General features: G+C 44.9%; 3 protein-coding genes across 10 annotated transcripts; all 3 read right to left on the bottom strand.

The window, feature by feature from the left end:
- Window positions 1–43171: 43171 nt before the first annotated feature.
- Window positions 43172–87232, bottom strand: Hsf5 (heat shock transcription factor 5). Its single transcript, XM_051157811.1, has 6 exons — window positions 86608–87232; window positions 80178–80552; window positions 67050–67147; window positions 62691–63212; window positions 60131–60305; window positions 43172–43242 (listed from the first exon to the last, which is right to left on the bottom strand). Exons 1-6 carry the CDS (start codon window positions 87230–87232, stop codon window positions 43172–43174), a joined length of 1866 nt encoding a protein of 621 aa, XP_051013768.1.
- Window positions 87233–89696: 2464 nt separating this feature from the next.
- Mtmr4 (myotubularin related protein 4) lies at window positions 89697–111633 on the bottom strand. 5 transcript variants are annotated; one of them, XM_051158237.1, is made up of 18 exons: window positions 107832–108121; window positions 106427–106516; window positions 105972–106088; window positions 104818–104900; window positions 103090–103250; window positions 102878–102974; window positions 102595–102708; window positions 101055–101251; window positions 100695–100823; window positions 100110–100221; window positions 99243–99438; window positions 98828–99013; window positions 98581–98751; window positions 98284–98438; window positions 92561–93938; window positions 90922–91032; window positions 90592–90680; window positions 89697–90392 (listed from the first exon to the last, which is right to left on the bottom strand). In XM_051158237.1, the coding sequence occupies exons 1-18, from the start codon at window positions 107874–107876 to the stop codon at window positions 90215–90217; spliced, it is 3609 nt and encodes a 1202-aa protein (XP_051014194.1). In that variant the 5' UTR covers window positions 107877–108121; the 3' UTR covers window positions 89697–90214. The 5 variants fall into 5 exon arrangements, with proteins under 5 accessions (XP_051014194.1, XP_051014192.1, XP_051014190.1 ...); XM_051158235.1 differs by lacking the exons at window positions 89697–90392; window positions 107832–108121 and adding exons at window positions 110178–110216; window positions 111527–111633 and having other exon boundaries at window positions 90562–90680; XM_051158233.1 differs by lacking the exons at window positions 89697–90392; window positions 107832–108121 and adding exons at window positions 110178–110216; window positions 111355–111481 and having other exon boundaries at window positions 90562–90680.
- Window positions 111634–113257: 1624 nt separating this feature from the next.
- On the bottom strand, window positions 113258–138477 carry Septin4 (septin 4). Of its 4 annotated transcripts, XM_051158228.1 has the most exons (14): window positions 137034–138477; window positions 136399–136443; window positions 135155–135162; window positions 121196–121492; window positions 120743–120836; window positions 120258–120344; window positions 119560–119683; window positions 114924–115058; window positions 114693–114810; window positions 114501–114602; window positions 114214–114310; window positions 113960–114122; window positions 113723–113822; window positions 113258–113478 (listed from the first exon to the last, which is right to left on the bottom strand). In XM_051158228.1, exons 1-14 carry the CDS (start codon window positions 138460–138462, stop codon window positions 113419–113421), a joined length of 2859 nt encoding a protein of 952 aa, XP_051014185.1. In that variant the 5' UTR covers window positions 138463–138477; the 3' UTR covers window positions 113258–113418. The 4 variants fall into 4 exon arrangements, with proteins under 4 accessions (XP_051014185.1, XP_051014187.1, XP_051014186.1 ...); XM_051158230.1 differs by lacking the exons at window positions 135155–135162; window positions 136399–136443; window positions 137034–138477 and adding an exon at window positions 126407–126564; XM_051158229.1 differs by lacking the exons at window positions 135155–135162; window positions 136399–136443; window positions 137034–138477 and adding an exon at window positions 123613–123789.
- Between the last annotated feature and the right edge of the window lie 5104 nt (window positions 138478–143581).

The following is a 143581-nucleotide window of genomic DNA, read 5'->3' as shown; positions in this document are numbered from 1 at the left end:
TGGTGGCCCCAAACTCAAATATGTGGGACCTAAATACCACCTCCTCCCAGCATGTCACCCCAAGTCAATAACTCTTATTAATTAAATTAAATGATTTATTTATTTAGGTTATTTTGAGACAGGGTTTTGCTGTGTAACCCTGGCTGTTCTGGATTCATTCTGTAGACCAGGCTGGCCTCCAACTCACAGACATCCTCCTGCCTCTGTCACCTGAGTGCTGATACTAAAGGCGTGGGCCACCACGCCTGGCTCAATAACTCTTATCTTATTTCTTTGTTGGTGTTACCACCCTTCCCCTGAGCACCCCAGAGTCACTGTGAATCCTTCCTGTATCTAATCACTGAGTCTTGGAAAACTACCCTATTCCATCTCCGGAGTCAGAGGCACTGAAACAGGCTTCTAGTCTCTCATCACTCTAAAAGCCTCTGTGTTTAACTGTAAGAACAGTCTTCCTAAGTGAAATGCTAACCATGCCATTGTTCTGTTCCATAATCTTCTGAATTAAACTCAGACCCTTGGCCTAACAATTGGAGACATTGTTGTACGGCCTTTGCAAGCATTAAACTTGGTTTTGCATTTCAACTCTGGCACTTCTAAGATGTGAGTGGGTCTACCCTATCTAAATCTTTATTTTTAAAAAATGGGAAACAGGGTTAGAGAGATGTCCTGACAGTTAAGAAGTGTGTATTGATTGCTCTTGCAGAAAATCTGAGTTACGTTCCCAGCGCCGGTGCTGGGTGACTCACACTGCCAGTAACTCCAGCTCGAGGGAGAGCTAATGCCTCAGGTCTCAGAGGGCATCCACACTCACATGAATCTACCCAAATACAAGTACACAGACACACATTTAAAAATAAAGCTGCTAGCCGGGCGTGGCGGCGCACGCCTTTAATCCCAGGGAGGCAGAGGCAGGCGGAACTCTGTAAATTTGAGGCCAGCCTTATCTATGTGAGTCTAGGACAGACAAGACTCTGTTACACAGATAAACCTTGTCTCAAAAAGCTATAATAATAATAATAATAATAATAATAATAATAATAATAATAATAAAAAATGAAAATAAAAGTAAAGTTAATTGGTTAGATGTGGTGGTGCACTCCTTTAAGGAGGCAGAGGCAGATAGAACTCTGTGAGTTCAAGGCTAGCTTGGCTTACGTAGTGACTTCCTACCCTGTTTCAAGTAAAAAAAAAAAAAATAATAATAATAATAAAATTTAAGAGGAAAAATATCCAAAAAGATCAGTGAAGAGATGAAATCCCATATTTAAAATACTAGCCATTCCTACACATATGAAATACAAAGTATTCCTCCTACTCGACTCCTCAGTGTCATCCGTATTTCTTTCCCAAACGTGCTTCTTGTCAAAACAAGTGACATTATAGTTCTTACGTTCTCTCGAAACACGACACGTGCGAATCCCACCTAGCCTTCGAGGACATGTGTGTGTGGTGCCTCTTCCATGGGGAATCTCTCGTTTAATAGAAATGCCCCGAACAGCTTGCCTGTGCCCTTTTATTGTACAGTGCTTTTTACCTTCTGCTTTACACAAGGGTGGAGTCTCAGGGGAGGCTTGTCTTCGTATCTCACATAGCACCGTGTCCTAACATAATGCTTAATAAATGTGTTATGGAAAGCTTGAGATTTTGGTCTCCCAAGAGTGTTTGCTTGAATTACACACTAAACAGACAGCAGACACCCACAACAGAAGCTAAATGATCTGGAGTTAGATCATCCCTACTTCAGCCAACAGGAATTATCCAGACCTTGTTCCTACTGAAGATACAGTAAGTTGGCTATTGGGTGAGTCACAGGAATCCGTTTGCATACTTTTATTTTAATTTAATTTAATTTTACTTTACTTTGTATGTCAAGGCCGAAGGTCAATGCTGTGTATCTTCCTTGGTTACTCACCACCTTATTTTTTGAGATAACATCTCTACCTGGAGCTAGACTGGGTGGTCCTGGAATTCACCTCTCAACTCCCACCTTCCCTCCCCAGTTCTAGATACACGTGGCTGCATTCGGGTTTTCATCTGGGTCCTGGGATTCACACTCAGGTTCTGTCATTTGTGGGAGGAGTCACCTTCCCACCTGACCTATCTCCCCAGCTCCATCTGAATACATTAAAAATTATTTTTAGATTTACTTATGTGCATGAGTGTTTTGCTTGTGTGTGTGTGTGTGTGTGTGTGTGTGTGTGTGTGTGTGTGTGTGTGTGTACCGTGTGTGCATGTGGAGGTTAGAAGAGGGTATCAGGTCCCCTGAAACTTGAGTTTGGATGGTTGTAAGCAACCATGTTGGGGTTTGGGAACTAACACTGTCCTCTGGAAGAGCAACAGGTGCTCTTAACAGCTGAGCCATCTTTTCAGCAACTCTCCTCCATTTGAATATATTTAAATGAGAACATATTTGTCAAAGAAATGGGCAGAACACAGTGCATGCCTCCTATGTTAGGCATCAACCTCTACTGGGCTGACAATGACTCCACCCAAGTAGAAAGGAGATTCCACCAGCCCTGTATTTCACGGGTTCTGACGGTGGTTCAGCTAAGATGTAAGTATACCTTCCCCTGGCTTCCTTCCAATACTTCTCTCTTGGCCCAGTTAACAAGCAGGTAATTATATGACATCAGCCATCATGGGGTGGCTGGAACATAAGGCGGCTTCAGAGTACCATATAATGTGGCACCAAGTCTCTGAATCACCAGCCACAGGTGCACTGGCTCTCCCCACACCAACATCCTTGCTTCATAAAAGCCGCCTTATCTGCTATTTCTGTTGACACAGTGACTGTGCTAAGGGCACTTTCCTTTGCTCTTCTTAGTGTTTGCTCTCTGTCCGGGTGGGTACTCCTGAGGAGGGGCCTGTAAATGGATTCTCACGGTGCAAGAGTGGCACCCAGGCACCAGGCCATGCTTCTCTCTCAGGTAGGCTGACCTCAGAAGCAAGCCAACACCTACCTGGGACACATCACAGGCCGAGCCCCCCTTCCCCCCCTTCCTAGCCAAACATCCAACACCTGTCTGTCACTAAGCCCGGGCATTATCAGACCTGTGTCTGGAGCTGTCTTTCTCCTCAAAACAACAGCCGCTACACTTCCCTCCAAACCTTCTGAAGTAGGGAGGATCAATGGCACCCACAGTTCCTTGTCAAGATACAGGGGATCCTTGATGTGACCGCTGCACATGTAGAGACAGACAGACATCACAGAGATGTTCCCTGTGGACGCACCAGAATGACACTGAAATACGGCCTTTTCTAAAGTCGGCAAGTATTTGAGCAACTCCTTTCTTCCTAAAATTGTGCTGGGTTGCATTTGGGAACCGCAGTGTCCTCGAGGCCAGGACACATATGACATACATGAGACCAAGGGTGACACAATGGGTGTGTTATTAAGTACTGCATTCTGTGGAATAGTCAGTAGGCCCTGTGGGATTGTGAGGGTCTTAAAGAGGACAGGGTTTGGATAGGAGAAAAATAGCCACATGAAAAAAAACAAAAACAAAAACAAAAGACAACAAACAAACAAAATGGGATCTGCTCTATTGATACCTTTCAAGTTAATTTTTTAGAGCTTCTTATATTTTTGCTTGTGAGCCTAGCCATTAACCGCAGAGCCATCTCTTCAGCCCAGAACTTCTCAGCTTTAGCCTTGAGATGAAACGAAGGGCTAGGCCAGGGAAAGTGGCTTTGTAGTCTGTTTCTCACAAGTCTTCCTTCGAAAGAAAAGCAGATCTGAGCGTCTTAGCAAGACCACTGAGGTAGCTTAGTAGGTAAAGCCATTTGCCACAAAGGCCAGACAACCTGAGTCTGGTCCCCCAAATCCCCAAGCGGAAGGAGAGAACTGACTCCCGAAAGCTGTCCTCTGACCTCCACACACTTGCTATGGTCCATGCACATCTGCACACACACACAGTAGTAATAGTAAAAATAAATAATACGGAATTTCAAAAGAGAGTTTGGAGAGCCAAGGGAGAGTCAGCACTATGAAGGCCACTTGAAGAGTCGGGGTTTGCGTGTGCACAGTGACAGGGGATGTTGGAGCACTTTGTCCTAAATGGGATGTCTTCATCAAATCTCTCTCCTGAGGGCTCAAGGACCTAAGGAGGCAGGAAGATTATAAGGACCAGAGCTGATGGATGACTCCAAGGAAACCGTGTCTTCCAGACCCAACATGGCTGATGCAGGTATGAATTCACGGGCTGTGGCGGCATGCACAGGACCTGCACAGGTTCGAGCACAGGGTCCCAGCTCGGGGACAGGGGAGTAGCCATGGGCTTCAATCCCTAGTTAAGATGCTATCTATGATGGACAACTGCTTGCAAGGGAAAAATTACCATAGTTTTCTCCGATGGAGCCTCACTGAGGAAATCAACCACACTTCAGGGCAGGCCCCTGACTTAGAAACTGACCAACACAAAACAAACTAAATGGTATTTTTGTGGATTTTTGTCTCATTTTGCCTTATTTGGGCATTTTTTATTCTATTGGTCTTTTTGCCATTTTTGTGGGTTGTTTTTGTTTGCTTTTTTTTTTTTTTTTGGTATGTTTCTTGGGATTTTTTTCCCTTTGAATTGGTCCTTCAAGACAGGGTTTTTTCTGTGTAGCCCTGACCGTCCTGCACTTGCTTTGTAGACCAGGCTGGCCTCAAACTGAAAGAGATCTGCCTGCCTCTGCCTCCTGAGTGCTGGGATTATAGGCCTGTGGCATCATGCCTGGTTGTTTCTTGGGTTTTGGGGTTTGTTTGTTTTTTTTTTAATTATTTATTTTTGGTTTCTTGAAATAGGGTTTCTCTGTTTAGCCCTGACTGTCCTGGACTTGCTTTGTAGACCAGGCTGGCCTTGAACTCACATCGATCTGCCTGCCTCTGCCTCCTGAGTGCTGGGATTACAGGTGTGTGCCACCATGCCTGGCCCCAGGAGGTGCTTCGTATTAAAACAGTTCTGTGTAGGCGCCTGTAATCCCAGCACTCTGGAGGCTGAGGCAGGCAGAATGATAGTGAACTGGGCAACAGTGGATTCAAGGCTAGCTTGAGTGTCTGTCCCAAACAAACACTCCCTTAATTTACTCTGAAGATTAAAAAAAAAAAAAAAAAAAAAGATAGTGGATCGAAGCGAAGCTGGTAGTAGAAAAACAAGCAATCCCAAGAATCCAGACTGCGGGCCTGACCTCCAGCCGTGGCAGCTATACAAAGTGAGTCAAAGGCGGTATGGAGGAAGTGCTCAAAGAATTTGCTGACAGACTGGACTCGGGGACCAAGGAGAGGGAGGAGTTTGTTCTAAACCTGAGAACTGGTGTGTGTGTGTGTGTGTGTGTGTGTGTGTGTGTGTGTGTGTGTGTGTGTCTGTCTGTCTCTCTCTCTCTCTCTCTCTCTCTCTCTCTCTCTCTCGCATGCGTGTTCACTTCAGTAGCTCAGACACTAAAACTGGAAGGGTGCAGAGAAGATCAGCATGGCCTCTGGGCAATACACATTCGTCAAGTGTTTTATATTGTTAAAATGAAACAAAATACGTTCATTAACAAAAGGGAACAGGGAAAATCTAAGTTAGTCATGAAAAAACTGAACAAGAGATGACACTTAAACCTGGTAGGCAGCTAGAAAGCAGAGTGCGTATTTGAGCCAGGCATGGTGATTTGTGCTTGCAGTGCGAGGACTCGAAGCAGGGCTGAGAGTTGGAGGTCAGCCTGGGCCACGTGGTGAGTTCGAGGCCAGCCTGGACTGCACAGGCATGTGCTATTTTGGCAGCAACAACAGAGAAATAGAGTGTGAGTGGGGGTTGGAGGTACAAGCCGGCAAAAACACTATCTTTAGACCTAGCAATAGGATGCAGCATTTTAAGTGGTAAGGCTGATATATGAAAATGTTCAGAAGAGCCGGGCGTGGTGGCGCACGCCTTTAATCCCAGCACTCGGGAGGCAGAGGCAGGCGGATCGCTGTGAGTTCGAGGCCAGCCTGGTCTACAAAGTGAGTCCAGGATGGCCAAGGCTACACAGAGAAACACTGTCTCGAAAAAAAAAAAAAAAAAAAAAAAAAAAAAAAAAAAAAGAAAATGTTCAGAAGGAAGAATGCCAGGAAAAGACTTTGTGGCTGTTTCTTGGTTTCCCCATGGTAAGCCCAGAGGGGTGATGCTGTGTTGTTGCCATACCACGGTGAGATGCAAACAAGCTTGGTTTTTCTTTTAATAATTTAATGTAATTATTATTATTACTATTGGTGGTGGTGGTGTGTCGGGGGGGGGGGGCATTATATCACGGTGCTCTTGTAGAGGTCACAGAACAATTTTGTGGAGTCAGTTTTTTCCTTGTAGCTTCATGTAGAGTAAGGCTTGTAATACTAAGCATCGAGGGCCTTTACCCACTTGCCCCAACTAGTTATTTGTTTCAGGGTCTCCCCAAGTGGCTCAGCTATCCTGGAACTCTGTGTAGACCAAACTGACCTTGAACTTCCCAGTGCGGGGATTATAGCTATGTGCCACCATGCCCAGCCATCAGTTGCTTTTAATATAACCTAATGTGCAAACTAAGCGATTCACTAGCTCAGGAAACAGGAGCCAAGGAAAATGGAAACTCCTGGAGGCAGGGCAGCCAGCAAACGTACTCTCTGAAGATGACAGAAACTGAGTGAGAGTGCTGCCTTGACTACCCCTGTGCATATTGCCAGTTCTGTGGTGCAGCTAATACACCACAGCAAGCTCCTACCTGCTGCTGCTGTTTCACAGTCAGTAAGACATTTAGTGCCTGGTGGTGGTAGCTAGGCAACTGACGTAACCTCAGGGACCTGACCATTAGGCTGCAATTTATCTCTGCAAGAATCTCTCATAACCAAGAGGTCATTTGTGAAATATTAAAGCCTTTTGTTTTGTTTTGTTTTTTGTTTCACAGGGTTTCTCTGTGTAACAGAGCCCTTGGCTGTCCTGGACTCGCTTTGTAGACCAGGCTGGCCTCGAACTCACAGAGATTCATCTGCCTCTGCCTCCCAGGTGCTGGGATTAAAGGCATGTGCCACCACCACCCAGCTTAAAGCCAATCTTTACTTAAACTTTGGTTGGCTGTTCTGGTGTGTGATGACAGCCGAAACTGCTAATGTCACAGTGACTATAAAATAAGGTAGGAAGTAGCCTAGAGCAGTGGTTCTTAACATACAGTCTCCAGGCCAATAGCACCAATGACACCTGGGAATTTTTCAGAAGAGCAAAGTATCAGGCCCTACATCAGACACACCAGGTCAGAAATACTTGTGGGAGGGCTCAGTGTGTGCACCTTAGCAAAGCTTCTAAAACTGTTTCTGATACACGGCAAACTTGTGCAAAATGGCTGGGGGACAAAACAATTAATTCCCGGTATTTTCTTCACTAGACATAGAAGAAAAGCAACCAGGGCAGGAAGGCAAGATTTAAGATGGTCGCATCTCAAAAGGCAGATTCACGAAGAAAATAGAGGGTTCCTCTATGACCTCGCCATTGCATAACGGTTGTCCATGACCTCAGAATTAACCAGCGCTCTGGGCCGAGCCACAGGACAGCATGCCTTGGTGCTTCCTTACACCCGTACGGCACGAAGCCTGCATTTCTGTGATTCTGCTGCATAGATAGGACCTAGCACATGCTTTCAAATAACCACTCTCCCGTCTACCATGAACAAATAACAGTGCTGAGCAAACTTGACTTGTTTGCTTTACGGCCTGCCTGTGCTCTTCTAAAAGGACGGATTTCTTTAAAGAGCTAAAGATCGAATTACCACGTTTTCCATGAAGTGGGGAAAATACTAGTTGTCTCAGATGAAAGGAAGTTCACCCTGGCTCATCCTCATCAAGCCAGTGACCTGGAGGCCAAGCCCTTGATGGACACTGAGGCTGTACACCCATCCCACCTCTGAGTATATGTGTGGGCACACATGCGCTTGTACACACATGTACACATGCATGCACACATGCATGCACATGTTCACTGAGTACACCACAGGGCAGTGGTCTCACACACAGACATACACACACACATGCACACACATGTTTTACTGAGTACACCACGGGGCAGTGGCCTTTCACACAGGCGCGCACACACACACACACACACACACACACACATGCACACACATCTTTTACTGAGTACACCACAGGCTGTGGCCTGGGCACTAACAACACCCTCAGCAGCTCTGCCTTCTTTTCACCCCAGTTCCCCAAAGCTATATTCAAAATCAGCACAGAAAATCCAGATGGAGAGAGTCAGACAAACCTCAAATCCCAAATAAATATGTGACCCAGAAATCTGAGCAAAATGCAAAGTAAGCAACTGAAGCAGAAGACGTTGGACTAGTAGATCCAGGTCTGAAGGCAGCCTGTGCCTGTCTCCTGGCTCTCACCTTGTTTTGTAGTTGAGGAGAGTAGGCAAAATGCTAACATGCTGTTTCGCAGAGAGGAGTCTAGCAGGAGGGGCAAACCCTGGATCTCTGATGTTCAGCTTGAATAATACTGAAGTGGGATTTATTACACGTGACTTAAAGCCCATGGCCCGGGGCTAGGCTTGTAGCTGTGTGGGTAGAATGCTTACCTCACATGCAGAAGGGCCTGACCTTGATTCCCCAGCACTGAATAAACCAGACATGGTAGGTCATGCCTATAATCCTAGAACTTGGGGTGTGGAGGTGGGAAGATGAGAAGTTCAGGGTCATCCTTGGCTACATAGAAAGTTTGAGGCCTAGGATGGAGACACTTGAAACGACAACAACAACAGCAACAACAAAACTATGTCTAACCTAAGTTCTGGGACTTGGCTTTATCAAATAAACTGTTTCTGTCGACATTAGCCTTTACATTGAACATTTTCAAGAATATTAATCAGAAGAGGGTTTTTACGTTGGGCACAGTAGCTCATACCAGTAGGCCCAGATTTTTAAGACACCGGCAGGACGCTTGCCTTGAGTTTAAGGCTAGCATGGGCAATATAGTGTGTTGCAGGCTCTAGGCTGGAACAGAGCGAGACAGTCTAAAAATAAAGAGGTGAGGCAGGGGCAGAGTGTCTTTGGTAACTTGGATGCTTTATTCAGTTGTGATTGCTTTTCCTGTACCATTTTTAGGGTCCAGGATGCTCAGTAGAAAAAGGGCTCAGAACTCTGTAACTCAGAAGAACTCTACCCAATCTCTAGAGGCTGAGACAGGGCTAGGGGCTGCCTGAGGCAGCTCAGTTGGTAGAGTGTTCTCTTAGCTCAGAACAAAACCCTAGACCTGCCCACCAGCACCCTGTACCCTGGGTGTGGTGGGTCACGCCCCTGATGCCTTGGGGCTGGGGAGGCAGAGGGTGGAGGATCAGGAGGAGCTCAGGGTTACTCCCAGGCTGGACAGCTCACAAGGTTTAATGATTCCAGTTAAGTGCCTAAAACACTCAACTGCTCAGAGACTTTCATTACAAAGAGGAAGCGAAAGAGAAACATGAAAGAAGCTACTTTTTTTTTTTTAAACACACTGAAAAATATTTCACTTTTCTCAGAATGCAAAGGGGTTTCCCCCCATCGGCCCTGTGTACGTTGCTGCCCTCTCATCCTGAGCTCCTGTAAAACCCATCGTATGGCTTACTTGGCACTTCCTATAAACTCGGACAGTTTATCTCTCCTCTAGATTCTAGTTTTATCTTAAGATCTCAGTTAGCAAGCACTTTAAGAGCAGGAATGCTTGCTACCTTTGGCTCCTGGTGTGGTGGGGACTCCAGAGTGCAGCATCATGGCTGTAAACTAGGGTCTGGGAATATTGAGCGACCGTACACCCAATTGGAGACCTTGAACACTCTGAGGACCAGACTGAGAATCAATGTGGAGCTAAGGGGCAGAATGAAATGTGAAGGGTGAGGTTCCAAAGTTTGCAGACATGAGTTGGTGGGGCGGGGCGGGGGTGGGGAGCAGTTTGAGTGAAAAATGAACCCTCCAGCTCCTTCCCCGTGCTTACACCTGGTCCCACTCTACACACTTTCCCCTTCCCAGCACCAGCCAGGTGCAAAACAAAAGGAAATTACTTAGTTACTGCTCCAATGCATAAAGCTTGAAAGGCAGTCATTTGGAGAAGGCTCCAGTATATGTTCCTGCATGTCCTGGGTCTTGGTGCTGTGCACAGAACACCACGGCTGCAATGCCACAGCGGAGGCCGATCCTGGATGCCTGGCTCCTGAGCAAGAGAGATGAAAGGCTTTTTCTAATGTACTAAAGGACGGCCTCTCGGTGCCGTTTGAACTGTTTACAGACCGAGTTAACGATTACAGGCAGTGTGTATCTTGGCCAGGTGCCCAAAATTCTTACCCACCCATCAGATAGTATCAAAGAGTCCTTCCATGCCTGGCTGGAGCCCTTCCAAAGCACCTCACAGAGATGCCGACACAAAAGGAGTGTTCAGAATCTCTCCCGCCCTGCCCCCCCTCTGTCTCTCTCTGTCTCTGTCTCTCTCTTCCTCCCTCCCTCCCACCTCACCCTTTCTCCCTTCCTCCTCCTTCCCCTCCCTTTCCTTCCTTCCCTCTCTCCTGAACCAGAACAAAATAGTCAAAACTCGGGCGTGAGTCAGAACCTGAAGACGTTGAGCAGTCAGGAGTGCTCTGAACAGAAGAGAGGGTGAAGGTCAGTTCTGGAGCTGGGAGATTCAGGTTGCTTGTAAGCAGTTTAGGAGGACTAGGTAAGCCTTTGCAGCTCTCAGCCAGAGGATGCTAAGGTAGAGAAAGAAAATCCTTGCCATTGAAACAAAAATCAGCTAGCACGTGATATGGCAAACAGTCCCTAAGCAAGAGAAACTGGAAGAATTGACTACATGTAGCACACTGGACAGAGAATGGACAGGGCAATGTATAAGTTGTTTTAAAAAATCATCTTGATGGGGCTGGAGAGATGGCTCAGTGGTTAAGAGCACTGACTGTTCTTCCAGAGGTCATGAGTTCAATTCCCAGCAACCACATGATGCCTCACAACCATCTATAATGTGAGCTGATGCCTTCTTCTGGTATGCAGGTGTACATGCAGGCAGAGCATTGTATATATAAAATAATAAATAAATCTTTTTAAAAAATCATCTTGATGCCAGAACAGAATAGGGAACTTTAAAAAAAAAAAAAAAAAAAAAAAAAAAAAAAAAAAAAAAAGCACAAGCTCTCACTGGTGATACCTACCCAAAGTCAAACACTTTGGAGACTGAGACGGTGTGATTGCTGCAAGCTCATAGCCAGCCTGGGCTGTACAGGCAATAGCATACCTGGACTACACTGGCAAGATTCCAACTCAAAAAACAAAGCAAGCCAGATGTGGTGGTACATATTCATAATCGATCACAGCACTTGGAAGGGGAGGTAGGTGGAGGCCAGGGTACCGGAAGACCTTGTCTCAAAACAAAAGTAAATAAAATTAAGGAGAACTAAGATGCCTCTTTATTGGGATGAATCAGAAGAGACTGGATGGCATGTGTCTGGGAGAATTATCAGAATGCTTTTTGGAAGCACACACTGAGTATAAATCATGTAATCAAGAGAGAGCACAGAAACCAACTAGTCTATGATAGAAAAACAGACCCATCACCAACGTCGGTGGAAAAGCTTTCTGGAGTGTACAAACACCAAGGAGCACTCAAACCAGGGAGTACCAGGTCTGCTAACTATAGGCCTCCATATGGACTCTAAAGGAAGATGGAGGATTTAGCACCAGAGAAAGAAGAAATGAAATAAAACACAACTCCCAGTTCTCTTTTTTGTTTTTGTTTTTTTAAAGGTTTTTTTGAGACAGGGTTTCTTTGTGTAGTCTTGGCTGTCCTAGACTCACTTTTGTAGACCAGGCTGGCCTTGAACTCACAGCGATCCGCCTGCCTCTGCCTCCCGAGTGCTGGGATTAAAGGCGTGCGCCACCACACCTGGCTCAGTTCTTTTATCTATATGAGAATACAACAATCACTACTACATTGTGTTTATTTGACCATCCTTTGTAGCTTCGGTGGGCTATGGCTGGTTTATCCTTCTGTACTAACTTGGTGGCAAATGGCTCGATTCTGGAGCAGCTGGTGACCTACCCTGTGCAGCAGGAGACAGGGCCCCGTGTTAAGATTACTCTTCACTTTATCTATCTTGAGGGGCTGGATTTCGATTACTGGTTTTTTTCTTTTTCTTTTTTTTTTTCACATAGGAGTCTCACAAAGACCACGTTATCTTTGACTCTCGATGCAGCTGAGGATGAGCTTCATTTCCTGATTCTCCTGACTCTACCTCCCAAGTGCTGAGACTGCAGGCCTGCTCGCCATTACCATTTGTATTAACTGGTTGGATTTTTGAGGTTTGCCACAATGCTTTATGCACTTATTTTGGTTTTTCTATCTTTGGTGCTAGGAACTGAACCCGGGGCTTTGTGCACGGTAAGCAAATGCTCCATCCCCTAGCCACCCCGGCATTCAATGTGCCTTCACATGGACTATGACCCGTGAACAATGCCCTGGATGGAAACAATCATGTATTGTTGGGGCACTTCAGAGAAGCACTCCCAACATTGTCTGGACTCCTATCTGCTGGCATGCTCTCTTTTCTTGGGCTAAGGTCATTTTGATTTTTCAGAATACAAGAATGAGTCTTAGTTGCACCGAACTTGTGAAAATAACGAGTTGATAGTAACCTTGAAAGAGTAAACCACAAAACAACACAGTAAGGAGATGATGAGTTTTAGAAGAAATCCCAGAGGAAACCTTAGGATGTGGCCCTATATCATTCTAGAAAATAGCCTCAAAGAAGGATAAGAACACACCTCAAGTCTAAGATAATATCAGAAGGAGTGAAGAAAAGCTGTGCGATGGAGTTTGCACAAACAGTGAAACATCGGGCTGGAGAGATGACTCAGAGGTTAAGGGCACTGACTGCTCCTCCAGAGGTCCTGAGTTCAATTCCCAGCAACCGCATGGTGGTTCACAACCGTCTATAATGTGATCTGATGCCTTCTTCTGGCCTGCAGGTATATGTGCAGTCAGAGCACTGTATACATAATAATAAATAAATCTTTAATTAAAGAAAAAAGCCAGGCGTGGTGGCACACATCTTTAATCCCAGCAATTGGGAGGCATAGGCAGGCGATCACTGTGAGTTCGAGGCCAGCCTACTCTACAAAGTGCATCCAGGACAGCCAAGGCTACACAGAGAAACCTTGTCTCAAAAAACTAAAAATAAATAAATGGTGAAACATCATTAGAAAGTTATTTGAGAAACAGAAGTCAAATGAGCCATAATGCCATTGTGATTGTGAAATATGCAGAAACAAGATATTCAATAATCTTCCTCACATGGTATGGTGTGCACTTACTACCCACTGCTTAAAGGCCCTCTGTGGAAGACAGATTAGTGCACAAGAGTTCAAGGAGGCCCAACAGAAAGACAGGACTTGAGCCGATGATACCCCCCGGGACCGGCAAGGAACTTTAGCGACTGACAACAGAAAGGGCGTGGGGCAACAGCTACTTCCCCACTAACGGGGTTGCTCTAGGCGCACTGGCAGCACAGAAGCACCAGCTATGTCTTTGAACTTTAGGACTATTACACAAAAAGTAGCCCCCTTCATCCATCTCTTCTCTCCTCTAGAGTTGAGGGAACCCATGAAGGCATAGTGGTCCACCTATTTGAGACCTTGCCTAGCTGGCCTAGCTGAAACCCTATCACAGATTCTCAGCATAGGGCATGTTGCTGTACAGGCAAGCAGCAGGAGAAAAACAGAGCTCCTTATCAGTTTTCCATACAATGGGTTTGCTTGGACAGTCTGGCAATATATGGCAATAGATTGGCCATATATGGCAACGGCACTGATTTCCTTCTGCACAGGATTGCTACCTCAACCTCCTTCTGCCTCAGGTAACTAGCAAACTCTGCAGATATTAAACACTTGCTGTGAGGAAAATAATACAAGGTCACGGGGTAGCAAAAGCCAAAACCTCTGAGACAGCAGCGTCTGTCTATCCAAAGTCAACGGAAAGAATATGGTCAATATGAGGCAGTCTGGGGTAAGGGTGAGTTCTAGCTTTAAACATACACATGTCTCAGTTGTGCCAGGTGAGTGCCCTAGGAGAGGCATTTAACCCTGCCGGCACAGCAATGGCTCGGAGGCTACCCCCTTTCTGCGAAGGACAGTTTACTACTGCATCCACGTGAGCTCCTATAGATAGTCAGAATGCCCTGCTAAGTAAATCTATCACGGCAATAAAATCAGAAAGCTATAAAACGCAGGGGTCTGAAAGATAGTCCTCTGGAAGAAAGACTGTGCAGCATCTCTCATTTTAAAGACCTGATGGTAAACAAAACAAACACAAAAACAAACAAAAGAGCAGTGCTGGGCCTGTTGCTGAAGAAATGTGGTTTGTCTAACTAAAGCGTTTCTAGATGCCCACAGGAACTGCAGCTTAGAAACAGTCTCAGAGCAGACAGGGCGACTGTTGACATGTCACCATTTTACTGCCAAGTGGGACAGAGAAAACCACACATGCTGCCATCTTAGTTCTTCTCTGCCGTGTCCTGTATTTTCTAATTTCCTCTGAAATCTAAATCTTCATCTGACAGGAGTGGGGAATGATCTCTTCCTCATGGGAAGACACTGGTCAGCATGCAGCCCAGCAATGCAGCTCTGTTGCATGCTACTGCAGTCTAGAGAGAAATATCTCCAAAAGAGTGACAGCAGCTTCACACTGGCTTACTCAACAACCATGACATTTAAAAACATTTACTGAATTTGTATATATGTATATGTGTGGAGAGAGAGAGACAGAGAGACAGAGAGACAGAGAGAGAGAGAGAGAGAGAGAGAGAGAGAGAGAGAGAGAGAGAGAGAGAGAGAGAGAGAGAAATTACCAGTGGGCATGATTCTTTGATTATTTGTTTGTTTGTTGTTTTGTTTTGAGACAGAGTCTCTCTGTATAGCCTTGGCTGTCCTGAACTCTCTTTGTAGACCAGGCTGGCCTCAAACTCACAGAGATCCACCTGCCTCTGCCTCGCTGAGTGCTGGGACTACAGGCATGCACCACCACACTCAGCTACAGATTCTTAAAAAGCCTGAAAAAATGAGAAACAAGAGAAATCATGATGTAGGTTAAACTCAACACAGCTGAGGAGAGATGAATAAGCAAAATTTAGGGAAAGACAAAAAGATTAGACTTAACTTTTTGAAGTTAGCTAAGCTTATGAGTAGGAGAAGGAATTTGAGGACAAGGAACCAGAGAGAGTCAAAGAGATTGCACGCTGGCTGGAGAGATGGCTCAGAGGTTAAGAACACTGTCTGGCCAGGCATGGTGGCACACACCTTTAATCCCAGCACTTGGGGGGCAGAGGCAGGCGAATCGCTGTGAGTTGGAGGCCAGCCTGGTCTACAAAGTGAGTCCAGGACAGCCAGGTCTACACAGAGAAACCCTGTCCCAAAAAAACAAAACAAAACAAAGAACACTGTCTGTTCTTCCAAAGGTCCTAAGATCAATTCTCAGCAACCACGTGGTGGCTCACAACCATCTATAATGAGATCTGGTGCCCTTTTCTGGTGTGCAGGCACACATGTAGGTAGAATACTTACTGTACAAAAATAAAGAAATCTTAAAAAAAAAACTTTTTATGAAAGAGAGAGAAAGAGATTACATGTGACCAATCTCCATCTCAGCAGGCAAACTTCTGAAGGACAGATGACTAATTTTACTGCAGGACTTCTAAAGTGGGAGGCAGTATCTATTCTCTCTATAAATACATATAAATATGTATATGGACCTGTTGCGTTCTTCTGGTTCCAGCGGAAAGATCCAGGCATTGTCACTTTGTTTTTTGCCCTAGCTTGCACTTATTTGGTGAATGCTTAGGGGGAGAATGAGTAGATGTGTCTCCTGTGTGGATATTTGTTGCCTGTGACCCTAGCACTCAAGAGGCAGGGTGCAGGGGAATCAGGGACACAGCAAGCTGCAGGGCCTCTTGGAATACATAAGACCCTGCCTCAAAAAATCAAATCGGGTCAGACGTGGTGGCAAACATCTTTAATCCTTGCACTAGGGAGGCAGAGGCAGGTCTGGCTTACCTAGTGAATTCCGGGTCAGCCAAGACTACATAATGAGAATGTGAAGAAAAAAAAAAAGAAAAAAAGCCAAACAAACTCAAATGAAAAAAAAAAAAATTAAAGATTAAAATGTGTGTGTGTGTGTGTGTGTGTGTGTGTGTGTGTGTGTGTGTGTTTACAAACAAATGCTATTGTAGGATAACCATCTAAAAATTTAAAACAAAGCCGGGGGTGGTGGCTCATGCCTTTAATCTCAGCACTCACAGAGGCAGAAGCCAGCCTGGTCTACAAAGCGAGTCCAGACCAGCCAGAATAACAAGAGAAACCCTGTCTTGAAAAACCAAACCAAACAAAAAGAAGTTGTAAAAATTTTAAAACATACAATTAGGACTGTTAAAAACATGCCTTTTAAAAAAAAAAAAAAAACAAAAAAAAAAAAAAAAAAAAAAAACATGCCTTTTAGCTGGGCGTGGTGACACATGTCTTTAATCCCAGCAGTTGGGAGGCAGAGGCAGTTGGATCTCTGTGAGTTCGAGGCTAGCCTGGTCTACCAAGACAGCCAAGGCACAAAGAAATCCTGTCTCAAACAAACAAACAAACAAACAAAGAAACAAACAAAACAATGAGAAAGAACAGAAAAAAAGAACACAGCAACACCACAAACCTAAAAGAAATGGACAACATTTAAAAAGAAAAAGAGGGCTGGAGAGATGGCTCAGAGGTTAAGAGCACTGGCTGCTCTTCCAAAGATCCTGAGTTCAAGTCCCAGCAACCACATGGTGGCTCACAGCCATCTATAATGAGATCTGATGCCCTCTTCTGGTGGGCAGGTGTACGTGTAGTTAGAACACTGTATACATAATAAATAAGTAAAAAAATCTTTTAAAAATATTAAATAAAAAAGACAGAAAAAGAATATGAAGACAAGAAGAAAGAGGAAAAGAGAAGGGAGAGGCTTATGACTCAGATCCAACCCATCAGGACAGGGTTTGTCTTTTGTCCCACCCTCAGCACTGTACCAGGAACACCAGGGGAAGAGAGGGACAGAGACACAGACACAGACACACAGAGACAGACACACACACAGAATAGGACTGATTCTCCAGCACACTTGCTAATTAGGGAGTAGGATATTCTAATTAGCACGGGGCCTCTAATGACAATATTTTGATTTATTTACCTGTTTAAGAACCAGGAAGTACTTTAAAATTCAATTTGTAGTTTTGAGCCCCTTTCTAAAATATATTGGTGCATTTCCTTACCTAAATAAATTATATTATATATAATTTAACCTATATATACATCTTATGACACTATAAAAGTATTATCATGGGTATTATTAACATGTAATAATGGGCTGAACTTAGAAGCTATCCAGGAGATTCTTATGATATTTATATCCTGCTTCTACCTTTTAATTTATCTGTAGGACATATACACAATATATAAACATTCTAGCTAATATAGCATTTGTTTTACTTTTGTATGCATATTTATCTTATTTAATGAAAAATTTCCCTTGAAACATCAGTTCACGGATTACTAATAATGGTACACAAAGCCTCAAATGAACAGATCAAATTAACTTTGCCACTAGGATTATCAAACTGGACCAACAAGATATCTAAAGACAGTGAAAAAAAATGTTTAAAAAAAATTTCACCCCTAGACCTGGATGCTAGCCAGGCCTGGTGGCACAGAAGGCACTCAGGAGGCAAAGGCAAGAAGTTTGAGGCTGGCATGTGCTACATTTGTAGATTTGAGACCTTCTAGACTACTTAGCAAAGCCCTGCCCCCAAAATAAAGCAAACAAAAATAATGAGTAGAGGCTGGCAGGCACTCAATCTCATGTTAACACCCTATGGTTTAGGATCTCAAGACTTTGTCCACCAGCCTCAATAAATGTATAAAGATATCAAGAGGTAAAGGTCAAAAAGGGACATCAAACGAGACCGCTGGAACTGACCCAAAGCATCACATGCCGGGCTTTCCTTTTTCATGACAATAACATCGATGTTCAGTGTTTATTCCAGCCTCTACTTCAAAGAGCTTCAAATGCTTTGCAAATTTCACTCGCTAATCTTTATTAGGCCTTGGGAAGAACACAGTTTTCTCCCAGAAATGTCTTCAGAAAGGAAGAATGCTAACGTAAAACCAGTAATAAGGAAAACCGTTTGCCCCTTTCTACCCTAGCCCCCTCCTCCTCACTCCCACTGTTTTGTGCTGGTGATTGAGATGAGTGATAACACATGCAAGTGCTGAAAGGGTGATAGCGGTGATTGAGTTATAGGCTGTGTGTGTAGAAAAGACCAGGAAACCTGTAATTAACTTTATCCTATTATCTTCCTATTTGGGGAACAGGCTTCGAATTGGTAAAGCTACAAAACACTGACTTTTCAGAAGACCCATCTCAGGGATGGCTACACGGAATGGTCTTTACCTGGGAAAAAGTATCGGGGCTCCAAGCATTTGATGGGTGATATAACTAGGACTCGGCTTTGTTCCCATTTTTGATCTAATTCTTCTCAGATGCAGCTCAAGGACTACTGAGGTATTTTCCAAGCAGGATCTAGAATTTTACCGCCTGAGCCTCAGAAAACATGTTGGGACCAGTTACGGCATACTGAACTGGGTAAGTTGGTCCCCGCCACCATCCCAAATGCCTTACAGCTCTTCAGAGGTGGCTGCAAGCAACCTGAAGAGGCTTCAGCGCTCTAAGCAGCTGCTTCAACACCATGAAATGACTCGCTCTGCAAGGCCAAAGGGGGACGGTGTAAGGGTGTTATTTAAAACAGTCCGAGGACCCCTCAGCTTACCAAGTGGAAAGGCAGACGGTGTCTGCTCCGTATCAGTGTTCTGTTCACTGACCATGGACAGATGCTGATGGCCTGCCAATGTAGAATGGCCACATGTACAAAGGTCCAGGGCAGAGAAGTGAATCACCATGGCATCAGCAGGACAGGCAGAGAACTCAAGTCCTCAGAGCTCACAGTTAGTCACTCTCCAAGCCACTGCCTACGCTACATTACCCGAACATTAATCAATCCTTTGAGCCACAGAAGTTTAAAGCTGGAGCTTTCCCGCCCCCCCCCCCCAGACAGGGTTTCTCTATGTAGCCTTGGCTGTCTTATACTCACTTTGTACACCAGGGTGGCCTCGAACTCACAGCAATCCACCTGCCTCTGCCTCCCAAGTGTTGGGATTAAAGGTGTGAGCCACCACACCCAGCCTAAAGCTTTATTTTTACAGCCACATTAAAACACGGATAGTCTAGATGGTTGTTTAGGGATAATACCAAATAAGTCAACTGTCTCTAAATCAATAGCCCCACCCTTTTTTATTCTTCTGACAGCTATTGGATGAGTGAGGAGAAGCCCAAGTCTAACTGCTGCCACGACTAACACGTTAAACACGCAAGCTTCAAGGATAGTTCTCACCATGAGTTCATTCCAGACGGTCAGGCCATTTACCACTGTTATCCCCATGTCACTCATGAGGACACCAGCTCACAGAGGTGAAACACATTTCCTTGAGGTTATGAAGCTACCAGAGGATGTCCCCACTCCTCGCTGTAAGATGTCCCCACTCACTTCAGGGTGTCCCCACTCACTGCAGGGTGTCTCCACTCACTGCAGGATGCCCCCGCTCACTGCAGAATGTCCCCACTTCTCACTGCAGGATGTCCCCGCTCACTGTAGGATGTCCCCACTCCTCACTGCAGGATGTCCCCACTCCTCACTGCAGGATGTCCCTGCTCACTGCAGGATGTCCCCACTCCTCACAGCAGGATGTCCCCACTCCTCACTACAGGATGTCCCCACTCCTCACTGCAGGATGTCCCCACTCACTGCAGGATGTCCCCACTCACTACAGGATGTCCCCACTCCTCGCTACAGGATGTCCCCACTCCTCGCTGCAGGACGTCCCCACTCCTCACTGCAGGATGTCCCCACTCCTCACTGCAGGATGTCCCCACTCCTCACTGCAGGATGTCCCCACTCCTCACTGCAGGATGTCCCCACTCCTCACTGCAGGATGTCCCCACTCCTCGCTGCAGGATGTCCCCACTCCTCACTGCAGGATGTCCCCACTCCTCACTGCAGGATGTCCCCGCTCACTGCAGGGTGTCCCCGCTCCTCACTGCAGGGTGTCCCCGCTCCTCACTGCAGGATGTCCCCACTCCTCACTGCAGGGTGTCCCCACTCACTGCAGGGTGTCCCCCCTCCTCACTGCAGGATGTCCCCACTCCTCACTGCAGGGTGTCCCCCCTCCTCACTGCAGGGTGTCCCCACTCCTCACTGCAGGATGTCCCCACTCCTCACTGCAGGGTGTCCCCGCTCCTCACTGCAGGATGTCCCCACTCCTCACTGCAGGGTGTCCCCACTCCTCACTGCAGGATGTCCCCGCTCCTCACTGCAGCATGTCCCCACTCCTCATTGCAGGGTGTCCCCACTCCTCACTGCAGGATGTCCCCACTCCTCACTGCAGGGTGTCCCCCCTCCTCACTGCAGGGTGTCCCCCCTCCTCACTGCAGGGTGTCCCCCCTCCTCACTGCAAGGTGTCCCCCCTCCTCACTGCAGGGTGTCCCCCCTCCTCACTGCAGGGTGTCCCCGCTCCTCACTGCAGGATGTCCCCACTCCTCACTGCAGGGTGTCCCCACTCACTGCAGGGTGTCCCCCCTCCTCACTGCAGGATGTCCCCACTCCTCACTGCAGGGTATCCCCACTCACTGCAGGGTGTCCCCCCTCCTCACTGCAGGATGTCCCCACTCCTCACTGCAGGGTGTCCCCGCTCCTCACTGCAGGATGTCCCCACTCCCCACTGCAGGGTGTCCCCACTCCTCACTGCAGGATGTCCCCGCTCCTCACTGCAGCATGTCCCCACTCCTCACTGCAGGGTGTCCCCACTCCTCACTGCAGGATGTCCCCACTCCTCACTGCAGGGTGTCCCCCCTCCTCACTGCAGGGTGTCCCCACTCACTGCAGGGTGTCCCCCCTCCTCACTGCAGGGTGTCCCCCCTCCTCACTGCAGGGTGTCCCCCCTCCTCACTGCAGGGTGTCCCCACTCCTCACTGCAGGGTGTCCCCACTCACTGCAGGGTGTCCCCCCTCCTCACTGCAGGGTGTCCCCCCTCCTCACTGCAGGATGTCCCCCCTCCTCACTGCAGGGTGTCCCCCCTCCTCACTGCAGGGTGTCCCCGCTCCTCACTGCAGGATGTCCCCACTCACTGCAGGGTGTCCCCCCTCCTCACTGCAGGGTGTCCCCCCTCCTCACTGCAGGGTGTCCCCCCTCCTCACTGCAGAGCACCCTCCACGTCTTATCATTATAGGACATCATCACATGGGGGTACTATGCAAACAGCACCATTTGGTAGGTGATAAAAATTATGTTCTTAGGCTAGAATGCTCCCAGTTGTATACAAAAAAATAAAAGCTAAGGAGGCAATTCTTCCCTGAAGGAACCCAAGAAACACTCCAATAATTCAAAAGGAAAAAAAGAAAGAAAGAAATGTTCCTAAGATTGTTTGTTACTTACTTCCCAAACAACTGCCTAATTGAAGATGCTTTCATTGGTAGCCGAGCAGATAGCCTGTTGGAACCCAGCAAGCAGATAGACAGAGCAGCTTCCCACCCGAGGACGCCGCATGGCGCTCTCTGGAATGCATCTCCTCCATTTTGGGTAGATCATACACATTCAAGTTCTTTAGATGCAGAATTGCACAAGATTAGTTTCAAGAATCAAGTTAGCAACTTGATGTGTTGCCATCAGTAGATCCTCACAGAAGTCTTGAAAGCCAGATGAACACGGGAAAACAGAGACATTACATCTCCTCCACTGGACAGACAATAGAATGACCACCAAATGCCATGCCAAAGCCTACAGAAGTGGCCATGGGAGAACTCACTCTGTTCTGGTGTTCTTGAAATGAGGGTGTGCCATGCAGCCACTATTTGGGTGTCAGGAACTAGTACAGTGTCTGGGTAGTTGAGCTCCAGGAGAAAACTCAGATCTTCTGGCAGCATTTACAAGGCAGGTGCAGTTGTAAAGCACTTGACTTTGGATTCCACTGTCTCTGCTAGGGCAGGCGGTCTGGCAGGACTGTGGAAACATGCCAGACACTCTCCATCTCAGACTCCCTTTAGAAAGCAGCAAAAGTGGAAGCAAAACGTAAAATCTTGTCCCATGCCTTGAGAAATGACATTACTTGGAAAACACAAGCGTTTTATATAACAACATTGATTTGGTTCAAATGTACAACTCAGGAGAAATAAGACTGTTAACATGAAATCAGCTACAGATTAGATCTTCTCCCCACCCCCACCTCCGCCTTATAGTTTAGTTTAATTTTCTAGGTCTTTATCTAGGCTAGAAGGACTATTATTTTCAGTAAACTTTACTTACATGATCTTAATATAGTTTTCCCCCTAAGATAGTTTTTAAAAAACTCTTTAATAATACCAAAATAAACAAGGTTGGTGGGGTTTGTTTTGTTTGTTTGTTTGAGTTTGGGGTTTTGAGACAAGGTCTCTCTAAGTAGCCCTGGCTAGCTTAGAACTCTCTTTGTAGACCAGGATGGCCTCAAACTCCCTGAGATCTGCCTGTCTCAGCCTCCTGAGTGCTGCCACTAAAGGTGTGTGCCATTACTCCCTTCAAACGCTAATGCTTATGTTCAGAGTAGGTCTTCCTGTCACCTGGAATTTCATACCTTGATACAACATTTCTTTTTCCTAATTTCTTTCCTTCATTGCTTTTCTTTTTTCCCCTGACACTGATTTGTTTTCTCCCATCCAAATAGTAATTAGGTTGAACCATGCCTAGCTTCCTTCATCAGTCGTTATAGACTGACCCTGCACGGGGACATTTTCACTGCTAAGTAGAATAAGATGGTAAATCCACTTATCTCATGGTTTGCATTACCATCCTAGAGCAAACTAGTGTGCTTAAAACCTTTGAGAGGGCTGGTGAGATAGCTCAGTGGTTAAGACTAGCCGACTAGCCACCCTTCCTTCCCCAGGGCCCAGGTGCAGTTGCCAGCACCCATACTGGGTGGCTCACAGCTGCCTGTAACTACAGTTCCAAGGTATTGCTCTCCACCTCCTGTCCTCCTCAGGAACCCCACACATGTGGCATATACTGACACAAAGTGCGCACATACACACACATAAATAAAATTAAAATTTAAAAAACCTTTTGAGACTTGTCTTTTGCTGATGCGTCTATAAAAAAGACTTTTTTTTAAACCCACAAAACTATAGCATGTTAGTTCAGAAAAGAAAAATGCATAAAAGATTATTTTTAGTGGCAAAGATAGACAAGTGATGTTTCTCAGAGGTTTGTCTTCAGGGCAAACCTGTGTAACTGATGATGTGAGTTTTTAACCACAAAGATACCGCAAGAAAGCTCTGAGAGTGCTCATAGAATCCTTGTGGGGGGCACTGGTAACTGCCACTATTGGAAACTGAGCATTTTTGGGTGCTCCTGGAATTCAATTTCCAACCACCACTCTGTCTCCAAGGGCAAAAATCTCTCTTCAGTTCACAACCACAAAGCTAAGATTAAGGTAACACTGTACTTTGCTCTGGCACAATTTACCAAATTCGCTTTTTTGCTTTACCCATCACTTCGGTCTTTTTGTTGTTGTTGTTGATGTTATTAATCTGTTCTTTGAGAGAAAACGATAATATATAAATGCATTTCCAAAGCTTAGAACTTTCCTGGATGAAGAGAGGGCATTTAAGTGGGAGTAGAAAGCTCAGAGGAAACGTCCTATAGATGCCCAAAGTGTAAAAATTGAAATATTAAGTGAATCTTTGTTCTCACCAGAAAAACAGTTCCATCTTTGCTCATTAGATGACAAGTGAGATGGGGCAGTCTGACAGTGCTGAATATGGCCATGCCTCTTTGCCTGACTCAATCAGTTTAAATCTAAAAGCAAGTTCCTCCTTCTTTTACCTGCCAAGACCTGAGTTCAGGCCCTCGGGGTGCTGAGGTTTCCTTTGTGGGAGAAAATGACATCATCAACACCTCAGAGACAGTAGGGAATGCAGAGAATGTGGCTCCCAAAATTTGGTGACATCATCAACTGCCCAGAAAGAAACACCAAGTTCCCAGGAGTTGAAGCAATGGAGGTTAAAAGAGATGGTTTTGTTGTTGAAGTTTCTCCACGGTACCCGAAGTTTCCAAATACAAGGTTATAAAATAGCAGACACATAGGCTGGGTGGCCTCGGCTAGTAAATCTGCAGCTCAAAACCCAACATTCCTGAGATAAATCCAAGCTCAAAGACAGAGGAACTCAAGCCATTTTGTACCTCACTGTAGCTAATCTAAGCAAGGCGGGATAAAGATGCAGTTACACAGCCTCCCCCTTCAGCTCTAAGTATGTGTTTGGGGAGGAGCAGCTTGCTAATGTTGCAATTTTGCATTCAAAATAAAATCTGGGCACTCACTTAATCCCTTAGTCTCCCCCAAACTTTCTTTGACATCCAACAACTAAGGACAAGCATCTTTGATTATAAAACTTTTTTTTTTTTTTTTCTGGTTAGAAGAAAATTCCTTGCAGGGCGTGAACAGCAGGAGAAAGAAAACATTTTTCTGAAGTGCAAACGAGTTGGAAACCCCCTGGGGAAAGACTCTGACGCCCAGACTTTGAGAGGCACAGGCCTGCCTGTACAAGCTGCCTCTGCTGCCTGGCCTCCAAGAAGGTGCTTTTGTGTTTACTGTAGGCCCTCACAAACCTTCTTCTTCTTTTTCTTTCTTTCTTTTTTTCCTTTTTATTTATTTAATTTTTTTATTTTTTTGCAGGCGGAAGTTTTCTGGGGATATGCAGTGAAGAGATAGTCATGGTTTAGGAATAAGGCTTAGTAACTAGGCAGATGGCTCCATTTCCACCCTTGCAAACTGGAGCACGAACACCTACCAGCTGCTCTGAAATCTTGCTGCTTCTGTAATTAGCGTAGCTCTAGTAATTCAGGCTTACAATGCTTTTAAAGCTCAGGCTCGTGCTTCTTTGACGCACGCCCATGGTCCCTTGGTTCTAGGTTATCTCTAGGTCTCCCAGGTCTTTCTTAAGGCTCCACTAGATTCCCTCAGGCATTGCTTAGCGCCTGAGGTCTACGTGGTTCCATCACAGGGCCTGGAAACAGTTTTGGTGAGTTTTAGTGTAAAGCTCCTCAGTTCAACTAAAGGAACTTTAAAATCTAAAACAACAGAGAAAGACTCCTCACTTCTCTCCATGTTAAAAATGTCAGGACAGAACAGGACCAGGAAGACCGCAGAGATCACTGGCCGTCTGCTACAAACTTGGTCTGTGACTTTAATTTAATCAGACTTGGCGGGTGGTTTTGGTTTTGGTTTTTTGTTTTGCAGCATCTACCACATATTTTAATCTCAGATAAAAGGATCCTGGTATGGCAAGGCCACCTATAATCCCTATAAATGGGAGGAAGCAGCAAGAAGACTGTTGCAAGTTCAAGACCAGCCTAAACTACAGAGTGAGACTTTGTCTAATAGAAAAAAGGATGGACAGATGGATGGATGGGCAGACGGATGGATGGATGGATGGACAGATGGATGACAGATGGATGGATGCATGAGACATATATCCCTTTAAGTGGCTAGAAAGATGGCTCAGTGGTTAAGAGTGTTGCTGTTTTTCCAGAGGAACCAGGTTCAGTTCTCAGTGCTCACATAGCAGCTCAGCACTGTTTGTCTGTAACGCCAGTCCCAGGGATCCAGTGCCCTCTGTGGCACTGGGCATGCATGTAGAGCACAAACATATATGTAGGCAAACACTCACACACAAAAAAGTAAAAATGGAGCTAGGGCTACACAGAGAGACTCTGTCTTAAAACAAACAAACAAACAAACAAACGAAAAAAGAAAAAAAAAAGAGAAAGTTTTTCCTACTTTTTGTCTTAGTTTTTTTTTTTTTTTTTTTTTTTTGAGACAGGCTGCTCAAGACCAGCCTTGACTCCTGACCTCCTGCCTCTGTTTCCTAAGCACTAGGATTACAGGGATAACCTTGAAATCTGGCATATACTATACCTACTTCAGCAACAACAATAACCATTCTAAAAGTTTAAAGGTAGAAAGGATCTTGCATTGCTGTTTCAGGCGTCTCATTTGTTTGGGACGGGCCTCACTATATTACACAATCTGGCCTGAAATTCACAGTGAAGACGTTCTTTGCCTCCACTTGCCAAGTGCTGAGATTACAGCTCATCATCGCCAATCTACTTTTCCTTCTTAAATAGTCATAAGGCACCTATGGGCTTTGTATATACTCACAAGAAGAACTAAGTGGTCCCAAATAATCTAATGATAAAAACCTAATAATAATCTAAAGGTGTACATAGCATTATAGTTTACTGACCTCATAGCAGCTTATAATGTTAATAGACCCCTCAAAATTATATTAAAGCCAAGAGATTTTGGAGAATCAGACTATAACATACAACTATAGTTAAAATCAACTATTTGAAAAAAGCCAGCCTTATGTCAGGTATACCCCTCAGGTGGTGGACTGCTTGCTTAGTATGGACAAGGTCCTGGATCCCACTCCTACCACACCCATAAAGACAGGTACCATGTTATATCTCTGTAAGCCCTATGTTTGGGAAACCGAGACAGAAGGCTCGGGATTTCAGGATCACATGAGGCATTCAAGGCCTGCCCGGGCTACATAAGACTGCATCTCAAACAACTGTTACATTAAGATGCAGTTTGTTGTTGTTAAATAGATATGGACCCAAATAATTCACTTTCTTTATAATAAATTTGATTTTTTTTTTTCTTCATAGAAGTCACATTGTGAAGAATCAAAACCAAAACACTTGAGATTATCAACTCAAAATTCCTACTGAAAACCGGGCGGTAGTGGCACATGCCTTTAATCCCAGCACTTGGGGGGCAGAAGCAGGCTGATTGCTGTGAGTTTATAGCCAGCCTGGTCTACAGAGTGAGTCCAGGACAGCCAAGGCTACACAGAGAAACCCTGTCTCGAAGGAAAAAAAAAAAGAAAAAAGAAAAAAGAAAGAAAAGAAATTCTTACTATATAGAATTCCATTTGAAGGTAAATGTTTCAACAGGACTTCTTACACATCTCAGAAAGGCAGTTTGCAATCTGAATGAGAGCCAGCATGGTTAGCTATTTGGACTTCTAAAGAGCATGCTGCTGAGGAGCACAAAGATGCAGGACTGCACAGCGAGCATTATAACCTGCATTTATGAGCAGCAATTCATCAACTTGGGTGGCAGCTGGCCTCTGTCTTTAAGCTACTTAAAGCTGCTTCGGTTAAAACTTAATATTACTTTGTTTTTGCTTCAATCACAGGGAACTCAAGGCTGAATTGCCACAGTCATTTTCTTTCATTTTGTTAATTCTGTTTTGACTTTTATTTATTTACTTGTGGTGCTAGAGACTCAATCCATGACGCTAGCTAGTGCCCTGCTGCTTGAGCCACATGCCCAGCCATTTTGAGCAACTCTGGAGAGGGAAAATAAACGCTGGGGCTCTGGCACTTTTATGCCTGTAACTTTCCTCTGCTGTTCATCACACACTGCCCTGCTGGTGTTGAGGATGCTGTTCCTTGGCTGGACCAGGGGAAGTGCTGTGCTGGTTTCCTCTAGCAACAGCCCCAGCAGCACAGTAAGGGAACCACCACTGTTAGCACCTAGGGAGGCCAGAATAGCTTCCGCTTGGGATGAATTTTCTCTGCCTGGACTTCCAAGAGCATCTTGCTTTCAGATGATCAATCCAGGTTATAGACCACTTGGTCTACAGTGACTTTTGTGGTAGAATAACTGACAGAAACCACGTAAAGTAATGCTAAACGGTGACAGAGGCTTTGTTTTCTTTTCTTGACTTGTTTTAAAGCAATCAAGATGAAAGACATCCCAATATAGCCAACAATGTCTTCTGTTTTGTTTTTTTTTTTTTTTTAAACAGAGTCTTACTCTGTAGCTCATTAATTTTGAACTTACAATCCTCCCGAGTACACAACTATTAGTCCACACTGCCATAGATAGATGACAGACAGACAGACAGAACTTTTCTTCCCTTGTGAAATTTAGGCTCTGAGCTAGGGCCATACACATACAAGACAAACATTTATCACTGAGATATATCCCCAGTGCTGTATCTTTTTAAAAATCAAATCAATCAATTATTACTCTTTAAAATATTATTTTAATGTGTACAAGTGTTTGTCAGAATAAATGTCTATGCACCACATGCATGCCTGGCCCCTCAGAAGTCAAAAAAGGACGTCAGTGCCCTCAGACTGGAGATACAGACAGTTGTGAGGCACCATGTGGGTGCTAGACCGAGGTGGTCTATGAGAGCAGAAAGTGCTCTTAATTGCTGAGCCATTTCTCCAGCCCTGTTTTTGGTTTTTGTTGTCGCTGCTGCTGGTTTTGAGACAAGATCTCACTTTGTTTCCCTGGCTAGCCTGATCCAGGCAGGGCAATTCTCCTGATTCAGTCTCCTTTATTGCTGGGATCACAGGTGTGAGCCACCATACTAGCTTTTTTCTTTTTTTTTTTTCTTTAAGTTTTTGACAGAGGGTCTTACTCTGTGGTCCAGGCTTGCTTCAAACTTGTTATGTAACCTGGGCTGGCACTGAGCTCTCAGCAGTTCTCCTGCCTAGGTTTTCTAAATTCTGCAATTATATGTTTATGTCACCATGTCCAGCTACATTATCTTCTTAATAGACTATCTGCTTTTTTTATTTCCAGCAATGTCAACACATTGTTTAAAATGAATAAACTTGGTTTAAAATATCAGCCAGTAAAATATACCAGTCCTTTGGTCTGGACAAACATTTTCTTGGATTCAATTCTTTATCTGTAAAATGAAAAAAAAAATGGGCTAGGTATTTTATTTATACCTTGAATTTTAATGATTTACCAGGTGGAATACCTGATGCTTACCTTTCCCCTCCCCACTCCACACAGAAACTATTTTAGCTGTAGCAACTGAAGACTCTATAGTAGTAAACCTTGACTTCAACACTGAGCTGATCCATCCTTCACGAGGGTGAAGACGTGGCCGTGAGAAGATTACAGAAACACAGCTCTAAGCGATATAAATAAACAACAGCACATAAACCTGGACCAGTGAAAGATTTTTTTTTTAGATTGATTAATTGACCAGAATATAGAAAATGTTTTGGGGGAAAAAAACAACAACAAAGAATGAACATTCTGCATGCATGCTTTAGGAAACAGCAAAAGTGGTAGACACAGGCAGGCGAGTGGTGCACACCTTTGATCTCAGCACTCAGGAGACAGAGGCAGGCAGATTGTTGTGAGTTGGAGGTCAGCCTGGTCTACAAAGTAAGTCCAGACAGATGGACACACACACATACACACACACACACACACACACACTCACACTCACACACTCAGACAAAGGCAGGAAAAAAACACTACTTATGAATCACAAGTTTAAGAACTAAAAAGGTAAGGTCCTTTGGATATATTTTAATATCCTGTAATCAAAGGTTTAAAATCACTACCCAATACTCTCTTTCTTGGAAAACCAGAATTTCCTCAGAAACAAAGGTTGAACTGAACTATCTATGAAATAAATGCTGGGTCAGGAGCTGGGTTTGGTGGTACTAGCACTTGGGAGGTAGAGGTAGGACACTAACAACAAGTTCAAGGCCAGCCTGCTCTACACAGCAAACTCCAGGCTAGACAAGGGTATACAGTGAGACCCTGTCTCAAAACAAAACCACCCACCAAAGAAGCAAGCACACAAGCAAGTAAGTGCTAAGTAGGGGCTGGAACGGAAGATTAGTGAGAAAGTGCTTGCTTAGGGTGGTTGGAATCCATCTCCAGAGTCAACCAGTTAATAGATAAACAGTAAAATGTTGTATAAAGGAACACATCAAATATGCTCACGAGAACTAGCCATGGTTGATTTTGAGGGAAAAAAAAAAAAAAAACCAAAGAAACAAAATAAAATAAAAGTTGGCTGTAGTTAGCCAGGCATGGTAGCGCATGCTTTTAATCCCAGCACTCACTCACAAAGTGAGTCCAGGCCAGCCGAGGCTACACAGAGAAACCCTGTCTGGAAAAACAAAAAACAAAAACAAAATAAAGCAAACAAACAAAAAAGTTGGCTGTAGTCAAAATAACTGAAATTCGATGAGATAAGTAAACCTGTTTTGTCCAAGAATTATCTCTCGGCTCCAAGTTGCTTATGCTGACTCAACAAACATTGATTGCTAAGGCTCCACCTGGTATGATAATGCACTATGTCTAGGGGTAGAACTATTTAGCAAAAGTTTAAAAAAAAATCTATTTTCATAGCGCTCACAGTTTACTAAAAGGAGATAGGCAACTAGAAACAGAAAATGTCTTTAGAGACAATGGGTTGAAAAATAATAATAAATCATAGCAGAGGCATATGGGCCATGGAAAGAACAAGAAGAGGGTTAAGGATGGCGGAGGAAGGCCTCATCTGGGGTCTAAGTGATTATGGCTGAGGGCCCAACAAGAAGGCTACTGTGGAGTAGAAATATGTAGTCCAACTGAGGGGTTCAGCGGCTGGAGCCAAATGATGGGGATATGAGAGGAAAGAAAGAGAGCAGCTCAGATCCCTAAAAGTCACTGCACAGACTTGACCTCTTATTCTAACAATTCTCAAGAGAATAGAAAGTACAGGTCCAGACATCAGGTCAAGGGGCTTTTTGAGATGAGGTTGAGAGGCTGCTTCATCAACAGTTTTCTTGACTAATTTATCACATGAAGGACATTTATCCAAGTAGGAACTACCTCAGGTATTAACAATGTCTTAGCTCTTCACATAATACAACTGACCCGTGGAGTCTGCATCCTCAGATAGCTTAAAAAAAAAAAAAAAGGTTTCTCATGCCTTTAATTGCAACACCCAGGAGGCCAAGGCAGGCAGATCTCCGAGAGTTCATAGGTAGCCTGGTCTACACATTGAATTCAGACCAGCCTGCTCTACACAGGGCTAGCCTGTCTCAAACAAACAACCCAACAAATAGTTACTTTTACTTAAAAATATTTTAAATCACTACTTCATACATGTGTGCATTTCCCATGCATGTATGTCTGTGCACCACACATTTCCTTGGTGTCTGCAGAAGCCAGAAGAAGCCAGATGCCCTGGAAGTGGGGCTACAGGCAGCTGTGAGCTCCATGTGGGTGCTGGGAACTGAGGCAGGTGCTGGGCACACGCCTTCTCTTCCGGCTGCTGTGGAGGACCATGGTGCTGCCTCTGCAGTCTGCTCCAGCCTCCTTGCTTGCCCTCAGTGTTTCCTGTAAAATGTTACCTCTTCCTATCTGGCTGGCAAGAATTTAGGAAGCAACGTCTGTTTCTTGGAAGAAAACTGCCGCGTAGGTTTAATGAATATCATTCTCACGGTCTTCTCTACAATACCCTGCCACCATTTCTGAATGCCAATACAGTAATAATAATGCCTTGTTTATAACATTTCCTTCTATTGTATTTACCAACTGAAGGGAAGAAAAACAAAACTCACAAATGGCAACAACAACAAACAAACAAAAAACTCATTTCAAGTGAACAAAATGCAAAACAAGTGAAATCACATATGTATGTATGTATGTATGTATGTATGTATGTATGTATGTTATAAGTGTGTGTTTGTTGAGACAGTGGTTGTCTGTGTAACCCAGGCTGTCCTGGAACTCACTCTGTAGATCAGGCTGGCCTTGAATCAAGACATCTGCTTGCCTCTGCTTCCTGAGTGCTGGGATTAAAGGCTGAGCCACTGCCACCTGGCTCTCTAGAAATATTTTTTAAATCCTGTATAAAAAAGTAAACTGGCTAATTGCACACAGTTTAGGAAATTGCCTGCCCACAGAAGCTGCTAAGTGAACACTACATAGATGGTGGGAGCAATAGTTAAAGCACAATTCATTTATTAATTCTTTTTTTTTCTCCAGAGATAGGGTTTCTCTGCATAGTCCTGGGTATCCTGGACCAAACTGGCCTCAGAATTACAGCAATCACCTGTCTCTGCCTCCCAAGTGCTGGGATTAAAGGTGTGTGCCACCATGCCTGGCTTTATAGGTAATTAAAAAGGACACAGCTTTTTGTTTTTGCTTATTTTGTTTTGTTTCTTTGTTTAAAACAGAGTCTCACTAAATTGCCCAGGCTGGCCTTGAATTCATTTTGGAGCCCCTGGGTTTGGTCTCTTGAGTTCTGGGTTTCTGGCATCTGCCAGCACACTCAGCAAGAGGTTCCCTCTTAACCTGAAAAATATACTGCAGCTTGGGCTGGAGAGATGGCTCAGCAATTAAGGACATGGGCTGCTCTTCAGAAGATCAGGGTTCAATTCCCAGCACCCACATGGCGGCTCACAACTGTCTGTAATTCTGGTTCCGTGGCTCCAATGCCCTTTTCTGGCCTCCTCAGGTTCCGGGTAGACAAGAGGTACATATGCATGCAGTCAAAACGCCCATATACACAAATAAACATTCTCAAAAAATATCCTGCATCTTCTTCTTTCCCCAGGATGCCAGGTGGTTTGCAACAAAGAGCCAAATCTAGAAGGCCTGAGCAGGGCTCATATCTGGGCACACTGTATCTGATAATGTGTTTCTGAGTACATTCCAACGTCAGTTATTAATTATGTCTTCTGCACCTCCATTAACATGAATAACTAAGAGTTGACTGTACCCTGAATATTTACTCTGTAGTTCTTTTAAAGGCTGGCAGCAAAGCAAAAAATCATAAAACCTACTCTGAAATCTGCATCCAAGGAACTCACTTACGCAATGTCCGTTAACTGCATGCTATTTCAGAATTTACTGTCTGAGCTCCTATGTTAATAGTCATCACATTTTAGAATGAGCAGAAAGGTAACAGAGATACTGGACAAACATTCAGACTTGCTCATATTTCTGCAAATCAAACTCACAATGAGAAAGAGTACCAATGTGGACATTACCACAAGGTGGTAGACTACCGTGTCTCCAGGGCCAACCTCTGACAATGGCGCTCTGGCATTTTGTCCACCTTTGGCATGTACAGGGTTTCAGACCTGGAGAAGCACGGCTCTACAGCTCAAGCTCCAGCTATGCCAAGCTCACGGATACTAGTTTTTTATCCTCTTAGAGATAGTAAATCCTCAGTTTCCTTTCCTGTAAGATGTGAGAAATAAATGTATTGAACACTTTCTCTCATAAACATGCCATGATAATTCAACAAGCTAATACAAATGTGCAGTGTCAGTTTGGTAGCTGTCATTTAAATCCCTCAGGGTCACAGACACAGACACCCAATCACACAGCTCCTCGGGGTTAGTTAATTCCTTAGGTCCATAGCTTGAAACAGAAACTTCAATTTAAAAGCTTAAGGTGCTCAATACAAATAAAGTCAAAATTAAAAAGGGGGTGAGCACATGCTGACAGGCAGGTAGAGTGAGAAGGCAAGTGTCCAGGAGGTGCTGCCTGGTACTGGCCAAATGTGAAATGGCCCCCATTGCAGGCCGACTGGCTCCCAGCAGCCAGTGCATGCTAGTCTTGATCATGACTTTATCCTGGAGTCTAAGAAAATCCAGGACAACCAGCTGAGCAGGAAGATGTGGTAGCCAAGGAGTTGGTGACCTCTGTTGTGCTACACTAAGATCCTTGTATTCTTTTGCTTAGAGAAGACTTCTAAATAATACTTAAAATATGACTACAATTGTGTATAGATGTGGCGCCCGTAATATCGCTAGATAGTAAAAACAGAAACAAATACTAACTAAATATAAGCAAGGCAGAAAACTGGAAATCAGTTCTAGGATATTTTCCATGAGCAATGGAAAAACCAGGTGTGGTGGCGCACGCCTCTAATCCCAGCACTCTGGAAGCAGAGGCAGGTAGATTGCTGTGAGTTCGAGGCCAGCCTGGTCTACAAAGTGAGTCCAGGACAGCCAAGGCTAGACAGAGAAACCCTGTTTTGAAAACAAAACAAAACAAAAAACAAAAACAATACAAAACAAAAAGCAAAATAAAACAAAAACACAAAACAAACAAAACCAACCAAGCAAACAAACAAACAAACAAACAAAAAAAACCCCAGAAGACAAAAGAATATGTTCAAATAAAAAAAATGCAGGTTGTAATTTCCATCATGCAATAATACTCCTTATAAGTTGCCACCAAGTATTAGAAGGTCTCAAGAGTCTCCTTGGCCTGTTTTTTGAGTTACTTGTTTCTTTGATTTTTTTTTTTATGGCTAATTTTTTTTTAAAAGCCCCAATAGATCAGAATAGCAGTGGTAAGTTTTTCTAAGTATACAAACTGAATGGAAGACAAGGAAGGGGGGTGAGTAAAGGAAATAAAGAAGAGGAAGAAAGATTTGGCAAACACAGGGGACCTGAGAGCTGAATACTTTAGAGAGGATGGCACACATGCAGGAAGATTAGGAAGGTGCAATAACTCAAAGAAAAACTTTGGGGCAAAGCAGAAATATAATTGTAGGATAGGATGAGACATTGAGGAAAAGAGAAGACTTCAGAAATAGAAGGCAGTAGTATCAAAGATGCTCCTTTTCACCTTCTTCCAGTACACACACACACACACACACACACACACACACACACACACACACCGAGAGAGAGAGAAAGAGAGAGAGAGAGAAAGAGAGAGAGAGAGAAAGAGAGAGAGAGAGAGAGAGAGAGAGAGAGAGAGAGAGAGAGAGAACATATCCAGATATTACTGCTAACAAGGAGAATTGTAAACATAAAAGGTGAGGAATAGGAATTTAGACAAAAAGTCATCACTGCTTGGCTTTCAGATACTTGTGTGTGAGAATTATAACCATCAGAAAAAGTTGAGAAAAAATTATTTTAAGGCAGTAGGATGCTCTATTTTATTACTAAACAAAAGGGAGGCACACTGTCATAAGATGGCTTCCTTTGCCTAAGAAAAATTAAATATGCAACACAAATGAAATCCAATTAATTTGGTTCCCATGAAACTGTATGCATCCTGAATTAATTTGGGAAAAATGGAAAGGAATGTCTAGTGTTCAGAGTGACACGGTTATTCCCTTTTAACCACTGTTTTATATAAACTCTGCTGTGCATGCATTTTACTTGACTTTTACAAAGGCCTAATAGAATCGTTAGAGACAGCTACTCTTCTTTTCTTCTTCTTCTTTTTAATTTTGTTTTTGTGTTCAAGACAGGGTTTCCCTGGCTGCCTGAACTCCCTTTTGTAGACCAGGCTGGCCTTCAACTCATGAAGATCTACCTGCCTCTGTCTCCCAAGTGCTGGGATAAAAGGTGTGTGCCGCCACACCTGGCTGAGACAGGTAATCTTAAGAGGAATAATTCACAGATAGAAGGATACAAGAAAGTACTCACTTGTGGTCTTGGGTTACAGCTACCTACCAAGATAGTTAAAGTGCAAATGTAGGGACAGAAACAGAGCTTCCAATGGAAGGCTTGCTTAGCCAGACTCAGGGGTAAACTGGGCTGCAGTGTAATCTGATAAGAAGCAAACAGCGTGGATCCAAGATGTACAAACCAGGCGTCCCTAACACCAGAGCTCTTTGAAAGGGTTAATCCAATAGTGAATAAAGATTTTAATCTTACAATGTTTATTAAAAAGTTTGTCTTCATCAGCGATTAAGAGAATTTAGTTGACTACTGTGGATTAAAGCACTGATTTGCAGGTCACTTCCTTTATGAAAATACAGACCCTTTAGGAAAGAGTTCTACCATACGAGAAGACAACTAGTGTGAACCGAAGGACGACGCTGCCTCCCGGAGCAGATCCTTGAGTTATTGAACATGCTTTCACAGGGTCCGAGTGAGGCACAGGGCTAAGTGTGGCTCCCTAAGACTTCACAGATAGACTGCTAAAACAGTCTACGCTAAAATTCACAAGGCAGGCATCTCAAGCTTCAGGCTACTAGGAGGCAGGGCAGGGCCAGGGAACATGTTTCCTTTCATAACGCTCTATCCCCGGCAAGTGACTATTTCAGCTTTTAAGTTCTCCTAGCTCCATCCCAGAGCCTAACTTAGATGATAAGTAGCCTTTTTATACACGTCAAACCTTAGGGCAATTTTTCAGTCTATCTTTCCAACCAGCAGAACCTGCTACTTAAATTCTTTATCCTCTTCATTCACCCCAGCTTCAAAATGCCGTCAAAGAAATACAGTCGCAGAATCACTAAACCGTATATATTAAAAAAAAAAAAAAAATGTTGTTTTTAAAAATTTGAGACAAGGTCTCTTTGTTTCCCTGTCTGTTCTGGAACTTGTTGTGTAGGCCAGGTTGGCCTTAGGCTCCAAGAGATTCATCAGTCTCTGCATCCTGAGTGCTGGGATTAAAGAATTGGGCCACCACACCTAGTTAAAATAACTACGTTTGAAAAATAATTCTGTAATTTATTTCTGTAAAATATTTCTGTAAAAATAATTCTGCTCCTGTTCTTACCTTCTTTCTGTAAGTATCAACAAGGTTTAATTCATATAGCCATGAATTAAAACTCATAGTCCATACATGTCACAAAACACAAATCTGGCTGGCTACTGAGGCTGATCGTATTTAAGAGCATTTAACCCTGCCTCCAAAGCTATAGCAAGAAGTGCCATTTGACAAAATAAGTTTTAATAAAGAAGCAAATCTTTTTCTGAAGTAAGACAGTAGATTGCCCATTTAAAAAACACAGCTCACCAAGTTGTGCCTTCACCACAGGGACGATCAATGAGGAATGAGCAGGCTATGGCCCCCATACGTTAATATATTCAACACATAAATAGGTAGTCTGTGAATGAACTACAGCCTGAAAGCCTAAAAAATTGTGTGAGGAAAAACTCTGTGAGTCAAAATTATACATACATACACACAGTTTTGAACTGTACGTTTAAAAACCAGACCAGAAGGAGCAGGGGCCCGGTCCTCTCCGTTTGGGGATTAGCAATAGGGTAGCCATGTGGTAGGAAGCCAGCTATAACATTCAAGCTTGACTAAAATTTAAAAGTGACACTGTAATCAAATAAGCTCCAAGGGCAGTCTAGAATTTCAGGGTGCCCCTGATCATTAAAATTAATATTTACATTTTAACAGGATGTAAGCTATGTTCCTCAAGTCAATTAAATATACACCTGTATGTTTCACCTCTCAAAAATAGTGCCCCAAATGCATGTTCGTAAAGAGAAGTTGTATTATGTATAATCCAAAAGGTTATGCAATACCAGTTAAAGTAGGCAGCTTATCTTCTAAAATACAGAACTTGTATATTTCTTCAAATATAAAATAAGAATTTGTCTTAAACTACCAGTAAGGCACTATCCACACACACACACACACACACACACACACACACAAAAAGAATAAATACAAAGCTAAGCAAATGGAGGCCCTTGAATGTGGGTTTTGGTTTGTCAAACAAAAGAAAAAGGGCATCTTTCCAACAGATGGAGAGTGAAACAGAATAAAGTTATACTTGCCTGCATTAATTTCCCTTCTGCTGGAGTCACTTCTGCAACCCCGGCAAACACGCCTTCCAAAGTGAGATTCAGTTTTCCAGTGGGGTCCATTTTCAAGGGGATCACTCTGATAATGGCTTTCTGTTCTGCTGATCTTTCCGACTCCACCGCTGCTGCCAGCACCAGTCCTGTGTGTCCAAAGCCTGCGTGCAGGGTCGCCATCAGCAGCCAGGGCCAGAGGACAGCCAGCTGCAGCTGGTGGCCACCACTCATGCTACCAGCTGCATCAATGCTCTTCGGCCATGCATACTGCTTCCACTAGCTCATCCCAAAGGCTGGTCCTCAGTGTAGAAAATAGAGAGAGCCAAGTCAGATTCCGGTCCTTCCTTCCTTTTCTAAAGTATATTCCCAAGCACAGGTGGCATTCCTCATTAGGAAGAGAAGACTTTTTTTTTCAGCCCACCTCCAGGCCAGGTATGTCGCTTTCTCCCATTGTCACTGAGAATGTAGAATTACCACCTCTTCTCTTTGGAATTTCCCTTGTATCTCTTTAGATCCAAGCATGAGTTGGTATTATGTCTCTGGCTGTTGGTCTTCCATATGTATTGGGTTTCTGAAGCACTAAACCCAGTGTCGATGAACAAAACAAGGAAAGAAAACAGCTAAGGCAGTGCATCAAAGGTGAGTGCGAACAGCTGCAGCTCAGAGCATGAAGGGATGCCCTTTTTAAGCCAGAAAAATCGTCAACTGTAAATGATTAAAATCCACGAGGGCATTTTCTTTTTGATAGGCTGCAACGGGAGGGATGTCTAAAGATGCTACAGCAAGTACGCATTAAAATGTCTGTGCTAAGCTGCGTTTCAGCATAACCCGGAATTCTAGGCCTACTGAATTTATATACTTTCGAAGAACTTCATTATATTTTTTTTGTGTTCCTCCAAAAGTGCCTGCAAAATTCGGCACAAATTCATACATCTTTGACATATAACAGGATTAATCTGAGTATCAAAATCTCTTCCAACTTCCATATTGAGACACTTGAAAATGTTAGCTTTCCAATTATTTTCCCAGTTAAAATTCTTATTTCTGTTTCCATTGTCCCCTTCTTGCTCAGGGATTCCAGATTTTATTCTCCAGCTTGAGACTAGCTTGCACTTTGACTTTCCTCCACATGCTGTGGAGACTAATATCTAAACTTTACAATCTGTAATCTTCTGGATTCAGAAGAAAAACAAAGAACTATCCCTAACATGGTTTCAAATTCCTTAAGGGGGTGGGGAATAAAAGATAGGGGGAGCAGGGAGGTGACAAGGCACAGTCTCTAGGTTGAGCACTCAGAAAAAAAAAAAAAAAACCAAACTGAGCAGAGGAGATCTGGGGTGTTTTTAGGCTCTAGGAAACTTGGGGATCTTCATAAACATCAGATTGTTAAATGCGCACCCTTCAGTGACTGTAAGTGCACAAAGTATGCTGAGTCCTGAGGTCGTTTAAAAATCCTATAAAGCCTTCAGAATAAGTGCTGAAAAGCCAAGCAACTGAACACAAACTTGCTATATAGAGTCTTTACTCTTGCTGAGACAGAGGGAGGGAGAAAATAAGAGTTTCAAAAAGAAATCTGCAAACCTGTTGCGCTGTCGGGCCCACTGGAATCCACGGGATGAAACAAATTCAATTACGCTTTTATAAATCCTGCTTTTAAAAAAGATCTGAGCTGCTTAACCCAGTGCGGCTCACTCTTCAACCTTCTCACTCTGCAGTGAGACCAAGTGTCCACACTACAGGTAGGTGCCGGAGCAATTCCCAAGCCAGAAAAAGCAATCCGCGCAGGTCAAAGGCAGAAACTTATTCCAGGATAAGAGCTACTGTCCTCCAGAGCTCTGGAAATGCTTAAAGACGATCCAAAAACCATCTCTGAAGCCTAACAAAAGTCCTTTTCCCCCGCGTCTCTGTACAGAGTATTAAATGATCAGTTCTTGGAAGAGATAAGAAACAAACTAGTGAATATAATAATTCACTACCAAAACCACAGACAGTCCCAGAGGGAGAAGACGGTATCTCTGAATCATGGATGAACTTGGACGGTCAGAAGGCAGAATTCCAGGGCTTCCTTTCCAGAAAGACAGTTCTGGATCAACTCCCTACTGCAGGAAGCCTGTGGTTTCTAATTGGTGTTCTAGCTCTGACTCCCTCCCCTGGGACTGCAATCACGCTCTCTACCTGCTGACAAAGTGAGGGTGGAGCAGCTACGTGCAAGCTGGCTCCTCCTCCCCTTGGTGCACGCACTCACAAACTTAAGCAAAAGTCTTCAACCTCTCTCTTTCTGGTCTCTTGCTCCTTTACTCCCCCTAGTGAGCCACAGCCCAACTGCACTCAATTCAATCCGGCCTTACCTTTCCCTAAGGCATGTGAATCAGGGCCACTCCAACCTATCTAAGCGGATGCTGTAAGCATCAGGGCTGCAGGTGAGCACTGCCTGCTGCGCCAACTCACTAGTCCAGATGTTCTGCCCTTAGCCATGGCAATCGACTGGCGGTTCGTGCACACACTCAGCGGTGTGAAGGCCCAACTAAACTTAAAAAGTAAATGCAGTTTTTAGAAAGATACATTTTAAACAAATTTATGTGTACATCTCTGCATGTGTGTCCAAGTATCCTAGGAGGGTAAAGAGTGTCATATTTCCTTAGAGCGGGAGCTATAGGCAGCTGTAAGCAGCCCAGTGTGGTTTCCGGGGGCTGAACTCAGGCCCTCTTACCCCATTTCCTCTATTGCCGGAAGAACCTAACTATAGAGACCTTTTTGCAACTCCTGCCCCAAAGGACAAGAGCCAATTCTGCAGGAGATAATTCCTTTAGAAATCTATTGTTTAATCTTTTTATTTTGCATGTTATATAACTGACTATCAAAATAATTAAAACTACACGTTATTATAGAACACTAATACAACTTAAATATCTTTAGAGTTAAGAGAAACAACAGAATAACTTCTAGGTAGATTGCACCTTTTCTTTCTTGAAATTCACAGTGGAATTAACTAGTAGTTAATATACATATTTAATTGAAAAATAAAACCTTAAGTTATAAACTTGGTTACTTTTCCTTGAGGAAATTCTGAAATCTGGAAATGATGAAATAAATTTATCATGAACTTGGGGCTGTGAAAGGCTTAGAGTCAAGCTAAACAATTCTAATGTACTTTAGCGCACTGATAATACATAGTTCATTTAGATCACCAAAATGACAATTAAGATAAATTGCTTTTCAAATGAGGTCTGATATGCAACAGCCCTTCCCTGGGAATTTCACCAGATGGTGCTGCGTGGTGGTGACAAGCCTGTCTCTCTGACTTTTTTTTTTTTTTGGTGCTGAGGTTTAAACCCAAGGTCTGGGTTCATCGCCAGCACTTTGTGGGGTGGGGGCGGGGGAATGAAATCAGATTCTTTGAAAAACAGAATGCATTGATTTTTTTTTTTTTTTTTTTTTTGTAGTTTACCAGCATTAATGCTTCTAATGACTGGATTTTCTACTGGCTACCAATAAAATAGTAAAAACAACCAAGACAAAAAGTCTAGTTGGAACATTCATTTTATTGTTGACTGACTGAAACTGATGGGTGGGTAAGGTGCTGCGATGCTGAGGTGCTTGATGGGAACTCAGTTGGTGTGTGTCAGGCCCTACTGGCTAATTCGCATGCGGATTTCACTTTACTGCTGGCCATCTGCACAAGTCCCTGACGACAGCTTCAGGAGACGGGTTCCAGGCATGCGAGCAGAGCAGGAGATCCAGCTCCTTTGTCTGGTGTGTTCATATATAAAAACGTTTGGAAAGCCGATCAAGGCATTTCACTGATCAAACCTTAAAACCACCGAAGCCATGTCTGTGCCAAGGTTCCTGCTTGACACATGTTCCTCAAAAGATTATATCTTTCAATACACATAAGGCTAAGAAAGGCATTTTGAGGGGAAGAAAAATCATCTACACAGCTTACCAGCTCTTCAATGTGACAGAGAAAAGGCAAAGTTCCTTCATTAGGATGCTGGGTCTCCTCACATACATTGCCAAGATATAAGATGTAGATGTCTTGATAATCTGTGCATCTTTCACGAGTTACTAGGAAAGATGAATAAGTGCCCATAACCTAAGCACCAACTAGTCTCATTAGATGGATCACAGAATCACTTTTCTTTTTCTTTTCTTTCCTTTCCTTTCCTTTTCTTTTTTTTTTTTTTTTTTTTTTTTTTTTAAGAGGGTCCCTTTCCAAAACCTACATTCAAACCTAAACGGAGTCACTGTAGAGCAGAACAGCTAGCTCGCTGTAACGCCTCTAGGTCTGACACCACTGGGACAGCACAACGCAGTGTAAGGCGTGGAATGTGAATCCACAATGGTGAGTGCACTGCTAATGGCATTATTAAGTGCTGTTTCTTTTTCATCAGCTTTAAATTCATAGCCTTTCCTTTTATCTCTGCAGCACTTATTAGGAAAAGTGAGGTAGAATCCAGCAAGAAAGTTCTAGTCAACTTAAAATACTTTAAGTCAGAAAAGTTCTTGCTGTCACTGGGTAGACATGGATCAGCTACAGAAACTGGACATCCAGTCCCACAACCTGCTACGCAAACGCACAGTCCTACAGAGGGACGGGAAGCAAACGGTGATAGCCTACACCCCACTCTCCAACAGTCTCTCAGAAGCTTTAGCCATCTAATATGTCAAATATAGACTATTTTTAATTATAGCATAGCTTCTGATAAATGATAACAAGGCAATTTCCCCCAAATTTGCACACAATACCTTCTATAGATGAGAATTTATACTTGCTGAATGTAAAAATCTAAACTAAGAAAACACCGTGTTAAACCTCTCAATGTTTTTGTTCACATATTGTACATTTACCCTTCAAAAATAAAATTACACATGTATCCTTTAATCCTTCTATTCTGTAATGTTAATAAAAATACAAAGCTTTAAAACTTTTAAATCTATCAGCATTTATAAATATAATTAAACAAATTAAATATTTTTCTTTAGAAGACATTTATGTAAGTGATATTAACAAAACTTTCTTACTATTTATGATAATTTATCATTCAAATTAAAGAAAGACATGAAAATGGAAAAAACACTCCCATTAATATTAAAGATTCAGAGGCTGTTAGTGTGATGGATGGGCCAAGTTCGGATGCCTTGTTCTTGAAACAGGACGTGGTTCAGAAACAAGAGAAGTTCTTAGTTAATCGCTTAGAAAATGAGCTTCTTCCAGAACTTCCTCCCTGGAGCTTCTGACCTGACGGGACTTGTGATACTGGTCACATGTCTTTGTTTATCACACCATCTTCCCTAAAGAATCACAGTGACTTGAGACAGACGACATCGTGCTGACTACAGTTCAGAATGGCATCACAACTCAGCACACACACTGCTCCAGTACAGCAGCAGCAGTTCTCAGATGCTCCTTCAAGGCCAGGACTTTTCATTTGAAAAGAATCTGGGCAGAAAAAAAAAGGGGGGAGGGGTGCTGCTAGATGTTTAGCAGTTTGTAAGGTAAGCGATCTGAACTGAGCAGCTGTAGTAAATACCAAACTCCCAATTTTCAATTTAACAAAATCTCAATTAATAAAACAAAAAAATACTTTTTTCCCCTTAACAGAACTGAAAAGAATCCCACCAGTGTGTCATGTGCAGTACTAGTCTGCCTCCAGCTGTGGCTAGTGCGCAGCGCCACACTCGTCGTCCATTGCTCCTCACTCTTTTAACTCTTCCTCCTTTGGAAAGTGCTCCTGCTTGCAGGCCACGTCCACCAGCAGATGAAGATCTAGAAAGAAAGAATTGTTTACTCACTCTCAGCCTCTCAGGCTACGACATCTACAGACGAGTCTTCAGATGCGAAGAGCAGTTGTCTATAGATATCTGTGTAAGTGACTATAAATTATACGTCTTCATCACAGTCCCAACTTTAGGACAGTTTGTCACTCTTTAAAGCACACTAATGGGGCTGGACGTGGTAGCTCAGACCTTTAATCCCAGCACTTGGGAGGCAGAGGCAGGTGGATCTCTGTGAGTTTGAGGCCAGCCTGGTCTACAGAGTGAGTTCCAGGACAGCCAGGGCTACACAGAGAAACCCTGTCTCGAAAAAAACAAAACAAAACAAAAACCAAAAAAACAACCAACCAAAACAAAAGAAAACAAAAATAAAGCAAATGAATAGAGCCAGGTATGAATCCAAACAGATCAACAAAGTTTAAAGAATTGCCTTTTAGTAAACATTTAAAGGGAATAGCCAGTAATCTCAGCACTTGGGAGGTGGAGGTAGAAGGGTTAGGAGTTCAAGCCAGCCGTAGCTACTTAGAGAGGCTCATGTAGCCAAGGCTACACTGAGATCCTGTCTCAAAACAAACAAACAAAAACTTAAAAGAAAAAGTGGAGGGCTGGAGAGATGCCTCAGTGGTTAAGAGCACTGTCTGCTCCTCTAGAGGTCCTGAGTTCAATTCCCAGCAACCACATGGTGGCTCACAGCCATCTATAATGTAATCTGATGCTCTCTTCTGGCCTGTGGGTGTATATGCAGACAGAGCACTGTATTCATAATAATAAATAAAAATTTAAAAAGTGCAAAAAGCAATTAAGATGACATATATGATCAAATAAAATCTTACACACACACACACACACACACACACACACACACACCCTGCTCCTGCCTGAACTGTAAAGGGAAAGGCACACAGGGACCAAAAGGCAAAGCAGTTAGTCAGGAGTGGAAAGGAGTCAAAATCGTCAGCTCAAATATGAGCTCAGGACTTTTTATTACAGAGATCATTGTAGTACATTTATTTAACATATGAACATTTTTAAGTAGACAAATACACTATTATAAGTCATCTACTTAACCCTTACAAGTAAGTAGATAACTGTGAGGTGGGGCATCTAAGCTAGTACATGGCTAGTACGGAAACCAGTGGTTTCCACCTTATACGCACTGGAATCATTCGGCAATCTTCAACAAAACCAATGCCTGGGGCTCCTTCCTCCAGACATTTTCATTTAATTGGTATGGAGTGCAGCCTAGGCTTCAGGGTTTTTGAAAGCTGCCCCAAAGATGCAGGAGTAACAATTACCATTTTCTAAGCACCTCAGCTCCACAGCAGGACGAGAACAAGGCACATCGTAATTGAAAATATTAAAATAAGATTTTGAGAGATGGGTGGGGGTGGCAGCATAGGCTGTAATCTTAGCACCTGGGAGGCAGAGCTTCACTCAGAAATGAACCTTGCATATAATTCAAAGAGAAGCATTAGGGAATTTCAGTGGCAGGCAGGCTTTACGGGACGAGAGCGCTGCGCCCACTTGCTGGCCGTGTAGTTTCTAGTTGAGAGCACCATGCCTTTATATGAACTATCATCCAAGACCCTGTGCCTACAAAACAGAAAGGTCTTTTGTGTGGTTCCTTCCTTGCTTTTCTGTTTCAGGGTCTCTCAGGGTAGCCGGGGCTGACTTTAGCCTCCCAAGTTCTGAGAGTACGGATGTGAAGCATGCCCAGCTTAGGAAGGCTTTAGGAATGAACTAAACTTTGGTCTTAAACACTCAGTTTCCCATAATTGCAAAATTATACATCAGAACACACACACACAAACTAACTTTGATGCTTAGTCAATATGAAGTCTTTTATTGTTTTTTTTTTTTTTTTTAAGGCCAAAGCTTGAAGTATGAGAAGCGGTCCTTACTTATATGCAACAACAAAAATTTTAAATATTTTTAAACTTTAAAATTATTTATTTTTATTTCATTTGTAGGGGTGTTTTGCTTGCATGGATGTCTGCACACTCCATGGCGCCCACGGAGTTCTGAAGAGGGAGTCAGATCAGCATGTAGGTGCTGGGGACTGAACTCAGGTTCCCTGAAGAACAGCCAGTGCTCTTACCACTGAGCCACCCTCCATCCCCCAAATTTAATTTAATTTCATTACAGGACAACACTGAAAAATTCTAGGAGACAGCATGATCCTGTTGATGTGATATTAAGAACTATAAATATACTGTTTTAGAACTTGAGATTATTTTGTCTTTGAAGAGACCTCACTGAATCCTCATATTTTAAGCATAAAGAGTATAGTTTAAGAGTTGGGAGCTTGCCGGGTGTGGTGGCTCACGCTTTTAATCCCAGCACTCGGGAGGCAGAGGCAGGAGGATCACTGTGAGTTTGAGGCCAGCCTGGTCTACAAAGTGAGTCCAAGACGGCCACAGATACACAGAGAGACCCTGTCTCAAAAAAACCAAAAAATAAAATAAAATAAAGAGTTGGGAGCTTACTAGTAGGAAATAGTCTTAGTGGCTACTGAAATAGAAATAAGATTTTAGGACTTTTACATTTGATCCTTACCACTAATACTTTAACCATGGAATGTACTACAATAAAGAATGTGCTCATCTAAAAGAACTACACACACAATAAATTAATTAAAATATAATTCAACACACTCATAAGCAAAAATAAAGTAGAAACAGATAAGAAAGCAGACACAGAGAGCAGAATGGTGGAACTGGCATGGTGGCGAGGTGGGCAAGGGTTTTGTCAGGCTTGAAAATCTCAGCCTCATCCTAGAGCTACATAATGGAAAGAGAATCAACCCCACACCCCATTCTGTACAAAAAAAGAGAAAGGAATGTAAAAACCTGTTTTTACAAAATAAGTAGAATGGCGGTTGACAGGGCTGGGACATAGAGTATCAATCAGTTCTGCAAGATGCAGAGTTTGGGAGATAGATGGTGGTGATGATAGCAAAACAATATGAACATATTCCTTGATATGTAATAATATATAGTTAATTTTTAAAAATATATGTACTATATAACATATAGTGTATAGGCTCTAAAAGATGGGGAGAAAAACACAGTTCATTCATTTATTCACTCAGAAAGCATGGTATGTCACAAACAATGTTCTAGATCCTGAGGATACTGGGGGAAAAAAGACCTTTCTTTTTCTTTTTCTTTCTTTCTTTCTTTCTTTCTTTTTTTTAGGCAGGGTTTAGCCCTACCTGTCCTGGACTCACTTTGTAGACCAAGCTGGCCTCGAACTCACAGGAATCCACCTGCCTCTGCCTCCCAAGTGCTGGGATTAAAGGTGTGTGCCATCACCACCTGGTTTTTTCATTGTTTTCCTTTCTTTTTTTAAAATTAGCTTTCTAGAAGTAGAGAAAATAATAGACAATTTTAAATACAGCTAAGAACCATAAAAGAAAACCAAAGAATAAAAGAAGAGCAAGACATAATCAGGAGCTTTTTCTGAGCAGACAGCTGAATGAAATGAAGGGATATACCCCGTGACAGTCCATACAGGAACATTCCATGCAGACAGAACAAGTATGAAGACAGGAATACACTTGATGTGCCCTAAGACTGGCGCAGACACTGTTGGGGCTGGAATAGATGAGGAAGGTGGTAGGAGATGACATCACAACATTTGCCAGACGATAAACGACTCAAAATCTTACAGCACACATTAAGGATTTTCTTTTAGGCTTTATTTAAAATGTAATGGAAACCTACTAGAGAAATGTGAACAAGAACAGGATTTACAATCTTTTTCTCTACTGGGAACTGAATGCAGGGCCCTGCAAAGCCAGGCAAGTACTCTACGCTGAGCTGTATCCCTTGCCCTGGCTAATGCTTTATGATGATTGCCTTAGTTTGGATTTTATTGCTGTGAAGAGGCACCATGACCACAGCAACTCTTATAAAGAAAACATTTCACTGGGGCTGGCTTACAGTTTCAGAGGTTTAGTCCATTATCATCATGGCAGGAAGCATGGCAGCGTGCAGGCAGACACGGTGCTGGAGGAACTAAGAGCTCTACATCTTGACCCTCAGGCAGCAGCAGGAGATGGTGTGCCACCCTGGGCATACATAGCTTGAACATATATAAGACCTCCAAGCCCATAGTGACACACTTCTTCCAACAAGGCCACACCTCTTAATAGTGACATTCCCTATGGCCAAGCATTCAAACATACAAGTCTACGGGGGCCATTCCTACTCAAACCCCCACAGGAGCATTGACTGCTGTTATCACAGTGGAGCAGGGGGAGCAGTGAAGAAGCCACTGAAATCACCTAGACAAGAGAATGTAGAGTCTTGGGCTGGAGTGAGCACTTATGAGGGTGGTGAGAAACAGCCAGATTCTGTATGTGACCCCATATAGAATGGACAGGATTTACTAACGGTCCTGATGTATAAGAGAGAAAGGAATCAGCAGAGACTTCAAGACTTTTGTATGACTAGAAAACTGCATGGCACTACTTATAGATATGTAAAGTTGAGAGAATATAGGCTATGTTAAGTTTGGGACATAGCCAGGGATATAGAACGGGAGCTGGAGAAACGGCTCAGCAGTTACGAGCACACACTGCTTTTGATGAGGACCTGGGTTTGGGTCCCTGAACCAACACCAGGCAGCTACCAACTGCCTATAATTCCAGTTCTAGAGGCTCTATCACCCTCTTTGGCCTCCGTGGGCACCCACACTCATGCAGTGTACAAAAACACATGCTAGCACAAACACACACATAAATAATAAACAAATAAATCTGCCAGGTTTGGTGGCACATGCCTGTAATGCCAGCACTCGGGAAGCAGAGGCAGGTGAATCTCTCTGAATTTGAGGCCAGCCTGGTCTACAAAGTGAATCCAGGACAGCCAGGGCTATTACACAGAGAAACCCTGTCTCGAAAAACCAAAATAAATAAATAAATAAATAAATCTAAAGATATAGAGTAGAAAATAGGAAATATAAGTCTGAAGTTCAGAGAAGATTGAAACTTCAGGCAGATTTAGAAGCCACCACTATGAAGATGATAAAAGCAATGACAAAGGTCAGCATCACCTCTAAGTTACGTATAGAAAGTGGCTAGAGGTTTTGAAGGAGAGCCAGCAAAGAGTGGGTTCAGAAGCTGGACAAAAGCATTTCATTAAGGTTGGAACAAGCTGTCCACATGCTCAGGTCCAAAACAACGGGGGTTGAGGACTACCTCCTGCATTTGGTAATGTGACAGTCATCAGAAATGGAAAAGGGAATTTTTAGCCAAGCAGAATTACAAAACTTATGTTCTCCTCCAGCCTCTGTGGTGGCTGGAACTACAAGCTCATGCCACACCTGTCTGAAAGGAGTTTTTCTGATGTATGACCTGCAATGGCATATTTGTTGATCTAATATAAAGGATAAAATGTGATTACTGAAGAGCGTAAGAGGGAAAAACAGGTGCAATGTCTGTGAGTATACACAAGGAATGGGAGTCTATATACAAGGATTGGCCATTCACTGTAACATAGGACAAGGTAGACTGTGAGCAGCTGGAAGGAGAGTCAAGGAGCACACTGAAGAGAAGTTGACAATGTATTGGTGGGAATATATTGGAGGTTTCCTCTTATGAGTTGTGGTGAAACAGTGGCAGACTACATGTCTGGCACTCACAAAGCCTTGGTTTCCATGCCAGCACTGAACAAACTGGACATGGTGGCGTGTACTTGTAATCCTAGTACTTGGAGGTAGAGGCAATAGGATCAGAAGTGTCTTCCAAGACTGAGGCCAAGCTAAGACACATGAGATCATATGTTCTAAAAATAAAATATTGTTATATGCAAAATAAAGTATGATTTAAAACAAATTAAATCCAATTAGTGGTAATTAGTATATTAATAACTGCTGTCCTGGCTAGTTCTTTGTCAGTTTGACACACGCTAAAGTCATCTGAGCCTCAACTGGACTGTAGACAGGCAAGCCTTTTTCTGTAGCATTTTCTTAGTGATTGATGGGGAAGGACCCAGCCCATTGTGGGTGGTGCCATCCATGAGCTGGTGGTTCTGGGTGCTATAAGAAAGCAGGCTGAGCAAGCCATGATGACTAAGAGAGTAAGCAACATCCCCCCATGGCCTCTGCATCAGCTCCTGCTTCCAGGTTCCTGACCTGCTTGAGTTCCTGTCCTGACTTCCTTTCATGATAAACTGTGATGGATGTGTAAGTTGAATCAACCCTTTCCTCCCCAAGTTGTTTTTGCTCATAATGTTTCATCACAGCAGTAGAAAAGCAACAAAGACAACTACTATAAAAAATAATAGAGCTGGGCATGGGAACACACATCTGTAATCCCAGCACTCGGGAGGCAGAAGCAGGCAGATCTCTCTAAGTTCGAGGCCAGCCTGGTCTATAAAGAGAGTCTAGGATAGCCAGGGCTACACAGAGAAACCCTGTCTCGAAAAACCAAAAAATAAATAATAAAATAAAATATTGTTAAAATGCTATTGCTATCATGTACCGTGCTAGGCCAGTTATTTATTGTTTTGTTTTTTATTTTGATTAAGTTGGCCTTGAACTCACTGCCTATCTGACTTTGTCCTTGAATTCTTTGTCCTACTGCTTCTACCTCCCAGGTTCTGGGATTACAAACATGAGCCATCACACTGGCTCTGTGTTCATGTCTAAGTAGACACTGTGGGAGGCTAGTTCCCTCAGGGAAGAAAAATATGCAACTTCATATATTATACTTCTGATTGCACTTTAATTATAAAATTTAACTTTTCAGCAGAGATGTCCTAGCTTAATTATAAATCATTTGCTCCCCTCCCCTGATAAAATAAAATTGTGATTAGGTATCACAATGATGTTCATACTTTCCACTGCAGGAAATCAAAGCTAATTAAGTAAGGCAGTTTTACCTCCATTAAGCAAGTGATATGGCTCTACTTAGGCAAAGCCAACGGGAAGAGTTAAAACAGATAACTAATGCGCTAATTACTTATCGTTTACAGTTATAACCATAATATACACTGGAAGGGAGGAAGATATTTTACAGCAGGTAGGTAAGAGGTCCTATTGGGGAGTGAGTCTTTGTGAGGAGCACCTTGGTGGTTGTTTAAGTTAGAAGAGATGAGGCTTCAAGGATACCAGAAAATAGGAGAACAGGATTTTGGCCAAAGGAAAGCGTAGAAAAAGACCAGAGAAGGTCGGATGATACTGCAAAGAAAATGTAACATAGCAGAAGGATATAATGATTAATGATAAATAAGATGACCTAAGGCCTTTTAAGAAGAGAGATGGGGGCTGGAGAGACAGCTTAGAGGTTAAGATCCCTGGCTGCTCTTCCAAAGTTTCTGAGTTCAATTCCCAGCAACTGCATGGTGGCTCACAACCATCTATAATGAGATCGGATGCCCTCTTCTGACATGCAGACAAAACACTGTAAACATAATAAATAAATCTTTAAAAAAAAAAAAAAAGATATGTGCTCCGAGAGAGAGAGAGAAGGGGGGGGGGGGCGGGAAGCCAGGCATGGCAATGAGTTCCAGCAAGCAGGTGGCTGGCAAGATGGTCAGAGTGTGAACTGCTTTTCCAGAGACCCTGAATTCAATTTCAGCACCCACACTGAGAAGCTCACAACTGCCTGTGATTCTAGCTCCCAGGGCATTCTATGCCTTTGACTTCAGCAGGCATCTGCATCAGTGTACATACCCAACACACACACATACATACACACACACACACACACACACACACACACACACACACACACACATTTTTAAAAATGTAAGTTTGAGAAAGAGTTTAAGGTAATCTTCAGCTACAGAAGGAACTATAGGCTAGATTGGGCTGCATGAAACTCTACTTCCTCAAGACTGAAATAAAGAAATACACATGTGGTGGTACATGGGTTTAAGCCCAATACTCAGGAGGCAGAGGCAGGAGGATCTCTGTGATCTACATAGTTGATTTCCAGGACATCCAGGGCTACATAGAGAAACCCTGTTTCAGAAAACAAAATATAAGATAAATGAATAGGAGAGAGGGCTGTCACTCCACTTCAAATTCTTTTCTATCTCTCCCAATTTTCAGGAAGTAAGCTATGTATTCAAATGCCTAGAAGGAAAGTCTTAGAGGGGAGTCATCAAAGAGAGGGACCTAGGTTCTGCATCTAAAAGCATGGACTGAACGGATAGCCCTGGAAGGCAAGCTAGGGACAAGTCTGAAATTAAGCAGAGACACAGTGGAAAAAGCCACTATGAGACTTAGAGAATCTCAGAGATCTTGAAAAGGAATTTTTGGTAAAGGATAAACTTGAGTCAATAATATCTAAACCATAAGACTCAGTTTAATATCTGAGATTTAAATTATTGATTTTATTGGCAGATTTATTTTAAGTACTTGGGATTGCACCTAGGGCTTTATACAGTATCTCTAGCCCTTGTTGTTATTAATTTTTTGAGACAAAGACTCACAAGGTTTCTAAGCTGCCCTTGAACTTGGTGCACAAGCAGATCTTGAACTTTTGTTTCTTCTGTCTTAGCCTCCTAAATTGCTTGAATTGTAGGGCTGTGCCACCAAGATTATAATTATTCCGTTTTGAAAAAAAGATTCATTTAGTCAGGTGGTGTGGTGCACTCCCAGTACTCAGGAGACAGAGGCTGGCAGATCGCTGTGAGTTTGAGGCCAGCATGGTCTAGAGTGAGTTCCAGGACAGCCAGAACTACACAGAGAAATAAATAAATAAATACATAAGTATTTACATGTATGTTTGTGTGTGTGAGGTGTGCACTTGGGGGTCAGAGGGCATCAGGCTCCCTAGAACTTGGAGTTACTGGAGGTTATTACCTGGCTTGTGTGGGTGCTGGGAACTGAACTCAAGTCCTCTGGGAGAGCAGGAAGTGCTTTAACCACTGACCCATCTTTACAGCCCCTCTTTCTGTATTTAAAATATTTTTCTGTCCAGTTTCAAAATTATATAGAAAAACATAAGCCAACAAGATGGCTCAGGTTATGGAAGGAGAAACCTGTCTTCCACAAATTGTTCTCTGACTTTCACATACATGCTATGGCATACACACCTACGCACATATAAGTGAAAAAACTAAAGTATATAATAAGACCATAGAAAATATAAATTAAAATTCCCACATAATTACATACAAGCATGTTTGTATGTGTGTGAATGCATATGTGTATGCACACACACACTCAAACTAACAAATTAAAAATATTCTTATGCCCTTCAATTCTATCTTCTCGGAAGTAACCAGCACATTTTATGTATCAGCAGACCCAGGGCTCAATTCCCAGCATCCACACGGTGGCTCACAACTGGCTCTGACTCCAGTTCCAGGGGAAGCTAATACCATCTTCTGGCTTGTGTGAGCACTGTGTGTACACAGTGTACAGACATCCATGCAGGCAAAATACACAAATTTAAAATATATATTTAAAAAAGCAAAGCTATAAAACAAGATGTTGTGGCTCCTACCTGTAATCTTAGCACTGGGTAGGCCAAGGAAGAAGAAATGCCACAAATTTAAGTCCACCCTGGGTTACCTAGTTCTAGGGCAGTCTAGGCTACACAGTGAGACCCTGTCTTAAAAAGTACAGAAATTGCTGGGCATGGCGGAGCACACCTTTAAACACAGCACTTGAAAGGCAGAGGCAGGCAGATATCTGTGATTTCAAGGTCATCCTGATCTAGAGAGCAAGTTCCAGGACAGTCAAGGCAACACAGAGAACCCCTGTCTCAAAAAAAAAAACAGAAGAAAAAATACAGAAATTTATATACAAATTTATATTGCATTTCTCTAGTGAACAGAGAGAAGTTAAACATCTTTCCCTCCCTGAGTCAGAGACGTGGCCTTGGACTTCTGTCAACTGTCTGGCACTGAAATATATCCCCAGCCCTGAACATCCTTTTCTATGTTTTGAATGTACATACAACTTTTTGAGGCAAAGTCTCATGTATCCCCAGCTGGCCCTGACTCATTGTGTAACTGAGGATGACCTTGACCTTCTGATCCTTCCATGTTCTGAGTGCTAGGGTAAGCATGTGCCATAATGCCCAGTTTATGTGGTGCTGAGGATTGACCCAGGGCTTTCTGCGTGCTGGGCAGACTCTTTTCCCGCTAGATACAATTGTCAGCCCCATTACTACCCTTATTTTTTGTGTTGTCTTTTCTTGATAAGTTTTAGAGGTTTTTAATCTATTGTAAATAGGATGATTGGTAGTTTTGTATTCTAAATATTTTCTCTTAGGCAGCATGACAGAGACTTCTACTTGTCTCTTAATATTGCTTCCTTTCCCTTTATCCCATGTTGTTTTCATTTATTTATTTTTGTCCATGTATCCCAGACTGGCCTTGAACTCTTGATCATTCTGCTTTTCCTTCCTGTGTTGTAGGATTACAGGCATGAGACAACATGTCTGCGTTCCATGTTATTCTTTTAAACAGGCAAGCTACCCACAGCTGTATTTTTCAGCTCCACTGAAGCTATAGAACTTGGTCCTCCATGACTAAGTTCTAGCTTTAAAAAATTATGATCATACTGTAATAATTGTGTTAATACAATAAGGGAATACTATAGCAGCCTGCTGACACGGAAGACATCTCTGTGGTGTGTATGTGTACATGTGTATGCATGCTGCAGAGGCCAGGTCATCAGCTGATGTTTTCCTTTATTATTATTTTCCATCTCATTTTTGGAGATAGGGTCTCCCACTAAACCTGGAGCTCACTGGTTTGGGTAAAATGATCCTCCTATCTCTGCTTCTCCAGCACTGGATGACAAGAATATTCTGTTGTGCACAGATTTTCACATGGGTCCGAGGCATCTGAACTCAGGCCCTCAAGCTTCAGCGCTGTACTGGCAGTCAGCTGGTCAGCAACATCTGAAGGTGAAAAACACTCAACCGCCACATCAGCTCCAGCCAGCTTGTCCTCACGCTGATCCAGAGGAAACGTTACTCACCCCCTACTTTGTCTGTCTGTTTTGGAGTGTTAAGGATTAAACCCAGAGTCTCCTTCATGCTAGCCAAGGGCTATACTACTGAGCTAGCACTCAAAGCTTTGTTTCTATTTTGTGTGTTATGATCCTTATTATTTATATTATTACTGTAGTTTAATTTATATCCTAAATGGAATTTAGAATCTAGAAGTAGGGTAATGATACAATCCAAATTAAAATATGTGAGTGGAGGTCTAGTTAGTTTACTGGTAAGAACAGAAGCAGACGATGTGTGTGCTTGAACTACATACCCAGTGCCCAAAACAAAGCACACCTAACACACTGGCAGCACTAGCTAGTAGGCAGTGTTACGAATGTTAGGAACTCTGCATGTGTCCTCCTTAGTTTTCTTTAAACCTGACACTAGCTAGAGTCACTTGGGAAGAGGAACACTGAGAAAATGCCTCCATCAGACTGCTTGGGGGGAGGTCTGTAGAACATCTTTAAAATGACTGATTGAGGTGGAAGGTCCCAGATCATTGCAGGTGGGGCCACCCCTGGGCAGATGGTTTTCATGGTGTAAGAAAACAGGTTGAACAAACCAAAGGGGCAAGCTAGTCAGCAGCATTCCTCTATGGTCTCTGAGTTCCTGCCCTGCCTCCTTTTATGATGAACTACAACTGTCAAGTGAAATAAGCCCTTACTTTCCAGCTGCTTTTGGCCATGGAGTTTATCACAGCAATGGAAAATCTAACCACACCAAATATCTGATAAAGTCACTACCTGTAATGCTCTAGAAAATAAACCACACAACAAATGAACATACAACCACAGAGGGAAAGGCTAACAAGATTCAAGCTGTGTTGAGCTATTTCTTGCATTTAGCAAATCCCTAGAAGAGATGAGAACAGGATAAAGGAATTCACTTTGCAAGCAGAGACAAGGAGATATCTTTCCTTCCTTTTCTTTCTTTCTTTCTTTCCTTTTTTCTTATTGCAACAGGGTCTCATTTAACCCAAGGTGAGTTTTGTTTAGCTGAACTCCTGCTCCTCCTGCCTCTATCTACTTCTGAAGTGCTGGAATTATAAACCCACAACACCATGTCTGGTTTATACAGTGCTGGAGGTCAATTCTATAGGGCTTCATACATGCTAGGTAAGCATTCTACCAACTATTTGTTTTGTTTTGTTGGTTTTTTTTGAGACAGGGTTTCTCTGTGTAGCCTTGGGTGTCCTGGACCAGGCTGGCCTCCAACTCACAGCGATCCGCCTGCCTCTGCCTCTTGAGTACTGGGATTAAAGCGTGGGCTACCATGCCTGCCCGGAGCATACAGCTAGGAGTAAAAGACATAAATTAAGTGGCTGACACCCACCAATTCAGGTAAATCCAATGCCCTCTTCTGGCCTCCATTGGCACTGTACTCATGTTTACAAATTCACGCAAAGACCTCCACATATGCACATAATTTAGCACATAACTTAAAGTCTTAGATGGCTCAGTGATTGAGAGCACTGGCTGCTCTTCAGAAGACCAAGGTTCAATTCCAAGCAACTACATGGTGATACACAGATGCACATGCAGGCAAAACACCCAAACACATAAAATAAAATTCTAAATTTTAAAAATAAAGTCTTAGAAAGGGCATCCTAATTTTGTCAAATACTTTTTTCTTAGATCAAGCACTTACCTTAATAATCCCTTTATTCATGAACAAATGTCAATAAAGAGCATTACAAGGTTTTAAAAAGTAAAAAAAAAAAAAAAAATTACTTAGAGAAATAATCCAGTCAAGTTCAAATAAGGGTGTTACCTTCCAATCCAATACCCTGGTTCACATGACCTCAGGGTCAGGCTGAAGGGAGAGAATGAGCAAGACAGACAGCAAACCCTGTTCATGATTAAAATCATCTAAATGAGATCTCTGGCTGCTCTAACTCACAACAGGAATGAGTAAACGTGAGAATGCAGATTTTTTTAAAAGATTATGAAACCCATTACTATGTACAAATGCATATGTGGCAATTCTTTTAAAAAGATTAAAATGTTAGAGAATTAGTAAACCTGTTCTCCAAAGTATGTGACTTCTCACCCCCACAGTAACCTGCAAGCCTTTAGAACTCTTCTAGTGTGAGGCAAACAACAAAAACTAGACTGCTAGTCTACCAACTGAAAAACAAATAAAGAAAATATGGTTTATATTCATAAAAGAATTTTTCATCTATAAAAAAGAGCAGAATTAGGGCATGGTGGCAGCTGTGGCAGTGTGCAAAGTTGGCATGCAGAATGCTCTAGGTTCAATCCTTAGCTGCCCCCGAAACAGAATGAGGTTATTGTTGTTTACAGGATAACAGATGCAACCGGAGATAATCATACTAAACAAATTAAGGCAGTCTCAGAAAGACAAATATCATTTTTTCTCTCATTTGTGAATCCTAGATTTTATATAGATACATAAAATCACTACGTATAGATAAGATGAAAGGAGAACTGAAACTGTCCAGGGGAAAAGGGCCTAACCTCCATGGTCCCAGAAAGTGCTAATGTAAGCTGCCAAGGGGGGGAAGCAACCAGTAGTCCTACCCAGCTCTGAAGCCCATGAACAGTGACCAGCAAGGCAAGACATGCCTGAAGGTGCGATGGTGGCGCTCATATCTTGGCAGTCACCAAGAGCTGTCTAATTGGATTTAAGGCCTGCTCTTTAGGAAGGAAATTATGCTGATACCGGAAACCTAGGCAGTTGCTCAAGGCTAATGAGATCTTGGATTCTCAGAGGAGAGCCCACTGCTGTTACTTATTAAACCAGCATACTACCTAATTGCATTCTAAATACGTATCCTTAGAGCCACAAAGTGTAGCTTCCAACCTTCACAAAGGAGCTGCTCTTCGTAATAGACACCATTTCAGGAGACCACAACCAGTCAAAATGCAGAGAACAACTGATTGTGGGAAGCAATCCCTGGACAGCCAGGGCTACACAGAGAGGAGTGGAGGGAGGGAGAGGGAGAGGGAAGGAGAGGGAGAGGGAGGGAGAGGGAGGGAGAGGGAGAGGGAGGGAGAGGGAGGGAGAGGGAGGGAGAGGGAGAGAGAGAGAGGGAGAGGGAGGGAGAGAGAGAGGGAGAGGGAGTGGGAGGGAGAGGGAGAGGGAGGGAGAGGGAGAGAGAGAGAGAGAGGGAGAGAGAGGAGAAGGTAGCAGAATATGAGGAGATAGGTTCAAAGTACTTGCATGAAAACAGCCTTATGCAACCCAATATGATACCTTTCCCTTTTTAATCTAACAAAGTCAAACCTATAATCCTAACACTTGAGAGCCAGAGGCAGGTGGATCTCTATGAGTTCAAACCAGCTTCTTCTACATAGTAAGTTCCAGGCCATCCAGGGCTACATAGTGAAATCCTGTCTCAAAATTACAGTAAACTAAATACTGATTTGGAAAAAGGCACGTGTGGAAGGAAAAAGCATATATAGCCTAAAATCTATGATTTGACAGATGTCTCATTGTTCCAATTTTAGTATATGTGCTGCCGAAGTGAGCACAAGATGTCTCATTGTTAAAACAAATTTAAATTTTGTTTATTTGAATAACTAGGTTCTTTATTCTTTCTGATAACCACTTCAAAAGAGACTATAAAGGAAAATAACCAAGTTAAGACCTTGCACAAGAAAACCAGATACGGTAGTTCTCTAATCGTTAAAGCAAATAAACAAACAAACAAACAATCAGTACTCCCATCAAATTTGCACAAACATGACTTCCTTCCCTACTCTCTGTGGTATGGACTTCCAGGATAATGCTACTGCTTTACCTGTCTTCAAGGATGAGACATCTTGATCTTAACTGAGAAATATCCTCAACTAAACACGACTGTGCAAACTTACAAGACAGAATTAGTCTAAAAATACTTTGGAGAAAGAGCTTCAGTCTGACACCATCTTTGTTTGCTTTCAGGGCTTTGGGAAGAGGGACTCACTTGTGGCCAGGCTGGCACCAAACTCACAATGCCTCCACGTCCCAATTGTTGGGAATATTGTGTGCCACCATCGCAGACCCTGAGCACTACCTTCATTATATTTTTTGGAGAAATTATCAAAGAAGTTCTTAATATTTAAAAATACAGGGTCATGACTACTTTGATGAATTAATGTTCCTGTATTGTAGGCATGTGAACTACATTTAACTTAAGGGTCCCCCCCCCCATGCTATCATTTAGTCTAGACAAGTGCTCTACCAATAACTTATATTCCCTAGCCGTGCATTCTGTGTTGAAGCTGGGTTTCACTCTTCACCACAGGCTGGCCTTCATCTAGAATAGCAGCAGTTGCCCTGTTTCATCATCCCAAGTGCTGATATTACAGGAGTGAGCCCCCATGGCTGGCTACTTTGAGAATATTACATTAGCCAGTGTGAGTAGGGAGTAGTGGCACATGTCCACAATCTCAGCACTCAGGAGACAAGAAGATTATGAACTCAGCCAGACTGGGCTATGTGGTGAGCTCCAGGTCACTGAGGACTATATAGCAACATCCTGTCTAAAAAGAAAGAAACGAAAAAAATGTTCACCGCAGAATCCAATGACATACAGAATATAATACGTGGAGAATACAAGGATTTGAATATCAGAAAAATTAATTTAAAAAATATAATTGTACTCAAGGCAGGAGGTGGAGGTGCATGTCTTTAGTCCCAGCACTCAGAAAGGCAGAGGCAGGCAGGTCTCTGTGAGTTCAAGACCAGCCTGGTCTACATAGTGAGTTTCAGGACAGCCAAGGCTACACAGAGAAGGCCTGTCTTGAAAAACCATTTAAAAAATACAGTTTTACTCAATTCACTACCAGGAGGGAATCAAAGCTGGCTAAGGTGTCTGCATATTAACAAGGCTGACACAGAAGAGGACAGCCTGGGATAGTCCCATCTCAAAAGAAAGAACCATCTACAAGTGCCCCAACATCCAACATATAACTAAACTCCTATAGCCACACACAAAACCAATGCCACTTATGAACGTTCATACTTTAAAGTATATCTATAGTGTGTTTAAGTTAATATCGTTGATGTCATCAAATCTTCTTGTATCACAATTTAGATACTTGTCCTGTTGTCTGCTAATAAAATGAATTACGTCTTTAGCATCTGAAGATGATTATTACCTTACCCTTCTTCTTATCTGTTCTAAGTTATTCTAAAATTCTTTACTGTTCTTTAATATGTTCAGTATTTTGAACATATTTCATTTATTTATTTTAAACATGTAGAGGTGTGGGGGTGACTGCATGCGCATTCACATAGAGGCCACAAGACTTCAGGTGTCCTCTATCACTCTCCATCTTATTCCCTTGAGGCAGTGTCTCTCCAAGAGCCTGGAACTAGGCTGGTGGCAGTATGCCCCAGCAATCAGCACTAGGGCTAGAAGGCCATGCAGATATGCCTGGCTTTTTAACATGTCAATGGAGACTTGAACTCGGGTCCTCATATTTAAACAAAGTACTTTTACTTGTTGAGCCTCTCCCCAGTTCCCCCAAACCTCTTATTTTTTATTTTTTTTTAAAGATTTATTATTATGTATACAGTGCTCTGCCTGTATGTACACCTGCAGGCCAGAAGAGGGTATCAGATCACATTATAGATGGTTGTAAGGCACCCTGTGATTGCTGGGAATTGAACTCAGGACCTCTGGAAGAGCAGACAGTGCTCTTAACCTCTGAGCCATCTCTCCAGCCTGAAACCTCAAAGTCTTACATGCACTGTTAGGAAAGCAACTATTGCATACATTACAAAGGTAACAAAGAAAACTAGTTTAAACTACAATTATATAACAGAGCAACACAAGAGACATAATACAATTGTAAATAATGAAGATCCATACAAATCACCATTCACATATGAATTATATACCGAGGTTAAGTTTCTAGCAGTTTAGAGCTATAAATTCTAGAGCTTAACACTATTTCATCCTTACCAGGGGACTTTCCTTGTGAGTTGCTTCTTCGCTCTCTGTATCTGGCTGGAGTGGATACGCCTGTGTCTTTACTGGGCTTGCTAGCAGACCCCATTTCTGAAATAAGGAATCCCATTTGTTCTGAAGGCAAGATATTCTCCGGGGGATTGGCCTGGCATTTTATACTGCTATCCACCTAAAATATTAAATGCATTTTTATTCTGATATTTACCTCAAATACCTACTCAAAGTTAATATATGTTATCAGAGAAGTTCTATTATAGGAACAGGGTCCTGCAAACATTTTCCCCGCTTATGAAGGGTATTACTCTTGATTGTGTTGACTTATCTAAATATTCCAGCATAAGGAGTACATTCCCACATATTCAAGCCATTGAAATGCACATGAATCTAAATTAATTACTAATGAACAATGGAAGATTTACCATGAGGATGGGTGCTTTTTTATGACTTACGTTAGTAAGACATTTTAAGCATAATTGGTGAAACCCACTGTGCTCTCACGTTAGTGTGTGTTATTTGGTGGCACTGAGGTGGTCACAGAAAGGCATGATCCTGCTGGATACTATTAATGAGGAATGGACATTATTTTTCTAATTTTTTTTTTCCGAGACAGGGTTTCTCTGTGAAGCCTTGGCTGTCCTGGACTCACTTGTAGGCCAGGCTGGCCTCGAACTCACAGCGATCCTCCTGTTTCTCCCTCCCTGAGTGCTGGGGTTACAGGTGTGTGCCGCCATGCCTGGCTTATTTTCTAACTTTATATTCTGTACTAAAGATGGTATCAGAATTGTTTGTGCTTCGTTCTCTATAGAATCTTTACCCATCCTCATTTAGAATTTCTTTTGTTCTAAATTGTCTTTGGAATGTTAAAACCCTTTGTCAAGTGAACAAACTTCTGCATGCTGTTCTTTATAAGTTTATTTAAAACATCCATTATAAAATAATGCTAAAAGTTAAAATTCTGCTTTCAGAAAGAGCTATGATAGTCAAGTATATTAAAGAGAACATTGTATGTATGCAATTTAAGACATGCAATCCAGTAGCCCACAGATAACTACAAAGATACCACATACTTTAATTTTTACAGGTATACTTTAAACGAGACTATCTTTACTGAAATTATATCACTTGATACATATTTTAATTGTCTCAAAAAGGACAATGAACTCATAGAAAATCTAAATACATTTAGGATGCAGGTATAACCCAGCAGTACAATGCTTGCCTAGGTAGTGAAATTATATCAGCTGGACATATCTTTCAGTATATCTACATACAATAGCTTAGCCAGAATGAGCAAAATTAGTACTGCCACTACCCCCCCCACCACACACACACCCAAAAAATAAAAGAAAACAAAAGTGTTTATATGTGAATATTACGTACATTTAGATATTCTAAAAAAGAGCTACATATAACAAGAGCCTATCTAAACAAACAAAATGAATTGGGTATGATGACACACGTCTATTATTCCAGCACCTAGATGCTAGGAGGAGGAGGATCCAGAGTCCAAGACATTCTTGGCTAAAATGTGAATTCCAGGCCAGCATGGACTACATGACTATCCTGACTTTATTTATATATATATACTGAGTATCAGACTGTCATCCAGGCTGGCCTGAAACTGTAGCACACCTTCCACCTCAGCACCCCTAGGGCTGGGTTACTTTGGATGTACTTTTGATTGCTTAATTTTTGTTTAATTGATTAGAAAGCAAGATTAATAAGAAATCTGAACCCAGTAAAATCATTAATAGAGTTTTGTGATGTTATTTTAAAAAGTAAGAAATTGGGGCTAGAGAGATGGTTCAGCTGTTAAGAGCACTGCTGCTCTTACATAGCACCCAGGCTCAGTTCCCAGCACCCTCATGGTGCTCACAACCATCCAGATCTCCAGATCCAGAGGGGCCGATGTCCTCCTCTAACTTCCAAGGGCATCAAACACACACATACACAAGCAGAACACTCACACATAACATAAAACAAATAAAACCTTACAAAATGACTTACAACTTAACTTTCCTCCCTCTGCAAATAGCTAAGAAAGTCATCATATATATCAAATAACTCACTCATCTAGGTAGCGAGATTGTATCAGATGGGCTTATCTTTAGTATATCCAAATTAAGATAAGGAACAAAGCTCAAGGGATACCCAATCATGGAAATATGTTTTCTTTTCCAATTATTTTGAAACAAGCTCTATCTATATAGCCCATGCTGGCCTTGAACTCACTATATAGCTCAGCCTGTCCTCAAACTCCCAGCAATCCTCCTGTTTCCACCTCTTAAGTGCTGGGATATAGGCATGTGCCACCAGGCTAAAATAGTATTTAGACCCTAGTCAATTAATCTGGATTGCCTCTCTAGAGGCTCACTTCAGACTATACCAGAGTTGGAGGATGACTAGGATTAAAGTACCTCCTTCTGAGTCTTTTTTGCTTAACCATTAGGACATGGTCCCTTTGGGAGCCACAGTGAACTGGCATTAAATGCAAATGAACGCAAATAACACCTGCACAGACTCCTTCCTGACATCGTCAGCTCAGCACTCTTACCTGCTGTGTGCTCAACGGTAGCCCTTCCTGTACAAACACTACTGAAGATGGAGACGGATTATGATTTAGCTGCTCCTTCAGTTTGACATGAGTTTGTTGGATGGTTGCAGATTCCTGCATTGTGCTATTTTCCAAAGGTTGAGCTGTGTGGATGGTATAGATGTACTCAGGTGACTGTGGGAGAGAGCAAGTAATTGCTTGTTCTGTTCCAACCACAAAAGACGTAATATCTGAGCCTACAGGAGTAAGTGGCTCCAGCTGGCTAGCCTGACTTGTGGAAGATGGGTTGCTGTTGTTTGAGTTAGGGAGGATATGCTGTCCTCTGTTAGACTGAGATGATGGACACTGACTCTCAACAGGCTCCACCTTGACCATCTCCAGTTTAGGGGAGGAATGCAGCTCATCCACTATTTGAAAGACAGCCTCTAGATTGACTTCTGTCTTTTTATTTTCATCAGTAGCACTGCAAGGCCAATTAGAAGGCAGAAATTCAACTGGATAGGAGGATTGCATTGGAGGATTCTGGGAAAAGAGAAAATAGTACTGTTTGGATAGAAAATCAAGTAACAATTAAGGAGGAAAGTAGTAATACTTAAGTTCATGAACGCTAAATGTAATGAAGTTGAGCTCACTACGAAAGCCGGAGAGAAAGCTAGGAAGGTAGCTTGATGGTAGAGCGATGCCTAGCACACTCAGGCCCTAAATTCAATTACCAACATCGCAAACAGAAACAAAACCAGAAGGCTAATTTGCCTTTCAGAAGTGGTAGCATCAAACGTGTTATTAATAACATTTACTTAATATCTACTATACTTCAACCAAGTTGAGCTGAGTACTGGAACAAAGCTAAAAGGCTACAGCGCCCAAACCTCTGTTTGCTACAACATGTCTATATACTACAATCCCCCATGAAAGCTGACAAAATGTCATTTTTATTTATCACACTTTTTAAGGAGATTTTAAACAGAGAACATTCATAAATCCATCAATCCTTCTATATACTGGGGGGTAGGGTGGAGGGGGAGTGACTAACACTCTGTTCCAAATGACCTGGGGACAAGTGGATGGAGTGTCAAATGCCCTTTGGTCCCTGGGACTGCTTTAGAATAAAGCATTAGACCAAAGTAGTTGTTATTTTTAAGACTTCTATCTCTAAGATATATCCTCTTAGCAAAGTGTGATGGAGAATACCTCTAATCCCAGCATTTGGGAAGCGGAGACAGGAGGATCACTGCAAGGTTGAGCCATGCTAAGTTTCAGGACAGCCAGGGCTACGTAGATAGCACCTGTTTCAAAAAAAAGTTTAAAAAGATATGTTCTTATAAGTAATTATTTAAATAGAGTAGACATTCAATATGCACCTTATTATTTCAGATTATAAGCAAAAAAATACTAAAGAGCTGTAATTAAATAAGACATCGGAAGAGTTGATATTGTTGAACATGCTGCAACGATGGTGTTGATTTTAGAATCAATAATGTAAACTCAAGCACCAAGCTATTATAGTCAGCAGCACCATTTGAGTTCTTAATTATGTGCCAAACATATGCTAAGTGCTTAATACACATGCGATCCTCACAAAAGCCCTGTGAAATGTGATAATCTCAATTCATTTTTATTGTGGTTTTTTTCCCCCTTTGAGAAAGAGACTTACGCATCCAAGGCTGGCCTCAAACTCTCTACAGAACTGAGGATGGCCTTGAACTTCTGACCTGACTACTTTTACCTGTACTGAGATTATAGTCATGTGACTTGCACAATGTTTATAAGGTCCTTGAGAATCAAACCCAGGGCTTCATGCATCCCAGGCAAGGACTCTGCCGACTGAGCTACACCCTCAGCCCACTGATTTCCATTTTAGCATGATAAAATTTACCTTTGTACTTTGTGTAAAGACAAGATACATAGCCCAAGTCAGCCTACAACTCACTATGTAGCTCATGCTGTTCTCAAACTTGAAACCTCCATCCTGCCTCTACTGAGTGTTGGAATTACAGGAATATGTAACCAACCATGCCCAGCTAAAAATTGATGTTGAAATAACTGACAGAGCTTAGGTTTGCCTGACTTCTGCTCTTAACAATGGCAAAAGATGGACCTTTTTTTCCTCCAGATGTTTTTATTTACTCTGTGTGCGTGTGTGTGCACACACGCCTCAGTGCCATCAGTGTGTGCAGACAGAGGTTGAAGGACAACTTGCAGTACTCTGGTTTTGTCTCCTTCCACCATGTCGACCCTGGGGAATGAATTTACGTTGTCTAGCTCAGTGGTAAGCGCCTTTACTTGCTGAGACATCTTGCTGGGCAGTCCTAGACTGACCTTTCATGCATCTCCTCACTGTTGATAACAGCACCACTAAATTTATCATATAGATTTTTTTTTCTGAGACAGGGTTTCTCTGTGTAGCCCACTCTGTAGACCAGGCTGGCTTTGAACTCAGAGATCTGCCTGCTTCTGCCTCCTGAGTGCTGGGATTAAAGACATGCGCCACTACAATATATCTGGTGCTTATAATATCGAAAAATCAATGGAATCTGAGATGCTTTGTGTTTTCCCATTTTTAAATTTTATGTATACGTATTTCCATTTTCCTAAGGTTAACATGTATTGTCATTGCTTACAGGAAGAAGAGTTTATACAAATGTTCAGACAATACATTGAAAATTTCAACAAAAGATATAAATGTCCTCAGTATATTTCTAGTTTTATGTAAAAAAAAAAAAAGAGTAATTTTACAAACAAGAACATCTAGTATGGGCTAAGTGTGTCCCTTTAGGGAAGACAGACTGAAGGGGTCATGTCTGATGACACTGGTCATAAACAATACCCAACTCAGCCAAATGTGATTGATGACATCTGTAATCCCAGCATGCAAGAGGCTGAAGGATTTTCATGAATTGAGAGCCTGGGCTACATAGAGAGCTCCAGGAAAACATGGACTACAGAAGGAGACCTTGTCTAAAAAAAAAGAAAGAAGGAAAAAAAAGAAAAGAAAAGGCTATGTCACCTTTATGGGATTCTGTATTATTCAAACAGTAATCTGATTATCTACTTTCCATGTTTTCTATAAGATAAAAATAAAAATAAAAAGGGATGTCTTTTGGAGTACCATAATGCCACTACCAAAATATTATCTTGGGCTGGTGGTAGTGTTTGCTTAACATGTGAGGTCCTGGGTTCAATCCCCAGCACTACACACATACACACACACACACACACACACACCCCACATTATCATTTGACAAACATACAATTCCACTCTAAGAATTATAGCACTAACTGCATAGCATACAATCTCCTTTCTTTCCCCCCCCCTTCTCTCTCTCTCTCTCTCTCTCTCTCTCTCTCTCTCTCTCTCTCTTTCTTGAGACAAGGTTTCTCTGTGTAATAGCCCTGGCTGTCCTGGACTCCATATGTAGACCAGGCTGGCCTTGAACTCAGATCTGCTTGCCTCTGCCTCCTAAGTGCCTGTTCTTATTCTGAAAACATCAATATAAACCATTTAAATAAAGGCAGGTTTTCTTCCTAAGAAATACTGATAAGATATTTGAAGCAAGCTGTCCATGTGGTACATGTCTTTAATCCCAGTACTCCAGAGGCAGAGGCAGGTGGATCTCTGTGAGTTCAAAGCTACCCTGGTCTACAAAGTAAGTCCAGGACAGCCATGGCTACACAGAAAAACCCTGTCTCAAAAAAAGGAAGAAAAAAAAATATATATCTGAAGCACAGTGGTAACAGCATGCACACTAAGGGGCCCAGCAGTGAAAGCTCTCATTTTGCATACATACTCTCAGTTTTCTGGTGCTCATCTTACCCTGAAAAGTACAATACAAAACAGTTTTCAGGGGTGATGTAAAGACTGCATTTCTCTGCTGTTCATGGCTACTAACCAACTACAAAACTATTGAACTGGAATGAGGTGTGACTAAGGAAAGAATTTTAATTTTTCATCATTTTTTTTCAGAACTAGGGACTAAACCCAGTGCCCTGTGCATGCTAAGCAAGTGTTCTCTATCCTATATCCCTAGCCCAGTAATTTAAAGTTAAAGGCCACACATGAGTTGGGCTTGGTGGTCCAGCATTAAGGCAGAGACATAAGCATCATCAGTTCAAGACCAGCTTTGCTGTATAGCAAGACCCTGTCTCAAAAAAGCAAAACCCAGAAACAAAAAGAGTGCATGAGAAGCTAATGACACCTTTATTGGAGCATGCTAACTGAGAACACTCAATATTCACATCAACTCTTTCACTTAGAACTCAGAAAACTAAGCTCATAAAACCCAGCTTATCTCTGGCTTCTACTTTGAAAATCTGCCAGATTCATAGTATTGCAAAGTACAGTGTGTGCAAGAGTCTTACCTGGAAGTAGTTACAGTGTGCATAGGAAGAGGCAGTAGGAGTGACACAGCTACTTAGGGCATCCATGTGGGTGGAAGGAGAACAGCACTGTAGCACAGCTGGAACAGATTTAAGCACAAGCAAGTCATCAGCCACATAAAATATAGCATTCAAAGAGCATCCTGCATATGTGCACACAAAACACACACACACACACACACACACACACACACACACACACACACACTCAAATTTGGGTGTTTTCAATTGCTTTTAAAAAACATGTCCACGGGTGGTGGTAGTGCACACCTTTAATCCCAGCACTCGGGAGGCAGAGGCAGGCAGATCGCTGTGGGTTTGAGGCCAGCCTGGCCTACAGAGTGAGTCCAAGACAGCTAACGCTACACAGAGAAACCCTGTCTCAAAAAAACAAAACAAAACAAAAAGTCCACATAATAAACTTTAATTTTTTTATTTACTGCTTTTTGAGACATGACCTTGCTGTACATCCCTGACCGGCCTTGAGCTCCTGTGATCCCTCTTGGCTCTCCCTCTCTCTCTTGAGCTAGATTTATAAATGTGTGTACCTATACCTGGCTGTAGAACATTTTTAAAAGGCTACATGTATTTCTTTTTTGCTGTTTTGAGATAGGGTCTCATGCAGCCCAGGCTGCATCTGAAGATAACCATGAATTCCTGAACCCCTTGTCTTTAGTTTTAAGCCCTGAAATTACAGGCATGAGCTAGCTAGCACACCTAGTTTATGCACTGCTGGGGATCAAGGCCAGGCTCTGTGTATAGGAGGCAGGCACTCTACACCGACCATGCTGCATCCCTAGCCAGTAAATGATTATTTAGTACTTAAGCATATTGTTACTTTCTAACCAAATTTTTTTCTTATTCAAAGTAATTCCATTTCAATAAAAGCAGCAAACTATATTGGCGGGAGAAAGAAATGCTTTAAAAGCACAAGTAAAGTTACTCTCCAATCTACCATTAAACCATGTGTCTAGTAGGAAAACATTCAAAAATATTCTTTACCATTTAGACAAGTGGTTAAGAATGTAAATCCTAGATTTGTCCTTCCTGGTTTTGTAGCTGGCTCCATAATTCAGTATTTAATAAATCTGAATATGGTTAATTACTTCAAGTCTCAATGTTTACATTCTATTAAACAGGGATAATAACAGAACCTACCTAGTGTGGTTGTTTCAAGGAACAACATAATGAGCTGTATGCACAAACCACTTAGAATAGTAATGACAGCAATCAATAACTATCATCAGTCAATATTTTAATAAAAAGAATTTTATGTAGTGCTAGGGAAAAAACTCAATAATATATTTTCGGAACATTTTCTTTATGGTTAAGATACCATGAAACAGTTATACTCACAGATCCAGTCTTAATAGACTGAGCTCTTTTCCAGAGAATGACTCTCTAGAATGAATGAAAATCAGTTATACACATCATCACGCCTTTGGGCGAAACAAAGATGGTACATATTAAATGCCACCACGCTTCAGACACAGTGGTGGATGCTTCATAAGTATTGCTATAAAATGACAATCATATGAACATTACTTTAAAAAATAAGTACACTAAAACTTAGAGACAACAAGAAGTTTGCCCATCGTAGCAAGGCTGGATGTTCTAGAATGGAGTGTACTTGAGAGAATAAGTGTACCGGGAAGTAAAGTGCCTCCAACAGCTGACTCTGGAGGACCTTCATGGGTGTCAAAACTGGGGAAAAAGGACTTTCCCCTCCAGCTATTACTAAGGAAAACCTAGCCCTCTAGTGGCAGAAAAGACCCAGTCAACAACTGCAGGTTTTTGTTTGAACATTGCACTGAAAAGCAATGCTTCATTACAAATAAGCCAATGCAAGGACTACACTTACTTTTCTGATATTTCAGTAGTATAACTCTACTGTTTAAATATTTTGAATAGTTGAAAATGTTTTCTAAAATACACTTGTTGGAGGAATAAAAATACAATATGGCCCTGGAGAACACCATTATGATATAGAGTGGCTTAGTGGCTTTTAGTTTAAGAACAGCAAACCATGGCTGCTCGTCAGAGTGTCAAGTAAGAGATGAGAAATGGAGCGGAAGGGAAAGCACGTGAAGTTACACTCCCCAAAGACTCTTGCTTGCCAGCGAAGCCCCCATTTTATACAGTCAACAAAGATTGTGGCGTTAACTGGTATGTGGAATAGAAAAATCTAGGTGCCAAAATCCAAGTTTGTGCTTAGCATATGAAAAATTAATGTAGTGTATTCTGAAAGCAATAACATTATAAAAGCAAGTTATCACTGTGTCCTCAAACACATTCTGTATACAGACCTTGCTTTGCCTTCCTAAGGCAGTGCTTTCTTAGGGCATTCTTTATGTATAAGAAAAAGTGTAGGCAGGGAATGGTGGTGCATGCCTTTAATCCCAGCACTTGGGAGGCAGAGACAGGCAGATCTCTAAATTCAAGGCCAGCCTTGTCTATAGAGTGAGTTCTAGGACAGCCAGGGCTACAAAGGGAAACCCCGTCTTGAAAAAAACCAAAACTAAAACACCAAAAAGTTTAAATAACAAACTGGAATCCACGTCATATGCAACCTTAACAGTGCAAGTCAGGGGCTGGAGAGATGGCTCAGAGGTTAAGAGCACTGGCTGCTCTTCCAAAGGTCCTGAGTTCAATTCCCAGCAAGCACATGGTGGCTCACAACTATCTAGAATGTAACCCGATGTCCTCTTCTGGCCTACAGGTGTGCATACAGTCAGATCACTGTATACAAAATAATAAATAAATTTTAAAAAGAGTAGAAGGCATTTAAAATTTTCCCAATAATAAAATTTCAGAAGTACTGAAAACCATTGTCCTCACTATAGGTGATGTAAACACTTTTGCACTTTATCCTATGGAAATAATTCAAACATATAATGTTTCAGATTTGAATCTACTCCAGGGCAGCGCAGTGTTAATAGTGAGAAAATGTCCAGTCACATAAATGCTCAAAAGAAACATTTAATAATCTACTTAATTTCAAGATTAAGTTACTATAACAACTAAAGCTCCGCACTTGGGAGGCAGAGGCAGGTGGATCGCTGTGGGTTAGAGGGCTGACCTACAAAGTGAGTCCAGGACAGCCAAGGCTACACAGAGAAACCATGTCTAAAAAAAAAAAAAGAAAAGAAAAGAGACAGAGCCAAGTAGTTATGGCACACACCTGTAATCCCAGCACTCGGGAGGCAAAGGCTGGTGGATCACTTTGAGTTCGAGGCCAGCCTGGTCTACAAAGTAAGTCCAGGACAGCCAAGGCTACACAGAGAAACCCTGTCTCAAAAAACAAACCAAACAACCCAACTAAAGCTCTAACGTCTCATTTAGGTGGAGAAAAAGTCCCCTGGGAATACAGTCCTTTATATAATCTTTCAACTTTACAATGGTGTAAAAGTGACATGCATTCAGTATGAGCCACATATTGAAACTTTATCTGTTCCTTAGCTCCTTACTCCTGAGGTGCTGGGCAGCAACAGTGTGCCCCAGTTCCCAGCATCTGATACGGCATAATGCCCTACTATTAAACTCGGAAAATTCTGAATGTTAAGTGTATGAAATATATTTTAGTAAACCTTCAACTTACGATGGGGTTATAGAACATATCAGCATAGCTTCATGTAAGTTAAAGTGCATCTGTATACCCAAGTAAGTGAAAGTAGGAACTTAAATTTTGTTTGTTTTTCAAGACAGAGGTTCTCAATGGGGGCCTGGCTATCCTGGAACTCACTCAGTAGACCACACTGGCCTCAAACTCACAGGCATGTCTGCCTCTGCCTCCTGAGTTTAAAGGCCTGTGCCAACAGCACCCGGCCTGAAAAAATATTTTTAAGTTGGGCATAGTGATACAAGGCTGGACTCTCAACACTCAGGAAGCTCCGGAGCGAGAACTTCAAGTTCAAGGCCAACCTGGAATACAGAAATATCTGTCTCAAAATTTAAAAAGGCAGGGGAATGGAGAGATGGCGCAAAGGTTAAGAGCACTGACTGCTCTTCCTAAGGTCCTCAGTTCAGTTCCCAACAACTACATAGTGGCTCATAACCATCTACAATGAGATCTGGTGCCCTCTTCTGGCCTTCAAGCACACATGCAGGTAGAATACTGTATAAATAAATTTTTTTTTTAATGTAAAAAAAAAAAAGGACACGCTATACCCATGTTCAGAGCAGCAATAGCCTACAAAAGTGGAAGCAATATAGAATCCCTCAACAGATAAATATTAATACATGTATAATTATTATTCATCTTTATTTTTATTTTATTTTATTTTTGGTTTTTTGAGACAGGGGTTCTCTGTGTAGCCTTGGCTGTCCTGAACTCGCTTTGTAGACCAGGCTGGCCTTGAACTCACAGCAATCTGCCAGCCTCTGCATCCCGAGTGCTGGGATTAAAGGCGTGCGCCACCTTGCCTGGCTTATCATTCCTCTTTAAAAAGAAAATTTGACACATATTACAAAGTGGATGAACCTTCAAGATGTTATGATGAACATGCCAGTAACAAAAGGGTAACTGTCATATAGAGGGTCCTAGGTAGTCATAGTCATAGACGAAAAAATTAGTGACTGCCAATGACTGGAAAAGGGAAGACTGGCTTGGACAGTGCAGTCTCGTTTAGATGATGATAGCTTTGGAAATGGTGATATAATGAATATTGTGAATGTAGTGAGTAATTCACAATGCTGTGAATTAGTGATAATAAACCATATACAACCTAAAGTGACAAATGTATATATTAAATGTTATATAGTTCAAGTTATGTGAGGTATCCAGAATATTTGGGGCTGGGAAAGAGAGAGCAGAAGTAAACCTCTAATAGGTACTGATTTTTGGACTGGGAAGATGAAAACGTTCTGGGGATCCATAATGGTAATGGTGATGGTAAAATGTCACAACAAAACAGTTAACGATTATATACATTTTATTACAAAGATGGTGTGTTTTACTTTGTTTCTTCTGAGAGACAGAGTTTCCTGATGACAAGATACATCGTATCTGAGTATAGCAACAACAGTGGGGAAATGCATAACTCCATTCTGTATTTGTTTCTATACATCACATAGTATCGAAAACCTAAAAACCAAACTTTTGAATGTAAACAAAATTTCTAAATGGTAGTGTGCTTACCTAGCATGTACAAAAACCAAGGTTCCACCCAGATACTAGATCAGAACCCCATCTCTTCACCCCCGATAAAAGTGCTTTTAAAAACAAGAGTCTTTAATCCCAGCACTTGGGAGGCAGGCACAGGCAGATCTATGTGAGCTCCAGGTCAACCAGAGCCAGGAAGTGGGAAACTATTTCAAATAACAATGATAAAAATGACGATAAGCAACTTTTTTTTGCCCAAGGACCAATTTAACCTTAAGTCATTAAGGATTTTTAAAAATAAAAATTCAGATATTTTATATACCATATGTTTCAAGATTTTAATTGTGTACACAGCTCCATGTGGGCTTGCATATGTGAGTACAGGTACATGGGGAGGCCAGAAGAGAGCACTGGGCCCCTGCAGCCAGAGTTACAGGCAGTTACAAACCAACTCTGAGCCATCTCCCCAAGCCCCAAAGCATATATTTATATAAATTCTTTGTCCCTTATAGTATAGTATATATAGCCTTTATAATACTAGCCTCATTTAAAAGGCTGATTTTGAAAATATTTTTTATCATGTCTGTGTGTGTGTAGAATTCAGAGGTTGATGTTAAATATCTTCCTCAATGGCTTTCTTCTTCAGTTTCTGAGGGGCTTTCCCTGACGCTGGAGCTCACTGCTTCAGCTACACTGCCTAGCAACCAAGCCCGAGGGATCCCGTCTCTCTACTTTCCAGTGTTAGGAATGCAGGCGCACACCACTGGCTCAGAGTTTTATGTGAGTGCTGAGCGCCAACACTCAGGTCCTCATGTTTGCATAGCAAGCACTTTACTGATGGAATCATTTATGCAGCTCTTACCTTATGTGTATGTTTGCTTTTTGAGACAGCTGGCCTGAACCTGAATGTACTGCCTCAACATCTCAAGTGCTGAGATTACAGGTGTGTACTACCATACTGGCTAATGCATTTTATCCTTTTCATGTAAATTGTGTTTTAAATTTTACAAAACCTATTCATGGATATTATTCAGTTTCTAGCCCAAACTATTATGGCTTCCTTATAGGATGAGAAACTGGGACATATGACAACCCACCAAAGGCCATGTCAGATGACTAAATGTTTGCCAAGGTTCCATTATAATCAAGCAGCCCTACTGCCCAGAGCTCCCAATTTGGCCTTCTCACTCTGGCATCTGGAGTAGGTTCCTTTTGTTGTGACAGATGACTAACCCAGAACAGTCCCAACGCACCAGCAGCATACACGGGCAGACCTCTCCATCAGCCTCTTTGTTGTCCACCCCACCTGAGAAAGCAAGCTCTCTTCTGTGGAAGCACTGAGTCAGGTAGGGTGGGATTTTTCGCCAGTCTGCCACTTACTACTTGTACCTCAGTTTCTCCATCTATAAAATGACAAAAACCTATCTTTCAAGGTAAGTCTGAGAACTAAATGAATATTTGGAACATGTCTGGCCATAGTAACTGCTACATAAGTACTCATTTTAAAATGAGACTAAGGACATTTATCATTGTTAATCGCTATGTTGACCTTCAAAGTGTTAACTCTGGGGACTCAGTGGGCAGAGCACTCTGATCTCGAGCATGAAGACCAGAGTGTGGCCAGGCGTGGTGGCGCACGCCTTTAACCCCAGCACTCAGGGGGCAGGGGCAAGCCGATTGCTGTGAGTTTGAGGCCAGCCTGGTCTACAAAGGGAGTCCAGGACAGCCAAGGCTATACTTGAAAAATGAAGAAGAAGAAGAAGAAGAAGAAGAAGAAGAAGAAGAAGAAGAAGAAGAAGAAGAAGAAGGAGAAGAAGAAGAAGAAAACAACAACAACAACAACAGGAAGAGAAGAAGGCGGTGGTGGCGCACGCCTTTAATCCCAGCACTTGGGAGGCAGAGATAGGTGGATCCCTGTGAGTTCGAGGCCAGCCTGGTCTACAAAGAGAGTTCTAGGATAGCCAAGGCTACACAGAGAAACCCTGTCTCGAAAACCCAAAAAAGAAAAGAAAAAGAAAGAAATGCTGTCTCAAAAAACAAAACAAAAGAAGGAGGAGGAAGAGGAGGAGGAGAAGATGACGACGACTATACTCAGGAGTATAAGATCCCCTGAGCACATGACTAGTTATGTTAGCCAAACGATGGAGAGACTCTGCCTCAATAAATACAGCGGAGAATCATCAAAGAAAACAGCTGGCATCAACTTCTGGTTGTGCACATCTACAACACAAGTGCGCACACATACAAATGCTGCATGCATGTATACAGAAAGAAAAACAATATTGGAAAGATGCAAAGTTGATCTTGAGTCAATTCAGCATATTAGTCAAGAAAAAAAATCCTTAAAGGCAGGACTTGAAGGTAAATATGGATGTATAAAAATTAAGTATATTCAAATACATAGTAAAAATGAATACAATTAAAAGGCCTAAAATAAAGTTTTTCTACAAAAGAGGGAGATTATAGTATCCCACTAAAAACACAGAGGGTTAGAGTCTAGATAGACCCAACTAACACCAGATAAAACACTTTGTCTTTGAATTTGAAACTGTGAACAAGGTAGGCAAGGAAAATTAGTGCTTCAAAGGAGGGACAGACATAAAAAGTCACTCTGATGATCGTTTTGTTCTTCTGAAACAGAGTATAGCCTTGGCTGTCCTGGAACTAACTCTATAGACCAGGCTGGCCTTGAACCCACAGAAACCTACCTGCCTCTGCCTCCTGAGTGCTGGCATTTAAGGCCTGCGCCAGCACGGCCTGGAATGACGATCACTTTGCTAGCTAGCCTGATGGCATTTTTTAGTTCCTGCTTTTACTATAGATATTAATCATTTATGAAACAAAATCCAAATTTTGTTAGTCATACTATTAAAAGAGGCCAAATCTGGGCTGGAGAGAGGGCTCAGAAGTCAAGAGCACTGACTGCTCTTCCAAAGGTCCTGAGTTCAATTCCCAGCAACCACATGGTGGCTCACAACCACTTGTAATGAGATATTCTGGCATGCAGGTAAAACACTGTATACATAATAAATAAATCTTTTTTAAAAAAATCTAGTTTTCAAAAAAGGGGGCCAGATCCAAGTATTTTATTATTAGTTTTTTTACCCTAATTTTTAAATTAATTTAATCATTTTGAAATAGTCTTAATATATAGCTCTGGCTGTCCTGGAATTTACTATGTAGATCTGGCTGGCCTTGAACTCAGAGCTCTGACTGCTTCTGCCTCCTGAGTGCTTGGGTTTAAAGTGCCCATCTTTTACCCCCTGGCTCATAGAAGCCAGAAAACGGTAGCAGAACTCGTGAAATTAGAGTTATAAATGATTGTGAGCCATCATGTGGAAGCTGGGAACCAAACCCAGGTCTTCTGCAAGAGCAGCAGTGCTCCTAACCATCAAGCCATGTCTCCAGCACTTCCCAACTAATTGTTAGATGAAGTTTAGTGTTTTCTACTAAAAATGTATCTGAACCTTAGATCAAAAGAGTTTGTTTTGAAGGAACTGAAATATGTTCACTATTTCAGTTAGTCATTTTTTTTATAACCTACTCGAATGTGGTAGGGATTTACCTTTCATATTAACAGCTGATTTAACTTTGAGAAGGCTATTCATAATGCTGTTAATAGTTGCTCACTAAATATTGGCTATATTGCTTAGTATTTTGTATCCTGAACCCTATTTACAGGAACCAAGCAATTGCACAGTATTTTTTTTTTTTTTATGGAATTCTCTTTTAAAGAGCAGATAGTTTATATTTAACAATACAACTCTATTGACAAAGTACTTTGGGCATGCACAGCAGTTTCACTTACTTCATGGCATATATTAGTAGCCACCATAAACACTTCTCTTCCTTTTGGCTAAGATCAAAGGTAGAAGCGGTGATGACTTCTTGCTCTTGTTCTTCTTCTTCTTCTTTTAATTATTCTCATAATCTGAGAAACTCTATAGTCAACTCAAATTTTCCCATCTTAAATGATGACAAAACAAAATTCAAACAGCGCAGCATGACATAAAAGACCCCGAACAACAGTAGCTCTTACTTTGCTTCTTCTTTCTGCTCTTCAGTGCTGGGGTCAGCACCAGGGCTTCATGCATGCCAGGCAAGGTCCACCACTCTTCCTTCTTGCTCTTTTAAAAATGTCTCCTTCCACATTTTACCTTGAACTCTCGCAGACAAGCATTAACTTACAAGTTCATACTCAAACTAAAACAAAGAGATTTGTTTGTTTGTTTGTTTGTGATGGGGTTTTTCTGTGTATCCCTGACTGCCCTGGAGCCTGCACTATGGATCAGGCTGCCCTTGAACTCAGAGATCCACTTGCCTATGCTGGGATTAAAGGTGTGTACTACCATCCCCACGTTGAATTTTTTTTAAGACAGGGTTTCTTGGTGTAGCCTTGGTATCCTGAAAATAACTAACTCTCTCTCTCCAGACCAGGCTGGCCTCGAACTCACAGAGATCAGGCTGCCTCTGCCTCCCAAGTGCTGGGATTAAAGGCATGCGCCACCACAACCGTTGTGAGACAGACAAATCTTAGCTGGCTACTCTTGAAGAAGACTTGAGTTCAATTCCCATCACCCACATGGTGGTTCACAGACATCTGTAACTCCAGTTACAAAGGACTTGACACTCTCTACTGATCTTCACAGGCACCACGCATGCACATGGTTGTAGGCAAAATAGTCAAACACATTAAAAAAAATAAATCTAAAAATTTTTTAGAAAAGCTTCCTAGGAAAAAAAATAGTGTTTTCAAATATCTTTTGGCAAGATAGTACTATTTCATTCAAATTACATTCTATTTTGTAGAAACACTGTAGCAGTGGCATGTGTTTCATCATGTATGGACCGTGTAGGGAAAGGTAGAAATATATCTTGACCTTTCCAATTTGCAGGGATTTTTTTCTGTTTTTGTTTTTGTTTGTTTTTTCAAGACAGAGTCTCTCTGTGCTAGCCTTGGCTGTCCTGGTCTTGGTTTGTAGATAAGGCTGGCCTCAAACTCACATCAGTCTGCCTGCCTCTACCTCCCAAGTCTGGGATTAAAGGCATGTGCCACCACACCTGGCTTTTTGTTTTGTTTTAATTGGAAAATATACTTAGAGTTCTAAGCAATTTTCATAAAAATTCTAAGTTCTCCATTCTGTGAGAACCACTTATACATTGTTAGAAAGTGTTTAACACTAGTCATTCTTTGGAGAAATAATATTTGTTAATTTGTCGATTTGGGGTGCTGGGAGCTGGGTGTAGTGGTGCATACCTTTAATGCTAGAACTTGGCAGGCACATAAATTCGAAACCAGCCTGGTCTACAAAACGAGTCCAAGACAGCCAAGACTACAAGAGAAACCCTGTCTTGAAAAACAAAAGGGAAAAACAACAACAACAACAACAACAACAACAAAATGGGTGAGGTGGGGTGGAGATGGCTCAGCAGTTAAGAGCATTGTTTGCTTTTCCAGAGGTCCTGAGTTCAATTCCCAGCAACCACATGGTGGCTCACAGCCATCTACAATGAGATCTGGTGCCCTCTTCTGGTGTGTGGGCATACATGCAGACAGAACACTGTATATGTAATAAATTAATAAATCTTTAAAAATAAACAAAAAAGACTTGTCTGTCTCCAGACTCATAAGAAGCTTTTGAATCCTTAATGTTTTAAGAAAAGGAAAATATTATTGGTGAAAGAGGAGACTAAGAAGTTATTTTGACTATGTAATATAAAAAAATAAATAAATCAAGGAAGAAGAGCTGGGTGTGGTGGGACACGCCTTTAATCCCAACACTCAGGAGGCAGAGGCAGGCAGATCTCTGTGAGTTTGAGGCCAGCCTAGTCTAGTCCAGGACAGTCAAGGCTACGCAGAGAAACCCTGTCTCAAAAAAAAAAAAAAAAAAAAAAAAAAAAGTAAATAAATCATATCTTTAAAAGAAAAAAATGTTGGATTAAACTCACCATTAACAAAAACCTACTTGTTGCTATAATTAAGATAGGTAATTTGGCCCTGTGGGCACACAGAGGAAGGGATGCAGGCTATCCAGATGAGACCAGATAGGCTGTGGTCAGAAGGTGGGGGAGGAGGATCCCACTGGTCAGAGGTCTAGGAGGAATAGGGCAGGAGAGGGAGGGTGGGTGGGAACAGGAAGATAAGAGTGAGGGGATTATAATCGAGATGTAAAGTAGATAAATTATAATAAATTAATTAAAAAATGATAGGTAATTTATAAACATGATTTTAGCCATCTTCTACTTTTAAAAATTGCACAGATTTTTTTCTTTAAAGTAGCTGCAAACGTCAAAATATTAGAGCTTAATCATTTTCTATATAAAATTATAAGTTTAAAATTTTTCTAACAGGCAAAATGGTACTCTGGTTTCTCTTCAGACCACATAAATCTTTCAGCTTGTACTAATAGGCAACATAATTTAAAATGTTAAATCATATTTACTCTCATTCTCAGCTCCATCAGCTGAGGAGGGGTGGTTTTAAACACCCACAATGGGATTCAACTTGGGGCCTTAGTGAGAACAGAGTGGTGTATTTGAAATTTATATCAGGTAAGATGGAACAAGTCAATAATAACAACACTCATTCAGATGCTAACAGTCAGAAAACTATAATATCACAAACAGAACAGTCACTACATTTGTAACTTTTAAATGGCAGCAGATTATTTAATTCCTTTCTTATTCACATTCCTTTTTCTCCCTTTGTTAAACCCTCCCTGGGAGAATGGCCTAGCCAACGCCTTTCAGCGTTCTTTCTGAATCTGCCAACCTGACAAAATGAATAAAGGAATGGAATGCCTCTTTCCCACTTTCTGGTCTTCTCTGCAAGTTTTGACCCCGGTCTCTGTTTATTGCCTCCCTTTGCAGGCTTGTCCAACCCATGGCCACAGGCCACATACAACCAAGGATAGTTATGAGTAATGCCCAACACAAAATTATAAACTTACTTAAAACATTATGAAAATGTTTGCAAATTTTGTGGTTTTTTGGTTTTGTTTTGTTGTAACTTGGTTGCATGGCTCCTGAGGGTGAACTCTGTCTTGGCATCAAACCCCTGGAGGGGCTGGGAAGCACTGTGATGAAACACACCACCGCTACAGTGCTTCTACAAAATAGAAGGTAATTTGGATGAAATAATACTATCTTGCAAAAAGGTGTCTGAAAACACTTTTTTTCTAGAAAGCAAAAGCCATGGTAACTACTGGAAGGACTCCTGGTGTCATGGGATCTACCAGCCTGTCCGCAGGGTCCACAGTTATGGTTGTCAGTTTCTTGTGTGTCACTCCTCAGTCCTTAGCTGGCTGGGGTGAGTGGCTCTACTATTCATCATCACACTTTAAGAATTTAACTTTCAAAGAGTTTGTGTTTTTTATTAAACTTCATTACTGAAATACTAAAAAAAATTGATTATAAAGTAATTTCATTTTTAAAATAAAAAGTATGTCTTAAAAAAAACAAGCTGAAATAAATATTGCAACAAAAGTAGAATAAAAATAAGGTTCCAGGCCACTGAAGCTTAATTTCAGAACTAGAGCACACTTTGAGGATGAGGATATAGAATTTTCATTCTACTGAAAATATGTACTTTTATGTGGTAACAGAGTCTCAAAATCCTTAAGAAGAGATGAGACTTTACGTATGTCATATAAGTAAGATTTATTCTTATTTGGATGTATGTGGAGGGTGAGGTATGTACACATGAGTTCAAGTGTCACTGAAAACCAGAGGCACTGGATCCCTAGAGAGCTGAAATTACAGGCACTATGAGTCACTGACATGGGTGCTGGGGTCCTCTGTAAGAACAGTATACTTTCTTAACCACTGAGCCATCTCTCCAGCCCCCTAATTGTTATATATTGTTTAAAAATATGTCCGGTCAAGAAGTCATTGACATTTTTAAACGCATATTCCTACTTGTTAAGCACACAAAGATTAAAATGCAATAAAAATATAAATGTCTTTATAAACTACCTTTATAGAAGCCAGTGAACTTGAATGTCTCCTACCTGTTGGATAGTAGGCTTGGGAGTACTGCGCTGAGGGTGTGTAGTTACTATACTTTTGGGAGGAGCTGACCATTGTTTGAGGACCTTGTTGAACGTGTACAGATGTGGCGCTGGGCTGCAGCGTGTAAGTAACCTCAGTTGGAAATCTCTGCAGTACAGGAAATGGAACCCCTTTATCTGAAAAAGTGGGAGACGTCTCCACTTGTCCAGGGTGCATTCCAAGGGAGTTCTGCCACGTTCTAGGAGGAACTGGGGTGCGATCTAACCCTTTCAGAGGGAAAGTGCTGTGGTTGTGGGATGAAGTTGATACGTAGGAGTAAGGAGACAGGTTATCTCGCCGGAATGACCGGTGAAACTGTCCTACAGCCACTGGCCCTGCACAAAAGAAGAAGAACACAGTTACAAACTTTACACTACACCGCCAGACAGTAAACCAAAGGTCAAAAGTATGCAGCTGTTCACCGATCAACTATTTTATTTTTCCTATCAGCTATTTTGAACACAACAGACCTTTGAATTTGGCAAAAATAAATTCAGAATACAGTGCTGAAAGAATAACCAATACTTGATTCTCAACATGACTGCCAAGAGAGGTAAGCTGGCCAACCTCTACCTAAGATTTAAATTAAATGAAAACTAGGAGTTCTCCATGCAGCCTTTCAAGCCATTTAAGAACTTTAATGAAGAGGCAAGTATCACTCTACTACACCCATAAATGTTCAAATAAATAAGAATTCATAAAATGACCTAAAAAGAGATATCATGCCCTTTGTCCCCTTTCCAATTACTGTTTTCTTTATTGTAATGATTAATTAAGGAATTCCTTATTGTTTGAGCATGCCTGCTACAGCATGTGTGTAGCTCTCAGGATGATTCTCAGGAGTTAGTTCTTCCCTCTACCACGTAGGTTCTGGGGATGGAATTCAGCAAGCACCTTTACTTGTTGAGCCACCTTTATTTACTTTCTTAAAATGTATTTACATAGTTAAGTTTTTGGAGATAGTCTTGTTACGTTGCTCTGACCTACATAGCCCAGGTTCTTTTTCTAAAAAAAATTTTATTTAATTTTATGTACATTGGTGTGAGGATGTCAGATCCACTGGAACTGGAGTTATAGACAGTTGCCACCTGCTTTGTGGGTGCTGGGAATTGAACCAAGGTCCTGTGTGGCCTTGGTTATCCTTGGACTCACTTTATAGACCGGGCTGGCCTTGAACTCACAGTGATCTGCCTGCCTCTGCCTCCCAAGTTCTGGGATTAAAGATGTGCGCCACCCTGGCCAGCCTCAGACAGTGCTCTTAACCACTGAGCAATCTCTCCAGCCCCCATAGCAATTTTCCTGCCTCATTCAACTGAGTGCTATGATCAAAGGCATGTGCAACAACACTCAGCTTCAAGTTAAAAAAAAAAAGAAAGAAAGAAAGAAAGAAAGAAAGAAAGAAAGAAAAAGGAAATCCTTGTAGAAAAGTCAGGCTTGAAATTTTTCATCTAGTTTTCTTCATCTTTTCAATCAATCATTTTCCATGAGGTTTTTTGTTTTTGTTTTTCTATCTTTTCAGGACTGGGGATCAAACCAACAGCTTTGCATAGGCTAGGCAAGGCCTACATTTTTCTTTTTCTTTAGAGGCCCTCCCCAAATACCTTCAGACACTGCCTTGCACATGTGTCATAGGAACACACTGATTAAATCTTCAGATATATGGTCTCAGAGACTCTGACACAAGTATTTTCTTTTTCTTATCTAACCAGATAGAAAAAAAAGAAGAAAAAAGGTCAAAGTATATAATGAAAAAAATGATAGCTATAAATATTATAGCCTAGATTTACTTTGTAGATTGTAATTCTTTAATATAAAAACTGAACTAATTTGTAAAACACAAAAAACAAAAAACAAAAACACTGAACTAATTTGTTCAAGAAGAGAATATTACCTATCAATTATATATGTGGTTCATATTTTCCTTTCAAGGTGTTTTTAAACTAATCTTATTAATTTACTTTATTAAGCTAATCTTTATTAAACAGAGGTAAAATTTATGTCTGTCCTCAGAGCTAAGATACATGTTGAAAGATGTCATTAAATATCCACCCATTCAAATAATCAAATCATAAATCATTCAACACATTACATATCTCCCATTCTATTTCCATGGCAATTAATTTCCTTGGCAAATAAAGTATTAACACCAAGAATAAACAAATAAACATGCATGAATTTTGAAATTCCAGAACCTGAGAAATCAAGCACTCTATCTAATGAAGAAAAATATTACTAATTCAGAAGACTGAAAGTATTCAAATGATAGGTCCCTTTAACACTTTATGGGCACAGTGGCACACGCCTGTAATCCCAGCACTCAGGAGGCAGAGGCACATGGATCTCTGTGAGTTCAAGGCCAGCTTCATCTACAAAGCAAGTCCAGGTCAGGCAAAGCTACACAGAGAAACCCCGTCTGGGGGGTGGGGTGGGGCTGGGGAGGACAGGGACTTTAGTTGGCTTGGGATATGGCTCAGCAGTAAAGTACTTGTCTAGTGTGTGAAGCTCTGGGTTTGACCCCCAGTACAGTCAAAGTAAAAGCAACCTAAGTTGTCCTCCAAAGCACAACAAACAGCTTTTATGATGTTGCTTGCGTAGCAGTTTCTTACGTTTACATGCCTTGAACTCACCACTGACAATTCTAGCTTTCCTAAAGAAACTGGTACTTTTCACAACAGCTGTTTCTAAGAATCCTAACTACTACCCTCCTCCCTTACTTGATATCCTTGGGTATTTCACATGCTAAAACCACATGCTGCCTACAGCTCACTGAACCTTCTGAACTCCTCAGGGATAGGCTGTTAAATCTCCAGTTGGGTTCCACAAATGTAGTTTTAATCTGAACTTTAAAAATCTGCTTCTCCCATTATTAACGCTGAGTGATGGGCAATTATCTATGTTAGATGCTGATAACATAAGAATACTGTCAGGATTAGAAGGTCATTCCTCACTGAGGAGCTATTGATGGTTGATGGTTTCTAGGGAAAGGAGAGTCAGTTTTTGTAAGGGTGTGACCCCTAATGGGTTAACATGTTTCGGTGTATAGCCCCACACCCATTAGTACATGGGCAGTATAAATTAGACTCATATATATATATATATGTATGTGTCTATATCTATATATATAAAGAGGACATGAAGTTGGCGAGAGTGAATCTGGAAGGAGTTAGAGGGATGGATAAGATAAAAATACATTGTATGGGGCTGGAGAGATGGCTCAGAGGTTAAGAGCACACTATCTGTTCTCCCAAAGGTCCTGAGTTCAATTCCCAACAACCACATGGTAGCTCACAACCATCTATAATGAGATCTAGTGCCCTCTTCTGACATACAGGTGTACATGTGTACAGAATACTGTATAAATAATAAATAAAAATAAATCTTAAAAAGAAAAAACCAAACCAAACAAAAAACAAACCCCCTAAAAACCAGAAAAATCATATATATAAAATATAAAAATATATATTGTATGAAAAATTCAAAGAATAAATAAAAATAGCCCCCAAAACAGTTGCTGGGGAGAAGGACATTACTTTGTTTCTTAAATAACTAAGACAAGATTAGTTTTTTTTTCTTTAAGGGTTAGCTAATAGGACTTTCTCTGACCAACTTTGTAAACCATCTCATTCATGTCTTCAGAGTATCTATAAGGTATATTTGGCAGTGTTTGAATTCAGAATTCTGGAAATGCAGGGCGTAATGGATTTTTGTCTTTAAAGATTCTGTTCCTTTTATGGAAATGAAACCAAACCACCCATCCATCCATCAAAAATCCCGAACTTTTCTCATAGAGAGCCTGTGGTGTTCACAAGAGAGTATCTACTTCCCAGGCTTTAAACTTCATTTGATCATTATAACAAATACTATAAATTGCCAGAGAAAACCAAAGAACTAAGTGAACTAACAAAAAAGTAAAAAACATACGCTTCATACTTTTTTATCAAGTATATTCGTGACTTAGTGGATCTAAATAAGGCTAGGTCCTAGAACAGACTGTGGTAGGAAGCAGCAGTCATGTAACTTGAGGCAAGTTCAAGTAGAATAAAAATTAGATGTGCGGCTAGGCGCGGTGGTGCACGCCTGTAATCCCAGCACTCTGGGAGGCAGAGGCAGGCGGATCTCTGTGAGCTGGAGACCAGCCTGGTTTACAAAGTGAATCCAGGACGGTAAAGGCTACACAGAGCCCTGTCTCAAAAGACAAACATCAGCAACGAACCAACAAACCAAAAATTTAAAAACAAAAAACAAGAAAATTAGGTGTGGGAAGCCAAGGCAAGGTGGCATATGCCTTTAATCCCAGTTTTGGAAGGCAGAGTCAGAAAGACTGTAAAGTCAGGACATGACAAGATTTTGTTCCCAAAAATTAAAACAGAAAAAAACAAAACAAAACAAAACAAAAACTATAGGACAAGGAAAATAAAAGAGCCAAGGACCTTAACACATAGAAGGAAACAAATTGCAACAATGTTCCTGAACCTCCAAAAGAATTTTATTACACCTGACTCAGTAACACGATGGCCTCCTGAGTGGAATCTACACTGTAGGCAATCCTAAAATCCTTCTGCACTTGACACCAGGAAAAAAACCGGAGATGCCTGAAAACACATTCACACACCACACACATACACTGAAAAGGTATGAATTTTTTCAACAAATAATCTTTTTTCCCTCAAAAAATAATCTTTAAACTACTTAAGTAAGTTGGACACTAGCCTTATGACTGCAACTGCAAAAATAACAACAACAAAAACAACAACAACAATAGAGCCTCCCTGGGTAAAGATGCTTACCACCTAGCCAGATGTCTTGAGTTTGATTCCAGCAGAAGAGAACAGCCTTGTAACAAGTTGTACTTCCACCTCCACACACATGCCATACCTCAAGAGCATGTGTGCATACGTACACACAAGTAAATATATATAAATTTAACCAACAAAAGAAATACCACTGGTTTAAGACAGACAAGGGGAAAAGACTAAAGAGAAATTGTTGAGAGAATATTACTTCCCTGTCTTTCTCCTTGTGTCCTCTAGAAATAAGACTTGAAAGACAAAACAAAACGAACAGACAACCCAAGCCAGAGTCTCTGCTAAACACCCCATAGGCCTGTCTCCACTGTCCTCCTCCACCCAGTTTCTCTGTCAAATGAAGGACCACAGCATGGGGGCAGCTCACTAGTCCTTTAGAACTCCTTTAGAACATTCCTAGGCCAGTTATTTTCTCAGCTTGGTGCTAGAACTTTAACCTAGTTCCTTATCTTCTAAACTCCACAGACAGAAAACCTTGGCCCTCTCTTCCAAATTCCAAATGCAGAACTGCTTCAGGACTACGCCTAGATTAAACTGGTCACAGTGTTAGTTGTACATCTAAAGTTTTTCCATGCTTCGAAGTCTGAAAAGGTTTCTATTACTCTTCTAAAAACAACAACAACAACCAAAACTCCAAATTCCAGTTATCGTGTCCTGTTGCTTTCTTGGTCCGGCTGTCTATCATGGCCTCCGTATAGAACAAGGGGACACCGCCGCCTTCACCTGTGTAAGAGCGCAGAAAGACACTTCAAATCAAATCCGTGAAATAACTGTGGCCAAAGGTTTCTGAACTTTTCACACAGACCCTTTTACCCCATCCTGACCCTGAATGACTAGGAATAGTGAAAAATCAATAAACTATAAATGTGTGCCTTCTAAAATTCTTTTAAACTAAGCCTTGACATCTGGGTTTTGTTTTGAGCTATGTTTGTTCAAACATAACATCTTAAGTACGAGATCAAGTTCAAAGCATTAATGAATTGATTCTACACTGGAACAAAGCTTGCCCCTTAAGATATATAAAGTGTCTACCACTCTGCTTGCTACTTGGAATTTAAATATGACTGTTCTCATTAACACTTCAATGTTTTCTATGTGTCACTAGGTGGAAAGTAGCCATGCCCCTTCAAGAACAAACTTCCACTCTAGGGTCCCGTTCCCCTTTCCCTTGGTTGGGTAAATAATGCCTTAAGTTTTCTTAGCGGTGCTTTTGTTCCTTCACCCAAACTTGTGGAGTGCCTGTTCTTCTGACCATCCGGTGCTTGCTTTCACAACAGACTACTTACTTATTCTAGCCGATCACAGCGGAGAGACTAGGTAGAGGTGAATGGCTAAAGATTTTTGGGAGAAGGTTAAGTCTTAGGAGTCGCTTTCTTGGAGAAGACTAGGGGAAAGCAAGCCTACAGCCTATGTGCCTTTTGCGTCTAGATGCAGGCCAGGGGGATGCTTATGGACTCTTGCCAGAGGGAAGGCAAGTGCTAGAGAGGAAGATGCAGGTGATGTGACCTAGTCCTGGAGTTGGGCTAAAATGGTGTTTGGCCCACGTGCTTGATGGAGAGCAAGGATCCAGGAGGCGCACACTCACCATGCTGCTCTGGCCGGGGCCCTGCGGGCTGGGGGGGCGGGTCCTGATGTTGCAGTGGGGAGGTGGAAGCTGAGGCCGAGGCAGAGGCTGATGTGATGAGGAGCCTCTGGAAGCGGTTGGGCGGGCGACAGGGCACCTCCAGTCCGGCCGCCAGCTTGGCCTTGTTGGCGCTGGTGAGCCTCTTGAGGTGAACGAGTAGCTGAGGCTGGTCGCGACGGAAGTGCGGGCTGTGGAAGTGGTGGAGTGGCCCGTCGCCCGCCGGCCCGCCAGCGCCAGGCCCGGGTCCGGGCCCCGCCGCCCCCGGCCCACCCAGCACCACCTTGCGGAAGCCGTAAAGGTTGAGTTGGCGGATGAAGCTGGTGAAGTTGGTGGTTTTGAAGAGCTCGGGCTCGGCCCCGGCCGCCCCGACGCCGCTGCCGCCGCTGCTCCCTGCTCCCCCCGCGCCCCCGGCACTCGGGCCTGGCGGGCTGAGCAGCTCGGCCTCGAAGAGCGGCTGGTCGATCAGCAGCCCCTCGCCACGGCCGTCCCAGCGGATGGAGCGGTACCGAGGGCTGTTCACCAGCCGCCACAGCTTGGCGGGGAAGTTGTTGGGGTTGATGGGGGTGGACAGCAGAGCCTCCTCCATCGCCCCCGCCCCGGGCCCTGGGCCTCGCCCCGCCGAGCCTGGCTCTCCCACCGTTCTCGATCCCCCGGGCCTTCGCTGCGCCCTGCCCCCTCCTGCCAGCGCCCGGCGGCCGAAGCCCGGACCGTTGGCCCACGAGTCCCGGCACGCCCTCCGGTGCGGCCAATGGGGCCTCGAGTTCCCGCCGCGAGGTGGCCGACGGGGCACGAGCCCGCTCTCCCGGTCAGTGGGGTGCACGCCTTCGGACGGCAGCAGCGGCGGCGGGGCACACTGCGACCTAAGGCCACCTTCGCGTGCCTTCTCCAGAACCGGCCCCTCTGTCCGGTGGTCCGGAGGGCAGCACACCAGGGAATTGTGGTTCCTGAGGAGAAAGCGGCCCAGTTTACCTTAGCAAAATCCGAGGGGCTCCCGCAGGGAAGGGTGGTGGGGGGAATTCAGAGCACATTAGGTGATGCACAGCCAGTGACTCCTGAGAACAGAGGGGCTTACTTGAGTCTTTCCTAACAGTCGAATTGCTGCGCTCTCCCCCAAAAAACAACGTGGGGGAGGGGGGGACAAAAGGGGGGGGGGAGTAGGTACAGTTAAGCAGGGTACATGAATTCATCTTGTATATAGTAACAATTATATCTAATATATGCTTGCTGACCAGACAAGAAAGAGAAACGAACTTCACTTGAATAGGGACAGAATCCTTACAACTAATCAACAAACTCAAAATACAAGAGGGACTGCCAATGAGTACTGCAGTTTGTTTTGGTTTTGCTATAAAGCCCAGCCTGGCCCTTAAACTTGCCATAATCCTTCCTTTAGCTCCCCTCAGTACCTGGCGTAGAACAGTTATACCTGGCTCAAAGGGGATAGATAGAATTAAGGGCTAGAAATGTAGCTAAGAGGTGGAATACTTTGTCCATAAAGCTATAGATTCAATTCCAATACCAATAAGAAATAAAAAGACCCAACAAAGCAGCACTAATATAGAGATTTTATTTAAACTGTATTGAGTTTTTACAGCACATTGCATGTTTGTCACAACGCAACTGCACAGTTTGGATTTTTGGCCACATCATGTCACTTACACCCACAACAGCTCTGAAAGGATGACACACCTGAGCTAGAAGCCCAGAGTCTCTCTCCAAGGCCATGCAGTTTGTTCACTGATGGGACAGTCCCTCAAAACAGTCACACCAAGTAGACAGATACAGTCTCCCCGAGTGTTATCGATCCCCCTGAAAACAGAGTGAAGTGCAATGAAAATCAGTAATTAAAAAGCCCCTTGTGACTGGCAGTAAATTTTAATGATTGAGAAAATGCTTAAAATAATTTTATGTATGAGAGACAAATAGTTTGTCACTCTTTCATTGATCTTAAAAATTTCCCAGACACAAAATCTCCATTATTCAGCTCCATTTCAATGGAAAAAGAAAATCTGCTAGGCTGACCTAAATATGCCAAAACTTTTTAGGTTATATCCATGGCAAGTATAAAAGGAGCACAGCTCTTCACTGTGGAACTGGAGAGGTCAGGACAAGTAGTTCCTATTTATTCTAAATGCAGGTTCTGGTTAGTTTGGAATGAAGAAAATGTTTTCTAGAAAGCAACATGACAGTAGCAGTGGAGAAAGACAACTGGAGTTTTAGCACGGAGTAAGCGATTTATCTCTATCAATGAATTAAGGAAAATGTAGATACGAAGTCCTGATGCTTTCACTATAGGCCCAAGGAGACTGTATCTGTCCCAACCACAGTACATGGCTATATTACTGTATCTTTTGGTTAAGTGCCACTGGTACATAGGAAGATGGAAAACAAAATCAAAATAAAACAAAACAAAATGTTTGGTCCAAACGGACACATCATCACTCCCAGTTTTGGTATCAAGGCTTTCTTCTTTCTGTTTGGGTTCCATTGTTAAGTGCACAAAAATAGACAGCAGCATTTGTACTGAAACCCTCACATACCAAGTAGCAGATGCCAAGGAGGTAAACACCAAATGCTATACTCTACCCTCGAGGTGTCAAGTGTTCAGGATAAGAAGCAGTGTGACCCAGAGGCGGCGGCGGCCAAGGGAAAGACAACACGGGGAGTGGGCAGCAAAGGAACAACAGAATCCTTCATTTTCATGCCAGGAGAGGATCAAAATGTAGCTCCCAAGTTAGCACCAGGACAACCAGGAAAAGCCAGGTGCAAAGGGTAGGGCACAGTCAGCAGAATTTCACAAGGACAATTTTGCTCTTCCCTTCTCATTCTTCACAGTGCGTGTACCTCAAGAGCAGCCACCGCGTAAGTGACAGCTGCCTTCACAGGCCAGAATAACCGATGCTCACCACAGTTAAACATCACCAGAGCTTTCCTGTTTCCAGAAATGTCTTAATCCTCACAAACAACTGTCCCTCTAAAGCCAGTGAGCCAGGTGAAAAATACATCAAAACCTCCATTTGCCAAACCAGTCTTTGAATCACACTCCACAGAGGACAGTACTAATGCAACTAGAGGGAGTGCCTGCCTCTAAAGACTGAGCCTTCATGCACATACACAGAGCACAGAGGTACAGAACAGAGTTCATCTCAAATAGGAAGGGAATTCCTATCTTGGATACTATGATCTGCTCTTTTCAAGGTGGCGGAGAGACGGGTCTCGCAATCACTTGGAGTTTGGTTAAAAGAATGCCTTTCTATTGCTGTTTGGGCACTGTGCACCAGGCAGTATGTATGAATCATCTCATGACCTCCAGGAGATAGGAGCTGGAGTCACCAACTCAGCACGAAGCTTCCATACTCTGGGTCTTGATCGGAACCATTACCCCAAAGTGAGGGTCTCTCCAGTAGACAATCTCCTGCTCCAGCCACATGGTACCAAGGAGGATTTCTCAAGATGGTACCTTTGAGCTCTGTGTTCATGAGCCATACCAAGGAACCTTTCAGACTACACCTGAAGCAGATCCTCCCTTCAAACCTGCTAAAAATGGACAGATCATCTCCTCTGGCATTCAACTGGAAGCCGTAGCAATGGGTTTCTTCAGGTGTTGGCTCATGAGCTCCCGGGCACGAGAGACTTGAATGTGTTCGTAACACGAGTTACAGACGAGGACTGGGTCATAGAGTTGCTGATCAGGAATGGGCAGCTTAAGGTGGCAGCATCCAGCACAAAACACGTTCCCACAATTCCTGCCAAAGTACAAAAAGGAGGAGCTCATCAGAAACATCATGTCCGGAGAATGAATGATAGCTAAAAGGGCTTCTGCAAATAAATAAAAAGGTGGGGCATAAACAAAGTACTAAGATCTCTCCATTCTCAAAGTAGTATAGCGCTATACATAACCCCTACCTTAGATACAAAACAGACAGACAAAAACCCCCGTCTTACCTGCAATGATGTCTTCGTTTGGCCAACCAGAATTCACAGTCACAGTTATAGCAGTGGGATGCCATATGGTCTGGAACCCAGCGAGTCACCTACCAGAAGGCACAAAGGAAAAGTCTAGGTCCATGTCCAAGAGGAGAAAAACACCACTGCAATCAGGAAAGTAGCCCAAAAGAAAATGACCAGGATGGGCTTTATGCCTGGCCCCTGCTTGCTTACAAGGATGGTGTTTATCTGGGGGAGAGTTCAGGCTACAGTGCTACAATCACTTATCTCTGAGAAATACAACTGACCGACTTGCTTAGTACCCGCTACACAGCTGCCTACACATACCTCAGTTTCCTTCTTGTCAACAGGTTCCCAGCTTGCTTCTGAAAGGCAGTCTTCACTGTGATCAGAGCCAAAGTCTTCAGTGTCACTGCCATCTGACTCCTTTAAACACGTCTGCAGCACAGGCAAAGACACCAACGTCACTTCCTTCAGCACTGGCACTGACCATTTATCAAGCACTGTTCTGAGTATATTACATGCATGAACTTCCTAATTCCTCACAGTAATCATGATTTATTAGTATTACCCTCATTAAGTGGTAAGGCTCACATCTGATCTAGTGTTCTGGCTCACAACTATGACACTGGCCAGCACAGGACAGCACAGCAATAGAAAGACTGCATTTTTTTGTTAAATCCTAAGCCAAGTGTTGGCAAACTATGGCCCAGAAGCCAAATCTATCCTGTTTTCATAAATCAAGTTTTACTGGAACATAGCCATATTCATTCACTTATATATTTTCTATGGCTGCTTTTGTGTTACAAGGCCACAAAATAGTTGATTCACAGACTGTTTGGCCCACACAAGCTAAGAATGTTTACCATCTGGCCTTTACAAATGAAAGCTGGTGCAGTATTTAAAGCATCACCCTGAAGAGCAAGAAGCTGTTAGCTTTGTCTGTTCTGTTAGCAGACAACGAGGAGCACTTACTGATGGAAGGGAAGTGCCCATGGAGACAGCAGGGGGCAAGATGGCTCCAAGCCACTCCCTGAGGACTACAAAGACAGAATCTAAAACAGCCAGGACATTAAAGCCAGGGCAGTCCTTGTTACCCCTCACCTGGATTGTTTTAAAGTGTCCCAACCAAGCCAGGAGTGGTGGCGCACACCTTTAATCTCAGCACTCAGGAGGCAGAGGCAGGCAGATCTCTGTGAGTTCGAGAGCAGCCTAATCTACACAGAGTTTCAGGATAGCCAGGCCTACATAGAGGAACCCTGTCTCAAATAAATAAATATAAATACAATAAGATGTCCTAGCCAGCCTCCTGATCTGGATCTCACCTGCCTCATCAAAAGGTACTCAAGCTGGAGCTGGGCACGGTGGTACACATCTGCAATCCCAGCACTTGGGAGGCAGAGGCAGATGGATCGCTGTGAGTTCGAGGCCAGCCTGGTCTATAAAGTGAGTCCAGGACAGCCAGGACTACATAGAGAAACCCTGTCTCAAAAAACAAAACAAACAACCAAAAACAGTTCAAGCTGACCCTCATCAAGTCTCCAGTGTTTCTTTATAGTACCCATCTTCCTCACAGTCCCAGACAAAATGTGTTGTGGTATGTATACTCACATGTGCCCACACACACACAAACACACACACACACACACACACACACACACACACACACACACACACACACACACACACACACACACGCCTTTGTTAAGCCATAGCACTGGAGCACCAACTGCTTCTGAAACACTATTTCCTTTTCACGGCCTCCCTAGCTAACTATCACACATTCCTCAGTGCTCAGGTTGAGCTTTCCTTGCCTGCCCAGTCCTAACACTCAGAACATCACTATGTTTACTCGTCTTTCATCCTGAAGGGGGCGCCTAACTGGGAGGCATACAGCAAGTACCCAGAAGTGAGTATGGGTAGATAGAATAAATGAATGGACAGGTGGCAGCGGCTGCATACTTACAAAGTCATCCTCATAGTCCATGGGGGGCTCTGCTGGAGGGGCGCAACAGTGACGGATGTCTAGCCTCATCTGAAGCTCTCGAACCTGCCGACGTAGCTGTTCTACCTCTTGCTTGTACCCTGCTTCAATCTGCCGTAACCTGTGCTGGATCACATCCGTGGGAAAGGGGAGTCCGTCGTCATCCAGGTAGAGAGGAGGCACTGGAGAGGGGCAGCTCAGAAGAGAAGGCTTTGTGCTGGAGACTTGCTTTGGGTGACTGGACAACCACATCCGGCTGTTCTTTCCTCCTGGGCCTGTACAATGTCCATTGGAATGACTAGAACAGACAGGTGACTTCATCCCTTCTCTCTGAGCCCACTGGCCCCCTAAGCAGGGCCCTGCAGCTCGGATATGCTTATTGCTCGGCCTCTTGCTACAACAGCCATAGGCAAGCAGTCGCCGAGGAGTGGTCTCTCCATTTGGGAATGAAGTCATCATCCCTTGGAAGCTGTCCCAATTTGACCCTAAAAATGAGAACTCACTGATCTGGCTCTGAGAAATTGGCTTTCGGGTCAACTCCAGTGGCATTTTCCCAAAGCGAGGATTTTCTAACAACTGCCCACTCTTACTTCCTCTCTTGCCAGCATCTTCCTTCTTGTAGCTCAGATCCGGCACAGAACTAGGCTGTTCTTGGTGGGAGATACTTGCCACAGGCCCAGGGGCATCTTGGCTGAGGAGGTGAGTATTTGGCTCGTGAGGAGGTTGGCTGGCAGCACTTGGTAGGTTGCAAAGGCTACCCTGACTGTGGCCTAGAGTGCAGCTTATGGGTACAGCCTGTATGGAGTCTTGATGGGCCTGCTTGGGAGTACCCATCAGGGAATCCTGCGGAGGCTCAGATAAATCACAGGCTCCACCACACTTGCTGGAAACATCAGAGAGTGCACTGACAGCCTCCTTTTCGGGGCGCTGTTCAGGCGGCTTCCCTAAGCCCTCAAAAGTCCTACCCTGCGCCTGCTGAGCAGGAGGGTCTGAGGCCAGCGCCTCAGGCTCTTCCAGGACTTTGATCTCTGAGGTGCTGCTCTTCATTTCCCAGGGCAATTTGTAGCTGAGAGAACAGCTTTTGTGACCCTTGAAAGGCTTATTGCTCAAGTAGTCTTTCTGGCTGCTGGGCAGAGGAGGAGGAAGGCCCACTTCTCCCACAGTCAGCTGAGGGCCTCCTACCCCAGATTCTACAAGGACTGTCTCTGCTCCTTCAGAAGGATTGCTGTGCCAGGGCTCCAGGCTGAGTCTGACCTCCTGACAGTGGTTATTCAGGTTAGGGTCACTGGATGTACGAGTGAGGGGGCTGCTTGTGTCACAGGCAGAAAGAAGATCATCCATGGATCTGGTTTTTGGTAATCTGGAATAACAGAGAACCTCCTGGTCAGGAAAAGGGAGCCACTTCCGAGGTACAAAATTAGGTCATCAGAGCAATACCAAAATCAATGTTGACCAGACATCTAATATTACAAATAACTGAAGTTCACCTGGAGCCAATGTGCACAAAGCCTAAGACACACTCATCTTCCAGAACGCTTCTCTGTCCCCAGCTCCTGTAAGTTCTCAAGCTATAAAATCTCCCAGGCCCATCTCAAACACTTTAATAGTTTCAGTTGACTGCTACACCTCCCCATCTAACATCTGTGCTGGGTACTAATCTTGGGACTTTGTATACACAAAACACATGCTCTCATCACTAAACTGCACTCTCAAGCCTACTGATGACTCTAAATCCAGCACTGCAGCAGAACTGCACCTTCTCACTTCTATCACAGGCAGACAAAGATTGCAGGTTCTACAGCTAAAAACACACTGGCCCCCATTCTGATCAACTACCAGAAAATGCACCATTTAACCTCTCCTGGTTGTCACCTCTACAGGATGTTAATGTTACGCCTTATAGAAAGCTTCAGAATGTAGGCAACCATGCACAAATTTATTAGTCACAAAGTGGCTTGTCTTTCCAACTTTTCAACAGTCTCCTAGTTCTTTTTTTTTTTTTTTTTTTTTTTTTTTAAAGATTTATTTATTATTGGGGCTGAAGGGCTGGCTCAGAGGTTAAGAGCACTGACTGCTCTTCCAGAGGTTATGAGTTCAATTCCCAGCAACCACATAGTGTTGCACAACCATCTATAATGTGATCTGATGTCATCTTCTGGCCTGCAGGTGTACAGGTGGCCTACACTGTATACATAATAATAAATAAATATTTTGTAAAAAAGGGTTTTTTATTATTATGTATACAATGCTGTGCTCACATGGACACCTGTACACTAGAAGAAGGCACCAGGCCTCATTATAGATGGTTGTGAGCCACCATGTGGGTGCTGGGAATTGAACTCAGGACCTTGGGAAGAGCAGTCAGTGCTCTTAACCTCTGAGCCATCTCTCCAGCCCAGTCTCCTAGTTCTTAAACTTTGAGACTTATGAACCTGTCTTTGACTCTGAAGAGACTTTGGATCCTCTGCATACTACACATTTTTTTTTCCTTGGTTTTTCGAGACTGAGTTTCTTCTCTATGATAGCCTTGGCTGTCCTGGACTTAGACCAGGCTGGCCTCGAACTCACAAGAGATCCACCTGCCTCTGCCTCCTGAGTGCTGAGATTAAAGGCATGTGTCACCAATGCCCGGCTCACACTATACTTTTATTCTCTAACTTTTAACCAGCTCCATAGTCTACTAAAAATGTCTCTAAAAATTACACTATAAGAGAGCTGGCTAGTCCCTGTGACTCTACCCAGCTCAGTGGTAAATTCTCCAGATTTCCATTGCTAATAGGTCATAATCACTTCCTATGTTAACTTATTACTAAAAACTGAATCAAAATTCAGTTGGAGAGATGATTCAGTGGTTATGAGCACTTGCTGCTCTTACAGAAGAGCTGGGTTTGGTTCCCAGAACCTACATGGTAGCTTACAACCTCTTGTCACTTCAATTCTAGGAGACTGATACCCTCTTGTGACCTCTTTGGGCACTAGGCATGCACGTGGCACAGACATACACATAGGCAAAATATCCATACATATGAAACTAAAATCTTTGTAAAATCTGTATAAGCTCTGCACTGTAATGCCTACAGCCTACAAACACTTGTTCTTTCTCCTCCCCCTCTATGCCCTTTGACTTTAATCCTAGCACTCACGAGGCTGAGGGACGCAGATCCGTGAGTTACAGGCCAGTTGGGGCTACATAGTGAGGCTCTGCCTCAAAACAACCAAAACAATGTCCTTCTTACCCTCTACCAGCTCAAGTTGGTTTTGTTTGTTTTCTTTTCTATAAAACTATCTCCAGGTATCTGCTCTTCGGTCCTTTCTCCCACAATACCTTCACTAGACTCTTAATTCCCTTTATCCCAAGCATTCATTTGTCCACTTAAAAATGTACTCATAGCCAGGGGTGGTGGCGTACCCCTGTAATCCTAGCACTTGGGAGGCAGAGGCAGGTGGATCACTGTGAGTTCGAGGCCAGCCTGGTCTACAAAGCGAGTCCTAGACAGCCAAGGCTACACAGAGAAACCCTGTCTCAAAAAAGACATTTTTGCTCAAATGCTTATTATGGCTCAGTGTGGAGCCTGTAATCTTAGCACCTGGGAGACTAAACCAAAAACATCAAGAGTTTTGGGCCAGCATCAGCTATGCAGGAAAACCCTGTCTCACAGCAAAACCACACCTGGGATGCATAAACAACCATGGTTCTTGCCTGGCCCCTCATATAAATTTCCTATGGAAATTAGCCTCAAATGATCCTTTTTAAAAAATTCTTCATAGTTTGAAGAAAAGAAAAATTACTGCAATCTATCCTTGGCTCAAAAAGACCCTATAATCAAAATGTTAAGACAGCTGAATTGTTATACTTTATAATATTCAGTCAGTAGATTTTACCTACATTATACAATGACATAGTAAGACTGTCTTAAATATATATACTCTTTGAACATAGCACTTTTGTTTCTAGAAATCAAAACTTCAGGCAAAAAAGCAAACAAAACAAAACAAAACAAAACAAACAAACAAACAAAAAACAAAACAAAAAAAACCCCAAGCACAATATAATAAATAGCACATCCCCAGGTTGAATTGTGAACTTAAATTGGTTTAGATGGCAAATAGTATGAATGTTTTACCATGACTCACATACATGCAGATGCTAATAAAATATTCCCTGTAATGATCTTGACATGATGAAAGAGGTAGGGAGGGTCCCCAAATGACTCTGCAGCCACAAAAACCAATAAAGTAGGGCTAGGGATGTAGCTAAGTATGGAGCATTTACCTTGTATGTACAAAATTTGATTTCCAGCATTACAAAAAATATTAAGAAGGAAATAAAAACAATAAGGTAGCTTTCTATGTGTTGTTATGGAATGACAGCCTGACACAAAATAAAAACAACTTGTAAAACAGTATGAAAAAATGGGGAGTAGCCAGGCATTGTGGTACACGCCTTTAATCTCAGCACTCAGGGAGGCAGAGACAGGTGGATCGCTATGAATTCAAGGCCAGCCTGGTCTACAGAAGAGTCCAGGACAGTCAAGGCTACACAGAGAAGCCATGTCTCAATAAAACAAACCAAAACCAAAAAAACAAACAAACAGAAAAACAAAAAAAACAACAAAAACAAAAACCCTGGGGAGTTGTTTTTAAAAGCAAATGTGCTACAAAGGCAGGCTGCATCAGTCTAGAGCTCCAGGAGACCTTGCACTTGAGGGCCTAAGGTGTGTGTAATCTCTTCTAAAGAGATAAACATCTGGATGCACACCTACCAGTGTTAACAGTATGCAACACCTGTGAGGGAAAAAAACTAGGAAGATTTCATTTTCTTTTATTAAAAAAAAAAAAAAAAAAAAAAAAGTAATATGGATTACTAGTGCAGTTCAAGAAGTCACCAAGTCTCTTCCCAGCCAGAAGAGAATTTAACAGGCTGCTTTAGATCTGGCCCTTTACTGAGAGAGTACAGTCTATCTCCTGCTGGGAACTGTTTCTTTCTCTGAGAGTGAAATGCTTCTACAGGTTAAAGCTGGATATACGCAGGCTGCTACTGAAAAGGATTTCCCTGTCACATGCAAGAGTGAACAAATCAGCAGCACCCCTCAGACGACCTTGTGAATAGTCCTTCCTCTCTAACTCCCTCACCCTTGCTTGGCTGTCTCGTGCCAGGTGACAGCAGCACCAAAAGTGAACAACTTAGTGAAGGCCTTGACAGCAGTGTTTTTCCATTCTAACCTGTAGGATAGCGTCTCCCTTAAGTGACTCAAGAAGTTGTTTCTATCTAAATAGCTCATTAAAAAAGAACAAGGGGGAGAACTGGAGAGATGGCTCAGCGGTTAAGCGCACTGGCTGCTCTTGCAAAGAACCTGGGTTCAATTCCCAGCACCCACATGGCAGCCCACAACAGTCTGTAATTCCAGTTCCAAGTGATCTGACACCCTCACATAGACATGTATGCAAGCAAGACACCAAAGCATATAAAATAAAAATAAATATTAAAAAAAAAAATCAAGGGGAGCTGGACATGGTAGAGCCCGCCTTTAATCCCAGCACCCAGGAGGCAGAGGCAGGCGGATCACTGTGAGTTCAGGACAGCCAAGGCCACAGAGAAAAATCCTGTCTCAAAAAAACTCCCCCAAACAAAGAAGAAACCTTGAAGTAAAATAGAATAGGAAGCAACCATTGCTTTGCTTGTGAAGAAACCAAGGACTTCTCACCTGTCCAGAGAACGACCAGAAAATTCCTGGCTCTGAGCCACTGGGGAAAGGTAAAGATCCATATTTTCCTCTCCAAGTGTGCATGGAGATGACGCAGGCAGATAAACAGCTGTCCAGAGGTGCAGGGCCCGGACATGACACACGGGATGCAGGACCTAGGGAAGCAGCCGAATGTCAGTATTTTAGGAGAGCCCTTGGTTTGTTCTCCTTCCCTGAACATCTAGCTAGACTCTCTTTACTGACTTGGCCTCCTCTCATTATTGGGTTTCCAGCAGCAGGCAAAGGGCTCCGCCTTACCATGTCCGAGCCAGGTGTATAGAGGAAGTTATGAAAGTTCTTGTTGCCAGCTCGCAGGAGTGCCCACACAGAGCATGTCCGCTTGTAGATGTTGCGCCTCTCTCGCTCACAGGGGTTGTTGGCCAGGAATGTGCCATAGAGACAGGAGTATGTGTGTTGTACCAGTTTCACCTAGGAAGCCCAGACAACATGAAGTGGGGGCCTGGGGACACCACTCTCCAACCCTGCCACAGGCTTCAGGACTTACCAGAAATGCCTCATTGAATTCGAACAGGCAGGGGAACTGCTTAAGCAGCTGATGGACAGAATCGAGCCACTGGAGGAACACGGGACACTGTTCGTTTTGGTCCTCTGCATTTTCCTGATGGCCACAGCGATCTCCAAACTTATGCCCAAAATCCAGCCAATCAGACTCCACTAGCACTTGGAAGCCCTATAAAAAGGACAGTCAAACACAGGCAAGTCTGGAAAGGACTTGGGTCCAGCTTTCCAGGAGACTGTCTAAAGCTGGGAGCTGCCAGCCACAAAGAAGTCTAACCCTAGGAGAAGACCCAAAGGTACCAGCGTACTCTACTGAGATATTGCCAACACATTTCCATAAAGCCTGACACACCCTCTTCCCTCATTTTCGTTTTCTTTACAACCCAATCCCATCTCAGTACCTCCAAGGTCCTGTAATATGGGTCCAATAATATTTTGGCCAGGGCTACAATCTGTGGCGTACGGTCCCAGCCATCGGAGCAGTGCACCAGCACTGGCCGGCCTTCCCGATCTACTGTATTAGCTACTAACACAGCCGCTTTTAGCATCACAGACAAGTGCTGCAACCATTTGGTACTCTCCAGGGCCGACAACCAGCTGTGCAAGAACAGAAAGAAACAGAATCACTAAGGGTGCTGGGACTACCGTGCCTCTGCCTGCCCAGCCAGCTCTACCCCAGGGCGGGCTCATGACCTTTCTGCCAAGAGGTAGGTCACGAAGGTAGGGAAATGAGACACAGAGAGATAAGGGCTTCTTAGAATGGAAAGAGGAACTGGGAAGCATCACATGCACCCTGAGCCACTTAGTTCCTCCCAGTTCTCTCTTTTCTTTGGTAGGACAATGGTCTAAAAAAAGAGAATACAGCAGGCGGTGATGCACGCTTTTAATCCCATCACTCGGGAGGCAGAGGCAGGCAATCTCTCTAAGTTTGAGGCCAGCCTGGTCTACAAAGAGAGTCCAAGACAGCCAAGGCTACACAGAGAAACCCTGTCTCAAAAAACCAAAAAATAAAATTAAATTTAAAAAGAGAGAGAGAGAGGGAGAGAGGGAGAGAGAGAGAGAGAGAGAGAGAGAGAGAGAGAGAGAGAGAGAGAGAGAGAGAGAGAGAATCCAGTGGCCTAGGACCATGCCAAAGTAATGCTCAGGAAGTGGAAGAAATGTTACTGGAAGCCTGCTTAAACATCCCAGCTCCCCACCAAGTCCCCCACAGACGTGCAGCACTGGCTGCAGGAGCCCGGAAGGGATGGAATACGGAAGGGAACACCTACTTGCTGGGGTCTGGCATCTGGCTACACACAGCCCGGAGATACTGGAAGCTGTTCCGGATGGCATGGATGTTGGCCATTCCCATGAATACGACCTCACAGTTAGGATAGTACTCTGCAGACAGGAGAGCAAAATGGAGCACACAAACATGCCCTGGAAACAGCCACTCAGGACAAGAGCAGTCCCAGTGAACAGAGTCTCCCTGGCAGGGAAGGACACTCCAGGACGGCAACACAGAATCCAAGCTGCCCTTGTACCTCTCCAGTCAATCCTCAAGCAGTAGCTCTAATGTCCATGGCAGCAGCGCTAGGGCTAACAAATGGTAGCTGCTCTGGGCCAACAAGCTTCTCTAAGATATGCTATCTGACAATCTTTCAAGGTATAAACCATCCTCATTTCACAGATGAGCAAATAAAACTAATGAGGTGACTTATACGTCATAATCATGGCTAGGAAATGGCAGAGCCCTGGATCCAAGCAGGGATTTTTGGTTCTTTCAAATGCTCATGCTGCCCTTTCCCTGCTCCTGATGAAAACCAGCCCCAGAGCCCAGAGTAACCGCAGACACTAAACCATCATGGCGATACCTTCGCATTCACAGCCTCCACCCTTGGCACGGTTAGCCACTGCTGCTGTGTAGGACCGCGCATCCAGGATCAGCAGCTTTTGAGGGGCTGCTGTGCTCTCCACCCCAGAGCACGCAGTCAGAGAAGAATCTAAATACGGAGCATGAAGAAGACTAGGGTTAGCCAGGCACTCAGCAGCAGCCTGGCCGTGGGGGGCACTCCAGCTCAGAAGGAAAAAACGAGCCTTCTCAGACCCCTCGGGACCTCCATCTCCCGAACAGCAGGCACCCAGGCACTGTGTTTTGTGGTCCCTTTCCCATGGTTTCACAGGGGACTTCCTGGGGTCTATAACTGGGGGGAAGAGCACTGCCCATGCCTTACCGAAATCAGTGTCACATGCCTCACTGGCATCATTAGTCCCAGTGCTGAGGGAGCCACCGCTGGCCCTTGTCCCTGGGTCTAAGGCGCAGGCTTTGGCAATGGACGTGACCAGGTATTCATCATCAGCATTGCGCCAGCCCCACCAGCTGATCTCAGGCTGGCTGCAGCGAGCAATGGCAGCTCCGTTGCGCAGATGTCTGACAAAGCAGAAGAAACCATAATGCCCTTGGTACCCGAGGCCTCCAGAAGCCTGCCGCAGAGACCTCATGGGGCCAGACCAAGGTCTCCAGAGCTACTAGCATATCCAGGTCATGAAAATAGCAACCAAAAGCCTTAACATCTCCAGAGCACTTTACAGTTTACAGAGTGCTATCACACACATTTTTCTGAAACAGCTCCCGCTTTTCCACAGTGACCCTGACTCATTACGTGCGCGCAGCACCGGCTCCAGGTTCAGCACCAAGAGAACAAGCCAAGAGTAGACACCGCACTGACCCTCATGGTCACCACCTCTCTACATAACATTCGCTGATACAGGGCCTCATTATGTAGCCCTGGCTGGCCCAGAGCACACTAGGTACACCAGGCTAGCCTCAAATTTAGAGATCCATCTGCCTCCAGAGTACTTGGCTTATTCACTTACATTCTTACATAGGAATTGGCCAACTTGGCACTAAAGAACCAGCCAAAGTTTCTGGCTTTGTAAATCACAACCAATTTCTACCATGCATTAAGAAATGACCCTGACCGAATATGCTGACACATGCCTGTAACTCCGGCACTCTGGAGAGAGACAAAAGAATAGCTAAAAGAAAGGCCCTAGTGAAGCCATGTACAGGCTGATTTGATCTTCAGACCAGTTTGCCAACCTTTTAGTAAATGCAGTATTTTACACACACTTACACACACACACACACATACACCCCAAAGCCAACACCAACAAACAAGAACCAATTTCCTGCTGGGTATGCTGATACAAGCCTGTAATCCCAGCACTCAGGGAGGCAGAGGCATGTAGATCTCTTGAGTTCAAGACCAGCCTGGTCTACAAAGCAAGTCCAGGACAGCCAAGGCTACAAAGAGAGACCCTGTCTCCAAAAATAAAAAACCAATTTCCCTAAAGCTTTATCTTTTTTTTTTTTTTTTTTTTTTTGGTTTTCCGAGATACAGTTTCTCTGTGTAGCCCTGAGAGACCAGACTGGCCTTGAACTCACAACGATCCGCCTGCCTCTGCCTCCGGAGTGTTGAGATTAAAGGTGTGCAACACCATGCCTGGCTGTTTGCTTGCTTCTTTTAAAGGTTTATTTTTATTTGTTTTTATGTACAGCAGTGTTTTAAAGGAACATACGTACCACGTGTGCGCCTGTGAAGGGCAAAAGCAGCAAGAGCTCTTAGCTGCTGAGCCCTCTCTCTGGCCCCAAAGGCTCTTATTTTAAAATAATGTCAGTCATTTTCCCTACAAGGTTGCAAATCCTTCTCCACTGACTGCCCCAAACCTCAGCTTTTGATTCCTAACTGCATAAAAAAAGTGCTGCCTCACCTGTACACCACAGCAGGGATGCGCTTCCAGGAGCGGAAAGAAGCCACGTTCTCCAGCTCTTTATCTGTGATCCACACAGGAACCAGCAGCTTCTGGGGGTAACTGGGGCACAGCCTGAGAAGAGATGATGGGTGTTCTGATCTAAATATGGGATAATAATCCCAGGGGATGGCGTTGAGACAACAGGGACTGTGTAAGCCCTCCTCCCTCGTGGACCCAGCAGCTATGCCCACTACAGCTCATTCGAACACAGAGGAAGTCTGGGTATGGACTGCACCCTCACTTGTAATTGCTGTTGATATGCGAGACTCTCCAAACGTTCTGCAGGTCAAAACCCATTCTTGTGAGCTCGGCCTCCTGTCGACATCGGATGTGCTCTCCTGCAACACAGTCCCCAGCCTGTCAGCTTCCCAGAGCACCAACATCATCAGGGGGGAAGGAGGATGAGAACCGTGGGTAAGAAGCACATGCCCCAAGAAAACGGCCTGGCCTCACCTGGCTGACACAGGTGGGTATGCTGCTCCTCCTCGGTCAGCCCCAGGCACCAGGCATGGTAGGCAAAGGCAAAGAGATCCTCGGGCTTGGCAGGTCTTGCTGTGGCCCGGCTTAGCCTTGAGAGCCACTCTTGGCACTGCTTGAAAGTGGAGAAGTGGCACCTGCCAAGCAAGAAGCCATAGGCTTGGATGAGGCAAGGGGTAGACAGGCATGGGGGCCAAGAGTCAGAAACATGGCCACAAAAAGCCTGTGAAGGAAAGGAAGCTGCAAAGCAGGAGGCAAGTGCCCTGGGGCAAAGGGAGGGCACACTGGCCAGTACCTAAGAGAAGTCTCTGTGACAGTTCTTATGGCCACCCTACAGACAACGCTGCCTCCCAATGAGGCACAAGTCCTGCTCCCAGCGCTCCCATCTCCTCTTCCTTCTCCTCAGCTTGATAGTCTCTTCTGCCTAGCCACACCCTCCTGATGTCTTAAAGACAGTTTCAGTCCCACCTCTTCCTTGACGCCTCCCCAGCCTACTCCATTCCAGTCTTTCCTATCTTGACTCCTAAGGTGCTTGGACTATGGAGTAGGAGGTTCTGAGCAGCACACCTTCAGTTGGCTTTCAGCAACCCGACTTTAGTTTCCATAAAGGAAAGAGCACTACGATTCTCGTGAAGGGCCGAGACCTCAGTATTTAGCAGCCCTCACCGGGCCTCCTCCTAAGTACAGCTGTGTCATCCCAGTCCCTTTTGCTCAGAGCCGATTTATAACAAGTCCTGTCTGGTCACTTCTCATTTTGGCTGAAATGACCCTGGGCAGGGCACCATGGCCTCTCACCCCAGTTAGCTACAACAGCCTCCTCACTAGTGGCTCAGCCTCAGCCTTGGCTTTTGTCCTCGTGTTCTTAGTTTCAATGTAACAGCCAGAGTTAGCCCATAAAGCATTAATCACTTGACATCACTCCTTCGCTCAAAACCCTCCGGGGATTTCTCAGGTCTCTCAAAGTCAACACCAATGCCAGCCACTGTAACCTCCTCCCCCCGCCCCCCCATACCTTATATCCCACTACCCTCACCCATATGTACTGCTCCCAGCAGCACTAGCACCTTGGCATTCTTCTGATATGCAGACACAGGGCCACACCCACTTCAGAACCTTTGCACTCGGATTTACCCTTTGGCATACCTTTCCCTCAAATACCTGTCGCCACTTTCCTTGGCCCTGACTCAGAGCACACCTTACCTCACCTCTGCAGCGCTCCCCAGTCATCTGTCTAAAAGCATAACCTGCCAAAACCTTTCTTGATTTTACTTCTAATTTTATACTTATCATCATTTAAAGCATTTCACTTATTTATTGTCAGTGCCTTCCCCACTGGAGTAAGTCTGTGAGCTCTCTGACATATCCGCAGCACCTAAACTGTGTGGAACAGACTGCTCAATAAACTTTCATTAAGTGAGAGCGCTGTGCCAGGCACTGACCCAGGTGCTCGGGACACATTACCTCAAGTAATCCTCATGGTGGCTCCATCAGCTAAATGTCATCCCCACGTTATTTCAGGTCAAGACAGAATGGGTTAGCAAGCTGACCTTCTAACTAAGAACAGAGAAGTGAGTTGTCACCTCCTCTTCCAATGGGAACAGTAAAGTGGCACCTTTCCTCTCTTGCTCCAAAGGCACACAACAGCAGAGAGAGGTCTGCACAGGACTAGAGTCAGAGCACATGACTGAGGCCCCATGTGCTCACCTCACCACTTTGGAGTCCTTGCAGGCAATGTGCAACTGGAACATGTCACGACTTTCCACACTGTCAATCATCCGGAGGGGTACCTGCAGTGGAAGAGCAGAGCGCGGCTCAGGTGCACCCTAGCCTGGAAGGTGAAGCACCAAGGGAAGAAAGGAAGCCAGCATCTACTGAGGGTCTGTTAAGGATCTGGTGACCATGGCACCAGGTGTGTCACACACGTAGCCAGTTCCTACCCGAATAACCCTGAAGGCAAATGATTTTATTCAGTAAGGAGAACATCATCAATTGTCCAAGGAGACATAGAAGTGGCAGTGCAAAAAAAAAAAAAAAAAAAAAAAAAAAAAAAAAAGTCACGGGGCTGGAGAGATGGCTCAGTGGTTAAGAGCACTGCCTGCTCTTCCAAAGGACCCAGGTTCAATTCCCAGCACCCACATGACAGCTTACAACTGTAACTCCAAGATCTGACAACGTCACACCAGCACACATAAATTAAATATTAAAAAAAAAAAAGTCACATTTGCCTGGCTCCAAAGTGCTACCGTTACCATATTCCTCGAAACAAGGGGCTACAATGGCTCAATAGTTAAGAGCACTTGTTGCTCTTGCAGAGGATCTGGGTTTTATTCCCAGCACCCACATAGTTGCTGTCTCAAGCACTAGGCACAAACATGGTACATATACGTGTGTGTGTGTGTGTGTGTGTGTGTGTGTGTACAGGCACTCACAAATAAACAAGCTGGGTGGTGGTGGCGCACACCTTTAATCCCAGCACTCGGGAGGCAGAGGCAGAAGGATTTCTGTGAGTTCTAGGACAATCAAGGCTACACAGAAAAACCTTGTCTTGGGGTGAAAAAACAATCTAGCCGGGCATGGTGGTGCACACCTTTAATCACAGCACTCGGGAGGCAGAGGTAAGTAGATCTTTGTGAGTTGGAGGCCAGCATGGACTACAAAAGTCCAGGACAGCCAAGGCTACAAAAAAAGAATAAACAATCTTTAAAAGGGGGAGGAGACAGACAAACCTATACATAGATGAATGAGGCAAGAAATACCAGGCTGACAGGAAAGGAATCCCAACTATTTTCAGGGACATAAGCAGGGAGAGCACTGGAACAATAGTGCTGAGATTTTGACTTTGTGTGACTAGAACTTACGTTGATGACAGAGTCTTTGAACTTGATGTGCAGCCGGTAGTTGGAGATGGCAATGAGGGCGTCGGCTGCGCGGCCCAGGAACTCCACCCCCTCACCCTGGAGCACCGCGAAGGGCACCTGTGGAAGGGCAGAAAAACCCTCAACCCGGGACCGAAGCTCTCCCTTGTTTTTCTCTGTAGGCCTGATCTATTGGAGCCCCCCCCCCCCACTCCCAAAAAAGACAGATGATGCAGGAGAGTCAAAAGCCAGGACACTGGGCCACCTGCTGTCCAGGAAAGCTGCCTCTACTTCCCTAAGGCCAAAGGCTCCAATACTGAAGACTGACAAGCACCCCCCACTCCAGGAGGCCCGAGAGGAGGAAGCCAGCGCTCTGGTAGACCCTCTGAAGATTTGAGGATCTGGAACGCTATCTGGGCAGAAAGCCCCTCCCACCACGTGCCCCCGTCCCTCCTTACCTGAAGATTCTCCTCCTCTTTCACGAGATCCTTGGGGGGGAACAGATCCTTGGCTTGGATGTACTCCAGGCTGGGGGGGCCCTCCTCACCCTGCGGGGAGGCCGTAACCTTGAGTTGCCAGACCCCACCTGGCTCCCGAGGCTCACTCACTCTGCCCCTCTACCAACAAAACGGCAGACACCCTCTTTTCTGTGTATTTAAGGGTTCAGGCGACCCGGCTTGGCTGGAGGCAGGGTGAAACAGAGGGGTGCTCAGGGGAAAGTGAGGGAAGCCAAGGACGAACTGAGGCTCTGCACTGTTTAAAGAGACTTCTCTTCACAAGCCAAACTGCAGGGATTGTAAGGAAGGGAGGGGATGAGGAAGACTCATGTCAGAATAGGTCACCAGTGGGACTGGGAAAGACACCTGAGGAACAGGAGCCAGGTGTGGTGGCTGGCTGGGGAGAAAGGAAAGCAGGCCCCTCCAGCCGCTCAGGCATCAACCTGGTGGGTGGAGACAAAGAGGAGGAGGTTGTGGGGGATTCAGTCCCGTGCCTCTAGAGGGCCTTTGTGAATGCCTTCAAAAAGGAAGATGTGTTTTGGAGCCGAGCTCATCTTCCCATTGGGCTCTAGCTGCTGACAAGCCCCCTCTAACCTGCCAAGCAACCCGCCCTACCTGCTGATCTGAGGGGAATTCCTAAGGAATACCCACAGCAAGCAGAAGTCACTCTGCTCCCAGCCACCACGGGAGATAAAAAGAGGGAATCCACCCCAGGGAGGAAGCAGGAGACCCAAGGGCAGCCAGGGGAGAGAGGAGGCCTGGCAGACACCTCAGGGAGGAGGAGGGGGGGCACGACATCTGAGAGGACAGATGGGGGAAGCTGGGAAGGAGCGTTAGCCAAAGGGGAGGAGGGAAGACTGGCAATGATTCAGAGATACAGAAGCCTGCGGAGGCAGCGAAGATGGAGAAGAGAGGCTGTCGGGGGACAGTCAAGGAGAAAAGCCTGGAGTGTCAGGTGAACGATGGAGTGTGTGAGGGGAAGGGCCTGGAGACCTAGAGACAGCTCACAAGCATCTAAGCTTCTCGTTCGGCCCCCTAACATCCCAGACAGCCTACTAGGCACATCCTACCTCCCCAAGCAAGGCTGTGGCGGGTGGGACCAAGATGGAGAGTAGGAGGTAATGGGATGTACCCCTGCAGGGCGGGGCCTGGAAAGCTGCAGTCAAGGGCAGTGGCTGCAGAGCCAGAAAGAATCACAGAATTTTCATCCCCGGCCTTCTACAATTCCCAGTACCCGCTTTCTTGAAGCAAGTCTCCCCTGCCCCTAAGGTTTGGGGTCGTGCTGGGGTTCTTGGGCGGGGCTGCGGGTACTGCACGCGTAAGATGCTCCCCCACCCGCCGCCCCAGGCCGTGGCAGGGCACTTACGAAGCAGCTAAGCATAGAGCAGGAGACGGGGGCGGTCAGGCTCATGGTCGCGGGCTGTCTGGACCAGCGCACATGTCCCCGGAGCCGCTGCGCTGCCCGCCAGCCCCGGGCGCCAGCTGCATCCCGGCTGCAGGCCCCGCCTGATGCAGCCGCGGCCAGAAGCGAGCACCCGAGCTCCAGGACCTAGCTTCTGCTCCCTCGCGCCTCTCCCCTCCTCTCCACAATGGAGCGGGCCCGGCTCCGCCCTCCCGCAAGAGCACGGAAGGGAGGGGAGCCCAGCGACAGGAGTGCCCAGGACACCGACAGGGAGGTGGAGGCAGAGGTGGAGGCAAAGGCGGAGTCAGAGCAGCTCGCGGAGCCCCGCCCGCCATCCGGGCTCCTCCCACCCCGCAGGCCTTGGGCAGCAAGAGGCCACAACCCCTGGGAACTCTAGGGACATTCTAGAGTGGGACGAGGGGCAGTCCCAGAACCACTCAGAAAGAGGAAGCAAGTCTGCCCACATCTTTTCATTTCCCATCTTCCCAGGTGTGCTACCCTGCACCCTTCTTGTCCCACATTTCCCACACCCTCTTCCCTTGGATCCCACATGTGCTCCCCAGGTTCTTTACAGCCAGTCCCAGGCCTTCCTTCTTTCCCTCGGAAGCCACCGCCCACCAAGCTCCCTGCTTTCACTAAACTCCTTTTGTGCTCAAAAAATATTGGTCTGATGTTATCTTAGTGGCCATTCCACATTTCTGTAAGGGAAACCCTTGGAATTGTTTTCTTTCATGGTCCTCCCAAGCTCTCCTTTAGCTCTATCTCGCCCTTGATTCACATCCCCTGTCGGATGGAAAAGAAAATCTTTCTGGAAGAACTTCATATTCTAAGAGAACTGGGATTATGGGCCACTGAAGCTATAGAAAAACAAAGCTCAAAACCCAGGAGTAGGGAATGGATGGAGTTGGGTGCCGGGCCAAGGAATAAGTAGTGAGTGATAAGCGGCTTTAGTGTTTCCAAAAGTAACAGAAAGCTTGCTGGAAGTCTTAAACTTCCTGTACCTGGTGACTTTCACAAACCATGGCTTTTGTTTGGGGGGAGGGGGGCACTGTGATGAACAGAAAAATCTAACATTTTTATTGAGCACTTACAATAATGGCCAGCAGCATCAAACGTTACCCTAATGCTCCAAGAATGAGCCTCCATCCCGGTTCACCGGTGACATGAGACGATAGGCTTAGAGAGGAGCTATGCAATTCACCTAAGGTGGTGCTAGGCTAAAAAGCGAATGAGGCTGACTCTGAAGGGCAGACTCTTTTCAGTGCACCACCACAAGGAAAAAGGAGATGAGGCCTTGGTAGGAGCAGGCTCAGTAGTAGCCTCTCTGAAGAGACTGGGCTAACGCACATATCACAGACAGCACACTAAGTCTTGGAGAGGAGGGAGTCCAGCCGCCAACTGAACTCATGGACCAGAGATGCCTGAAAGGAACGGAAGAGATGCAGCCGAAGGATGAAGGAATCCTGTCTGGAAAAGCCTTCCGGCACTTCTTCCCCACCTTACTGCTGGAGTCCTAGCACGTGCAGGCTAGGACCAAGGTGCACCACCCACACCTTCAGAATGCTGTCCTAGGACGTAGTCAGCTGTTACCTGCAATGGCTTAACAGACAGCAGCACCTGGGAGCTGGAAAAGGCCTATAATTTGTGTGGAGTCACTCCTGGGACAGCACCAATAATATAGTCATGAGGCTTACCAGAAGGTCAGGAATCTAGTTTGTTTTGTTTTAAAGACATGGGCTCTTTCTACACAGTCCTGGAACTCGCTACATAGACCTGGCTGACCTTGAACTCACTTGAGAATCACCTGCCTCTGCCCTCTGATGTGATTAAAAGCTGGTGCCACCACACCCTAAAGTTCAGGAATCTTAGATAAGAAAGACTTGTTGCTGAGCCCAGTGCTGCATAGTGCCTGATTTCCTTTCTTTCTTTTCTTCTTCTTCTTCTTTTTTTTTTTTTTTTTTGGTCAATCCTAAGAAACCATAAGCTAGACACATAAGCTCAGTATTGTGCATGCTTGCCTACCATGTGCAAGGCCCCACACTGCATACTTTTGCAGTCCTAACACAAGACTGAGGCAGAAGTATTGCCACAAGTTCAAGGCCAGCACGGGCTACATTTCCATACCAGGCTAGCTAAGGCTTTATAGCAAGAACCTGTCTCAAGACACCCACCACCGAAAAAAAGAAACAATTTAACAGGGCAGACGAACCTGTTTAGGAAGTGAACAGAGTGCCCTGGAGCCCTGGGGCACTGTCACAGAGACAGACTCCAGGATTACACACAGTGGTATGAGGAAACGGGAGGACTCACCATTCTATCTTGGCGAGGGTCCTGGCTGCCCGCTTGTCACTAAAGGAGACAGAACACAAGAGAGGAAAGTGCACTGTTAACATCCCCATAGGATCAAAAGATGTCACGGATCTCTACCCCTGCGCTACCCTACCTACTCATTTTCCTCCTTCACAGATGATCCAGACTCAACAAGTCACCAATCAGGAGATGGGAGAAGCAACAAGTGAGTCTGCCCAGCGAGAAGTCCACCACAGAAGTCCCAGAGCAGAAATAAGTATCATCCAAACTTACTCAGCAGAACTCGAGCGTTCTGAGTCCCACACCCAAAAGTAGAGCACTCAAACCCTGCTCTTTACAAAAGAGAAGTGCCAACTCTGAAGAGACAAAGACTGCCCCAACTGGGACTCACTTTTGGCCCTGGTAGGGGCATGAATCCACAGGGCTGTTCGGCCAGTCTCTGAGTCTAGGAGTAGCACCCACCTGACCTGTTACTGAGGGCAGAGTCCAGAGCAGAGGGCAAGAGGCAGAGGACCACAACCTGTGATAAAAGAGCAGCAGGGTTGGTCCGGTCCTGCTGAGCATACTTGTAGACCAAATAGGTGAAGGTTAGAGGGAGGAGACCACACAACAGGAACAGAATTAGGCCAGCCAGGCCTGAGAGTCAACATCTGTCAAAAGGGTCGAATGAACAAGGATTTCGAATTAAGGCCTCCTAGGCCCACTTAGGGAGCCAGGTCTGAGTTTCACTGACACTCCTTCATGTTTGGTACGCTGAAAGGGGTGTGCAGCACAGCCCCACAGGGGCCTGTGGCGATTAAAAACCTCCATTGTGATCCTACCAACCTTCCCGCCCTCACGGGGGAGCCCGCAAGCGGCCGGCCGGAGGTGCTGCCTCACGGCTCACTGGCATGCAGCCTGAGAAACGGAGAGAGCAAGGGAGCGACAAGGACCAGGCCCATAAAGCCCAGGGTTTCCTTAGTTAGGGAATCTGGTCTTGGGGTGGGGGTGGGGGGCTAGGGGGGGACGGGCTAGGCTGGCAGGAGAGCCAGGTGCCCAGGTTCTATGGGCGGGGCTAAAGGCTCGGAGGCGGAGCCCCAAATGACAGAGGGCGGGACTCGAGAGAGCGGGTGAGGGCCGGGCAGGACTTGGTCGTTGCGGTTCCCAGGCTGGCAGTGCACGGGGTACAGTGACTCACCCAGGCGGCGTCCGCCCGACCCTCCAAAGCCGCGCTCTCACCACTTCCGTCTCCCGCAGCTGCTGAGGCCGCGCAGCTCGAACCCCACCACGATCCCTTCTTCCCAACCAATCGCATCTCTAGGCTCTACCCGCCCTGGCCAATGGCCACAAGAAGTCCCGCCCTGCCTTACCACGCAGCCGCCGCCCTCACTCTCCACGCCGCTCACTGGTCTAGTAGGCAGACGCCCTCTCAGCCGGTAACCTATCCCGCACCCAGAGACCAGACGGTACCTGGAGGGAGGAGGCTTGGCGCCAGAGAGCAGACGCGACCAATAGGAAATCACAGCGCGTCCTTGTGGCAGCCAATGGGAGAGGAGTAAGGATTGCAGACGAGGGCTCCGGGGGCAGGAAGTACGGCGGACCGTCGCCTACTGGTAGCGCAATTGGAGGGCGGGACATTGCAGGGTAGGTTTTTCAGTCACTTCCGGTAACGACCCCGCCCTAGAGGTAGTTCTCAAATGACTTCCCGGTTGCTCCGCGCATTAATTCAGTCGTATTTCTGTTTCGCTCCAGTAAAGCGAAAATGAGAGAAGAGCATGTCGGCTAGGAAAGGGAAAGGAATAGATTTTCATGTCCCATCTCAACCCTTCAACTCCATCATTCCCTTGTTTTTTATTCCCCTGTCGATGGAAAAGAAAGTCCCTCTGGAATAATTTTTTTTTAGTACGCGAAAGAGCTGGGTTCGTGGACCGCTGAAGCTACAGAAAAAGCAAAAGTCGACTATCCTAAAAGGCCTAAGAATAAGGAGCTCTATGATTGGCGGCGCTGGCGTTTCCCTTTGGGTGTCGGGACTGGCTAACAATCTTCGGGTTTTATCGACGACCGATCTTGTCTTTCGAGACCTGCATTGGCCGTCAGTCCTGAGTCACAGCGGAGAGAGGAAAACTGGGTCTGACATTAGCTAGCTGCGGCTTCTAGTCTGTAAAAGGGGTAGAGGGACGAGACTCTCAAGCGCCCGGAGCCCCCAGCACCAGGATGGAGGTCTCCGTGACCCGCGCCACTACTAACCAAACAGAAATGGAAAAGATTCCAATTCTCAACAGATAGTCCAAGTTCTGGAGTGGATCTGGGCGCTTAGATACCAGGCTAATGTCCTCACGTCTTAGTTTATGGAGCATTGGAATGTTTAGTAGTTACTAAGTTACTGGAAGACAAAAACCTCTCCTGAGTTCACTTTAAAAAAATTTTTTTACATTTATTTTTATGTATATAAGTGCTCCATCTACATGTATACCTGCATGCCAGAAGAGGGGATTAGAGGGTATAGATGGCTGTGAGCCACCATGTGGTTGCTGGGAATTGAACTCAGAACCTCTGGAAGAACAGACAGTGCTCGTAACCGCTTCACTGTTTTAGTCCCAGGATCTAGAATTGGAGTCTGTAACCTAGCGGATAACTTAATCCTGAGCTCCTTGGGAGCTATGATGTTTTGTTTTTTCTATGTCTCCTACACTCTTTAATTACAGCACCTTCAGCATTTGTTCAATGCTCTGCCAAAAGCTTTCTGGCATTTTGAGCTTAAATTCTGCATATCTATGTACCCAAACCTGGGGAAAACAGGAAATCGGAGGTGAGGTTGCCCCGTACTTAATACCTTGTATTCCCAAGAGCCGTCGTATGTGGGAAATATGGAGGCTTGGAGCCCTGATAATGGAAGCAGGCTAGAAATGGCTGATAAGGATAGGACAAGGTGTGTTGTAAGTGGAGTGAACTCTGTAACGGAAGGGGAAATTCTCCTTCCGTTTCCTACTCATACCCAGAAACCAGTACCCACTTCCATCAGCCTTTCAAACTGAGTCATAGGAACTGCGTTTCCAGGAAGTGGTTAAAAAAAAAAAAATACAGAGACACCCAAGGCCACATATAGGTTAAAGTTTATTTCCTCTGAGTCTGAGAAGTGGGAAGGGATATAAGGCGAAGTGGTAGTAGCTGCGGGGGTGGGGGATGCCTGAGCAGGGCTGGTGCAGGGAGGAGCTGGCATGGGCAGGAGGAAGAGATTTAAATAGTCAGGTCCAAAAGCCAGTTAGTGAGACTCCTTCATCTGTCTTTGGATTTTGTGTAACATCTCCTGCATCCGCCGCAGCTGAAATAGGCACATACATCAAGACAAGGTGTTCGATAGGGTGAGTGTTATTGAAGAGTGTCCCCAGGTTCTAATCCCTTGACTCTGGGGTCTTGGTAGCCCTTAGGTATGATAAAAATGGCAGAACCACTCAACATCCCACATATGTACCAGAGCCAGGGGTCCTTCTATTCCCAAGCCAAGAGACAATGAGGAGCATCAAGCAGGGGACTTGCCAGGCTCAGCCACAGCACACTGTTCTCACCTCTTCATCTTTCTCCCGGATTAGCTTCTCAGTTTCTGCATCTGTCCCTGGTGGGACAGCAGGGATAGGGAAGTCAGTACCACTCTCTCTTGTCAGTTTGCTGAAGGGAGGGGGAAAGGAGGGTAGTAAGGTTGGGGGGACCCCAGCACCAACTTGAGTGAAGCCTGGGGCCTGCAGAGTAGTAAGGGGAGGACTTGGGATTCCCCTGGCCAGCTTTGTCCTGGCTTCTGGGCATACTTGCGATTCCGTTCCTTCACTACTAGGCGGGTCATGCTCTGGATGCATTGTGCCCTGTAGTTCTCATAATGTGTCTCTCGGGTCACATCCTTCAGGTCCTGCATGTGGGTACGCACCAGCATTGTCCTCAGCTTCACAAAGTCGCAGTGACCTGGGTTTTCCACTACACAGCAAGGCTAGGAGTCAGCCAGGGTCAGAGGTAAAGAAGAGCCTCTAAGGGCAAGGATACTTGGGTCACTAGCTCAGAGCTTTACCTTCCACAATGCCCCAAGGGTAGAGCCGGCCTCGAACTCTCCGCCCTCTGGCTTCTACCACGGTGTTGCTGCCAATCACTGCAAATGGGATGCTTTCCTAAAAGAGTTTACGGTTGCCTGTCAACATCCTTGATCTCACCTGTTCCTTTCCACTTGTATCTTCTGCTTTGCTCTAAGAAGGTAGTGTCCTCTTCCGCCCCAAAAGTCTGTCCTTATAAACAACTCTACTCCCCTCTTCTGCCCAGCAGAAACAAGATGGGAAGGGGGTGCCCTAGGGTTGGCCCCACCTTTAGGGCTTGGTCCTGTAATTTGAAGTCCTCATCCTCATCAGAATCACAGTCGGGGAACTGGTAGATCTTGATTCCAAAGTGCTCAATCTCCTCCCGAATCTGGCAAACAGATGAGGGGGTCCACAGTTCTGGGTACCTCCTCCTTTCTAGAAACCCACCTGACTCCCGCCCTACGTCAGCTTCCCTCACTTTGCATTTCTTTCGGTCCACTTCAGGAGGCGTCAATGTATCTGCCTTAGCCAAGATAGGCACAATGTTGACCCGCTGATGCAGGGCCTTCATGAATTCAACATCCAATGGCCGGAGCCTGGGGAACAGGAATCTGTGACCACCTGCTAGTGGTGGCCCTGCCCATGGTGCTCTTGGCCTGTTCCCTTAGTAGAAACTGGTGGTGCCATGAGCCTCAGGCTCAGACCATACCCGTGGCCGAAGGGCGAGATGAAGTACAGGCAGCAGTGGACCCTGTTGTCCTGGATGTTCTTGCGGTTCAGGCCGCTCTCATCTCGGAAGTACTGCTCAAACTGCTGGTCAATGTATTCAGCCACAGGCTTCCAGCTGGGACGGAGACAGACAAGCAGAGAAACCAGGAGTGGGGGCCGCCCGGTGAGCTCGGGCTTGAGCCAGGTTTGGCTTTACTATTCTTTCAAGGAAATACCTGGGTAGGATGGGAGTGTTTCATGTCTTCATTAAAAAAACAAAACAAAAAACAAAACAAAAACAAACAAACAAACAAAAAAACTAGACTGGGTAAACAGGCAGTTCAATAAATACTAGTTTGAAGGGTGACCAGGCAAAGAAGCATAGCAAAGTGGCAGCAGGTGGATACCAGGCAAAAACCAGGGAAACCCTAAGTCAAGATCACACGCCAGCCTTGGAGCCCTGGCCTCTCCAGACCCTCTCATTCTCCTTATCCAAGACCCAGGTCGTCCATGAAGGAATCTCTGACTATGGTGATGCATACGGCTCTCCATCACACAGCCACACAGATATTACTCCACACAGTCATCCACCACGAAGCAATGTTTCAACTCTGAGTCCATGCATTTCATCAGTCCCACAAGATAATTGAGCTAAAAAAAACCAAGAAAACAAAACAAATGAACAAAAAACAGTTCTGCCATGAGTTACATGTGCTGCCAGGCATATAAAAAAAAACAGCACACGGGGCTGGAGAGATGGCTCAGTGGTTAAGAGCACTGCCTGCTCTTCCAAAGGACCCGGGTTCAATTCCCAGCACCCACATGGCAGCTCACAACTGTCTGTAACTCCAAGATCTGACACTTTGACACCAATGCACATAGATTAAAAACTAAATAAAAATAAATAAATAAATAAACAAAAAACAGCACACAGCTGATGAGAGAGCTCGGTAAGAATGCTTGCCACATGAGCCTCGTGACTTGTGTCCAGTCCTAGACACAGAGGTAAAAGGAGAAAAACTGATTCCACAATGTTCTCTGATCTCCATATGCCTGGCATGGCACAAACACACCATGTACACTGAGTAAAGTTATGAAAATTGTTCTAAAAGCATAGCTCAAAAACACTGTATATCACATGCCAGGTGTGGTGCACACCTGTAACCCCAGCACTTGGGAGGCAGAGACAGGCAGATTTCTGTGAGTTGGAGGTCAGCCTGTCTATAAAGTGATGCCAGGACAGCCAGTGCTGTTAAACAGAAAAACCCTGTCTCAAAAAACAAAACAAAACAAAAAACCAGTAACAAATGGCTGTCACGGGCTGGAAAGATGGCTCAGCGGTTAAGAACACTGGCTGCTCTTCCAAAGGTCCTGAGTTCAATTCCCAGCAACCACATGGTGGCTCATAACCATCTACAATGAGATCTGGTGCCCTCTTCTGGTGTGCACATGTACATGCAGACAGAACACTGTATACTTAATAAATAAATCTTTAAAAACAGCAACAAAAAAAGAAACAAATGGCTGTCACTTCATTCACTGCAGCATACTATATGCTTTCTACTTATAAAAAAATGTTTATTGTAAAACAATTGCTGTGTTATGTCAGCAGTAGCCTCATTTGTCTTATATTCAGTCTCTTTGATAGGTCATGCCCAATAACTGATATATAGCATCTGGGGTTGCCAGGAGACTTATGGTGTCTGTTCAATGATGAAATCCCTAATGATGTGTTTTTCAGAATCTGTCCCCATGGTGAAACTATGGCCTCCTCCGTGTGTGTGTGTGTGTGTGTGTGTGTGTGTGTGTGTGTGTGTGTTTTCAGAACTTCATTTTCTTCAGTCTTTTGTTCTTCAATTATCTTGTTTAATCCTCATTGCCATGACTTCAGCACTTTGAGCTCAGCACTCATTTTATATATAAAGAAATGAAATATGAATCCTCTGATAGACTTGCTTGGATCATTTGGCTAGTCAATTCTCTATGGTTTGAGTCTCTGGCTTTGAGACTCCTAGCTCAGTGTCAGCAACTACACATGGCCTGACTCATTCATTTGTTATCTGATGGACACAACTCATTACAAAATGGCTCTCCCTCTCTTCCCTCACTAACACCAGGCTGTATCCCTCTCAGGGATGAGGATCATTCGTATTTGCTCTGTATCCCTAAGAACATTCACCTTGTATGTTTATGCCACACTTATCCCTGCTAGTTGACTAAATTTGTATCTATGGAGGTACACTATAAACAGTGAAGCGGAATTATCTAGGAACTATTTACTATTGAAAAGGAATCCTTACTGAAATTGAAATTATTTGTTAAATATTTTTAATATTTATTTTCTATGCATTGGTGTTTTGTTTGTATGTATGTCTGTGTGAGGGTGCCAGATCCACTGGAACCAGAGTTACAGGCAGTTGTGAGCTGGGACTTGAACCCACGTCCTCTGGAAGAGCAGCCAGTGCTCTTAACTGCTGAGCCATCTCTCCAGCCCTGAAATTGAAACTGTTTTTTTTTTTTTTTTTTTTTTTAAGGAAAAAAAGAGGTAAGTGGGTTAGAAGTGGTACCTGGTACAGCAGAGATTAGCTGGTACTAGCTGGGATTAGAATTTTCAGCATCTACTGAGATGTTGACAACAGAGGGTCACCTCAGACCATCAGACACATTGATGGAAACCAAAAGACCATGTACCACAAACTAGCACAGCTATAGTGAGAGTGTAAGGGAGCTCATCCAGGCAAGGCTCAGACGAAGCTGATGATGAACCAGTTACCTGTGGGGACCGATAGCCATTTGGTGTAGTGATAGAGCAGGGGCTGAGGGTTTAGAAAGGTCTTCAGTGAGACAGTTATTCAGGTAAGCACCATGGGTATATAGCCTGTGCAGTCACACAGGAACTTCCATTCAGGAAGGCCACGCTTGGTCTGATGTTCTTCTGTAATCATGTTGTTATTCTTAAAATTGTCAGCAAGGGGACGCATGAATCTAGTTACTGGCCCTGCAGTTACCATTGCTAAAATGCATAGGCATAATTCTGGGTTATTTTCAGATCAAACAGATGACATAGAAATGGCTGGGGTTTTGTTTGTTTGTTTGGTTGGTTTTGTTTTTCAAGATAGGGTTTCTCTGTGTAATAACCCTGGCTGTCTTGGAACTCTCTTTGTAGTCCAGGTTGGCCTCGAACTCACAGAGATCCACGTCTGCTGGGATTAAAGGCATGCCCCACCATGCCCAGCTGGTTTTTGTTGCTTGGGGGGGGGGGACTTTTTTTTTTCCATTAGGAGAGAGAATGCAACCACTTGCTCAAGGTCATGAATTGCTAACCACCAAGATTTGTGCTCTTGGTACGATTTGCCCACTTTCTTCATCAAACACACTACCTTTTCTCCCGCTATTTTTTCCATTATCTGCACCCACTGAATTATGTGTGGCCCATTACCTAAGAATTCCTCTAACTCATGAAAAAAATGAAAGCTAAGGTATGGTGGGTGTGCAATGAATATGTCAAAACTACTTTTCTTTCCTTTAAGCAGTCTGAAGGGTGTCTGGAGTTCTGAGTTCCTTCTTTTTTTTTTTTTTTTTTTTTTCTTTTCTTTTCTTTTCTTTCTTCCACTCTTCCCCTAACTCTCTTTCAGTTTTGTTTGTTTTGAGACAGAGTCTTGTGTGACCCTGGCTTCGTGCTTGAGACTAGCCTTGAACCAGTATCTCACTCCCAAGATTTTACAATGGTGCATCACTATGGCAGCTGGCATTCCCTTTGCTCTTTTTTCCCTTTGCTCTTTTGTTTTTCTTTCCTTCACACCTCCTTTCATTTCCCCATAAGATTTGTTTGTAGCATCTAAAATAACAGCTGGGGGGGCTGGAGAGATGCCTCAGAGGTTAAGAGCACTATCTGCTCTTCCAAAGGTCCTAAGTTCAATTCCTGGCAACCACATGGTGGCTCACAACCACCTATAATGTGATATAATGCCCTCTTCTGGCATGTAGGTGTACACGCAAATAGAGCACTTACATACTTTTAAAAAATAATAAACTAGCTAGGGAAAGGAGAGAAATGGGGAATGATGGGGTTTGCGTTGCACCTACGGTTTTTATGTGCATTTGCTCTTCTGGGGCGTTTCACCTTAAGTTCTCACAGATATCGTAGGATTATATGTCAGAACTGGAAAGAACATTAAAAACCATCTATCTATTCAGGGCTGAGCACAGTAGTGCAAACTTGCAGTCCCAAGACGGAAGGCTAATGCAAGAGAGCCTCTGAATTCAAAGCCTGAGTTGCATAGTGAGTCCCAGGCTATATACACAGCAAGAGACACTGTCTAAAGAGTAATCCCAGCACTTGGGAGGCAGATCTCTGAGGTCAAGCCATGCCTGGCCGGCAGAGCAAGTTCCAGGCCAGCTGGGGCTACATAGTAAGACTGTCTCAAAAATAAGTAAAACCATCCATTCCAATCCTTTCCCTCTCCGTTTACAGAAGAGACAGCTGCCCAGTTAAAGGAATCCAGCTGTCCAGCAAGGTCACAGACCTCTTTCTCCTAGAAAATGTGACTGTCTGTGACTGTGTGTGACCTGGGTAAGATGCAGGCAGTAAATCGGTGGGGTGGTGGCAGCGGGGTGCTGTCCTTGGTTAGACATACCACTCTGTGTTGTTGACTGCATCCCCAAAGCCAGGAGTGTCCACAATGGTAAGCCGCAGCCTCACTCCTTTCTCCTCTATGTCCACCGCGTGCTTAGTAATCTCCACAGTTTGCATGATCCGCTCTGGAGGAGAGGGAAACTGAGGCCAGGGCAAATTAAAAAAAAAAAAATGCCCACCCCAGCTAGCTTTGCTGCCGCAGACTGCCTCCCTTTCCACCCCCAGGCGCCTGAGGGCCTGTTCCCTGGGAACTAGCAAAAAACACATTTCCCAACACAGGAAATGCCGGTGGCTGTTGGCTCTGGCCCCAGCCTCTTCTCTGCTCCAGGCTTTTTTCTTGGATTCCTGGAATCCCTTAGGGGTCAGAAACTCATACAAAGATCAGGATTCTGGTCCCTGCCCAACCTCAGCACCCAAATCTTTTTCTTTTCTTCCCCTAAGACAGGGTAGCTTTGGCTGGCCTAGAACTCTGTCTTTAGACCAAGACAGCCTCGAACTCCGTCTGCCTCTGCCTCCTGAGTGCTATGATTAAAGGCGTGTACCACCACACCCAGTAGCACCCAGATCTTTAGGGAGCCAGCCCAGATAGGTGTATGGAAAGAAGCCATGTCTCTCTAGGAAGCCATGGCTTCCAGCATGCCAGGGAGGGCCCCACCTCCAGCACCTATGGAGAGTTGGACTTCTTTCTTCTTGCCTCACCTTCAGCACCAAGGAGTTTCCGATCCCGGTACAGGTCAGTGAGGAAGAGGCTGTTGACGAGAGTGGATTTACCTAGGCCAGATTCTCCTGATGAGAGAGAAGACAGAGACACCCACTCAAAGTAAAGTCCACACGATCAAGATCTGGGGCAAACTGCCATCTTGCCAATGGGAACTCTATAAACCAAAGCTCAGTATTTCAGAGCCAGAAGCTTGTGCAGACATCTTGATTGAACGGAGTCAAGAGACTGCACAAGGGAGCAAGGGAAGAAGGAAATACTAGAAAACTGTTAAACTGCTAGTCAAGTGCATCATGTCCCCCACCGCCACCTCAATCTGCACATTTTGGGACATGCTTTCAAAAAAAAAAAAAAAAGGACCTGATCGTTTTTTGCTCATTCTTTCCTGTCCCTATGAGCTCTTCAGACACACACATTAACTCCACTGGAAACAGCCCTTGCCCAACCCAGCCTCACCCCTTCCTACCTGCCACCATGAGTGTAAAGTCAAAGCCTTTCTTCACAGACTTCCTATGGACTTGATTGGGGAGGGTTGCAAAGCCCACATACTCCTTGTCATCCTAGTGGATTGGAAGACACTATGCGTCAGGGCAGAGAAGCAGCTTCCGTCACCAGCCTTCCTCTTCTAGGTCCTTGCCCCATCCTTTGAGCTCCATCTGACGCCTCTGGCCAGGTCTGAGCTCCATCTGACGCCTCTGGCCAGGTTGTCAGTCCATGCTGTTACCCTGAGTTCCCAAAGCCTTCAAGGCAGAAACCAACCACAGAGCAGGGGGCTGATGCAAGACAGAACGGCCCTACCAACACATCTGAGGCCCTCACACATGCCCACACACCTACCCCTGGCTCGCTTTCTGCCCTCCCTGGATCTTTCTGTACCACCCACTGAGAAGCAGAGGTGGGCAGGGGCTGAAGTCTCTACCTCAGAGGAATCGTAAGGATCAAGTTTGCCCCATGGGCTGCGGGGCCTGGAGGAAGGGCTGAGAGGGGCTGGGGCAGAGAAGTACTGCTGACTGTCAGAGGGCTGGGGCCACAAGGTGGCTCTAAACTCCAGGTCATCATCACAGAGGTCTGGGGTCTGGGGCCTTGGCTCCGAGATTTGGGGCCTGGACACCCTGGTCTTGGCCTCCGGTGGGTGGCAGGGCTCGCTTCCTGGGAAATCCTTCACAAACTTGCTCAGTTCGGCATCATCACTGGTGTCCTCCAGGAAACGCTTGATCTGAGTAGGTGGGGGTGGCAGAAGGGAGCAGGATGGGAAGATGGGGGCAAAAGGCAGAAGGTGAAAAGGAAAGAAGGAAAGTACTTGTGGTTAAAAGGGAAAGAAACAGCAGCAAAGCCAGAGGGAGTGCTAGCATCTACACAGACACACACGTACTCAGAGATACACATACATGCACACACATGTACACACAGACACACACAGATGCGCGCACACATACACACACACATGCAAACACACAGACACACAGACACACACACACACACTCAAGACACAGACACATATACACCTGCTCGCTAGCCTCCCAGAGCCAAGAGAGTGGAAAGGGCCTGGGTGTCCAGTCCTACAAAGCCCTGTTCTAGCAGATTATCAACTGAGGCTGCCATTTCTGGAGTCTGTCCTATGAATACGGGGAGGCGGGGGGGGGGGGGGGGAAGAGCAGAGGCCTACGACTTGAGTGTGTCTCTCAAGAGGAGTGCAGCATCAGGAAAGGGCAGGGGTGCTGGCAGCCTGGGCGGAGCGAGAGGGCTTGTCCTCCAGTTACAGTAAGAGGCAGGAGAGGGTTCAGTGCCTCTGCCACTGCTGGTCAGTGGTCTGGGCACCTGGATGCATATTCTACCACAGGGGCTTTCTTTCCATACTTGCTGCCTAGGATTTAGGCCTGCTGACCCTACTCTTAATCTAGATGCTGAACCACGCCCAAGTTTGGCTCTAAACCCTGGAATTGAAGAGCAGCAAGGCCCCTCCCTCTGTGGATGCTAAACATGGAGGGCAGCCAGGAATAGCCAGGTGAAAAGCTGAAAAGGCCTGGAGGGCCGAAGTACGGCTACACCTCCTGGCCTAAAAATATACCACACGCTGGGAGCGACATCTAGGGGAGGGACCCCTTAGTTGCCTCCTTGCATGCCCATTGTCCCTCAACTCAACAGCACAGGAAGGGTCACGGCCTCCTCTAGGAGCCATGAATGTTGGGTGACAAGAAGAGAAGCCTGTTCCACCACTATCATCATGGAAGATGAGTGGTTTCCCCTACTCTTGACCTCAGCACCCCTATGGTCATAAGCTTCCCAAGAGTTTCCCCTCTCTTGTTGGGGTCAGCGTTCATTGTGGGGTGCCTGGCAGTGCTGGGCTCATCTCTGCCTCACAACACCCACGTGCCACCCCCCAGACAATGGACAAGGGCCAGCTGCAGAGGCTGAGTCACCGTCTGGGGATTGGCCAAGCCAGTGGGGCTACCCTGGACCACTGTGAAGTCTCAGCCAGAGCGGGAGAGATAAGATGGCCACAGCCTTCCTGCAGAGCCCCGTTTCACAAAGGTCAGAAGTGAAAGAGACAAAGCATGCACACTGCCGGGCTTATGCTGGAAGAGACAGACAAGGGGAGGTAAGAGGAGAGTCTGGTCTGACTCAGGGCCCTACACCTGCTCGGCACCAGTCTTCAGAGTTTGCCTGGACAGCAAAGAGGAAAGTGGAACCAGCATGTGGACCTGAGTGCCCCCAAGAGGCTATGCTAAGGCAAGCTTGACTATACAGGCTCCACTCGCCCATGCTCATTGTATCTGAGGTCTAACGGGGTAACCACACAACCCAGTTTATGCTCATTGCTCTGGCATAATGATTAATTGTTGTCCCAGCTTGGCCGAATTAATTATACAGCAGCAGAGAAAGGATGGAGCAGGTCTTGTTGTCTGGCAGCTAATGAGTCTGGGGAATTCCAGAAAATGTCCCTGCATCACATACGGTGACCCAGAAGTTGATCTGGGGGTCCTGCTATAAGCATTTGAGGAAGGACTGTGTTCCGTCCGGGCCACAGAGCAGAAGGACAAGGAGAAAAGACTGGAAAGCACTGATGGAAATCCCAAGCCCACAGCCTTCTGGCAAAGCTACCAGGACCCCAGCACCACCATCTTCCCTGCCAGACCTGACTGCACATCAGCACAGGGGAGGCCAAAGGGCTCCAGGCACAGAGTTTAAGGCTCTGGGTCCTTTGCCCATCTGTCTATCCACCTTCCCCAGATGTGCTAGAGGCCAAATCATTTTCCAACCTGAGCCCTTATGCCGATCAAGGCCAAGAGGAAGACCAGCTAGTTAGGTCTACCCACCTCCCGAGCACCACCTTACCCCAGCTTCAGTCCTGTCCTCAGGGACGGAGTTCCCCTGCCATCCCTGTGAGTGGTCCATGCCCCACACTGTCGACCCCTGTCAGCAGGGTCCTCACACAGAAACAGGCTTATCTTGATGCTCTTGTTGTCATCTGGCTTCCTGGTTTGCTCCTTCCCCCTTGCCAAAAAAGCCTGTGGAATGCTCTTCTCCACCCCCTGCTCCCCTCCCCTTCCCTGGGCTCCCACCCTCACCCTCCAAGGGCAGCTCAGCTGCAGAGGGATCACTGGGTTCCTCTGCAGTCCCCTCCTCCTCTGATTGGCTGTCCCATGCTGCCTGCCTGCTTCCTACCCTGGTGGGCACAGCACCAACCTCCCTCCCAACAAAATGCAGCACAGTCTCGATCCACTTAACAAGTCTCGATCCCGTTAACCCCTAAGGACACTGAAGCCTGCCTGCAGACTACAAGGTATCCCCAAGGCGAGCTGGCCCGTGAGTACATGGGGGCAGCCACCCAAGGAATCTATGCCTGGAGATTCCAATCTCTTCCATCTTTTTTATCCCAACTTTAAGCAAAGCTAAAGAAGGGTGACAATGCCCAATAATCCCTTGCATATAGTTCCATGGGGACAGCCCTGCACTTCTTCCCAAGTGTCCCTCTTTTTTTCCCCTACCAGATGAAGCTGTCCAGAAAACTGCTATTAGATTTCTCTGCAGGGAATACCAGCCACAAAGGAGTCTTTGCCCCATGGACTCCAGCCATCCAAAGACCCATGATCTCTGTACTCATTTTTAATACATGTACATTGGTGTTTTGCCTGCTGCATGTGTGAGGGTCTCAGATCTTGGAGTTACAGACAGTTGTGAGCTGCCATGTGGTTGCTGGGAATTGAACCCAGGTCCTTTGGAAGAGCAGTCAGTGCTCTTAACCGCTGAGCCATCTCTCCAGCCCAACCTCTGAATTCATAAAAGACCTATATCCTTGTACTTCACCTTTTCCACAAAATCACTAGAACACTTGGTCTCTAAGGAACATGAATTCAACTCAAAGGAGGCTGGCATCCCAGAGGCTTGAGGGCTGCCAACTTAGACAGAAGACCAACTGAGGGGTCTTAGCTGGGGTACACAGATGGAGCATCCTACTAGGGGTCTGGAGACCAGTGTTTCTGGTTAGGGCAGAAATACCCTCTGTGAACCTGGACCGCGCCCTAGTTTTAAAGGGGCTTTAACGTCCTTGCCTCTCTTTGTCCCAGAACATCTGAGAGAAAAGCACCCCCAAGTAACTGATTTGAAGCTAGGGTCTATCTCAAGTCAAAGACTAGTCATTAATAGTCATGTGGAAGCTTCAGTTTCCCAGAGCTCTTCATCTGAGGTCTCCTCCCTGACTTCCAAAGGATGCTGACCTCCGTTGGCACGCCACAACGTCGAGAAGTGTGGCCTGACATGAACCAGCCAGCCAAGTGAGAGCAGAGGCCTGAAACTGGACATTTGGGCAGTGTTGGCCTATCTGTAGTTAGAAGAGAGCAGGGTGGCCTCAGCCAAGCTGAAAGCCCAAAGATCTCGGTTGAACTGAACTTACTGGGTGGCAGGAAAAGTACCCCCTGGTCCCTGCTGGGCTTAGCGCTGGGGACAGTCAGTGCTTCCCCCCAGGCTTCTGTCTTGAAACAATCAGTCTGTCCATCTCCCATGTGGAAAGAAGGTGGGGGGAGACTGGGATAAGGACAAGCCTTACTTGGCCTCTCCCAGGAACCCCCTTTGGAGCAGGTCATAGGGTCAACTAACACTTCCTGGCCCAAACTTGGGCCTCTGCCTAGACACAGCTTGAGACCCAAGAGCCCAAAAGGTTGGCCTTTCTAGACCTGAAAGCCTCAGCTTCCACAGGGCCCAGAGAGTTCCCTTTTGGCAGCTGCTCACAGCCAACATCCTGCCCTGTGGGCTGAACACCAATCCCCTCCTGCTGTAAACAGCCTGTGCCTCCCCAGGCAGAAGGCAAGGCCTGGAAGAAGAGGATGGCGTGTGGCCTGGAAGCCCTGGCACCCATACGTTGTGTTTCTGGCAGGATCTGGCAACAGCAGTACAAGAGCTGGTATCCTCACAGCCAAGGGTGCAAACTTTTATCTGGGGTTACAGCTTCTCTTCTCACAGGCAGGTGGCAGGAACGAGCCCGCCCCCCCCAACCCCCACACACTGCAGAGGGACCTAGTTGCAGGGAGGGGGTAGATGCAGCAGGAGCAATGTTTCCCGTGGCTCTGGTCTGGGAGGCAAGGATAGAGCTGATCACCCCCTACACAACAGTGGACTAGACTTTCCTCTTCCTCTCTGAGAAGGGTCCAGGGGGATGTGGGTCATGTATGTCACCATCGCTTTGGGTGAGGCTGTCAAGTGCGTTTGGATTTCTTCTGTGTTTTCTAAAGGAAGTTGCTTTTTGCACCCCTGGTAGGTGAATGAGGACAGGTCATCCAGGTAACACAGCTGATTCCAGCAAGGGCAGAGACCCTTTACCACCCTCGTCAGTGCGGTCTTCTCCAACACCAGAGGCTTCCAGCAGCCACCCCCTTCCCCCAGAACTGACCTATTCCTTCCTCCAAGACCTTGGGGAGCACCCTGGGGGTCGCAGCCCGCTGCCAACTCAAATCAGCTCCACTCAGTAGAAATAACTGGAGAGCGGCGGCGCGGCGCCAGCAGTGCCCAGTCAGAACCCGGGGCCAGGGACAGTACCTCCCGCCCTGCCCATCCAGAGCTGCAGCGCCCTATGTCCCCTTGGAGCCGCCCGGGAGTGGCAGGCCCTGCGTTTCCGGCCGGCCGCTCTGCTTACCATGGTTGCGGCCCGAGCTGGGCCGGCTCCTCCTGGATAGCACCCTAGCAACCGGCGGTGGGAGCTGCGCGCCGACCTTGTTGCACCGCGGGGCCCCCACTAGCCTTGCAGTGTGCGGTCGGCCGGTGCCGGGGTGGGGCGGAGCTAGTCGGGCCCGGGGCGGGGCCTGCACCTCTGCAGCCGCGGTGGGTGCCTGCGTGAACTCCTTCCGAAGCCCAGGACTGCATTGGGCAACTGATTTTTCTAGAATGGTCTCTCCAGGCAGTGTTGGCCCGTAGGAACTCGAGTCAGCCCAAACAAACAAACAAACAAACAAACAAACAAACAAACAAACCAGCCCACCTGGCATCCCTGGAAGATGTTGCCTTTCCATAGGGGGTGCGAGTTGTGACAAGAGTTGGAGAGAGAGCATTAGTTACCACTGAGATTCAACAAGGATTTAGGAGAGTGAGCTGCTCATACTCTCCACCCCCTAAGAGGGAAATGGCCATTCACCTCTACTCGAACTGTGAACGTGAACGCCACAAGGGTTAGTGGCAGGATGCTTTTGTTCAAGACTCCAGATTAAAGATTAAAGAGGATTTGCTATCCAGAGGGAAGGGTGGCAGGAAGAGGCAGGCCGGCCCTCTGAGGGAAAGGAAGCCTTGCTTGGGGCACAGCAGGGTGGGGAGGTCATCTGGAAAGGCCAGCCAAGCATAAGCAGTGGAAGCGGGCCATTCCTCTGACAAGCAGGTGAGCAGCAGTGGACCGAATGCCCAGGCAGCCTTAGGAGCATTAGAAGGTCAGAAGGGTCAGAGCAGCAGCTAGCTGAAGGTAGAGTCTTCAGAACGGGCAGTTAGGTAGGGATTCCTGAGTTAAGCAGGGTCTGAACTGGTCAGGCTCCTGTGGAAGTTTCCAGAAACATGGCCCCCCTGACTCCCAAAAGCCCTTCCCAAAGAGCAGGTTGACTGACTGGCCTCTGCCTGGATAGACTTTAGACAACACTGAGCTCTGCAGCCACAGCCCCCTCATACAGTACGAGTGCTAGCAAGCTGAGGAGAAACCTAGTTAGCAGAGCTTAGGCAACTCACTTCACCTCTCAAGGCCTCAGTTTCCAACCCCCCCCCAAATTATGGGGATAAAACTAGATGGTCTCCCCGGTAGCGCATGCCTTTCATCCCAGCAGAGGCAGGTGGATCGATGTGAGTTCGAGGCCAGCCTGGTCTACAAGGTGAGTCCAGGACAGCCAAGGCTACACAGAGAAACCGTGTCTCGGAAAAAAAGAAAACAACAACAAACTAGATGGTCTCTAAGATTCTAACTGTTCCTTCTGGCATTCTAAAAGCAGGCATGGTGGGGAAGGAGTGTGTGCTGCATGCTTCTTTAAGCCTTAGAGGAAGACAGGAACAAGTCTGGCGCTGAAGAGACTTGAGAAAAGACCCTGAGGCCTGCAGCTTGCCTCCAGTGAGGGGCCGTCTGAAGGTAGAAATAGGTTCCCGACAAAGGCCTCTAGTAGACAGGAGATCTCAAGCTGCACCCAGAAAAACAAAGACAGAAGGGAGAATCCCGTGCTGTTGGAAGTCTACAGAAGCAGCAGCTGCCCTCCCTGACACGTCTTGAGTGTCAGCCTTAGGCTACACACAACCCCAGGCTACTAGCACACACCTTAAAGACACCTCATCAGCCACCAGCCATTCTAGTCATGTGGGTGGTGGCAGTGGTGGGGAATCTTTATCAAGGAAAATAGACCCTGGGCTGGGGTCATGATATAACTTAGTCTATAAAGTGCTTGCAGTGCAAGCCGGGAGACCTGAATTTGATCTTCAGAATCCACAGACAAAGCTGGGTATGGTGGCCTACTGTAATCCCAGCATGAGGGAGGGAGGTAAAGACTAGCCATCCAGGGGGCTGGAGAGATGGCTCAGTGGTTAAGGGCACTGACTGCTCCTCCAGAGGTCCTGAGTTCAATTCCCAGCAACCACATGGTGGCTCACAACCATCTATAATGTGATCTGATGCTTTCTTCTGGCCTGCAGGTGTATTTGCAGCCAGAGCACTGTATAAAAAAAAAAAAAAAAAAAAAAAAAAAAAAAGACTGGCCAGCCAGCCTCGCCTAAGCCATAAGCTCCAGGTACCAGTGAGCAGGCCTATCTGAAAACAAAACAAAACCCAAGGTGGATGGCTATCCCGAGGAACAACACCCAAGGCTGAACTCTGGCCTGGCTTCCACATGTACATGTGTATATGCACACGCGCGCGCGCGCGCACACACACACACACGAAAACATTTAAAAAGGAGGGAACGGCAGGCCCAACTACAAAGTCTTGTTTTCCTTTGTCATCAAATCCAGCCGACTCTAGCCCTAACCCGTTTTGAGTTTGGGCCCAGGACTATCTCAGAAGGCAGCTCAGCTAGTTCATCTTCAGCTGTGGCTGGGCTCCCACAGAGCTCTGCTACACCTGCTGCTTGGGCTCAAGGCATGTTGATGCCAGCTTGCCTTGAGAGAGGCCCCAAGAGAAACCTTAGATGCGAGCTAAGGAGCACAGGTCTCGATGGTGCAGAGTCCCTTTCTAACTATGGTACTGTAACACTCTGGGTGAAATAACAGCTGGGGATGGGCTATGCCATTCCATTTCCACAGGCCTATATGCTAACCCTGTAGTGCGTTCAAAGGGCTTGGTGAGAGCTTGGGCATAGCAATGTCCCTATGGCAACATTGTCTATTGATCTTCCTGGGCCTCTAGCTCCCTCATAGAAAGAAACTGGATCCTCCCCACAATGTCCGGCTCTTTCTCTGTATTGACTGGGGTAGGATCCATGTTGGGTCAGAAGCATAGGCCTGACCCAGCCGCCTTTGCGTCAACCACAACTGATGGTGCAGGGAGCCACCCGCTGTCAGGTGGCTTGGCCAACTCTGCCTTAAGACCATTTAGCTCATATAACTCTGAATCTCCCTTGGACTTCAACATCCCCGGTGAGGTAAGCACTGGTATCCCAATTTCCCATGCACCACTAACACGGGGAACCAAACATCTTTCTTGGGGAACAGACACTTAGCTTGGCACAGAGGATCACATCGCTCCCTGAGAAATTCAAACCAGCCGTCACAGCTACAGCAGGCTCCCTTGAGTCCTCTACAGAAAACCTCCTGGTGTCCTCTACCCTGCCTTTTCTACCCACTCATGAAGGGTTGCATGACACAGCAGTTTAGTAAGGAGACTGAGTGTGGGCCAAGCCAGGCCCTACGTTCAAGTCCATGGTAAGGAATGAGTACCACAGGAAGTAAGCATTTCAGATCTGCGTGATAAGCAAAGGCCGTTTCCCACACATGGTTCATGAACTAATTGTGTCTCCCTTCTGTCACAAAGGAATGACTTACTGGAGCAAGTGGCAAGGCTGGAGGCCATCTTGTTTCTTGGCACCTATTATGTGGCTGCATGTGAAGAGCAGCTCTGAAGCTGGCAAGGTGCTAGAGGCCAACCATTTCAATGAAGCAGGAATTTCCATCTCTCCCTCTGAGTACAAAGGACATAGGAGGTCCAGGTCAGAAGGGCCTTGCATGCCTTCTCATAACATTACCCCCTGAACAGTGGCTCTCCTAGCTTCCCAGCCTCTCCTTGAATACCTCTCCGGGTCCCAAAGTCACAGACTCTGTCACCCTGCAGTCTTTAGGAAACTGATTTACCAAATTTTTTGTCATACTGAATCAGGTATACCTCCCTCCGCCGCACCATTCCTAAATGCTTCAGTGCTAGGTTTGCTGACTCACTGCACTAGGCTTTGTCCATCCTTAGACATCCACACCCTTTCAAGGGACCTGACTGCATACTGCTCTCTCCCAAATTAAGCCAAAGCTCCTCAGGGGCTGGAGTGTGGCTTCCATTTCACCTCTGCTGACATCTATCCAGGGAATAGAGAGCATGCGATGTGTTATTAACAGAGGCCCCCAGGAGCTGGCCAGTCAATATGGCCGGACTAAAACAATTGACTAATTAGTTTTCCATTCTGATTTTAATGCACAGACAAGCCTTCAGGCTCTAGACTTCTCTGGCCCTTGTCCTTGTCTGTCACCTGTCCTCTGTTCTGTCTGCTCTCCAGCACAGACTGCCTCTCAGACTCATAACTCACATGCGAACATGTGAGCGTTACCTCACTAATACTGTCCTTCCACAGTTCTTGACATTTCTGAAAAGCGGAGAAGCTATTTTACAGAAAGAATGGAATGTTCTTTAGCATTCTCAGCTTGGACAAACAAGCTCAGATCCTCAGTTTCTTCATCTGTGAAGTAGAGAGAAAGAAGTCTTTTTCCACGGGTTGCTATAAAAATGTTTAGTCACAGCCAGGCATGGTGGTGCAAGCCTTTAATCTCAGTACTCGGAAGGCAGAGGCAGGCGGATTGACGTGAGTTCAAGGCCAGCCTAGTCTACAAAATGAATCCAGGACAGCCAAGGCTACACAGAGAAACACTGTCTCAAAAAAAAAAAAGTTTAGTCACATGAAGTGGTAAAGCCACTAAGCTGAATAGTAGCTATGACATCTGTAAACGAGGATATTATCAACACCCAGGCAGCTGCCACCAACTGTGGCTATTTCAAATGTTTTCCCTGCAAAGGATTAGGAGTGTCTGTGTGCAGTGGGTACAGAGAGACGGGAGCAGAGAACTCCAAGGTAATGCCTTAACGTGACTTTGGAATATGCTGTTGCTGTCGTCTGTGGGGTGAGCTTTTCAGGTCTTGGTCTTTGACCAAGCAGCCCAAATCCCCAAGAACAGCCACCAGAGATCTCCTGGAATCAGGTAACTGACTACAGTGGGCAGACCAAGGAAGAGCCTCAGCCTCTGCTGGTCAAGCCTCAGAACTAGGCATCTCTCTGGAACTAAGAGGCATTACTCACATTCTGTTCCCCTCCTCCAAGCCTGAGGAGCAGCTGTCTTGCTGCTCCCTTCCCAGCAGCTGAACCAAAGGCAGCTGATCAGAGGGTGACATGGCCGTCTCTGCTTGCTCATGACAGCGGCCTTCTGGCTAAACAGCTGTCAGGGTGGCTTATGGGTTAAAGATTTTTCTTCCTTACTCAAGTCATACCTGCCCCTGAAGCTGACTTCCTACTCTACCTGAGCCCAGTCTTCCCCCTTACTAAAACCATCACCTCAAACGTCACTAAAACAGTCTAACGAGAAGAACGGGAAATAGAGTCCAGTCAGGAGAGCAGTCAGCTTTTCAAAGTTCACCGATGGGAGTGGAGAAATAGCTCACTGGTTAAGAGCACTGGCTGCTCTTCCAGACCCAGTTTCGACTCCCAGCACCAACATGGTGGCTTACAACCATACGTAGCTTCAATTACAGGGATCTGATGTACACTGACATACATGCAGGCAAAAATATCCCACACATAAATTAGGTAAACAAAAAAGAAAAATATATACTAGGAAGTCTAAAATGTATGTGCCTATATGGGATTATTTTGACAACAAAAACTAAGGAAGTTTAGCTTCAATTCCACCATCAAAGCCAGGGAGGCATCTCCAGGGAGGCATCGCATTTCCCTGCCCTTATTACAATGGACTTCAGAGTCAGCTGCCAAGTGTCATGGGGAAGCTGGGCTATCACTCCTCAACTCTACCCAGAGGCTGGTGCTTAGGCAGAACCCTTCCTCAACTCTTGGTTTGTCCAGGGCCAAAGAGGGTTCATGGAGAGTGGGACTTTCAGGAATAAACCCTTATGAGTTGGTCAACCTAACCTGTCCCGGAATTAGCAAGTCATGGCCAGAAGTCACCAGCTGTTCATCCTGCTCCAGAACTGGCTGCCTGTGGTGGTGGCTGAAAAGGGACAAGGTGTAGTCTGATAGGGTAAGAAGCTCTGTAGTGGGGTCAAGCTGCTGTGAAAAGCCTTCTGAGGTACCCTGCCTCATTTCAACCCATACTGCACTCTACTTTCAGCACTAGCCTCTCAACCAGCAGCCTACGACCATAGGAAAACACAGATATTTACACTATAATTCATGACTAGCAAAATTATGGTTATGAAGTAGCAACAAAAATAATTTTAAGGTTGTGGGTCACCACAACATGAGGAACTGTATGAAAGGGTCCCAGCATTTGGAAGCTTAAGAACCACTGCTCTTTACAAGGCAAGGGGAAAATGGGAAAGAGAGTTCCCAGGATTCCTTTCAAATAGCTCAAATTCTAGGATTCTGTTACCTCTTTCGTGAACATACACACTCCTGGGTTCCTAAGAGACTTAGGCTTTTCTTTGTAAATAAAGTGCCACAAAGCAGAACTTCCCCAGGGTTCAGAGGTCAACAGGCGTCTGACTACCCCGGTCCCTCAGGGTTACCCTGAAGACATTTCAAATCTGCCTTGGGTACCACTGAAATGGCCTCCTCTGGTTCATGCCCTAATTTCCAGAATAAGCTTCTTGTATAATTGATAGATACAGCAAGGAGGGAGCCACCTCCTCCTCTGAGCCTGGGAAGTCACACACAGGGTTGAGTAGGCCAGGTCTCCTGTAGACACGTGACCTTGGGGCAGAGACAGCTCTGTCCATCAGAGGTACTGTAGCTCTTCTTTTTTTTTTTTTTTTTTTTTTGTGGTTTTTTGAGACAGGGTTTCTCTGTGTAGTCTTGGCCATCCTGGACTCACTTTGTAGACCAGGCTGGCCTCGAACGCACAGCGATCCGCCTGCCTCTGCCTCCCGAGGGCTGGGATTAAAGGCGTGCGCCACCACGCCCGGCTTTGTAGCTCTTCTTTTTAAGAGCCACATTATTTTCAGAACTGGAGGCCTGGGTAGGAGGAGCCTCTTGTTGAAATTCTGCTAGTACACACACATTAGGCATGCTCCCCTCAGTCTAGCCCCATCTTCTCTGAGGAGGCTCCACCCCCCCACCCCACCCCCGTCCCCATCCAAGGGTGAGAAGCACCTCTCAACACTACTCCTACACGAAAGGACCTGGAGGAACCATTCCACTCAGAGTCACGGGCTGAATCTGGACTCATCCATTGCTGATCTGAAGGAGTTTATGAAGTTCAGAAACAAACACGGCCTTCCATGAGCCAGACACTCGGGTTGAGGCACTAGAGATTTCCTGCTGGGAATGGAATCTGGACCGGTCTCTATGGTCAAGCATTCCCAAGTCAGAGGAAACTGAGGCCTTGCACACCAAGACTATGAACTCTCCATCCTAGGTCAGCCTGACGGTTATGTAACCTGAAAGGGACAGGCTTGGGGGCCAGTGTTTCGTGGAGGTGACTTTGTCCAACTCTATCCAAACCCTACCTCCAGAGGGCCAGAGACGACCCCCCCCCCGCCCCGGCCTAGCTGCCCGAGAGCCTTCTCTTCCCAGCTTCTGGGGAGCAGCTTTGCTACTGAGCCTGGCTGAAGAGCTGTAATTATCCAGACAGGATAAGAGCTATTTTGGGAAGAAGTCGTTCTGCTGCCAGAACTTTTGACTTCCTAAACTAAAACAAGATGCACAAAAAAGGGGGTGAGGGTGGGGGGAGAGGGGAAAGGAGCCTGCTTAGTCACAGACATCAAATCTTGAACCAAAGAAAACAGTGCTCTTCCCAAAGGTATAGATTTGTATTAAGATATCTCCCTCTGGCCTTGGAAAAGAGGGTGTAGCTACCGTCTACTTCCCCTTCTCCTGACTCCCATCTTCTAAGCCCCACCAAGATCATTCATTCAGCCTGTTGTTTGTTTGGGCATCTGAGCACCGACTAGGGTGTGTATACATATATATATATATATATATATATATATATATATATTTTTTTTTTTTTTTTTTTTTTTCCCCTGTCCAAGTCTTATCTCCCCATTCCTGTCGTCAGTATCTCAAAACAAATTTGTGTGTGTGGGGTGTGTGTGTGTGCGCGCGTGCACGCACACACACATGCACGCGCCTATGTGTATGAATGCCTAGCCGAGTATCAGACATTTGAATAAAAACTGTCTATGGAATGAAGAAGTGGGGCGGAAAGGGGGACTTTACTGCTTTGCTTGGAGATAATCTCTAAAAGCGGCTACTCCCACCTACAGCTGAGCTCAGGGCCTGAGGCTGGATGAGAACTCAGGACAGAGTGGGTGGCAGCTGCATTCCTGGATAACCCCCCCCCCTCAGCTGTTCTGCTATCTGAGCTCCTGCTGTCCCCACTCATTTCTTCCATCTGAGGTCAACTGTTCATCCCGGGTCAGGCGGCCAAGGATGGGCCTCCCTAGGAGCTGTTGCTAGGCTTTGGCTAAGTGAGAAACATGCTAGCAGGGAAGAAAGGAAGCAGGAAGCTTTGACCATCTTATCAAACATGGACCAAGAAGAGGAGCCCAAGTACTTGAGGGAATAGTACATGCAGAATCAGGACACTGACAAATTTAGGACACAGGGCTGTCAAGAACAGAGCCCACTTTATGCTTCTCCAACTTGAGGACTCAAATAGTGTGTAACCCAGAAAGGCAACCAACCCCTTTCTGAAGTGCCCTGGGCAGGAGAGGGATGAGCCACACGGGGAATGATCCCACCCCTAACTGCCCAGTCTCCCCTGAAGCACCGGGTAAAAGATCTCTATTCTTTCTCTTCAAAGCTGCAAGTTCAGCTCATATAACACCTCGCTACAAATGCCCCTGGGTGGCACACAGTGCCCTTTTGTGTGGGGAATAGCCAACCTAGCCACAAGATGCCCTTCCGGCTCCTTCCACACCCCTCCTGTCCGAGGACAGGAGCAGGAATTAGAGAGGGGTTGGGACACTGGACAAGAAGCTGCCTCCCAGAGGGATTCTTACCTCCTCATCTGTCAAAACAAAGAAGTAGAAGCCAGGCATTTCCAGGGGGCAGCAAATGGAACTCAGGGTGTGTCAACATGAGGGGGGAAAAAGAGTGTTACTAAAGATGCCCAGCTGATATGGGCATAGCCCAGCCCAAGTTCATTCCCAGGGCTCCAACTGGCCCAAACAGCAGCAGCAGCAGCCACTGCCATTTACAAGTGTTCTTGATGCCCAGCTCTGTGTTAAGAGCTTTACATATAAAACATCTCCAGCCGGGCAGTGGTAGCGCATGCCTTTAATCCCAGTGGTGGATCGCTGTGAGTTCCAGGCCAGCCTGGTCTACAAATTGAGTCCAGAACAGCCAAGGCTACACAGAGAAACCCTGTCTCGAAAAAACAAACCAACCAAACAAACAAAAAAAAAAAAAAAAAAAAGGAGCAGAGGGACCTGAGAGGATGCTAATGCTTCCAGAAATGAATGCAAGAGGGAGAGGAGGGATTAGCAGGCCTAGAGACCCTGCCAGGGCAACAAGTGGGGGCATGAGAGGAGAGTTCTGAACCCTTAACCTGAACCACTGTGGATTCAGCAATGAGCAAGAATTCCATTTGTTTTGTTGATTTTTCTTTAAAACATGCTGGCAGGGGCAGGTGGGTTGGAGGGCTGGAGACGTGTCTCAGTGGTTAAGAATACTGTCTGCTTTTGTAGAGGAACCAGGCTTGATTCCCAGCAACCCGATGGCAGCTCACAACTGTCTTTAACTCCAATTCCAGAGGATGTGACACTCTCTTCTGGCCTCCATGGGCACAGAGACACACATCCATACACATCAAATCAATTAAATCTTAAAAGATGTGATAGGGGCTGGCACTCTGGAGGTAGGTAGATCTTTATGTATTCAAGGCCATGCTGGTCTACATAGCAAGGTCAAGGCCAGGCAAGGCCTACCTAACAAGATCTTATAGGATTAAGTGGAAGGAGCACAGGGCTCAAATTGTTCTCCTTCCCAGAGGTGTGTTCTCACTAGAAGGAAACTGTTGAAAATGAAAATGGTTCACATTCCCAAAGGGATGATTAATAATGGAATTTCAGATGAAAAAAAGAATTACTGTTCAATTATGTCTAGACCCTAGCCATTTAGTCTCCTAAAAAGACAAAACAGACATGGAGGCTGCCCTCTCACCTGTCTTCTCACTCTCTCCCCGGGCCCCCCTCCTCAACCCAAGCCTTCCACAAGACTCTCCACAAGCAGGGAAAACACAGACCTTTCAGCCACCAGAGGATCCGGTTGTACATTTCTTCAGAAACATCTGAAATTAAGAGAAACTTGCATTTCTCCTGTCTGTAGAATGCCGTCCTCCCTCCCTCCCTGTCTCTCCACCAGACCATCTTAGCTCTTGAAGCTTTTCACTCTCCTCCCACCTAGGGCTGGGTCCCGCTTGCCCACCGGCCCCTCCCATCTTTCCACCTTCTCTGTTTGCTTGAATGTTTCTCTGTGCTAGGTCCCGGAAGGTCTAGACCCAGCCCTGGTATGCCCCAACTACTCCACTTTGAAGCCAGATTACCTGAGGCTCTTAGTTTTAGCAGCCCTTACTAGCCCTCATCCTGCCTCAGCTCTGTATCTCCACTCCGAGAAATCCACTTCTGACCCTGAAGTCCACCTCTACCTTCCACGGAAAGAAGAGTTAAGCTGAAATGCCCGTTAGAGTCAATGCTTTAACCATCTGCATTGATGTCACTAGCTTGGAGCTCAGAGTAGCTGGCAGGCAAGGTAACGGGGTGCTGTACTCAAAGAGAGAACTGACTTTGGCACTAGCAGGGAGGCAGCCCTGGGGCCCATCCTAATGTCCTATTTTCGCTACTTGTGGGCTGCACCTGGACCGTTGGCGTCTTCACATACCCATGAAGAAAGCACTGAACCCTGGAATGTGTTGTTTGCTGGTGCACTTCCAGGCCTTTTGCACTTCTGTCAATGGTACTCGGTATAAAGAGTCCTTTGGTGATGGTGGTAGGCTTGCTTTTTCTCTCTGCAACGTCAGGTCCTCACAGAAAGGGGTTGAGTCCATTTCATAAAAGGACTCTAAAGTGTCTAGGGGAGGAGGGGACTTAGGTTCAAAATCAAATACTGATGACTGGTTTCGGGGTACTTCAACTTTAGGGTTCAGTAAGGCCCACCATGAGCAATCAGGCCCATACCTAGGTAAGGACCGAGGGGGCAAAGGCCGAGGGGTCAATTCCAGTTCTGCGTGGATGGAGGGCTTTGGAGAAAGCTCTGAATACAGGGGAGACTTATAGGCTCCTTCAGATACGGCTCGAGCTGTCGCCCGATGAGGTGACTGTGCTGACTGTCTTCCTGGGGAGATGGTCACCTTGCGTGTGGTCTCACGGTCTCGAGCTGGGGGCTTCACAGTGGGCTCCGTATCTGATATTAAAACCTTTGAGGAGGGCTTGGTCTCAATATAAACAGAACGCTCTGAGCGTGAAGGAGCTCGGGGTGCCCCATCTAAATCTCTAAGAACAGAAACTTTGAGGCCTGATGACAACTTCACGTTCTTTTGCGAGGTCATAGGTTCTGAGTTGTGAGGACCAATTTCTGGCTCCTGGGAAGGGATCTTTCTAACAACTGTCTTATAGTCACTAGTGACACGACTGCCATGCTCCGGGATAGAGACAGTTTTTGAAGACCTGACCTCCGCAGTAGTCCTTCGGATGGGCTCTGTTTGTACAGCTTCATCCTTCGGGTGTGCTGAGGTCCTACGGGGAACTTTAACCCCCTGGGGGTTCTGGACCTTGGAGGGTGGGTCCTCCTCTTTTTCGCTTATAAAACACAAGTGGCGATATTTGGCATCAGAGGCTGGAGAGGGATGGTAGCCAACCTCACGCCCTGGTTTGGTCTCAGTTTTTCGAGTTGATTCTTCCCTGATGGGACTGACATTCCGATGTCCCACGGCAAGATGGGAAGACACTGTCTGGATTGACTGGTTCTTTCGATGAGGAGAGTACCGGCGGACTGTCTCTGTTCTTGGTCGGCTCTCAGTTCCCCGGGAACTGGAGACTGTAGAGAGGCCAGGCCCTGACTGTGGGGACAGAGAGCGAGGATAGTCTGCTGTCAAATGGTGAGGGGTGGGGTATGCAGCTTCGGCTCTTCTTTGGGTAGGAGGGCTCTGGGGGACAGCAGCACTCCGCTGGCTTGAGGATATATACCCATGTCCCCGCTGAGGAGTGGAGGTAGTGACCTCAGTCCCTCTGTGTGAAGAAACTGCTACCTTGGACCCACTTTTATTTGTCTTGAAGACCTGGAAGACTGTGGCCTTCTGGGTAGATGTCATGTTTTCTCAGATGCCTTGTTTTCAGGATCCTGACTAAGCATGGGAGTTTTCTCTCATTGTTTTCAGAGCTGCTCTGCTGTTCTTGGTCCCCCACGAAAGTGGCCACTGTTCTAAGAGTGCCTCACAGTCCCCTTTACAATCTGTCTGATGATGTCATAAAAGCAGAAGCCTCCTATTAAACATCTTGTTTGACAGTCACAGTTTTTCATAGAAAATCACCACCCAGGTGGAAAGTCAATCTCGTCTTTGGACTCGACATGAAGCCTTTGGCTAAGTTCTTAAGAAAATAGGGATTTCCTGGTATACAAGGAATTTCCTTATTCTCCCTGGTTTCTCGTTCGCAGGGACTCATCCAGAGAGGAAATCTGCCAGAAGACCTTACGAAGTCAGCCACGCAAGTCAATCATGCTGTGCTAGCTCAGACTGAGCAAGGGTCCTTTTGTGATATACAGATCTGAAATTACTACATATGAATTAAAAATATAATAATAGAGTCCCAGCCTTTTCCAAGTTTCAGGAATGGTTTGGTCAACTCTAGGGTCAAAACCTAGATTACTCAAATCATAAATTCTGACATTATTCTGGGAGCCTTTAGTACTTAGTAAAGATATGGAGTTAGTTTGGTTTTGATGATAAAGGGCTGGGTGTGCGTCTTGGGCCTGGCATACCAGAGTATTAGTTTCGCTCTGGAAACTACTGCCTGGTGCATGAGTATTGAAGTCAATATTAATGTCCTTTCTCATTAATGAGCCTCTCTTGTTAGCAATCAGATAGATTCAGATAGTCATCTTTTCTCTTTTATCATCCTCACAACCCCCTCTCTGCTCCGAGACAGGGTCTCATGAAACCAAGGCTGGCCTTGAACTCTTTTTTCTGTAGCCAAAGATGATCTTGCACCTCTGACTTCTAGTCTCCTGCTCCAAGGAATGGAATTATTCACATGTGCTACCAAACCCAGTTTATGTAATGCTAGGGATCATACACAAGACCTCATGAATGTTAGGCAAGCTATTCACTAGCTGGGCGTGGTAGCACACGCCTTTCATCCCAGCACTTGGGAGGCAGAGGCAGGTGGATCTCTGTGAGTTCGAGGCCAGCCTGGTCTACAACAGTGAGTGCAGGACAGCTAGGGCTATTACACAAAGAAACCCTGTCTTGAAAAACCTAAAAAAGAAAAAAAGAAGAACAAAAGAAAAACCAAAACTAAGCCAGGCTTGGTGGTGCATGCCTGCAGCACTTGGGTGGCAGAGACAGGTGAATCACTTTGAGTTCGAGGCCAGCCTGGTCTACAAAGCAAGTCCAGGACAGCCAAGATAACACAGAGAAACCCTGTCTCAGAAAACCAAACATAAACAACAACATCGCCCCCCCCCCACCTCTCTGTCTGTTTTTGAAGACAAGGTTTCTCTGTGTAGCTCTAGCTGTTTTGGAACTCTGTACAACAAGCTGGCCTCAAACTCAAGACAGAGCCTGTCTCTGCCTCCTTGGTGCTGGGACTAAAGGTGTGCCACTACGTACCTCCCAGCATGGTGGATAAACAGTTACCTTTTTTGTTTGTTTGTTTGGCTGTCCTGGACTCTTTTTGTAGACCAGGCTGGCCTCAAACTCACAGCGATCCACCTGCCTCTACCTCCCAAGTGCTGGGATGAAAGGCATGCGCCACCACTGCCCGGCTGTTTCCTTTCTTTCTTACATCCTTTACCCTCTTTTTTGACAGAGAAATTACCATGTGCAACCTTCTATCACTGACTCTGAAAGAATAAGGTTTTATTTGAGACAGAATCTTACTGTGTAGCGTCGGTTAGCCTGTGACTCACAATCCTCCTGCTTCAGGCTCCTGAGTGCTGTGATTACAGATGGTAGGCCACGACTTACCATCATGTCTTTTGTACACTACAGTGACCATTCTCTTTTCTCACTTTTTCTTCACATGAGATATGATAAAATTAATTAGGTTTATGGTTAATTATAATGCTATTCTAATCCCTCCAGGGACTTGAATTTTAAGTATTTCTAAACTCTTTCCATTTTCCCCAATTAAAAGTTTGAGTCAGGTGTGGTGGTGCATGCCTTTAATACTAGCACTTGGGAGGCAGAGGCAAGACGATTGTTTTGAGTCCAAGGCCAGGGCTTTTCGAGACAGGTTTTTTTTTTTGTGTAGCCTTGGCTATCCTGGACTCTGTAGAACAGGCTGATCTTGAACTCACAACGATCCACCTGTCTCTGCCTCCCGAGTGCTGAGATTAAAGGTGTGCACCACCACACCTGGCTCCATAGGTATGTTTCTACACCAATCTATACCTATGATATGATTTTGAATGAATTGACTTATGGTTATTTCATAATTTTGGTTTTTTTGTTTTTCAAGAGATAAGAGTTTCAAGCTGAGCGTGGTGGCACATATATTTAATCCCAGCACTCCGGAGGCAGAGGCAGGCAGATTGATTTGAGTTTGAGGCCAGCCTGCTCTACAAAGCAAGTCCAGGACAGCCAAGGATATACAGAGAAGCCCTGTCTCGAAAAAAACCAAAAAACAAACAAACAAACCCACCCTGTGTATAAGTACATCATCTTTATGTTTCCTCCTTAGGCCAGCCAGTCTTTTAATTTTTTTTATTTTTATTTCCTAGATATAATTATTTTTATAATTATTTTGTCTGTATGTAGGTATCTGATCCCCTGGAACTGGGGTGAAGGACGGTTATAAACCACCGTGTGGGTGCTAGGAACTGAACCTGGGTCATCAGTAAGTACTCTTAACTTCTGGAGCCATCTCTCTAGTCCCAAAACAACAATTTTTCATCCTGGCTGCACATTTTAACTTCCTGGAGAGCTTTTAAAAGTTCACATATTGCTGGGCATGGTGGTGCACGCCTTTAATCCCAGCACTTGAGAGGCAGAGGTAGGTGGATCGCTGTGAGTTCGAGGCCGGCCTGGTCTACAAAACAAGTCCAGGACTACCAAGATAACACAAAGAAACGCAGTCTCACAAAACCAAAAAGAAAAAAGAAAAAACTCACATATAACCTCAAACAAAACAGATTAATTCTGGGGTAAGACCTTTTGTACACACATACGCGCGTGCGTGCGCACACGCGCGCGCGCACACACACACACACACACACACACAAACACACACACACACACACGAGGAAATCTCTTCAGGTGGTTCTAATATGGACTTGGGAATTAAGGATCACTCTTTTAAGGTAAAGCCTTCTAAATCCTCTCCATGCAAAGGAGCTGCCAGGACCAGCAGCAGCACATTGGTACAAATGGCTTGGATGCCATCTCAGACTTTGTGTTCTATTAATTTTTACTTAGGTGTGTGTGTGTGTGTGTGTGTGTGTGTGTGTGTGTGTGTGTAAGAGGGAGGGAGGACATCCTTTAGGAGTCAGTTCTCTCGTTTCCTTCTAAGTTCCAGGTATTGAGCTCAGGCCATCAGGCTTGACTGGCTTTACACACTGAGCCATCTTACCAGCCCCGTTTCCACATTCTTAATGCTTCCTTAGTACAGTCCTGAGCTACCTCAGAGAAGGCTACTGTGCTGTCTGCATGTATAAAAATACATTTGCTCCAGAAAGATCATGAAACCCCTGTGAACAGTCTCTGCTTTTGTAAGAAGGGCAGTGACACCCGACCTTCAGGGTTTTGTGAATATTGAAATGAAATGCTCTCTTAACGTACTAGCTGAGTAAGCAATACTATTACAGGAAGCCAGGCCACAGTAGGTCCCCAGACTTTAACATGACCGACTCCATGATGGAAGCGCCATTCAGGCTGGGAAACCCAGCACACAGACAGCACCACCTGCCAAAATGTAACCAAAGACCCAATCTACCAAAGCCCACGGTTCTGGGAAAGTCTCTAACCTTGCTTTTTATAGTCCTACTTCTGGCTAACTGTTCTTGTTAACTAAAGTATGTCAACCCAGAACATGGGTTTTTGTGTGTGTGTGTGTGCTTAAACGCTCACCCAGAGAAAGGCTCAGTGCTACACTGGGATTCTGAACACAGTGTTGTCGCTGGCCAGCTAATAAAGACTTTGTATTGGCTTAAACCCATGTCCAAGCAGTCCTCTCTAGTGAATATCCCAAAATATAAATCTGGACTACCTCAGTGGACAACACAAATACGACCTTGCTTTCTTTAGGTTATATACAGGAACAGGAGTAGCTAGCACATTTTACTGGTCTGTAAGTGTGTTGTGCAGTATGAAATTAAAGTATGGAGGCAGAGGGGTGGCTTGGTAGGTGAAAGTACTTGCTGTGAAAGCCTTAAGTTCTATGGCCTTAACCCATGATGGAACGAAACAGTGCCATTCCGCATGGGCCAAGTCCACGGGCCCATTCCTATTCAAACCACCACAGAGTCTATTATGCAGACCCAGAACTTGCTATGTAGACCAGGCTGGCCTTGAATTCAGAGGTCCACCTGCCTCTGCCTCCTAGAAGCTGCTATTAAAGGAGTACATGCTCGGCTAATTGTGTGGGTGTGGGTGTGAGGTGGGGGGGGGGGAAGGGAGGGGGGGAGGGAATAGGGTCTGTATATGGGGTAGAGGAAGGCAGGCAGGATACCATAGTAGAGAATCTTACAGGAGATTTAAAAACCTCAAGAAGACTATCTAAGGAAATTAAATGAGAGCCAAGCAGTGCAGCTAGATGGAAAGGAGAAGCATTCTGGGCAAGAGCAGCACATGCCGCCGTGTGTTTAAAGAGCTGAGAGAACTCCATTATCTCTAAGAGCCATGGGCATGAGATGCAGATAGTAAGAAGATCGTTGTGGGGTGGAGAGAGGACTCATTAGATAAAGCGCTTGCTGTGCAACCACGAGGACCTCAGTTCAGATCCCAGGACTCATAAAAGCAAGTGTGGTGTATACTTGCTACACCGGTGCTGAGGGGACAAAGACAGATATCTAGAACCCAAAAGCCAGCCACTTTAGCCAATCAGTGAGCTCCTGGGTTCTATCTCACCCAATCAATGTAGAGGAAGATACACAATGTTGACTCCTGGCCTCCACACGCAAACTCTCACATACCTGCACACACACACATGCATATATCTATCTGCTGTACCCACACCAACAAATGAGTGACAGGTCACTGTGCCTGGAGATGC

This window comes from Acomys russatus, chromosome 16, assembly GCF_903995435.1.
Source record: "Acomys russatus chromosome 16, mAcoRus1.1, whole genome shotgun sequence".
Classification (NCBI taxonomy): Eukaryota; Metazoa; Chordata; class Mammalia; order Rodentia; family Muridae; genus Acomys; species Acomys russatus.
The sequence above is the reverse complement of the archived record's forward strand: the minus strand, read 5'-3'. Positions and strand labels throughout refer to the sequence as shown.

Bases quoted from the DNA above. Each gene is read 5' to 3' on its own strand.
- Mtmr4 (XM_051158237.1), bottom strand. From the start codon at position 107,876: ATGAGCCTGACCGCCCCCGTCTCCTGCTCTATGCTTAGCTGCTTC. The intron at 106,517-107,831 runs GTAAGTGCCCTG...GCCTCCCCGCAG, and splicing joins GCTCTATGCTTAGCTGCTTC to GGTGAGGAGGGCCCCCCCAG. The intron at 98,752-98,827 runs GTAAGTCCTGAA...TGGGCTTCCTAG, and splicing joins AATTCAATGAGGCATTTCTG to GTGAAACTGGTACAACACAC.
- Hsf5 (XM_051157811.1), bottom strand. From the start codon at position 87,232: ATGGAGGAGGCTCTGCTGTCCACCCCCATCAACCCCAACAACTTCCCC. The intron at 63,213-67,049 runs GTAAGACTCTTG...CTCTTTTCCCAG, and splicing joins CACACTGTAACTACTTCCAG to AATCCTCCAATGCAATCCTC. The intron at 43,243-60,130 runs GTAAGGATGAAA...CTTTCTTTCTAG, and splicing joins CTCACAAGGAAAGTCCCCTG to ATCTTCATCTGCTGGTGGAC.
- Septin4 (XM_051158228.1), bottom strand. From the start codon at position 138,462: ATGACATCTACCCAGAAGGCCACAGTCTTCCAGGTCTTCAAGACAAAT. The intron at 120,837-121,195 runs GTAGAGACTTCA...CCAATCCACTAG, and splicing joins ATCCTTACGATTCCTCTGAG to GATGACAAGGAGTATGTGGG. The intron at 114,603-114,692 runs GTGAGGGAAGCT...TCTGTTTGCCAG, and splicing joins TGGACCGAAAGAAATGCAAA to ATTCGGGAGGAGATTGAGCA.